The 141,270-nt window shown below is 53.2% G+C and overlaps 2 protein-coding genes and 1 long non-coding RNA gene across 3 annotated transcripts; 2 read left to right on the forward strand and 1 right to left on the reverse strand.

Annotated features, from left to right (window-relative positions):
• Positions 1 to 27,903: 27,903 nt before the first annotated feature.
• LOC125636710 (C-C motif chemokine 19-like) lies at positions 27,904 to 31,005 on the forward strand. The gene is made up of 4 exons (XM_048850275.2): positions 27,904 to 28,137; positions 29,203 to 29,323; positions 29,495 to 29,669; positions 30,197 to 31,005. The coding sequence occupies exons 1-3, from the start codon at positions 28,080 to 28,082 to the stop codon at positions 29,664 to 29,666; spliced, it is 351 nt and encodes a 116-aa protein (XP_048706232.1). The 5' UTR covers positions 27,904 to 28,079; the 3' UTR covers positions 29,667 to 29,669; positions 30,197 to 31,005.
• A 36,823-nt stretch (positions 31,006 to 67,828) lies between these two features.
• LOC125636711 (C-C motif chemokine 19-like) lies at positions 67,829 to 76,189 on the forward strand. The gene is made up of 4 exons (XM_048850276.2): positions 67,829 to 67,970; positions 70,733 to 70,856; positions 71,780 to 71,876; positions 74,006 to 76,189. Exons 1-4 carry the CDS (start codon positions 67,904 to 67,906, stop codon positions 74,015 to 74,017), a joined length of 300 nt encoding a protein of 99 aa, XP_048706233.1. The 5' UTR covers positions 67,829 to 67,903; the 3' UTR covers positions 74,018 to 76,189.
• Positions 76,190 to 78,405: 2,216 nt separating this feature from the next.
• On the reverse strand, positions 78,406 to 95,441 carry LOC142071980 (uncharacterized). The gene is made up of 3 exons (XR_012668263.1): positions 95,339 to 95,441; positions 88,301 to 88,416; positions 78,406 to 78,804 (listed from the first exon to the last, which is right to left on the reverse strand). It is a non-coding gene; the product is annotated as an uncharacterized LOC142071980 (long non-coding RNA).
• Between the last annotated feature and the right edge of the window lie 45,829 nt (positions 95,442 to 141,270).

Consider the following 141,270-nt stretch of genomic DNA (forward strand, 5'->3'; position numbering starts at 1 on the left):
ATTAGGGGTCTGGAACATATGAGTTATGAGGAGAGGCTGAGGGAGCTGGGATTGTTTAGCCTGCAGAAGAGAAGAATGAGGGGGGATTTGATAGCTGTTTTCAACTACCTGAAAGGGGGTTCCAAAGAGGATGGCTCTAGACTGTTCTCAATGGTATCAGATGACAGAACGAGGAGTAATGGTCTCAAGTTACAGTGGGGGAGGTTTAGATTGGATATTAGGAAAAACTTTTTCACTATGAGGGTGGTGAAACACTGGAATGCGTTACCTAGGGAGGTGGTAGAATCTCCTTCCTTAGAGGTTTTTAAGGTCAGGCTTGACAAAGCCCTGGCTGGGATGATTTAACTGGGAATTGGTCCTGCTTTGAGCAGGGGGTTGGACTAGATGACCTTCTGGGGTCCCTTCCAACCCTTATATTCTATGATTCTATGATTCTATGATTCTATGAGTGTCAGGAATTACCGCATATCTATCCACCCTGCAAGCAAACCAGTACAACAAATTGTACCCAATAGCAGAAATATTATACCTGAGGAGCTAACATCAGCTCAAGCAAGAGATCCTGCAGTTGGAAGAATTATAGAGTGGAAGAAAAGCAACCACAAACTGAGCCTCAAGGAAAGACACATTTGACTGTGTCTATTTGAGTAGACCTGGCTTCCTGTTGACTTCCCTGGTGTTTTGAGATGCCAGACAGCCTGTAGGACCCAACTTGTACAGCAAGGCAATACAGAGAATTAGTTTGTAAACAGTTGCATGAAGAAATGGCTCACTTGGCAATAGAACAAGTAGTCACCTTGCGAGAGGCAGGTTCTTCTGGCCTAAGATGTGACAGGACATAGAACGTTGTGTCACAAGAGTTTTGTCAATGTGTGAAGCAAAAAAGGCCTAATGCACCTAGTAAAGCACCTATGCAGAGCGTCCACGGCACTTTTTGAAATGATTTGCATTGATTACCTTCATTTGGAGAGGAGTAACGGAGGGTCTGAATATATCCCGGTGATTGCAGATAATTTAACAAAATCTGCCCAAGCACCTGACAACAAAGAAGTCTGGTAGAGTTGCTGCTGAGAAAATATTCAGTGGTTCCGCAATGAAATTTGGGTTCCCTTCAAAGCACACCATGACCAAGGAAAGGAATTTGAGAGCTGCAGGAATACAAAGGTATCCAAACTTCTAAGAAAACTCCTTACCCTCCTCAAGCAAATCTCGCTGAGCGTTTTAACTGAACTTTACCCTGCAAGCTCAGAACTCTAGAAGAAGACAAGAAATCAAACTAGAAGGAATATCTGAAGCAAGGGATGCATGCCTGTAATTGCACAGTTAATGAAGTGACAGGTTTCTCACCCTGCTTCCTTTTGTATGGGACATACCCAAAGTTACCTATTGACTGTTTTCAGGACTGAGGCCAGATCGGGAAAGTGACACCTACCAGGGATATGCCGAGTACTGGAAGAGGCCGATGAAAGAAATTTACCAGATTTCATAAAAATAAATTCTGCAATTGGTCATTAGAAGGAAGGAATACTGTGACAGGAAGGTGCAAGGACTCGAGCTTCAGTCTGGTGACCATCTATTGATGAGGAATGTGTTGGAGAGGGGAGGGCCAAGAATGTGACAAGCACTTTGGGAGGATCAGGTTCATATAGTCACTAAGAGAAAAAGAAACGATAGAGTTAAACCAGAAAATGGAGCCAGAAGGAGCAGGATCTTCATTGCAACCTACTAATGCCCTATGACTGCCTTATATCAGAACAGCAAAGGCAGGAGCTATCCAATGGAAAAGATATTGCCAAAGTAAAGGGGATGTCTTTGCAGAAACAGCTGGAGGAGACTGTTCTGGAGGACCTGGACAGCTCAGAAGGGGAGGGTTTTGGAACTGGACCGTTTCCTCCATTGACCCAGCTGACCACCCTGTTGGTACAAGACAAAATATTCTGCACAGAGAAACAAGGACACAATTGAATCCTTACCGGCTCCAAGCACACACAGCCATCTCCAGAGGGACTGAGGCCTGCCGACCTGGACCTGCATGCTGAGAACTCTGTTTCAGAACATTTGGAAGATGATGTCACCCAACCAGAGTCACCAGGAGATGAGAATATGTTAGTACAAGAGGAAGTACCACTATTTGTAGGGATTGGGGAAACCTCAAAGATAACCAGCTCAAATATGACAGCCAAAGGAAATACGGCCATACACTCATTTGGGGAAGCGTCTCTTACAAGTCTACAGTTTGGTGGGCATGGCCAGCCACCAGGCTAAGCTGTGTTTGAGGGACCTTTGGCACCAGCGATCCCTGCCTCTCACCATGGCTCCCTGCTGCAAATCCAGCCAAGCCAGACTCCTGCGGGACTTGTCCGATGCCCCTTCAGGGTGCAGTGCTCCCAGGGAGTATGGACAGGGACACAGGCAGCCTTTCAGAACAAGGCAACAACTATTGGTCACTTGGCTACAGAGTCTGAAAGTCCTTAGGTTAGCACAGAGAGGCAGAAGTTATGCCTTAGCCCAGCCTGGCCAAATCAGTGCCATCAATTGAGCTGTGACGGACTCCATCCCTGGCTCTGTCCCCCTGTCCCCCTTTGTCTGCCCAGAGCTCCTGAGTCCCTCCAGCGAGGCAGTCCTTATTTCAGTCCCCGACACCTTGCTCTCCGGCTCAGTTCACAGGTCCCGCCTGCCTGGGTTTCCTGCTGTTAGATGTGGATTGTTCAGTCATTGGGCACCTCTTGGTCTCGTTGGACCCTCTGTTGATTTGGGTTGGTTTTGACCAGTTCTTTAATGACTCAATCCACACAGGGAGGTGACACTCACACTCCAATGCCTCTTAGGCCATGTCAACACTACAAAATTTTGCTGGCGCAAGTTACATCGGCATACACAGTTAGTACACCGCTTCTGTGTGCATACTTGGCTCCCTGCATCGACAGTACGTGGTCTCGCCAGGAGTCTGTGTGTGCCGATGCACAGTGCAGTGCACCGTGGGTAGGTATCCCAGTGTGCAGCCCACACGCTGTCTTTTGGGTAGTTTTGGCAAAGCATAGTGGGGCAGAAACAGCTTGTGCAGGGATGACGGGGAGCTCGGGATCAACTTCTGTGACGAAGCGGGACTGTTCTTAATGTTTCCTCTGAATAGTGTGGGGGTGCCTCAGTTTCCCCTAGGCAGTTCTTAAGTCTCTAGGGGGTGGGATAAGGGTGTATGATCCTTGCAGAGCCCTAGAGGGCAGGTGTGTGCAGGGGTCTGGACACAGAGAACGGCCGACACCCTGTTTCCTGGCAACTGATGGCCTGGCCCTTCCCCTCTGCAAGGTGAGAGCTAAAGGGTTGGAGAACAAAGGAATCCGGTGACCTCCTGGCCCGGGGAAAGGGACAAAGCCCAGAGGAGGGGGGGCTGGAGGGAGTTTCAGTTTGGGGCTGGCTGGGGAAGTGGAGAGAAGTGCAGACGTGGTTGTCTGGCTCACTGCCCCCCAAAATGGACACAGCTGAGGGGTCCTGTTCTCTGCACCTACAAGCTCTGTGTTAGACCATGTTCCTGTCATCTAATAAACCTTCTGTTTTCTTGGCTGGCTGAGAGTCCTGTCTGACTGCGGAGTTGGGGGGCAGGACCCTCTGGCTTCCCCAGGACCCCACCTGGGCGGACTCGCTGTGGGAAGCACACAGAGGGGCAGAGGATGCCGAATGCTCCGAGGTCAGACCTAGGAAGGTGGAAGCTGTGTGAGCTGTGTGTCCTGCAGACAGGCTGCTCACAGAAAGGAGGCTTCCCCAGAGTCCTGCCTGGCTTCGTAGGGAGCAGTTCCAGAGCATCGCCTGGGGACTCCGTGACAACTTCCCATAATGCAATGTTATCCACCTCATAGTATGCCTATTTCCCATGAACTCACGCAGGGCTTGTTGTTTTCCGCCCTCTCTGACACAAGCATGGGGCCTGCACAGCTCCGCACTGTTGTCAGGAGTGTTGCAAGCACAGGATGTGTGATCCTCCAGTATTTCCAGAGCCACAAGAATAACTGGAGAACACGACGATTTCCTGAGGTCAGTTTGCTGTGGGACATAGTGAGCACCAATTCAAGGTGGTTGGTGGCATTCATGGAGCAGCTGCAAACAGTGGAGTGCGGTTTCTGGGCCCAAGAAAGGAGCTCTGATTGGTGGGATCTCATTGTAATGCAGGTTTGAGATGATGAGGCGTGGCTGCAGACTTTTGGATGTGCAAGGCCACATTCCTGAATCTATGTGCCGAACTCGCTCCAGCCCTCCAGGGCAGGGACACCAAACTGAGACCTATACTGACCGTGGAGAAGTGTGTGGCACTCGTGCTGTGGAAACTTGCAACCCTAGATGGCTACCGATCAGTAGGAAAGCATTCTAGAGTGGGAAAATCCACTGTGGGGTCTGTTGTCATGCAAGTGCGCAGGGCCAGTAATTGTCTCCTGCTACATAGGACGGTGACTCTCAGCAATGTGCGGGACACAGCAGATGGCTTTGCAGCCATGGGGTTCCCGAACTGCAGTGGAGCAATAGATGGCAAACATATCCCTATTTTGGCCCCAGAGCACTTTACCACAGAGCACATCAACAGGAAGAGCTGCTTTTCCATGGTTATGCAAGTGCTGGTGGGTCACCAGCGATGCTTCACTGACATGGTCAGGAGAGATGCAGGATGCTCACATCTTTAAGAACACAGGACTGTTCGGAAGGCTGCCAGTAGAGACCTTCTTTCCAGACCAGTGGATTACCACTGGCAATGTTTAAATGCCAGCAGTGACCCTGGGAGATCCAGCTTATCCCTTAACTCCTCTGGCTCATGAAGCTGTCCGCTGGCCACCCCGACAGCACCAGGGTAAGATTCTACTACGGGCTCAGCAGGTGCAAAAGTGGAATGTGCTTTTGGTAGATTGAAGGGGCGCTGGCTTTGTTTAATCATCAGATTGAGCTCAGCGTGAAAAATATCCCAGTGGTTATAGCTGCCTGCTGTGTCCTGAACAATATCTGGGAAGCAAAGGGGGGAAAGCTGCCACTGGGGTGCAGGTTGAGCAGCTGTCGGCGGAGTCTGACCAGTCAGACACAAGGGCTATCAGGGGAGCTCAGTGAAGAGCTATCCGGCTTGGAACGAGCACTGTGACAGTGAGCCACAGTGAAGCGCTGTGGTGCTCTGTGCTCAGCCTGGCACAGCTGCGCATCTGTGCACATATCACCGCCAGTGTGCCGTTGTGGGTGTGCTGTGCGTGTGTGACACCAACGCCATTTGGCACTGATCCTCTGGGTTGTTAGAATGAGCATCGCTTCCTCTCCCTGCAGGCATGATACACGGTGTCGTAAACTAATAAAGATGGATCACTTTCGGAACAAAAGCATTTTATTCACTTATAAGAACAGCTAAAAAAAAAATTGGAAGAACTTAAAAGTAAAAACATTTTAACTTAAAAACATTTAGGAATCTTAAAAATAAACCAGAGGAAGGAAACTTGATGTCCGTTGTAGCTACACAGACATCAGCCATGGCTCTCAGATGTCAGTGTGGGTGAAGCTGCAGCTGTCCATGCTTTCCCCCGGGGTGGAGTGACGGGGTAGGCGGGCTGGCCCAGAAGGCCATGAGGAATGCCGAGCAGGGGGTGGGGCAGGGGCATGGAGGGAGGTGTTGTCCTGCAGTTCTCCATCAACTGCAATGGGAGTCAAGCCCGGGAATGTTGAACCTGGAGGTCTACAAGAGTCTGGAGCATCTGCGTTTGCTGCCAGAGAAGCCCCATTATGTCCTGATGCATCTCCCTCTCCTTTTCCTGCTCCTTTCTCCTCCCTGCTATTTCCTTCTGCATGCAGTCTGCACCATTCCCCCTCCAGGCCCTCTATCCCGGGGCGCTGTGCCTCTGAGAGTTAGGGGTCCTGGTGGAGAATGCGCTGAACTTGAGTTCCCAGTGCGACACTGTGGCCAGAAGGGCCAGTGAGCCCCTTGGACGAAGCAGGGAAATACCGAGCGAGCGCATGGAGGTGGCCTTGGCCCTGTACACAGCACTGGAGTTACCACTTCGGGAATACTGCGTCCAGTTCTGGCATCCGCATGTCAACGGGATCCTAACAGATCTGAGAGGGTGCAAAGAAGAGCCTCAGGAATGAGCTGAGGCCTGGAAGTTCTGCCTGATGGTGGGTGTTAACGGAGCTCAGTCTGTTTCGTTTATTGAAGAGAAGGTTCGGGGCAGCTTGCTTCCAGGCTACGAGTACCTACCTGGGGAGAAGATCTGGCAGTGAAGGCTCTTTCATCCAGCAGAGAAAGGCAGCAGGGGACCTAACAGTTGGAAGCTGCAGCTAGTTCAATGGAAGCTGGATATAAAGTGCAACCGTGAGGGTGATACCCGCTGGAACAACTCGCTGAGGGATGCGGTCGGGGGCTCGCTCTGGAAGCTCTGCTCCAGCTGAGCTGCAGGCTGTGGGCTCAATGTGGGAATCCCGGGGCGAGCGTCTCTGGCCTGTGCTGCGCAGCTGCTCACGCTGAATGCTCAGAATGGTCCCGTCTGCCCTGCAGAGCTATCCAAACAGGGCTGCCATTTTTGTATGCTTTGGCCTTCATGCCCAGAGGCTGGGGGAGGTGGTCGTCCTCTGGGACCATCGTTAGAATCGCCACTGAAGGACAATATCCACCAAACATTGGTGGATATTCCAATACTTAGATTTACCCAGCCAGCCCAAAACAGCTTCTATCACACCTCCCTGGGTACTCAGACGTCCACACAACACAGTTCCCTTAAAGTGATCCAGCCTCAGGCCTCCATCCAGACACACATGTCAAACAGATGATGATAAACTCTGAAAATCTTATTTCATCATATAAAAGAAAAGGTTCTCCTGACCCCAAAGGACCAAGCCCCAGACCCAGGTCAAATGATAACTCAGATCTTACCCAAAATACACGCTTACAGTAAGTTCTTGTTAACTAAACTAAAATTTATTAAAAAAGAAAAGAGAGAGAGTGTTGGTTAAAAGATCAATATACAGACAGACTTGGGTTCAATGCTTGAAGTCCAGATACAGAGCAGAGATGGTGAGTTTGTAGTTGCCAGAAGTTCTTTTAGAAATAGTCCATAGGTTATAGTCCAATGTCCATGTTCAGGGTGACTCCAGTCAGTGACTGGGGATCTCGATTCTTGTGGCTTAGGATTGCCCCTTCTTGAAACCCAGAGCAGATCTGAGATGAAGAAGGATCGTGTCCCAGTGTTTTTATTCATTTCCAGCAGCCTCTTGCCCTGAGACAACAATAGGCTTCACTTTCCTTCTCCCAAACATCCTGCCAATTAGCACAGGGTAACTTATCCATTAAACAGTTCAGATCCAGGTTACCACAACCTTCAAAGAGACATATAGACAATAATACTATTTCACTCAAATGTCTTCCTAAATATTAATACTCCTTTTTTTGATCTTTGAATCAAAGCCATAGCAATAGACAAGACTTGTTTGCTGACATGCTCAAATAAATTTGTTAGTCTCTAAGGTGCCACAAGTACTCCTGTTCTTTTTGCGGATACAGACTAACACGGCTGCTAATCTGAAACCTATCACAAGACCTGAGCACACAGCTCCCCTTCTATCTCTAACAATGCAGACTTGCATTTCAAAGCTCTATTCATTTACATCTCTTCCTAACAAGTCTTTAAAGTTCGGTCATGGGTCAGGTCAGTGTGAGTTAATTAACTCTTTCTGGCCCTGTGTCATCTTTCAATGAGATATTATATTACATTCATAATGTCACAGATGGAGATTCCACAACCTCCCTAGGCAATTTATTCCAGTACTTAACCACCCTGACAGTTAGAAAATTTTTCCTAATGTCCAACCTAAACCGTCCTTGCTGCAATTTAAGCCCATTGCTTCTTGTCCTGTCCTCAGAGGTTAAGAAGAACGATTTTCCTCCCTCCTCCTTGTAACAACCTTTTATGTACTTGAAAATTGTTATCATGTCCCCTCTCAGTCGTCTCTTCTCCAGACTAAACAAACTGAATTTTTTTCAATCTTCTCTCATAGGACATGTTTTCTAGACCTTTAATCATTTTTGTTGCTCTTCTTTGGACTCTCTCCAGTTTGTCCACATCTTTCCTGAAATGTTGCACCCAGAACTGGACACAATACTCCAGCTGAGGTCTAATCAGTGCATAGAGCAGAAGAATTACTTCTCGTGGCTTGCTTACAATACTCCTGCTAATACATCCCAGAATTATGTTCACTTTTTTTTGCAACAGTTACACTGTTGACTCATATTTAGCTTGTGGTCCACTATGACCCCCAGATCCCTTTTCGCAGTACTCCTTCCTAGGCAGTCATTTCCCATTTTGTATGTGTACAACTGATTGTTCCTTCTAAGTGGAGTGCTTTGCATTTGTCCCTTTTGAATTGCATCCTATTTACTTCAGACTATTTCTCGTTTGTCCAGATCATTTTGAATTTTAATCCTACCCTCCAAATCACTTGCAACCCCCCTCAGCTTGGTATCGTCCGCAAACTTTATAAGTGTACTCTTTATGCCATTATCTAAATCACTGATGAAGATATTGAACAGAACCAGACCCAGAACTGGTCCCTGCGGGACCCCACTTGTTATGCCCTTCCAGCATGACTGTGAACCACTGATAACTACTCTCTGGGAACGGTTTTCCAAACAGTTCTGCACCCACCTTGTAGTAGCTCCATCTAGGTTGTATTTCCCTAGTTTGTTTATGAGAAGGTCATGTGAGACAGTATCAAAAGCCTTACTCAAGTCAAGATATACCACGTCTACTGCTTCCCCCCATCCACTAGGCTTGTTAGCCTGTCAAAGAAAGCTCTCAGGTTGGTTTGATGTGATTTGTTCTTGACAAATCCATGCTGATTGTTACTTATCACCTTATTACCTTCTAGATGTTTGCAAATTGATTGCTTAATTATTTGCTCCATTATCTTTCTGGGCACAGAAATTAAGCTGACTGTTCTGTAATTCCCCAGGTTGTCCTTATTTCCCTTTTTTATAGATGGGCACTATATTTGCTCTTTTCCCATCTTCTGGAATCTCCCCCTCTTTTATGACTTGTCGAAGATAATTGCTAATGGCTCAGATATCTCCTCAGTCAGCTCCTTGAGTATCCTAGGGTGCCTTTCATCAGGCCGTGGTGACCTGAAGACATCGAACTTGTCTAAGTAATTTTTGACTTGTTCTTTCCCTATTTTAGCCTCTGATCCTACCTGATTTTCACTGGCATTCACTATGTTAGATGTCCAATCACCACCAACCTTCTTGGTGAAAACAGAAACAAAGAAGTCGTTAAGCACTTTTGCCATTTCCACATTTTCTGTTATTGTTCCCCCCCACCCCATTGAGTAACGGGCCTACCCTGTCCTTGGTCTTCCTCTTGCTTCTAAAGTATTTGTAGAATGTTTTCTTGTTACCCTTTATATCTCTAGCTAGTTTGATCTTGTTTTGTGCTTGCCAGGAGCTAAGATTCGCGGTGTGACGGAGAGACTGCCGAGACTCATCAAGCCCTCAGATCGCTACCCCTTCCTGCTTCTTCATGTGGGCACCAATGATACTGCCAAGAATGACCTTGAGCGGATCACTGCAGACTACGTGGCTCTGGGAAGAAGGATAAAGGAGTTTGAGGTGCAAGTGGTCTTCTCGTCCATCCTCCCCGTGGAAGGAAAAGGCCTGAGTAGAGACCGTTGAATCATGGACGTCAACAAATGGCTACGCAGGTGGTGTCGGAGAGAAGGCTTTGGATTCTTTGACCATGGGATGGTGTTCCAAGAAGGAGTGCTAGGCAGAAACGGGCTCCAGCTAACAAAGAGAGGGAAGAGCATCTTCGCAAGCAGGCTGGCTAACCTAGTGAGGAGGGCTTTAAACTAGGTTCACCGGGGGAAGGAGACCAAAGCCCTGAGGAAGTGGGGAAGTGGGATACCGGGAGGAGGCACGAGCAGGAGCGCATGAGAGGAGAGGGCTCCTGCCTCATATTGAGAAAGAGGGGTGATCAGCAGGTTACCTCAAGTGCCTATATACAAATGCACGAAGCCTGGGAAACAAGCAGGGAGAACTGGAAGTCCTGGCACAGTCAAGGAATTATGATGTGATTGGAATAACAGAGACTTGGTAGGATAACTCACATGACTGGAGTACTGTCATGGATGGATATAAGCTGTTCAGGAAGGACAGGCAGGGCAGAAAAGGTGGGGGAGTTGCACCGTATGTAAGGGAGCAGTATGACTGCTCAGAGCTCAAGTATGAAACTGCAGAAAAACCTGAGAGTCTCTGGATTAAGTTTAGAAGTGTGAGGAACAAGGGTGATGTCGTGGTGGGAGTCTGCTATAGACCACGAGACCAGGGGGATGAGGTAGACGAGGCTTTCTTCCGGCAACTCGCAGAAGTTACTAGATCGCAGGCCCTGGTTCTCATGGGAGACTTCAACCACCCTGATATCTGCTGGGAGAGCAATACAGTGGTGCACAGACAATCCAGGAAGTTTTTGGAAAATGTAGGGGACAATTTCCTGGTGCAAGTGCTGGAGGAACCAACTAGGGGCAGAGCTCTTCTTGATCGGCTGCTCACAAACCGGGAAGAATTAGTAGGGGAAGCAAAAGTGGATGGGAACCTGGGAGGCAGTGACCATGAGATGGTCGAGTTCAGGATCCTGACACAAGGAAGAAAGGAGAGCAGCAGAATACAGACCCTGGACTTCAGAAAAGCAGACTTTGACTCCCTCAGGGAACTGATGGGCAAGATCCCCTGGGAGAATAACATGAGGGGGAAAGGAGTCCAGGAGAGCCAGCTGTATTTTAAAGAATCCTTATTGAGGTTACAGGGACAAACCATCCCATTGTGTAGAAAGAATAGTAAATATAGCAGGCGACCAGCTTGGCTTAACAGTGAAATCCTTGCTGCTCTTAAATACAAAAAAGAAGCTTACAAGAAGTGGAAGATTGGACAAATGACCAGAGATGAGTATAAAAATATTACTCGGGCTTGCAGGAGTGAAATCAGGAAGGCCAAATCACACCTGGAGTTGCAGCTAGCAAGAGATGTTAAGAGTAACAAGAAGGGTTTCTTCAGGTATGTTAGCAACAAGAAGAAAGTCAAGGAAAGTGTGGGCCCCTTACTGAATGAGGGAGGCAACCTAGTGACAGAGGATGTGGAAAAAGCTAATGTACTCAATGCTTTTTTTGCCTCTGTCTTCACGAACAAGGTCAGCTCCCAGACTACTGCACTGGGCAGCACAGTATGGGGAGAAGGTGACCAGCTCTCTGTGGAGAAAGAAGTGGTTTGGGACTATGTAGAAAAGCTGGACGAGCACAGGTCCATGGGGCCAGATGCGTTGCTAAAGGAGTGCTAAAGGAGTTGGCGGATGTGATTGCAGAGCCATTAGCCATTATCTTTGAAAACTCATGATGATCGGGGGAGGTCCCGGAGGACTGGAAAAAGGCTAATGTAGTGCCCATCTTTAAAAAAGGGAAGAAGGAGGATCCTGGGAACTACAGGCCAGTCAGCCTCACCTCAGTCCCTGGAAAAATCATAGAGCAGGTCCTCAAGGAATCAATTCTGAAGCACTTCGAGGAGAGGAAAGTGATCAGGAACAGTCAGCATGGATTCACCAAGGGCAAGTCATGCCTGACTAATCTAATTGCCTTCTATGACAAGATAACTGGCTCTGTGGATGAAGGGAAAGCAGTGGATGTATTGTTCCTTGACTTTAGCAAAGCTTTTGACATGGTCTCCCACAGTATTCTTACCAGCAAGTTAAAGAAGTATGGGCTGGATGAATGGACTATAAGGTGGATAGAAAGCTGGCTAGATTGTCAGGCTCAACGGGTAGTGATCAGTGGCTCCATGTCTAGTTGGCAGCCGGTATCAAGTGGAGTGCCCCAGGGGTCGGTCCTGGGGCCAGTTTTATTCAATATCTTCATAAATGATCTGGAGGATGGTGTGGGTTGCACCCTCAGCAAGTTAGCAGGTGACACTAAACTGGGAGGAGAGGTAGATACGTTGGAGGGTAGGGATAGGATACAGAGGGACCTAGACAAATAGGAGGATTGGGCCAAAAGAAATCTGATGAGGTTCAACAAGGACAAGTGTAGAGTCCTGCACTTAGGATGGAAGAATCCCATGCACGCTACAGACTAGGGACTGAATGGCTTGGCAGCAGTTCTGCAGAAAAGGACCTAGGGGTTACAGTGGACGAGAAGTTTGATATGAGTCAACAGTGTGCCCTTGTTGCCAAGAAGGCCAATGGCATTTTGGGATGTATAATTAGGGGCATTGCCAGCAGATCGAGGGACGTGATCATTCCCCTCTATTCAACATTGGTGAGGCCTCATCTGGGGTACTGTGTCCAGTTTTGGGCCCCACACTACAAGAAGGATGTGGAAAAATTGGAAAGAGTCCAGCGGAGGGCAACAAAAATGATTAGGGGACTGGAGCACATGACTTATGAGGAGAGGCTGAGTGAACTGGGGATGTTTAGTCTTCAGAAGAGAAGAATGAGGGGGGATTTGATAGCTGCTTTCAACTACCTGAAAGGGGGTTCCAAAGAGGATGGCTCTAGACTGTTCTCAGTGGTAGCAGATGACAGAACGAGGAGTAATGGTCTCAAGTTGCAGCGGGGGAGATTTAGGTTGGATATTAGGAAAAACGTTTTCACTAGGAGGGTGGTGAAACACTGGAATGCGTTACCTAGGGAGGTGGTGGAATCTCCTTCCCTAGAATTTTTAAGGTCAGGCTTGACAAAGCCCTGGCTGGGATGATTTAGTCGGGGATCGGTCCTGCTTTGAGCAGGGGGTTGGACTAGATGACCTCCTGAGGTCCCTTCGAACCCTGATATTCTATGATTCTATGATTCTTGGCCTTTCTAATTATGGCCCTACATACTTGTGTTATTTGTTTATATTCATCCTTTGTAATTTGACATAGTTTCCACTTTTTGTAGGACTCTTTTTTGAGTTTTAGATCATTGAAGATCTCCTGGGTAAGCCAGGGTGGTCTGTGGCCAGACTTCCTGTCTTTCCTACGCAGTGGGATAGTTTGCTCTTGTGCCCTTAATAATAGTTTTCTCTTTGAAAAACTGCCAGTTGTCTTCAATTGTTTTTCCCCTTAGATTTGCTTCCCATGGGATCTTACTTACCAGCTCCCTGAGGTTGCTGAAGTCTGCCTTCTTGAAATCCATTGTCTTTATTGCGCTGTTCTCCCTCCTACCATTCCTTAGAATCATGAACTCTACCATTTCATGATCACGTTCACCCAAGCTGCCTTCCACTTTCAAATTCTCAACCAGTTCCTCCCTATTTGTCAAAATCAAATCTCGACCAGGAAACAAAGCTTGTTAGAATGTGATTGGCACAGGCAGTGTGGCACAGTTGTGCCTAGGTACTACGGTGACAGGTGCATAGGTTCTAGCAGGGTTTCCCAAAGCATGAGGTGTGTTCCTCCCTGGGGTGGGGGACAGGGGTGGACTAGATGTGGGGCTGTGATGGGTTCTCTGGGGTGCAACCTGGAACTGGGGTACCGCTGAGCCCTCTGGCTCACCAGCATGGGCACCCTCTCACCCTGTGATGTTGTGACAAGCTGCAAACCTCTTCAGGTACTGCACTTTCAGAGACATCCACAGGCAGGGACACACCTAACTGCGTTACATGAATGCTTCTCCCAGCCATTCATGGACCAACACTAGAAAGGCACCAGCCAATTCCCCCAGCTCCCCAGCCTAGGACCCCAGGGCTGTGCCGTCCTGCCCTGTAAGTTATTACCCAGTCTGCCACTTCTACAAAGGAAAGTGGATGTGCAAGTGATGATGTCTCTTCCATTCTTTAGTTTTTTCCAGCTTGTTGGAAAGACCCTTTGCCTTGACGTGAGTCAAACAGTCTCCATTGTCTCCGTGCTCTCTCTGAGAAGTCTCCATTGTATGCAGATCCTGGGTTCGTCCTTGGGAGTGTGGATTGCCTTCCGCAGGCCCTCAGCATGTCTGGCTGCTCCATTGTTATACCTGAAAGGCTGGCTGTGGATGTTCCCAACCTCACAATGTATTTCAGTAACACACACAGAGCAAAACTTCATAACTTCCCACCCAATGATAGCACATAGAATCCAACAGCAGATTAATGTTCAACAGATCAAGACTTTTACAGTGATATCTCACAAGGCAGACTTTGTACAAAACACAGGATAATTGTAGAATATGGGGGTTCCGGGGCGCTGCTTTGAAGCACAGCGTGCCACAGGGGACAAAGACACTCCAGTTCTCCACTTTCAGTTTTCTATTTTTTTTTTTAAAAAGTCTCTGTTATGATCGTGCAGAAAACCGTCCGCATATGAAGTGTCACCAACGCTGAGATGTCTGCCTGAGCCCGGTGCAAGCCTGGGACGATAGTTCTCGGAAATGCAAACTGCCCTGTTCATTCCAGTGCCTGCTAATTCACATGCCACTGGGGATGCTCTAAATGCCCCAGCAATTACCTGGTTCAGTGCTCTGAGCCTGGAAGGAAGGAGAAGGGGCAGGGGGCAGATTCTGAACAATTGCACTAGTGTTTCCTAAAAGTGTGTGCTGGGGAAAAGGGAGCGTGAAGGGGAGTTGGAGCAGAGCTGATCTCACGGCTTTTTGAGGCCTGATAATATCTGTCACTCTGGGGCTAGGCAATCACACTATCTCAGCCCTGGTCTACACTAGGAGTTCAGGTTGAATTTAGCAGCGTTAAATGGATTTAATCCTGCACCCATCCACACGATGAAGCCCTTTTTTCGACTTAAAGGGCTCTTAAAATCGTTTTCCTTACTCCACCCCCGACAAGGGGATTAGCGCTGAAATTGCCTTGCCGGGTCGAATTTGGGGTACTGTGGACACAATTAGCTGGTATTGGCCTCTGGGAGCTATCCCAGAGTGCTCCATTGTGACCGCTCTGGAGAGCACTCTCAACTCAGATGCACTGGCCAGGTAGACAGGAAAAGGCCAGCGAACTTTTGAATTTCAATTTCCTGTTTGGCCAGCATGGCAAGCTGCAGGTGAGTGCAGAGTTCATCAGCAGAGGTGACCATGATGGAGTCCCAGAATCGCAAAAGAGCTCCAGCATGGACCGAACGGGAGGTACGGGATTTGATCGCTGTAGGGGGAGAGGAATCCGTGCTATCAGAACTATGTTCCAGTTTTCGAAATGCCAAAACCTTTGTCAAAATCTCCGAGGGCATGAAGGACGGAGGCTGTAACAGGGAACCGAAGCAGTGCCATGTGAAACTTAAGGAGCTGAGGCAAGCCTACCAGAAAACCAGAGAGGCGAACGGCTGCTCCGGGTCAGAGCCCCAAACATGCCGCTTCTATGATGAGCTGCATGCCATTTTAGGGGGTTCAGCCACCACTACCCCAGCCGTGTTGTTTGACTCCTTCAATGGAGATGAAGGCAACACGGAAGCAGGTTTTGGGGACGAAGAAGATGATGATGATGATGAGGTTGTAGATAGCTCACAGCAAGCAAGCAGAGAAACCGGTTTTCCCGAAAGCCAGGAACTGTTTCTCACCCTGGACCTGGAGCCAGTACCCCCCAAAACCCAACCAAGGCTGCCTCCCGGACCCGCAAGGCGGAGAAGGGACCTCTGGTGAGTGTACCTTTTAAAATACTATATACATGGTTTAAAAGCAAGCATGTTTAATGATTAATTTGCCCTGGCATTCGTGGCTCTCCTGGATATACTCCCAAAGCCTTTGCAAAAGGTTTCTGGGGAGGGCAGCCTTATTTCATCCACCATGATAGGTGGGTCAAAGAAACGCACCTTGCACTTGCAGCAGAAGGTGGTGGGTTTGGGATGGTACTTAGTTCTTGGAGAGATCATTCCCCAGTCTGGGACCAGCCCCGAGAAAGTTCTGTCTCCTGCACAGACAACCGTTACCCTTGTGGTAATTCCACTGGACCCAAGCTGTGGAGTTGTTGACTACAGTTTTCATCCCAGAGCTTTGGGCTCTTTTAGACTCCCCAGGAGCACCTTGAAGATAAGGACAGAGACTTTGAACTCGTTGGGAAGCCAGTGTAGGGAGTGGAGGAGAGGTGTGCTGTGCTCACGGTGCCTGAGGAGACGCACCGCAGCCTTCTATGTTAGCTGGGGTTTCCTAAGTGCTGAAGGCTTCCTGCCCGGCGATCTCACCTTGCTGGAGTCCGGTCCAGCGGTGACAGATGACTGACCAAGGCCAGGTCATCGTCTCTCAGGATGGGACGGAGCCGCCTAGCCAAGTGGACATGACAGAAAGCGAGCTTCGCACTCAGCGAGGGAGGAATCCCAGAGTTCGCCTAGACTGACTGAACTGACCAGCTGTGTGTATCTTCAACCAATGGAGACCACGCCGTGACTGCTCAGAATGCCTCGCTCTGCCCCCCAAGATCGCCTCTGGCATGCTCGGTTTCTCATCCAGTTTCTCGTCCAAGCACTGGCCTGTCTTGGTGCGAGCGGTGTGGCCGTATGTGGTAGATCTGCATAGTTCATGCTGTCTGATCAGGTCAGTGGCTGCATGTAGATGTTGACCAGGACTGGAGAGAGAATCGATCCTTGTGGGATCTAGTGGTGGAGGTGCAGTTTCCGATTGCTGCTCTTTGCCTGCGTACCCCCAGGACGGACTCAAACCTTGTCAGCGCACTCGCTGGGACCCTTGCCACCTCGCTCAGGCGAGACAGCAGAATCTCATGGCCAGCAGCATGTCACACGCTGCGGAGGTTCAGGAGGATGCGAGTGGATGTCTGTTCTCCGTCCATTGCCAGGAGTAGATCGCCCATCAGTGCCACAAACCCGCTGTCAGTGCCATGTGAACCCAGACTGTGCTGAGGATACTCACTTCAGTTGGATGAGCTTGAAGCTGGGCTTTGACGAGCTTCTCCATGAGCTTGTCAGGCGCGGGAGGTTTGACACTGGGCAGTAGCTGGCTAGAACCGATGTAGCCAGCATTCAGTGCCTCAGTTTCCCCTTGTGTCACATGGGGATAATGACACTGCCCTGGCTCACAGGGGGCTGGGGGATGTCAGCCATGTTTCCAATGTGTCTTGAGGGTGCTGGATGACAGACGTGAGAGAAAGACAGTTTGCTTTGTGCAGTCAACCCTCCTGCCCCTAATGGATTCATTTGGCAGGCAGGGGAGCTGTCCCCAGCAATGAAGGTGTTAACTCCTCTCTTTCCCCGCACCCTGGCCCCTCAAACCTCGGCTGAGGATGGGGAATCCCGGGTGTTTCTCTAATGGGAAAGTCGGCTGCAAAGCCCCAGCCTGCAATGAGTGTGACAAGGAGCAGACAACGCTCTGCCCTTCCAGCCCACTTCCCTGCTCTTCCCAGCAACCTGTGTGTCAGCAAATTCCTTGGGGTTCAGGGAACGTGGCCGGGAGGCAGCTGGGCACATGTAGCTCTGCTTTTCCAGCAAGGCTCCTCCGGCTGTTCTGGACGGCCTGGTCCCATGGGCCTGACAGGCAGCTAGCAGCCAGCCAGCCTGCATTTCCAGAGTGGTGGGGCTTTCCAGGGCTGCGCTCGCAGAGCCTTGGTTAGCATCTGCACGTGGGAATTGAGGACTTTGCAGGAAGGAATTTGCTGGTCAAGGAGAGAAAAGAGCGAAGGGGCTGATGATTCCTGTTAATAGTTGTTTAGGATACAATGCCTGGTTCCCCATCTGCAGGATGAAGGGTTCTGGATTTGGAAATTCCCAATCCCTTGTCTGGCTGCACACCTCTCCCCCAGCCCCCCCTGAACCTGATCCCTGGGACAGTTTCTCTTGCAGGCTGGTTATTTCAACAGCTCTGCAGGGAATAGAGATCACCAGAGGAGAGGCAGAGGAAATGGCCCCAGTATGCCAACGGCAGCTTCTGCAAGCAGCGGGGGGCCTGAGGGGCATCAGCAGAGCTGTGTGTGTGCAGGGATCCCAGGACTGGCATAACGAGGGGCTGAAGATCGGGACTGAGGGGGATCGGCAGAGTTGGGGGTCAGAGTCCAGGGCTGGAATAGGGGGGAGCGAGAGCACGGTTGTGGTGTAGACTCCAGCTGGTTTCCCAGACCCCGGTGGCCTTTCTCTGCCCTGCAGTCTCAGAGGCAGGGCCAGATGCGTGGCAATCGCAGCTGCCCTGCTGGGTTTGGCACAGGTTCCGTGCCCTACGGGTAGCCCTGGGCACCGGCACAATCCCCCCCTGCGACGGGACACCTGCTGCACACAAGAGCTGAGACGAAGCGGGGACCTGCCCTGAGGGGATGAGACGGGAGCTGGTTCCGCACTGCCCCTGCAGCGGGGTTGGCAGGTTCCCCCCTCAGTAATTAGAGGTGGGGACAGACTGGGGGTCACAGGCTGCCAGAGGCAGGTGGGCTGAGGAGAGCCAAGCCATGGCGCCTGGCTGATAGTTGGTCCTGGGAGAGGGGGGATCTCGAGCCGAGACGCTGCTGCAGATCGGATAGCAGCTCCTGCTGGACATGGGGGAACCCGCACCTGCCACCCTCCCCGGCCCCCCACTGCCCAGCTCCGCTGCCACCCCGGCTGTGCTGCTGGGAAGGGGCCTCTGGCTCTGGGGCGACGGGCGCTGCTCCAGGCTGAGCTGTGTGTGCCCAGGCTCCTGGGCTGCTGATAAGGGGGATGAGGAGCGAGCTCGGCAGTGCACAGAGCAGGAGGCGGGCGTGGCGGGCGGGGGGCAGAGCCGCTGGGGTCACCAGGAGCGGTTAGTATCGCAGCCGCCTGGGGCAATGGCAAAGGAGCCGCTAACTCCCCACACGCCTCTGGCTCGGAGGGCCCAGCTCTGAGCCCCCCAGGTCTCACCTCTGCCCCCTCCTCCCGATTCACCTGGGCTGGGTCCATTTTCTGTGGTCCCCACACAGGCCCCCTCTTCTCTCACCTGGGCTGTGGAACGAGAGGGGGCAGGCAGCACGCGGAGGGGGGGGAGTCAGCGGGCACCCGATGCTCCTGAGGGGACAGGGGGGGCACAGAAGCTTGGGCCCAGGGTGATCAGCTCAGCCAGAGCCCAGCATGGGCATCTGCCCAGCAGTGTCCTTTCCCCAGCTGGCTGGATGGGCGGAGACAGCACAGCCATCACGCGCAGGATGCTCAGTCTGGGGGGACGGCCCCTGGAACCAGTAGTACGGCTTTTATCCTCTGAGGGTCTCCAGCCACCAGGGGGCTCTGGTGCACACATGCTGCTGACCACTGGTGAGCTGCTGGCGAACCCCATGGACAGCGCCCTGGTTTCTGCACATTCCTGGGTCTGTGTGAGCCCCCTCCGGCTTGTCCCACGCTGGACACTCCCTCGGCACCCCACATGCTCCCCTGTGCCCCAGGCCCCATGTCCAGTCTGCATTGGGAGTTTGCTGGCTGCAGGATGCTCCCCGCAGGGGCCCCTGTGCCAAGGGGCAGCTTGGGAGGGGAACGGCCTTGGGGACACGTGAGACTCCAGGCCTTTCAGGCAGCGACGGAGCCAGGGAATGGAAGATGTGCACACACACACATGCCCTGGTGCTCACAGACGTGTGCACGGCTCCATGTTCCTGCATGTGCACACAACGACCCTGCTCCCCGGTCAGGCTTGTGGGCACAGTCCGTGTCCGCCACTGTGCAGCACGCCCTTCATGCCCTGGCTCCTTGGCCCCTGCCCATCCCCTAAGTGGGGTTGCTTGATCCCGGAGCTGCAGGCCAAGTCCTTCAGGGAGGCCCTGGATCCTTTCCAGCAGGGGCTGATTATCCCTTCCCGACAGCGCAGGGAGACGTTCCAGGGTGGCCTGTTGCCAGAGAAGACTGTTTAGCATCCTGAAACATGAGAAACACATGGGCACGGGCAGGGGCTTTCCAGGCCCTCTCCGGCCAGCAGGGAGCCCTCAGGGAGACGGTGCTCAGACAGACCTCCCATCAGCTGCTTCTAAGCCTTCACGGGATCCCAGGCCTGGGGAGCCCAGGCCTGGAACGGGTCCTGCCCCTCCGCCATCCGGGGCTCTGCACTGATGGTGCTCCTCATCCTCTTACTTCAGTCCATAAATCATCTCCACCGACAAACCGGTCTGACAAGGCCACAGAATCCCCCCGAGACTGCCCAGCTGGGGGCTTTGCCGCGGAACGCAGTGACCATGGGGCGCTGGGGCTGCGCCCCCGGACGGAGGGCGAGATGACAGGAATTAGCGACGATTCGGGGGGTCCATGTGGAGAAACCTCAGCGGTGTGTCTGTCTGTCTGTCCCCTGGCTGGCTGCCGGACAGATCTCTTGACTGATGAAGGGTTTACACTGGGCTCCCAAGCCTGGTCTACACTATGGACGTAGTGTGGAAAATTCCTGTCCCCTGTTGCTGGCCCCATCTAGCGCCCCAGAGCTGGCCGCGTTGGGAGCCCTAGAGCAGACAGGCCTCCCACCCCCTGCCCTGCTGAGAGCGGGTCCGAACAGCACAGCATTTCAGACGCCGTCGGCCCGCATGCACCGGGGGCCCTGGCGGGCTGAGGCTGGTGGAGCTGGGCGGGCTGCAGACGGGTGTGAAGGGGGTGGCAGTTCCCCTGTGGTTCCCGCAGGCTGCTCTGAACGCCCTGGCTCTGCAGCTCCGGCTGAGGCCACGCTGACGGGAGCAGGAACGGTCTTTATTAGCTGCCCTGTTGAGGTGCCCGGCCCCTGGGCCTTGGCTGCATGGGCCGGGTGTGTGCCCGGAGTGGGTTCCTAAAGGCCCCGGCATGCAGCCACTGGGCCACGAAATGGGAGGACTCGGGCCTGCCGGGCCCCGCCTGGGCCTTCCATCGTTCTGGGGGTCCCCAGGGGGTGACAGGTACCTGCGAAAGAGGTACGCTCACGGGTCATCGCAAACGCAGGGATTGGCTCTGAACATGCACGTGCCTACTAGGTGCATCACAGCAGTGCCTGGAGGCCCCCCGGGGTTCGGCCCTGTAGTGCCAGGCGCTGCACATCCTACAGGGAGAGACCGTCCCAGCCCTGCAGAGTTCCCACTAACGAGACAGGGAGCCAGACTGGGCCCCAGCCCTGGACATGGCAGGGAGGGGCTCGGCACATAGGGGGCGGCTCGGGAAAGGCTGGGGGAGGCCTCCATGGGGGCAGAGTATCCCACCGGAGCTTGCTGCAGGGGGCTTGCACCTTCTCTGAACCCCCGGGTGCTGGCTGCTGCTGGAGTCCTGCTCTGAGCTGGTGCGCTAACCCCTATGCGTCCGTGTTCCCGCGCCTCCCTTTCATACGTCTGGGTGCTCCCCGCAGGTTCCCTCCAGCTCTTCGCCAATCTCAGCTAAGCGATCCGAGTCTTGCAGTCTCTGAGTGCACCGCTGGCGTGGCGGGTGGCCCAGTCTCTCTTAGCCACCGCCGGTCTTTCTTGAAATGACCCACAGGTAGATGGATCCATAGACACTCGGGCCAGAGGGGACTGGTCTGACCCCTGGCATAGGGCAGGCCAGAGACCCTGCCCTGCGATTCCAGGAGTTGTTCTTCACTGCTAGGTAAGGGACACAGCGGGTCCCAGTGAATTGTGGTTGAACTAGGGCCCATCCTTTCGGAAGAGCCTCCCGAACTCAGCACACTCCCCTTGAGGGCAGCGGGTGCGGGCTAGACCCAGCCGCGTCTGGCCAGTGATGTTTTCTCCCCCTTTGTTGTTGCATTGTCACACGGCCGCTGCGGGCGGGGCAGGCATTCCTGCTGGGTGCCGATCCCGGACTGCTTCTCCTCGGGGACGCTCCACCCAGGCCAAGCCGCCAGCTTCTGCAGCACGAAGCCTTTGGAGGAGCCTGGCCCTGTCTTCCCAGCACCCTGCTGGGGCTGCCCAGACGCTGCTGCCCACCGCCCCTGCTTCGTGTGACTCCATCCGCCACCAGTGTGACTGACCAAGCCGGCGCGGGGTCCTCAGCACACATCTCCAGCTCCTTCTCCACTGCCTGACTGACATACTGATCGCGCTGGGCCAAGCCCTGCCCCTCCTGCTGTTCACGTCTCCCTGGGTCCGGCCACATCAGGACTTGCTAACCCACAAGACTCTCTCCTTTGCCCTCATGACTCAGTGTCCTGGATAATCGGTGATGAGAGTCCTTATCAGGAGCCTTTGGGGACTCTAGGTGCCTTGGACCATTGGGTCACCGGGCGCTGTATCTCGCTGGCTTTTCCCGAGATCCTGGGCACCGTCTTCTCTCCCAGGGCTCCCAGTTGGCTTTTCTGGGCTGACCCAAGGCCTCCTTTGGCCTCATGTGCAAAGACAGGTTGTTCCACATGGCCTGGCTCTTTGTTGGGGCTGTGCTGGGGGGCAGCTCCCGCTGGATGGCCGACCCCTCCTGTAGCCTTGTGCTCTTATGAGGTGGGAGGCCCCCGGCCGGCTGGGCCCTTCGCCTCATCTCGTCTCCTGGCTCTTCTCAAAAGTCAGACACAAACATGAACAGCAACATGAGAGCTCCCGGCACGTGCCCAGCTCCCCATGCCACCGGCTGACTGCATCATTCCTGAATGGGGCCCTGTGGGGCCTTCCATGCCCAGCCATCCATATGTGTCCCCTCCCTGCACCCCTCATTCGCAGCCATCGTTCCAAGCCCACGTGGCCATGCAGGACTCACCCAGAGCCTGCGCCCCGTGCTGTGGTCCCACAGGAGTCGTGTAACGAGGCTGGTTCTGGCGGGACCCCACGGAGAGTGCCAATTCTGGACCAATTGCTTCAAGCAGGGCAGTTACAGCCCCAGGCTGGGGTTTCTATGCACACCAAGGCAAACCCAACCAGCCAGACAGAGAGGACTTTGGTTTTACCCCACTGGCTAACCACAAGTCACACAAGCAATTCCCTTATACACTCCAGTTTCCCAGTATCCCCACCAGTGCCACTCGTTATGGGGACAAATGGTTAAGAAAACCAATACCCCCGTAAAAGAAAAATGGTTCCCTCGATCCCAAAGGACCAAGCCCCAGACCCAGGTCAATATACAAATCAGATCTTACCTACAAATCACGCCATTGCCAACCCTTTAGAATCTAAAATCTAAAGGTTTATTCATGTAAGCAGAGTCAGGATGAGCTCCACCCTGACATGTGGTGGTGAGGTGTGGCAAGTTGTGGAAAAGGACTTTAGGGGCCGATCTCATTTGCATAGGCACACCCACCACGCCTAGAATGAGGCCATAGCTGCCCAAATGGTCACTTTGGCTGCTGTGGGATCCCCAGTTTCTCTGTTATTGGGGCAGGAAGAATAAATTGTTATTACCCTGATTATGGGAACTGTGCTTGGAACTGTACTTGGCCTTTTGTTATGATGGAGGGATTCACCATCAACTAAGTAGCACTCGCTAGGCAAGGGTCATGGGTTTTAAAACTCTGAATTGAGAGAGATTGGGGACAAGTATTAATGCTTGGAGGTATGGGCCTCTTGGTGAGGGCCTTACATGCTAATTGCATTTTTTCCTCTCTCCATTGTGGAATGTCAGAGCTAATTTTGATTCTATTAGGAGTCTAGTCACAGGCTGCTGAGCTCACTTTGGGCTAATGGTGCACCAGCACTGAGGCTCCCCTACTACAAGCTGAAATCACCAAAGAGCTGAAATCACTGAGTGTTGTGTTAAGTGGTGGGGGAGCCTGAAGATATATTGTGGAGCAGTTTGCGGGACGGCTGGAGTGCATAGTGGACAGGCTGGTGGAGCAGTTCATAGGATGGCGGGAGCTGTTTGTAGGGCGCAGAGCAGTTCGTGGACCGGCGGGAGCTGCTTGTGGGATGCGGAGCTGGTGGAGCGGAGCCGAGCCCTATGGAGTTGTGGGGCAGTCAGCTTCAGATCACGTAAGGTGCCCCTTACCTCTCTTCCCCCCTCCCCCCCCGATCTCCACCCAGGTTGGGAGGTAAAGCTCCGCAGATAAACTTTCGAACTCTGGGGCTGCCCTGACCAGAGACAGAGACTTTTGGGTCATTGGACTTTTGGGACTTTGGGTGATTTGGGGTTGCTGGACTCAAGAACCAAAGGGAAAGGACACGACCCAATTTGCTTGGGGTGGGTTTTTGCTCATGGGTTGTGTTATGAATCCTGTTGGTGGTGTTTCCCAAACATAATGCCACATTGTTTCTCTCTGTTATTAAAAGGCTTTTGCTACCCTCAGACTCTGTGCTTGCGAGAGGGGAAGTATTGCCTCTTGGGGGCGCCCAGCTGGGGTGGTATATATTTGTCCCAGGTCACTGGGTGGGGGCTCGAGCCGGTTTTGCATTGTGTTATTGGAGTGGATCCCCTAGATATTGAACCCGGCCCTTGTTGCTGCCAACTCTGACGGGCAGAAGGGTTACATTCATAAAAGGAAAAAGATAGAGATGAGAGCTACAATGGGTTACATGGAATCACTGACATACAGTAATGGCCAAGTTCTTGGTTCAGGCTTGTAGCAGTGATGGAATAAACGGCAGGTTCAAATCAAGTCTCTGGAGAACACCCACAGCTGGGATGGGTCATTCAGTCCTTTGTTCGGAGCTTCAGTTTGGAGTAAGGTTCCTCCAGAGGCCAGAAGCAGGACTGAAGACAAGATGGAGATGAGGTATCAGCCTTTTATAGTCTTTTCCAGGTGTAAGAACCCCTCTTTGTTCTTACTGTGGAAAATTACAGCAAAATGGAGTTTGGAGTCACATGGGCAAGTCCCTGCCTACTTTACTGAGTCACAAGGCATGTCTACCTTCTCTCAATGGGTCAGGTGTGTAGCTGATGGTCCTTAATGGGCCATCCAGCAGGCTAGGCAGAGCTGACACCAACTTGTCTGAGGTGTCCCCCAGAAGCACGGCACAAGTTTGAAATACAGACAGTATAGAGCCAGTATTCATAACTTTAACTACAAAAATGATAAACACATACAGACAGCATCATCATAACCAGCAAACCATAACCTTGTCTTAGACACCTTATTTGACCCCCTTTATACATATATACATATATAGATTTGGTGCCACTACAGGACCTTGGTTGCAACAATGTTCTATATGGTCCCAGATTATGTCAATAACGTCACAAGTCATGTCCTCAGTCTGGTGCTTCGAGGGAGTGGGCGGCTTGCTCTGTGAGATCTCAGCTGGGCTCTGCTGACAGCTCGCTGGTGGTGAAGGGCCCCTCACTCCCCAGCAAAGTGGGAGCCCAGGGACCCTGGAACCGCTCTGTGGTGGTGCTGAGCTTCCTGACTGGCAGCTCACCTTACCTCAGGCCACCTTTCCACCCGCCAGCACTGCAGGCCACTTCCCCAAGCAGAGCGAGGGGGCAGGTCCCGTCCCTGGCAAGGCTGAGCCAGCGCCCTTTGGAGAGGGCCCCAGAGCGGGGAGCGCGGCCCCACTGGGGTGGTTTATCCAACGCACCCTCACGCTCCCCTGCATGGACGCTGGCCCTGCAGGCTGCAGCCCAGGGGGCAGGAAACAGGGCGAGGGAGGGGAGGAAAGAGAGAGTGAATGGGGGGAACGGAGTGAAAGGGAAAGATACACAGAGCAGGGGGCTGAAACAGATGGACAGGGACAGACATACTGGTGCTGAGGCAGACGGGCAGGGATTGAGGGGGATCAACAGAGCAGTGTTTGTGGAGCCCAGGCTGGGACTGCAGGGGGGCTGTGGGTCAGGATCGAGGAGTAGCAGCAGAAGTGAGTGCCCAGTCACCCCGGATGGGTGGGGGACATCCAGGCTTTGTTTGCAGGGTTCATAACCAAGGAGCTTGCTGGCTCCCAGCTCTCTGGTCTGCCCCGTGGGGGTGCGGGGAGGGTGAGCCCAGCTCTGTGCCTCGCTCGGACTGCAGCAGCTGGGGCTCGAGCGTGGCAGGGACGGGAGGGTGCCGGGCCATCTCCTGGCTCATCCCCCTGAGCAAACTGCGATCCTGGCCTGGGATCCCAGGCGGTCCCTATGGGTGGGCAGTGGGGAGAGAGCCCAGGACTGGAATAGTGGGGGTGGGGTGGGGAGAAATTGGGACTGAAGGGCACCAGCCGAGCTGGGGGGCGGGAGGCGGGGAGCGCGATATAGGGCTCGGTGGGTGGATGTATGGATGGACAGATGGCTGGGCACATAGGTGGGTGGCTGGGCGGGCAGACGGATGGATGGGTGGACAGGTGGGTGGCTGGGCGGATGGACGGACGGCTGGGCAGACGGATGGATGGGCGGACAGGTGGGTGGCTGGGCGGATGGACGGACGGCTGGGCAGACGGATGGATGGGCGGACAGGTGGGTGGCTGGGCGGATGGACGGACGGCTGGACGGACGGATGGATGGGCGGACAGGTGGGTGGCTGGGTGGATGGACGGATGGCTGGACGGATGGATGGATGGGCAGACAGGTGGATGGAAGGGCAGACAGGTGGGTGGCTGGGCGGATGGACAGACGGCTGGGCGGATGGAAGGACAGCTGGGCGGACAGACGGACAGCTGGGCGGACAGGTGAACAGCAGGATGCCCCTCTCAGGTCCCCCAGCGAGGCTCTGCTCCAGCCCCGATTCCCCCCGGGAAGGGTCGCAGCCCCTAGGCAGGGGGAAATCCCGCATGGAGGTTTGCTCCCTCCAGTGCCGGGGGATGGTGCGTCGCTGGCTCCCCTACCCTGAGCGACTCTGGGCACAGCTGGCAATGGACGCCCGAGTCCTCAGACCCCCCTGCAGGAGGACGGTTCTCCTGGCACCTCGGCGGCTCTGGGCGAGCTGCGCGGCCTTGGACTTGTTCCAAGTGCACTAACCGGGGCGGCAGGCAGCTGGGCCCTGGAGCCCGGCCTGCTCAGACAAGAGGGCGGGGGGCTCTGGGTGTCTGCGTGGTCAATGATTTGCCAGGCCTGGGCAGCTCGAGGGGCTGCATGCCAAGAGAGCCTGGGCACGAGCCTTGGGCCCAGAAGGTTCTGCAAGAGTGATGAGAGCCGGTCTGGGGGATCCCGCTGGGCCGGGCTGGGGGGCAGGAACCGCCCCAGGGGGAGAACGTGAATGCGGGGGCTAAGCTCTGGGAACTGAGGCGGCCCAGAGGAGAGTCCAGCTGGCAGCTCAGGGGGCAGCGACGAAGCCGGGCATGGGGGGACCCCGGGGGAGGGGGTCCAGTGACAAACCCAGAATATATCCCAGTCCCAACAGCAGAGGCTGGGGTCACCAATCCAAGTGGCAGAGCAGCTGGCGAAGGTGGCGGGAGCTGGATGCCCTTTGGGGCTCTGCCCACAGCCGGAGCAGGGTAGAATGGGCACCGCACGGGGGGAGCTGTGCACAGGACAGGCTGTGGGGGGCACGACGGGATCCCAGTGCTAGTGAGGGGGGGCTGCTGGAGAGACCCGAGTTCACGACCGGCCTGGATATGGCCCCAGGTGTACGGATGCTTCTCTGAACCCCGAGCCTCTTGGGCCTGCCGAGGGGGGCTGGGAAACTCTGGGAACAGACTTTCTCCCAGCGACTCTGGCTCTTGGTCAGACAGACCCCGGCTAGCAGCCTGTCTCACTGAAACTTGGCTCCGGACCTGGCCATGGAGCGTTGTATCTGAACCGCTGGAGAGCGCTCGGGCCAGGGTCGAGGCACAAACTGTAACCAGCATGTTTCCCTACCAGCCGTTGTCACTGCCATGCCCAGGCCTGACTGTCTGGGGGCTCCTGGCACAAGGCAGGGGATTGGGGGGGCCTTGACTCTAATGTCTCCACACCAATTTTCCCTGTCCTGGATTTTATCTCGGGAATCACAGACAAGCCCAGAGCCTGCCCTGGTAACACTGGGATGCTGTGCGTTCGGACGGGGGCGGCTGGGCTGGAGCCAGAACCGGCAGGCGCTGGGCTCAGCGGCTCCCATCGGGAACACGAGAGCTACGCTGGATTTGGAAGAGCCGGGGACTCTTTGCTGTGGGGCTGATACGCCCTCCCCTGCCCCCTCGCCACTGCCCCCGGCTGTATGCCTGGCCTGGTGCCAGCCATGAACTTGCCAGAACACATCTGCAAAGGGGAACTGCTCCTGCCAGGAACCTTCCCCACCTCCCTATCAGCTGTGCATACTGGAGCTGAACGCGTCCCGGGCCGGAGGAGGGACGGGATCGGAGTGGGCCGCCAGCCAGGCTCTTGAAGGGAATGAAAGTGAAAGCTGGCTGCTGCAGAGGATAAATACAGGCAGCCGGGGAAGGGGACGAAGCATCTCAGCTCTGCCTGCTCCTGAGCCACAGAACGCCTCTGCCTGCCTGGTCGCCCTGCCCCATCGCCGGCCAGAATGACCCTCCGCTTCCTGCTGCTGCTGGCAGCTTCCCTGTGCATCTGCAAGGCCCAAGGTAGTGCATGGTCCCAGCGGGTCCCTGACCGCCGGGGCGGCTGGGAGGGCGCCCTGGGGACGGGAATGGGTCAGCAGCAATGGGGTGCGCCTCGGAGCAGCTGGACACGGGGGGTAGCCCAATCCGCTAGCCCTTTTGCAGCTGGGGCTTTGTTCCAGCCGCTGAGCTGCTCGGGCGGGGCGGGAAGGGCGAGGAGAGAGCTGGCATGCCTGGCAGTCAGCTGGTGGCCTCAGCCTGGCCGGTCCAGCAGCCACGCCTGGTGATAGAGCAGGGAGCTCATCCTCTGGGGACCTGGGCTCTAGCCCGGCTGCTCCCGCCCCTGGAAAGGGGGCTATATGTGTAACCCAGGCCTGCTTGTCCCCCCTTATCCTCGCTAGTGGCAGCGAGTGCTTGATGAGCCAGCTGCAGCCTTGGCTAAAGGACATGTCTCTTTTAGCTCATGCATTAAGCTCCTGAGGTCCCAGGTTTGATCCCGGCTGACGCCGACCCAGGTCTGTCGGTGTGAGGCGAGCGCTTGCCTATCTCGGGTCCATGCTTTGTGCTCCCCCAATGCTCAGCGGTGGGGAGGAGGCTGCTGGGTTAAATCCTGGAGCGGGGGCCCTGCCTGCTCCGACGTCTGCCCGCTAGCCCTGCCAGCTGATCGCCCCAGCTTGGGGAGAGCTTTATCAGCTGCTCACAGGCTGTGGAGTGGAGATCACCTTTCTGCAGAGAGAAAGCAACTGCCTGGCTTTATTCTGATTGGCTAGAAACTGGATTGATTCAGGTGACCTAGTCAGCAGCTTAACGTGGCTGGGGGGGGGGGGCCCAGTAGCGTGGCCGCTAGGAGCTGCAGGTCGGGAGCGAGGGGCACCGGCAGAGCGGTGTATGAGAAACTCCCTCTCTGCAGCACCTGGGGCCGGCAAGCCCCATGCATGTGGCAATGCCCCGCGTGCCCACTGGCGCTCAGTAAGGGGCTCGGGGCTGGGGAAGCTGCCTCGGGTTTGCATGCAGCTCTCCAAAGGCATCACACCAGAAATGCACCCTCTGCCCGTGTCTCACCTGTGCCCTTGTCCGCTTGCCCACCAGGGAGCGAGAACCAGGCGTCCGACTGCTGTCTGAGCCACAAGAATCGTCCCATCCCGCACCATCTCGTCTCTGCCTACAGAATCCAGAGTCCCGAGACAGGCTGCCGGCTCTCAGCTATTGTGTAAGTACCCGAGCCAGTGTCCGGCGGGCGCCCGGGGGAGCTCTGCGGGGCACCTCCAGGGATGGAGACTCGGTCATCCTGCCCTTCCCCATGGCTCAGGGTTATGTCAGGATGGGGGGAAGTGGGGTTCTGGCTGTTCCGTCCCCCATAGCAACTTCTGTCCTAACTCAGGTTCATCACCAAGAAGAACAGGAATCTCTGTGCCCCGCCCAATGCTCGCTGGACTCTTGACCTGATGGAGAAACTGAATGGGAAAAAAGGACAAACCACAGCAGGCCGCGCTGGGAAACAGTCCCGCTCGAAGGCAGCCAAGCCCCGGAAGCAGAGGAAGCCCCAGCACTAAGAGGTGGGGACGGCAGAGCCCCGGGGGGTGCCGGGCGCGGGGAGGGACGGGCCACCGCTGCTCGCTGGGCCAGATCCTCAGCTGGTGGAAATCAATCCAGCCCCGTGGGCAGCCGGGCGGCTCTGCCGAGGCTCTGCCCTGCCACGCAGGGGCGCTGCGGGCCGTGGCAGATAGCGAGTGGGAGTGGCGGGGGAGCAGCAGTTGAGCACAGTGAGAAGTGAAATGTCCTGGGCTGGGGATGGAAGGCGCCTGCTGGACCGAGCCTGTCTCTGCCTGTCAGGGCCTTGCCGGCCGTGGTGGTGGAGCAGTGACTGGCCAGCCTGGCGATGGCACAGGGCGACCCGTCACTAACGGCGCGTGGTGACGCCCCGACGACGCTGCCTGGGGCTGGGGGTGTCTCCTCACTCGTGGCTGCTTCTTGGGAGCCACTAGAAAGGGGGGTGCTTTAGGAAATAGGGGAGAGGCACGGAGCTCCCCACCCTCGTGCGAGACCCTCCCCTGCTTTCTCTAATGGCTCTCTCCCCTCCCAGGGCACCTGCCTGGCTGCTCAGTTGACCTCGGCAGAGCCCCCTGGGCTGCAAGCAAAGGAGACTGGGCTGATTCCTGACCTGGGAGCAGAGGGCTTGGCTTGGGGCGGTGTGTGATTCTCTTCTAAAATTTCCTCTGGACCTGCTGCACCTCCCGCTAAGCATCCGTGACCTGCGTCAGCCACAACTCCCTCCCGCGGCTCCCGGCCAGGCTCACATCTACTGCTTAACACCCCCCGACCTTTGCATTAAAAGCCAGGAATTAGCAAGTCTGCTGTCACTGAACAAGCCTTTCCTCAGGGCCAGCTCCAGTGAGGTCAAAGGGAGCATGTGCCCTGACCTCCCTAGGCTGTTCGTCAGCACCTAGGTAAACCTGTAACCCCCAAAGCCGCTATCCCTGCTGCCCCTACCCTGCCTCCCATGCTGTGGGCAGGGCCAGTACCTCTCCCAGGGGGAGAGATGTTTGCCCACAGAGCCTCCGGACAAGGACTTTGGTTAATTAAGTTCTATGTAGCTATACGGTTGTAATAAAAAGACACACAGGGCTTAGTAATACCAGCAAAGACTGCAGGCAGCTGGACTAGCAAGTCCTTATTGCTTCTATCGAGTGCGCTTATCTCGTTTGATTGCTTTATTAAGTGGCTCTTTCAGACTGTATTAAGAAACTGTGACGTCCTAGCTACTGCAGGGCATGCCATGCAGGAGCTCTGCATTGCCTGACGCGCTGTGCCCTCGCCTCGCCGGGAACGCACAGCCCGTCGGGAGACAGAATTCAAGGCAATAAAAATGATTTTAAAATCCCCAGAAGCAAAGGAGTGCTGGTGTGGTTGGTGTGGTGAGCGTCACGCGGGGGGGCTACCTGTGCCCGGGACAGACTGCGCTGAGAAATACGCCCGTTGCTGGGCTAGAGGCAGGGGTCCCTGGGCGAGGCTGGTGGGTCTCGCCCCATGCGCGGGGGTCTAACGGGTTTGGGGTTAGGGAGGAATGTTCCCCCAGGTCAGATTGGCAGGACCCCTGGGGGGGTTTCACCGCCCTCAGCAGCATGGGGCACGGGTGACTTGCAGGTCTGAACTAGAGTAAGTCGGGGAGTCTCTGTCAGAGTTTGTGGGGCTGTCACGGGAGGGGGTGGGCGAGGTTCTGAAGCCTGCCATGTGCAGGTCAGATGGGGTGAGCCTGATGGGCCCGTCTCGCCGGAAAGTCTGAGTCTCTGGCCTGGGTTCTAGCGGGGGCCCCAGTGGTCCCGTCTGGCTGTGGCTGTAGGAGCCGGGCAGGCCCCGGCATCGGCCTCCAGTGCTGCCCGCAGGCGTCTCTCCCCCAGCTGCCCCTCGAGGTGGCTTGTGCGAGGGGCACAGAAATGGACTCGCTCGTTAACACGCCTGTCTGGGCCACCTTCCACGAGGAAGGGAAAACCCACCGCCCAGCTACGCAGCAGGGACTGGACAGGGGCCCAGGGGGGCCCAGAGTGAATCGGGGTCAGCGGTGCGCTGCAGTGGCCAAAGAGGCTTAGAGCTCCCTGGGCTGTGTCAAGAGCAGTGTCGTCGGTCCCTCTCAGGAGGGAACTGGCCCCCATACGCGGCCCGGGGGAGCCCGCAGTGGGAGGACAGGGCTGTGCCCCTGCAGGCCCGTGTCACACCCTGCGGCGTGGGGGAGCATCCCCAGACAGGGAGTATGCGGGGTGCAGAGCTGGGGGCTCCCGGTGGATCCTGAGGTGACTGCAATCCTGACTGGGAGGGGTTGGAGACAGCGTCCGCCTCTGCCTGTCGGTGCAGCCCCGCAGCATGCCAGCGCCCTGCATGACGATGGGATCTGGCCAGGCTCTCCCTGCTGGGCCCCACCAGCCTCCTGCGGGGAGGCTCCTGCATCTGCAGCCCGGGTGTTTAAAGCTCCCCTGGATCTCAGCAGGCTGCCGCCCGGGCCCTGACCCTCAGTCTGCTGCCCCTGTGTGGAAACGGACCCCCCTACCCATCTGCCCTAGGCCACCAGGGCAGTGCTGACCCCCAAGACACCCCGGTAGCGCAAACAGGGGAGCGGCCGATGGGGGTAGCCCTGCTCCAGGGGCTCTCAGAGTCCTGAGATGTAATGGTTGTAGGAAAACAGCAAAATGTGCAAGCGTTAATGAAATAGTGGCCAAATGGGACCCACCAAGGGCTAACTTGGTGAGAGCCCGGAGGTGGGAGGGAGTCGCTCATAGTCCCCTGACCAGGAAGGCAGCCTGCAGTTCAGGCCTATGTGCTGGACCTTTCGCCGGCACCCAGCCAGCTCCTCAGGGGCACAGGGGTGGGGACGGACGGGTTCCCACTCCAGGCATCAGTGTACAATCGCGCTGTACTCTGACCCCCAGTGCGAGTGCAAGGAGGTGGTTAATGGGGAGACATTCATGGGGTGGAGAGTCTGGGGCAGCGAGACCCTTTGTCACACCCTGTGTGGTGCACCCCATTGAAAGCTGATAGGTCGGTGACCTGGGTTAAGGTCCCCTATGGGGAGCCCCTCGCCCTGCCTATGGCTCAGATCCCTGGGCAGACACAGGAGGGGCCGGGGGGCTGGCCGTTGGGGTTCTCCAGAATACCAGCTTTGACGTCCGTTTGGAGAATGACTATCACTTTAAGACAGGATCCAGGCCCTGCGTGTAATGGCCAAGGATTGAAATACAAGGAGCCAGAAGGCTGCGAATGCAGGTGTCAGTGAAGATGCAAAGAGCCTGGCTGCCAGGGTGGAGGGGATTTCCCCCCGGGCTGGTAACACACAGGAAAGGCTGCTAAGCCCAGGACACCTGCCTGTCTGTAACCGAAGCCCTGGGTCTGGTGGGGCAGAGGAATGTGTGTCCGTGTGCAGGGCCCCCCAGCCTCACCCCCCCACCCCTCCCCGGGACACCAGAGCCCCAGAGATCTGGCTGGGGTAAGAACCAACGCTCAAGGGGTCACTCCCTGTTCTGCCCTAGGGGTCAGGGTACCCCAGGCTGCGGCCCAGATGGCTGACACATGGAGCAGGTGGGTTCACTGCCCTCCTCGCTCCCTGGCAGATGAGGGGAGGAGGCAGTGGCAGGACCCCAGCCCACTTTCAAACCCAAAGGTTTTGGGGTGGGGAAAGGGTGGGGGGCCCCACAAAAGCTCCTCCTGTGCCCCCTACTAGTGCCACTGAAGTGACCAGACTTCAGGGAGGACGTGACACTGCTCTGAGCTGTGCACTGGAAAGTCTCAGTGTGCTGGATTAGCAAGAGGGGTGTGCGAATCCTCAAAGTGCCTGCGAGAACAACTACCGAGGGGAGGGGAAAGATACCATGGCATCTGTGGGTTCAAACTTCCCCAGGTCACTGGTTAAAGCGACCCTGCTTAGTTTGGTCTGGAAGGGGGAAGAGAGGTGACAAAATGGGAATATTTTGTAATTTACTTATGAGGCCTGTTTGTGCCTCAGTTTCCCCTATGTGCTGCCTTGTGACCCAGTGGGTGGCTCTGAGGGCAGGCTGAGAGACATAGGCCTGGGTGTCACCTCGCTGTCTGGACCTTGGCCTCCATATCAGTGGAGCTGTCATAAATATAAAGGGAAGGGTAAACCCCTTTAAAATCCCTCCTGGCCAGAGGAAAAATCCTCTCACCTGTAAAGGGTTAAGAAGCTAGGATAACCTCGCTGGCACCTGACAAAAATGACCAATGAGGAGACAAGATACTTTCAAAAGCTGGGGGGAGGGAAAAACAAAGGGTCTGTCTGGGTGATGCTTTTGCCGGGGACAGAACAGGAATGGAGTCTTAGAACTTAGTAAGTAATCTAGCTAGAGATGCGTTAGATTCTGATTTCTTTAAATGGCTGAGAAATTAAGTTGTGCTGAATAGAATGGATATTCCTGTCTGTGTGCGTTTTTGTAACTTAAGGTTTTGCCTAGAGGGATTCTCTGTGTTTTGAATCTAATTATACTGTAAGGTATTTACCATCCTGATTTTACAGAGGTGATTCTTTTTACTTCTATTAAAATCCTTCTTTTCAGAAATTGAATGCTTTTTCATTGTTCTTAAGATCCAAGGGTTTGGGTCTGTGGTCACCTATGCAAATTGGTGAGGATTTTTACCAAACCTTCCCCAGGAAGTGGGGTGCAAGGTTTGGGAGGAATCTGGGGGAAAAGATGTTTCCAAACAATGCTTTCCTAATAAATAAACCCAGATAAACGTTTGGTGGTGGCAGTGGAAGTCCAAGGGCAAAGGGTAAAATAGTTTGTACCTTGGGGAAGTTTTAACTTAAGCTGGTAAAAATAAGCTTAGGAGGTTTTCATGCAGGTCCCCCCATTTGTACCCTAGAGTTCAGAGTGGGGAAGGAACCTTGACAGGAGCATTGAAGAAGACAATGGGAAATCCAGTCGCCAGGACATGGACCCCTTGCACCCTATGCCCCTGAGGGAGGAGGAGCTCCCCACCCCTCAGCAGGGAGGCTGAGAACACAGGACTGGGAGAGGTGTGTGTGTGTGACGAAGTGGAACTGTTCTTACAGTTTCCTCTGAATACTGTAGGGGTGCCTCAGTTTCCCCTATGCATTTCTTAAGTCTCTAGGGCGTGGGATAAGGGGGTGTAATTGTTGCAGAGCAAAGGGCCAGGGTACATAAATGGCCGATACTCTGTCTCCTGGCAACTGATGGCTGGGGCCCTTCCCCCCTGCAAGGTGAGAGCTAAAGGGTTGGAGAACAAAGGAATCCGGAGACCTCCTGGCTCGGGAAAGGGACAAAGCCCAGAGGAGGAGGGGCTGGAGGGTGAGTCAGTTTGGGGCGGGATGAGGAGTGAAGTGCAGACGTGGTTGTCTGGCTCACTGCCCCCCAAAATGGACCCGGCTGAGGGGTCCTGTTCTCTGTACCTACAAGCTCTGTTTTAGACCATGTTCCTGTCGTCTAATAAACCTCTGTTTTCCTGGCTGGCTGAGAGTCATGCCTGACTGCGGAGTTGGGGTGCAGGACCCTCTGGCTTCCCCAGGACCCCGCCTGGGTGGACTTGCTGTGGGAAGCGCATGGAGGGGCAGAGGATGCCGAATGCTCTGAAGTCAGACCCAGGATGGTGGAAGCTGTGTGAGCTTTTTGCCCTGCAGACAGGCTGCTCCCAGAGAGGAGACTTCCCCAGAGTCCTGCCTGGCTTCGTAGGGAGCAGTTCCAGAGCATCGCCCGGGGACTCCGTGACAGTGTGAGGTGGGGGATAAGGGTTGGCTGCCAGAGGGAGTCAGGGCTCTCACTTTGGAAGTGACCAAGGAGGTCAGATGGAGGGACACACAGAGCTGGAACCAAGAGTTGGAACTCCAGCTTGGCTGGGCTCTGGGCTGACCTCCTGGACATTCCTTGATTTTCTTTTCTCTGGGTTACCCTAAGGGCTTCCTAAACTGTGACAGCGTGATAATTGGGTAAGATCTGAGTTATATATTGAGCTGGCTAGGTGGCTGGTCTCTTGGGATTAGAGGACCCTACATGTGATGAAACTGGTTTTCAGTAACCACTCACCTCTGAGCCCAGTGTCTGGGTTATGAAACAAGGGCTGAAGTGCCTAAGGAGGCTGCATCTCTGACTTCTTGTTAACCCATCTGGTGAGACAGAAGTTTACTTTTGTTACTGGCTTGATATATCTAATGGAAGAACCTCCACCGGGCTGGGGTGAGCCTGCCCTAGTTCTCAGCAGTTTGTCCTGAATCAGGTGTTCTCAGCTGTGACCCACTGAGGTACGGTGACAGGAGGAAATGATTCAAGAGTCATCTTTTATCAAAATGCCAGCTTTCCACAGACCCAGAGCTGCTGACGCAATACTCTAGGAAAACATCTGCATTTTAAACAGAATGACAAATTAGTTTCTTTTTTATTATCAGCAAGACTTCGTATTCCACATAATTAGAAAAATGTGCCCCTCTCCCCCTGGGGAACTGTGGTGTAGTAAAATACGGGCTATCTTTGTAATGGAAAAGTTTTCATACTATGTACAAAGAAGAGAAAGTCCAGAAAGAGGACAGAAGAGAGAGAAGGTCATATCTTTTACTGGAACAACTTTTGTTGGTGAGACAAGCTTTCTCCCCCACCTTGTCTCTCTAATATCCTGGGATCAAAACGGCTACAACCCTGCATACAGAGGACAAGAATGTAGAAATTTGGTCACCTCTTTTAGTGTCCTTGGGGGAGAAGGGGTCCCCAGCCAGAAGCCAGAATCTTTAGCCAGGTTCTTTGAATATTAACTCGATCCGGAATAAGTAATAAGCACTGTCTGGTGTCGTATGTTACTGATTTATTGTAACTTAGCTTTAACAAGTGTTTTTTAAAGACAGGCTCATACCCGCTCCAGCATCAAACCACCTGCGAGGGGTATGCTAGACTTGGCACAATGCAAAGACCATTCTCCCAAAGCCGGAGGAAAACACCTCAGCTGCCGAGCAAGTGAAGAGTTAGTTAACGAAAAGAGCGGGTGTTCAGTTGTACCTGCGCTGATGTGGAGGGGTCTGTGTGTCTGTGTTGTAGGATGTGGGCAGGTCGTGGGATTCATGTTTAATTTTGAAATGGCAAACAAATGTGGCAAAGGGATGTGATGAAAACGGGTTCCCAGTAGGGGACATAATAGTGTGATTCTGCCTAGGAGCGTAGAGAGCTCACCTTTCAGGCAGAGCTTGGTGAGCCAGGACAGCCCTGGGGAGAGGCAGGAATACAGCTCGACTCTTGTACTGCCTTGGCTCTTGCTCTTTTTTGTGCTTGGACGCTGACTGGGAGCAGAGAAAGAGGCCTGGTCACAGAAATAAATGTTATTGGTCGCTTAAGTCCGAGTGTGACGAAGTGGGACTGTTCTTAATGTTTTCTCTGAATACTGTAGGGGTGCCTCAGTTTCCCCTATGCATTTCTTAAGTATCTAGGTGGTGGGATAAGGGTGTAATTGTTGCAGAGCAAAGGGCCAGTGTACATAAATGGCCGACACTCTGTCTCCTGGCCACTGATGGCCTGGGCCCTTCAACGCAAGGTGAGAGCTAAAGGGTTGGAGAACAAAGGAATCAGGTGACCTCCTGGCCCGGGAAAGGGACAAAGCCCAGAGGAGGGGGGGCTGGAGGGAGTTTCAGTTTGGGGGCTGGCTGGAGACATGGAGGGAAGGGCAGACGTGGTTGTCTGGCTCACTCCTCCCCAAAATGGACCCGGCTGAGGGGTCCGGTTCTCTGCACCTACAAGCTCTGTGTTAGACCATGTTCCTGTTGTCTAATAAACCTCTGTTATACTGGCTGGCTGAGAGTCACGTCTGACTGCGGAGTTGGGGGGCAGGACCCTCTGGCTTCCCCAGGACCCCACCTGGGCGGACTCGCTGTGGGAAGCGCACGGAGGGGCAGAGGATGCTGAATGCTCCGAGGTCAGACCCAGGAAGGTGGAAGCCGGGTGAGCTGTGTGTCCTGCAGACAGGCTGCTCCCAGAGCGGAGACTTCCCCAGAGTCCTGCCTGGCTTCGTAGGGAGCAGTTCCAGAACATCGCCCGGGGCCTCCGTGACACTGAGCGATCGTGACCTGATCACTTTTGCAATGTACAAGCAGAATAAAGTCCAGAGCAGTAATATATATACTTGGTGCTTTCCTAGGCCCAATTGCACAAAGCTGAAAACAAGTATGAGCCAAATCAGCTGGGAGGAAGAATTTAATCAGAGAAATATGAATGATCATTGGAATCGTTAAGGACACTTTTCTGGGTGACCCAAAAGTCACAGTCCCACCACAGCTGAGGAGGGAGGCTGTGCTGGTTAGAAAACCAATGTGGTTTAGAAGGGAAGTGAAGGTAGCTGTAAAATATATACGCATATAACAAAAATGGAAGAAAGGGGAAGTTGATAGTAATGACTATAAATCAGAAGTTAGGGATTGTAGAAAATTGATAAGAGAAACAAAGGGACACAAGGAGGAATCTATGGCCTGCAGAGTTAAGGACAATAAGGAGTTTTTTAAATATTGGGGGGGGGGGGACCCTGACAATAGTATTTGTCCATTACTAGATGGAAATGGTAGCATTATAAATAATAATGCAGAAAAAGCAGAAGTGGTCAATAAATATTTCTATTCTATATTTGGGAAAAGAGCAGAGTATGCAGTCTCATCATATGGTGATGATATCACTTTCTATTCCACTAGTATAACTAAGCAGCTGCTACTTAAGTCAGACATTTTAAAATCAGCAGGTCCAGATAGCTTGCGTCCAAGAGTTTTAAAAGAACTGGCTGAGGAGTTTGCTGTACTGTTAAGGTACATTGGGGAGGCTGTAGATGACAGGAAGACAGCTAATGCTGTGCCAATTTTTAAAATAGTAATTGGGCTGACCCGGGTAACTATAGGCCTATCAGCCAGACATCAATCCAGAGCAAGAAAATGGAATGGCTGATACATGACTTGATTAATAAAGAACTAAAGACAGGGAATGTAATTAATGCAAATCAACATGGGTTTATGGAAAATAGATCCTGTCAAACTAACCTGATAACTTTTTGTATGAGATTACAAGTGTGGTTGATAAAGGTAATAATGTCAATGTAATAAACTTCTGTAAGTCATTTGACGTGATCCCGTAACTGGCTTGGTTTGATTAAAAAGTAGAATGATATAAAATAAACATAGCACACATTAAATGGATTAAAAACTGAATAACTGATAGGTCTCAAAATGTAATTGTACATGGTGAATTGTTATCAAGCTGGTCTGTTTCCAATGGTCCCTCGCGGATAGAGTCTAGACTCTGTTTTAACTTCTTTTATCATGACCTAGAAGAAAATGTAAATCAACACTGATAAAGTTTGCAGATAACACAAAAATTGTGGGGAGGTGAATCATGAAGAGGACAGGTCACTGATACAGAGAGATCCAGATAATAGCTGTAGCTCACGAAAGCTCATGCTCAAATAAATTGGTTAGTCTCTAAGATGCCACAAGTCCTCCTTTTCTTTTTGCGAATACAGACTAACACGGCTGTTACTCTGAAACCAGATAATAGAATCATAGAACTGGAAGGGACCTCGAGAGGGCTCTAGTCCAGTCCCCTGCACTCAAGACAGGACTAAGTGTTATCTAGACCATCCCTGACAGGTGTTTGTCCAACCTGCTCTTTAAAAATCCCCAGTGATGAAGATTCCACCACCTCCCTGGGCAATTTATTCCAGTGCTGAACCACCCTGACAGGTGGGAAGTTTTTCCCCAATGTCCAACCTAAACCTCCCTTACTGTAATTTAAGCCCATTGCTTCTTGTCCTAGCCTCAGAGGTTAAGAACAACAATTTTTCTCCCTCCTCCTTGTAACCATAGAATCATAGAATATAAGGGTTGGAAGGGACCCCAGAAGGTCATCTAGTCCAACCCCCTGCTCAAAGCAGGACCAATTCCCAGTTAAATCATCCCAGCCAGGGCTTTGTCAAGCCTGACCTTAAAAACCTCTAAGGAAGGAGATTCTACCACCTCCCTAGGTAACGCATTCCAGTGTTTCACCACCCTCATAGTGAAAAAGTTTTTCCTAATATCCAATCTAAACCTCCCCCACTGTAACTTGAGACCATTACTCCTCGTTCTGTCATCTGATACCATTGAGAACAGTCTAGAGCCATCCTCTTTGGAACCCCCTTTCAGGTAGTTGAAAACAGCTATCAAATCCCCCCTCATTCTTCTCTTCTGCAGGCTAAACAATCCCAGCTCCCTCAGCCTCTCCTCATAACTCATATGTTCCAGACCCCTAATCATTTTTGTTGCCCTTCGCTGGACTCTCTCCAAATTATCCACATCCTTCTTGAAGTGTGGGGCCCAAAACTGGACACAGTACTCCAGATGAGGCCTCACCAATGTCGAATAGAGGGGAACGATCACGTCCCTCGATCTGCTCGCTATGCCCCTACTTATACATCCCAAAATGCCATTGGCCTTCTTGGCAACAAGGGCACACTGCTGACTCATATCCAGCTTCTCGTCCACTGTCACCCCTAGGTCCTTTTCCGCAGAACTGCTGCCTAGCCATTCGGTCCCTAGTCTGTAGCTGTGCATTGGGTTCTTCCGTCCTAAGTGCAGGACCCTGCACTTATCCTTATTGAACCTCATCAGATTTCTTTTGGCCCAATCCTCCAATTTGTCTAGGTCCTTCTGTATCCTATCCCTCCCCTCCAGTGTATCTACCACTCCTCCCAGTTTAGTAACAACCCTTTACGAACTTGAAAACTGGTATCCTGTCCCCTCTCAGTCTTCTCTTCTGCAGACTAAACAAACCCAATTGTTTCAGTCTTCCCTGTAGCAGGATAGACACCTATTCCTGCCCCGAGGGGCTTAGAACAGCCCTGGAGAGGGCTGTGGCCAGGGATAAGAAGCCTGGCTGATTGGGGAAGGCAGCAACAGCTGGGGCCACACCCCAATCAGGCCCAGCTGGCCCCTATAAGAGGCTGTGAGCCAGGAGCCTAAACAGGCTCTCTGCTTGTAGAGAGAGAAGGGCCTGGCTGCTGGGGAGCCTAACCAAGTGTCCAGAGAGGAGCAGGGCTGGGCGAAGGCCAAGGGAGTTGGGGAGCTCTGGCCTGGAAATCCCCCAGGCTGCAGCCTAGTTGAAGGCCAGTTAGGTACGGGGGTTGCAGCGGGGGCAGCCTGCGGGGAGGCAGAGACAGCAGGTCCAAACCCCCCTTGCTTGTGATGAGTGGCTTATACACTGCAGTCAGCCCCAGTGACGGGGGGCTAGATAGTGACTGGGCAGTAGCCAAAGACTGAGAAGAGGTAGGGATAAGGGGTGGGGAGACCCTGCGAGTGAGGAGTTGCTGCCAGGGGGCAGCACCCCGGTATACAAGGGGCACTCAGTCCAGGAGGGACATGGGGGGCCTGGCGTAAGCGGGACACCGGCTTGCAGAGGGCACTCCAAGGCTGGAAGTAGAGCTAATTCTCAGGACACCAGCAGGAGGCGCTGCAGAGGTGGGTCCCACCTGCTTACATTCCCTCATAGGTCATGTTTACTAGATCTTTAATCATTTTTGTTACTCTTCTCTGGACTTCCTCCAATTTGTCCACATCTTTCTTGAAATTTGACACCCAGAACTGGACACAATACTTCAGCTGAGGCCTAATCAACAGCTCTCAATCTTTCTAGACTACTGTGCCCCTTTCAGGAGTCTGATTTGTCTTGCATGCCCCCAAGTTTCACCTCACTTAAAAACTACTTGCTTACAAAATCAGACCTAGAAATATGAGTGTCACAGCACACTGTTCCTGAGAAATTGCTGACATTCTCATTTTTACCATATAATTATTGTACTTACATTTCAGTGAATAGTCTATAGAGCTGTATAAACAAGTCCTTGTTTGTATGAAATTTTAGTTTGTACTGTACTGTCTTTGCTTGTGTTTTTATGTAGTCTGTAGTAAAACTAGGCAACTATCTAGAGGAGTTGATGGACGACCCCCTAGATGACCCCATGGACGACTTCTGTGTACCCCCAGGAGTACGCATACTCCTGGTTGAGAACCACTGATCTAGATTGCTTGATATTGTTGGCTTGCGCCCAGTATATACATTTTAATATAGCTAACGGGTACACATCTGTGAACAAAGAATGTCTGCCACACTTACAGGGTGGGGACTCTTTCCTGGGAAGCAGGGACTCTGAAGAAGATTTGAGGGTCATGGTGGATAATCAGCAGAGCATGAGCTCCCAGGGCAACACTCTGGCTAAAAGAGTTAATGCCATCCTGGGATGCATCACCAGGGGGATAATGGGTAGGAGCAGAGAGGTGATTTTCCCTCTTTGCTGGGCACGGTGAGACCATTGCTGGGATCCTGGGTCCAGTTCTGGTAGACACAGCTCAAGAAGGATCTTGGTAAATTGGAGAGATTCAGGGAAGAGCCATGAGAATGATCAAAAGACTAGAAAACTTGCCTTAGAGTGAGAGATTCATGGAACTTGGGCTATGTCTACACTACGAAATTAGGTCGAATTTATAGAAGTCGGTTTTGTAGAAAGCGTTTTTATACAGTCGATCAGGTGTGTCCCCACACAAATGCTCTAAGTGCATTTAGTCGGCGGAGTGCGTCCACAGTACCTAGGCTAGCATCGACTTCCAGAGGGTTGCACTGTGGGTAGCTATCCCACAGTTCCCGCAGTCTCCGCCGCCCATTTGAATTCTGGGTAGAAATCCCAGTGCCTGATAGAGCAAAAACTTTGTCATGGGTGGTTCTGGGTACATGTCGTAAGGCCTCCCTCCCTCTCTCCATGAAAGCAACGACAGACAATCAGGTTTCATGCCTTTTTTTCCTGGGTTACCCATGCAGACGCCATACCATGGCAAGCATGGAGCCCGCTCAGCTCGCCGTCACCGTATGTCTCCTGGGTGCTGGCAGACACGGTACTGCATTGCTACACAGCAGCAGTTTATTGCCTTTTGGCAGCAGACAGTGCAGTATGACTGGTAGCCATCGTCGCCGTACTCCAGGGTGCTCTTTTAACCGACCTCGATGAGGTCCGTCAGGGGCACCTGGGCAAACATAGGAGTAACTCAGCCAGGTCATTTCCCTTTTAAGTTTCGTCTATGGCGATTCAGTCCTGCTGGCAGTCCTACTGCACCGTCTTCTAATGAGCACCCAGGAGACGGCGATGGCCAGCAGTCGTACTGCACCGTCTGCTGCCAGCAAGATCTATAAAGATAGATGAAGTGGATCAAAACAAGAAATAGACCAGATTTATTCTGTATTCATTTTTTCCTCTCTTCCTCCCTCCCTCTGCGAAATCAACGGCCTGCTAAACCCAGGGTTTTGAGTTCTACCCTTGAGGGGGCCATTCTGTTTCTCCTTGATACAAAGCCACCCCCTTTGTTGATTTTAATACCCTGTAAGCCATGTCGTCAGTTGCCCCTCCCTCTGTCAGAGCAACGGCAGACAATTTGCACCCTTTTTCAGCGCAGACGCCATAGCGCTGGGAACATGGAGCCCGCTTAGATCACCGTGGTAACTATGAGCACTATAAACTCCGCGTGCGTTATCCAGCAGGATATGCAGAACCATAACCTGCAAGAAAAGCGAAACCAGGCAAGGAGGCGACTGCAGCGCAGTGACGAGAGTGATGAGAACATCGACACAGACTTCTCTCAAAGCACGGGCCCTGGCAATGTGCACATTATGGTGCTAATGGGGCAGGTTCATGGCGTGGAACACAGATTCTGGACCTGGGAAACAAGCACAGAGTGGTGGGACCGCATAGTATTGCAGGTCTGGGATGATTCCCAGTGGCTGCGAAACTTCCGCATGCGTAAGGGCACTTTCATGGAATTTTGTGACTTGCTTTCCCCTGCCTTGAAGTGCAAGAATACCAAGATGAGAGCAGCCCTCACAGTTGAGAAGCAAGTGGCGATAGCCCTGTGGAAGCTTGCAATGCCAGACAGCTACCGGTTAGTTGGGAATCAATTTGGACTGGGCAATCTACTGTGGGGGCTGCTGTGATGCAAGTAGCCAACTCTAACACTCAGCTGCTGATATCAAGGGTAGTGACTCTGGGAAATGTGCAGGTCATAGTGGATGGCTTTGCTGCAATGGGATTCCCTAACTGTGGTGGGGCGATAGACGGAATGCATATCCCTATTTTGGCACCGGAGCACCAAGGCAGTGAGTAGATAAACCTAAAGGGGTACTTTTCAATGGTGCTGCAAGCTCTGGTGGATCACAAGGGACATCAACATGAGATGGCTGGGAAAGGTACATGACACTTGCATCTTCAGGAACTCTGGTCTTTTTCAACAGCTGTAGCAAGGGACTTACTTTCCAGACCAGAAAATAACGTTGGGGATGTTGAAATGCCTATAGTTATCCTTGGGGACCCAGCCTACTCCTTAATGCCATGGCTCATGAAGCCATACACAGGCACCCTGGACAGTAGTCAGGAGCTGTTCAACTATAGGCTGAGCAAGTGCAGAATGGTGGTAGAATGTGCATTTGGGTGTTTAAAAGTGCGCTGGCGCAGTTTACTGACTCGGTTAGACCTCAGCAAAACCAATATTCCCATTGTTATTACTGCTTGCTGTGCGCTCCACAATATCTGTGAGAGCAAGGGGGAGAGGTTTATGGCAGGGTGGGAGGTTGAGGCAAATCGCCTGGCCACTGATTACATGCAGTCAGACGCCAGGGTGGTTAGAGTACAGGAGAGTGCAGTGCGCATCAGAGAAGCTTTGACAACCAGTTTCAGGAATGGCCAGGCTACAGTGTGAAAGTTCTGTTTGCTTCTCCTTGATGGAACCCTCCCCCCGGGTTTACTCTACTTTCCTGTAAGCTAACCACCCTCCCCTCCTCCCTTCGATCACCGCTTGCAGAGCCATAAAGTCATTGTTGCTTCACATTCATGCATTCTTTATTAATTCATCACACAAATAGGGGGATAACTGCCAAGGTAGCCCGGGAGTGGTGGGGGAGGAGGCGAGGACAAGGCCACACAGCACTTTAAAACTTATTGAATGCCAGCCTTCTGTTGTGTGGGCAATCCTCTGGGGTGGAGTGGCTGGGTGGCTGGAGGCTCCCCCACCACGTTCTTGGGTGTCTGGGTGAGGAGGCTATGGAACTTGGGGAGGAGGGCGGTTGGTTACACAGGGGCTGTAGTGGCAGTCTGTGCTCCTGCCTTTCCTGCAGCTCAACCATACACTGGAGCATATCAGTTTTGATCCTCCAGCAGCCTCAGCATTGACTCCTGCCTTCTTTCAGCAAGTTGACGCCACCTACCATCTTCAGCCCGCCACTTCTCCTTGCGGTCCTATTGTGTTTTCCTGCACTCTGAGATTTTCTGCCTCCATGCATTGTGCTGTGCGCTGTCAGCGTGGGAGGACAGCATGAGGTCAGAGAACATTTCAACACAAGTGCGTTTTTTTTTTTTTTGCCTTCTAATCTTTGCTAGCCTCTGGGAAGGCGAAACATGCAGCTGGTGGAGGGGGAAAAAAGGGAGAGTGGTAGTTAAAAAGACCAATTTTAGAGAACAATGGGTATGCTCTTTCATAGTAAACCTTGCTGTTAACATTACACAGCACATGTGCTGTCATTACAAGGTCGCATTTTGCCTCTTATTGAGGGTCTGCCGGATTGGCGTGAGAGATCACTCACGCAGGGCCAGGCAGCAGAATGCGGCTTGCAGGCAGCCGCGGTAAGCCACAGTCTTTTGGCTTCTTTAACCTTCAGAACACGTGGGAATAGCTTCAAACAGCAGTGCCCTCATTTCCCATACGAAGTAGCCGTTGGGTTGGCCATTAACAATGGGTTGGCAATTTAAAAGGAGGGGCTGCGGTTTCCGGGTTCACGGTGCAGCAGAAACCCAACTAACCCCCCTTCCCCTCCCCACACACCCAATTCTCTGGGATGATGGCTTCACCCCTCCCCACACTGCGTGGCTAACAGTGGGAAAGATTTCTATTCAGCCACAGGCAAACAGCCCAGCAGGAATGGGCACCTCTGAATGTCCGCTTACTAAAACCACCCTATTTCAACCAGGTGACCATGAATGATATCACTGTCCTGAGGGTAACACAGAGAGTTAAAGAACCAATGTTGTTTGAATGCCAGCAAACACTGGGACCATATGCTGCAATGCATTGTTCTGCAGTGATTCCTGACTACATGCTACTGGCCTGATGTGGTAAAGTGTGCTACCATGGTGGACGGAATAAGGCTGCCCTCCCCAGAAACCTTTTGCAAACACTTTGGGAGTACATCCAGGAGAGCTTTATGGAGATGTCCCTGGAGGATTTCCACTCCATCCCCAGACATGTTAACAGACTTCTCTGTAGCTGTACTGGCCGCGAATGCCAGGGCAAATTAATCATTAAACATGCTTGCTTTTAAACCATGTATAATATTTACAAAGGTACACTCACCAGAGGTCCCTTCTCCGCCTTCAGGGTCCGGGAGCCTGCCTTGGGTGGGTACTGGGTCGAGGTCCAGGGTGATAAACAGATCCTGGCTGTTGGGGAAACCGGTTTCTCCGCTTCCTTGCTGTGAGCTATCTACAACCTCCTCCTCATCTTCCTCGCCCCCAAAACCCACTTCCGTGTTGCCTCCCACTCCTTGGACGGAGTCAAAGCACAGGGGTGGGGTGGTGGTGGCTGCACCCCCTAGGATGGCAGGCAGCTCCTCATAGAAGCGGCATGTCTGGGGCTCTGAACCGGAGCGGCCATTTGCCTCTCTGTTATTTTTGGTAGGTTTGCCTGAGCACCTTAATTTTCACGCCGCACTGCTTCGGGTCCCTGTTATGGCCTTTGTCCTTCATGCCACTGGAGATTTTTTTCAAATATTTTGGCATTTCGTCTTTTCAAATGACAGGTTTCAGAGGAACAGCCGTGTTAGTCTGTATTCGCAAAAAGAAAAGGAGGACTTGTGGCACCTTAGAGACTAACCAATTTATTTGAGCATGAGCTTTCGTGAGCTACAGCTCACTTCATCAGATGTAGTGAGCTGTAGCTCACGAAAGCTCATGCTCAAATAAATTGGTTAGTCTCTAAGGTGCCACAAGTACTCCTTTTCTTTTTGCGTCTTTTCAAATGGCATTCTACCAGCACGGATTTGTCTCCCCACACAGCGATCAGATCCCGTACCTCCCATTCGGTCCATGCTGGAGCTCTTTGGTGATTCTGGGACTGCATGGTCTCCTGTGCTGATGAGCTCTGCATGGTGACCTGTGCAGGTGAGCTCACCATGCTGGCCAAACAAGAAATGAGATTCAAAAGTTCGCGGGCCTTTCCCTGTCTACCTGGCCAGTGCATCTGAGTTGAGAGTGCTGTCCACAGCAGTCACAATGGAGCACTCTGGGATAGCTCCCAGAGGCCAATACTGTCTAATTGCATCCACAGTACCCCAAATTCGACCTGGCAAGGCGATTTCAGCGCTAATCCCCTTGTCGGGGGTGGAGTAAGGAAATTGATTTTAAGAGCCCTTTAAGTCAGAAAAAAGGGCTTCGTCATGTGGACGGGTGCAGGATTAAATCGAGGTAACGCTGCTAAATTCGACCTAAACTCATAGTGCAGACCAGGCCTCAGTCTATTTAGCTTAACAAAGCAAAGGTTAAGGGATGAATTGTTCACAGTCTGTAAGTACCTACATGGGGAACAGAAATTTGATAACAGAAGATTCTTGAGTCCCGTAGACAAAGATGTAACAGGATCCAATGGCTGGAAGTTGAAGCTAGGCAAATTCAGGCTGGAGATACGGTGTACATTTTTGACAGGGAGAGTAATTAACCACTGGAACAACTTACCAAGGGTCGTGGTGGATTCTCCATCACTGGCAATTTATAAATCAAGGCTGGATGTTTTTCTAACAGATCTGCCCTAGGAATTATTGTGGGGCAGGTCTCTGGCCTGGGCTATGCAGGAGACCAGACTACACGATCACAGTGGTCCCTTCTGGCCTTGGAATCTATGAATCTCTAGGCACCTGGGCTATATGCCATGCTCCTGGTTCTGCCCAGGCTGGCAAAGAGGTCAGGCCAGCTCTGTGTGTTGGAGCCATTCCTGGGGAAATTCTTCCATCCCCAAAGGAAGGTTGGGGCAAGCTTGCTCAGAGAGGAGTGCCCCATAGGGGGTTTGCTGGCTCTCAGAGGGGTGGGCTCATCCACTCTCCTCATGCTGGCAGAGCTCAAGGCAACAGCAGGTGCTGGTCGTGCTGCATGAGTGAAGTTTGGGGTGGTTAATGTTAAAGATAGGTGAGATTTGATGGAACAGGTGGCTCTGGGAACCTATCAGATGGTTCTTAGCCTCACCCTGTTAGCTGGGATCCCTAGATTGTTTCTTACTCTTGCTAGCTGAGGGCATGTTTTTACCAAAGGTGACTTCATTGAAAAATGGACTGGCCAGATTCTCAGATGTGCTCAGCTCTGAAGGGGGCCACTGCAAGGGAGCCAGTTCCAGGGTGGTCTGGTCCTGTGCAAACCTCTGAGTAGATTAAAGCAGCCTAGGGGCTGCTCTGTTCTACACTGTCTGACTATAGCACCCAGGAATCCTCAGCCAGCCTGGAGCAAACACCCCATTCACGCCTCTCCACCCCCCCATGCTGGGGGCTGCAGGGGATTCACCCATGAAGGCAGCCTTCTACCCCTTGGTGTGCAAGAGTGACACAAAGGCTGCAGAGCCAGCTCCAGGCTCAGCCCCACATCTCCTACAGAGCAAAAAGGGCTAGTGGCTTGGTCAAGTGGGGGCTCCATATGGAGGGGAAGAATTTCCTCACTGGAATTCCCCCTCCCCATTTCACCTCCTTTTCTCCATGGTGGAAGGAGACCCTTAGAGTGGGTCCAGGTTGGAGATGAAATGCTCGGGCCCCAGTGCACAGCTCTGTGTGAGTGGGGGGGGGGGGGCTGAGGCGTGGGGAACAGCTGCTCGAGTCACACACGAGAATTGTCTGCTGGTAATTCGCTGGAGGCCTTGACTGGCTTCCAGCATGTCCTGGCCCAGCTAGTGTTCCTGGGCTCAGGAAAAGACCAACTTGCTGAACAGCCCGAGGAGTGGAACGGCAAGAGCCAGACTGCCTGGGTTCTCCACCCTATGGCCCGCCAGGGACACGGCCGCCCCGGCATGCGGGTGGGGCATGGGGCCACGGGGGATTTTGCTACATGCAGAGGGATGCTCATTGACCTTTCGAGGGGTTGACCACTGGTGTCAATCAGCCCTAGCTCCATTACAGTCAATGGGGCCAGATCCCAGCAGGTGTAAATCAGGAGCCGGCCAGACAGGAGCAAGCAGAGGGATGGCAGTGCAGGAGGAAGGAACAGTTCCAGGCTCTCCGGGGGAGGTGAGCTCCTGGCGGGAGAGCTCTGGGGCTCTGAGAAGGACTGGAGCATGGGGATTGTGGGCCTGGTGGGTGAGGACAGGCAGGGAGATGTGGGCTGGAGGTTGGCTGGCTCAGATGAGGAGCCTGGGTGGGGGGACGGTGGGACAGGGAGTGGGGCAGAGTGGTGGGACCAGGAGCCTGAGTCTCTGGTGGGAGGCAGCAGGCAAGTGCCAGGAGGGGCTGGTGGCTTTGGACGCATTGAGTTGAGGATGTCGCCGTTTGCCCTGTGACTCCATGGGCCACCATACACATGCGCAGAGACCCCTGCACCCTCCTGGCCGCATCCAGGGCAGAGCCTGCTAAGGGGGCCCCATCAGCACCACCCTGCCGCATGAAGGGACATGACACTTCCCTGGCCCCGTCCCCGCAGCAGCCCGGCCTGCGTGACGTGAGCGTATCCGCTCACCCCCGGAGGCAGGCAAGCCCTGGGTTACAGACGGGAAGGGCAGGCGCCGAGGAAGGGGATGTGACTCGCCCAAGGACCCTGGGGCAGATGCAGGAATGGTGCCTTGGGGTGGTCCGCTGCTGGGAGCGCTAGCCCGTGCTTGGACCAGCCCACACTAGCCAGCTCTTGGCAGCCGCCCATCAGAAGTGTGGAAAGTCCTGTGGCAAGAGCAGCTTCTCTCGCCCGGGGCCTCCTCTGCCTCCCTGCGGCAGAGCTGCCCACTATGCTCCGGGGCTGGCAACCCACAGGCGCGCCTGGCTGCCCTCCCGCCGCTGACAGGGCAGAACTCGCCCCGCACAGGGAGCCAGCCCGGGGCCTGGGAGCCGCGGACGGCTGCTTTCGGCAGCGAGATGGAATGGGAGCGGGCGGTCAGGGGTACCCATCGCAGTGGGTGGTCGGGGGCACCTCCGCCTTGTGTTGAGCCCTGCATAGGGGTGAATGTCCCCCCGGGGCACTGGACCAACCCCCTGGATTACTCTGCAGGAGGCTGGGCTGTGGGGCCCCGTGTCTTTTCTGTTCGCAAACCTCGTGCAAGCCCTTCCTGAGTTCCCTCGATCGGAGCCACTCTCCTCACATGTACCCAGAGACGCTGGAGGGGCTGAGAGAGCCCAACCAGGCCAGAGTCTCATTGCACAATCCCAGCCCTGGAAAGCCCCTAACACGAGGCTGCACCGCTATTCCTGCAAGCAGCGGCTGGGGGCAGGAGCAGCCTGAGCAAGCCAGACCCTGACCCACTTGGAAGGCAGCTGAAATGTTCTAATCCCCTATTTATTCTGGCTAAGGTACAGGAGGATGGGATTAATCAAGAGTTAGCAAATATTGGCTCCTGACTCCGTTCTCACGGCTCTGGGGCTTGCTATTACTTGGCTACGATACGGGCCGGGGGTGGGGGGGCTGGGTGGCAAAGGCAGGCTGGGGGTGGGAGATGGAGCCATTCGGCAGGGCATGGCTCAGGCCAGGGGGCTGGCATTGGCATGAGAGATGAAGCCTTCCACCCCCAGGAGGCTGACCCCCAGTTAGCTCAGGGCAGGGGAGGGTGGGCTGCAGACCCATGCGCTTCCAGGTCACTGATTTGACTCTCCATCCAGCCCAGCAGTTGCCATCCATTGGCTGCTGCGCAGCCCAAGGGGAAATAGCTGCTAGGTCTCAGTCCACTTGTCCGCCCAGCAGAAACCTCCGGCCCCGAGGACTGGCCTTCGTTGGTTGTCTCTGCCTGGAGCCAGGGGCAGATACAGCTCAGACTTCTTAGTGACCGTTCCGTGGTCAGCGAATGTGCTGCCCGCTGCTTCACGGAGCTCACGCTGTCCGACAGACCCAGCTCTTCCATTCAGCCACCTGGGGACCCCTCTGCCAGCTGGCATGGCAGAGAGCTCGGCACTGTCTGCCCAGCCTTCGGGGCCATGGTGCACCAGGCTGGGTTTGATCCCTGCAGACACGAGGCACCCTGCCCCAGCTGTGCCCCCAGTGGGAGGCTGGTTGAGCTAGACTGTGGTGGGCTTCCTGGCTTTCTTCTGGGTCCCTCCTGGATGGGTCAAACCTGCCCCTGAGCTAGCCACACGAAGCTGAGCCTACCTGGGCTTGTGAAAGGGGCCGGGCTCCTTTCGGATGGGGCTGCCTGCACCGGAGAGGGAGTGTTGGAGACACAGGGCCAGTCATTGTTAGGGGAGCAATTCAGCCTGGCCACACCTCAGAGCCAGGGTTCGGAGTCCAGGGCTGGGCACGCTATGGAGACTGAGGGTCCAGGTCGCTCTACTGACTCCTCTGGCCAGTGTGGGCCTGGTGCCGATGGGCTGCAAAGGGACTCGGCACCAGGGGACGGTGGGTCGGGGATTCGCGGGGCTCCATTCCCCTTGCAGGCCCAAGCGGAGCCCAGGGAGTGTTCTTGGGGCCTTTTCTTGAGCAGCGAGAGGAACCCAGACGTTACACCCCTTTGTGCCCAGCAGCAGGCACTGAGGGGAGATGGCTCAGAGCAGAGCCAGCCAGCCTGCTGGTCCAGCATCTCCCAGGCTAGCAGCTCCAGCCTTTGCTGTCCCTGACAGAAGCTCTGCAATGGTCCCCTGGGAATGACGGAGAGTTCCTCACCTTGCAACGGGAGGGAGAAGAATGTAAGTGGGATCCGCGGCCTGGTTGATTAGGGCCCCTTGTGCCAGCTGGGGGGTGCCCTGGGAGGGCGCTGACAGCAGAAGTTAATGTTAATGCATTTTATCTTTGCTCCCTGGACTTAGCCATGGTTAGTGGCTGAGGCCAAGTTTCCTTCTGATAAAGAGGATTTGCTAGGTGATAACAAGGGGTCGGGCACCAATTAGAGTTAAGCCTTTAAAGCCAACACATCCTGCTTTTATGGCTTCTCCACCAGCTGGTCCCACTAGACTTTGCTGCTTGTTTGTCAGCTCCCAGGGACTGGAATGCCCCCAGGTTCCATGAATAAAGCAGGGTTCAAAAGATTTGCAGAGCAAGCGTTGTTAAAGCAGCAGGCATGGACTTTATGAATTAGGAGAAACGAAACCCTTTAGGAAAGGATCCCGAGGAGAGGCTGAAGCCTGCTGGCAGAGCAAGACACCAGACACCAGCTGAGGGCTGGCTGAGTCACAGAAGAACCAGTTTATCAGCAATTTGCTCAATGCAAGGCTGGGTTTTAACTCACTGTGTGGTTTGTTTGCAAGCCAAGAGCCATGTAGTCAAGAGATGGGATCTGTTTGGGGACCAGGCAAAATTGTGGGGGAGGCAGAAATAATTGAATAAAGTGGGGTCATCCCAATGATGGAAACAGGACCATGTGACTGAGGTGACCGGCTGCAAGGCGTGAACAGCGAGTACGTCTCTGATCAGTTTAGGAACAACCCTCAGGCTCCAGTAGGATTATTTATGGCTTGTGTAACCAAAGCACCAGAAGCCCTGGGCAGGGTCAAGACTCCATCATGCCAGTAGCTGTGCAGACCCAGAGCAAAGAGACAGGCCCTGCCCCAAAGAACGTGCATGCTAGGCAGGCAATGAACTGTCCAGCAAGTCCCTTTGAACAGCAGGCATGTCTGTGTTTGCAAGAGACTTCATAACAGGCAAAAGGCTTAACACGTGGAATTAATGGTTTGCAACGAACAGGTCGAGCCACTCAAACTGGTCGAGAAAAGGAGGGTCTGAATTCGAGTGAGCATATCTACTGTTATCATTGTTTCTGTGTATTATGGTAGCACTAAGAGGCCCCAGCTGAGATCAGGGCCTGTTGCCCTTTGGGCTACACACACACACACATAGGAAGAGACAATCCCAGCCCAGAAGACCTCACAATCTAGGGATTTTACAGGTGGAGAACAAAGAGGCTAAGTGACTGTGACGAAGTGGGACTGTTCTTAATGTTTCCTCTGAATAGTGGGGGGGTGCCTCAGTTTCCCCTAGGCAGTTCTTAAGTATCTAGGGGGTGGAGTAAGGGTGTATGATCATTGCAGAGCCCTAGAGGGCAGGTGTGTGCAGGGGTCTGGACACAGAGAATGGCCGACACCCTGTTTCCTGGCAACTGATGGCCTGGGCCCTTCCCCTCTGCAAGGTGAGAGCTGAAGGGTTGGAGAACAAAGGAATCAGGTGACCACCTGGCCCGGGAAAGGAACAAAGCCCAGAGGAGGAGGGGCTGGAGGGGGTTTTCAGTTTGGGGCTGGCTGGGACATGGAGTGAAGTGCAGACGTGGTTGTCTGGCTCACTGCCCCCCAAAATGGACCCAGCTGAGGGGTCCCGTTCTCTGCACCTGCAAGCTCTGTTTTAGACCATGTTCCTGTCGTCTAATAAACCTTCTGTTTTACTGGCTGGCTGAGAGTCACGTCTGACTGCGAAGTTGGGGTGCAGGACCCTCTGGCTTCCCCAGGACCCCGCCTGGGCGGACTCGCTGGGGGAAGCGCACGGAGGGGCAGAGGATGCTGAATGCTCCGAGGTCAGACCCAGGAAGGTGGAAGCTGTGTGAGCTGTGTGTCCTGAAGACAGGCTGCTCACAGAAAGGCGACTGCCCCAGAGTCCTGACTGGCTTCATGGGGAGCAGTTCCAGAGCATCGCCCAGGGACTCCGTGACAACTGGTGGCAGCGGTGGGATGTACTGCACCCCGTGGATGGCGCTTCCTGCAGTAAGTGACTGGGGAGCAGTAACAGGAAGGGGGATTGCCGAGGACCAGGCCTGCTGAAGGCTCAGAGAGGAGCGGTTTCGGGGGGCGGTTAACCCCTGGGAGTGTGTGACCAGCGATAAGGACTGTGCAGTAATGGGGTCCCCCTGGGGACTGCAGTGAGCAGTCTCAGGGGCGGAGGAGTCTGCAGCTCGACCCTGGCAAAGAGGTGGTGACCTCGAGAAGGGCTGGCACACTAGGGGTTCTCCCTGGAAACCGTGGGGAGCTGAGAACACACAGGCCTGTGAGTCCACGACAACTTGGGAGGAGCGGAGTGATGGCCTGTCACTGTCTCCTTAAGAAGGACATTGTCACCCTGTGCAAAAAGAGAGGGTTGAGCGTTGGAAAGTTCACCAAAGCAGAGTTAATCGTGCAGCTGGAGGAGAATGACCGCTCTAAGGGACAGATTCCTGACCCCAACTGGGGCTGTAGCAGGATCTGGGAGCAGCTGGAGTAGTAGCCAGGCATCGCCAAGACTCCTGTCCCCGACCAGACGGGGGTCTTCACAATCGGGTTCCCCATCGGGGGATCGAGACGGACGGGATTGGAGCTGAGTCCGAGAGCAAGAGGACCGTGGGAGACAGCGAGAGCCCGAGAAAGAGCTGCAGAAGCAGCAGCAGCATGAACTGGCGGTGGTGGGGCGGAGAGGCCTAGGGGACCTCCCAGGGGTGAGTGGGGATAGATCCCGGGGGGCCAGTTCCGCAGGGAACCTCGAGACTAAGTTGCTGCCCCTCGTTAAGGAGGGGGGGTGTGGATGCCCACCTCACTGCCTTTGAGCAGGCTGGCGATTTGAACCAAGGGGACCCTGCGGAAAAGCCCCGGTGTCTAGCTCCCTTGCTGGGTCCCAAGGCCATAGACACCGTCAGCCAGATAGTTGGGGATGTGGATAGGCTCCCACTCCTGACCCCAACCTATATGTCTGTGTGGAGTGTCCTGGGGCCAGGCCCCTCGGACCTCCAGTGGGAGCAGAAGGTGATGGTCAATGGGGAGACATTCTTGGGGTGGCCAAAGGGCATGGGCTGCATAAACCTTCCCACATGCGGCCTGCGAGTGCTATCGACCACACCCGACTTAAGGGACGGCGTGAAACTGGAAGGGCCTGGTGTAACTCCTACCAAGGAATGGGAGAGATGCTGGAGCATCCATGGGAACGTTGGTGGCTTCGAACTTCCCCAGGTCAGCGGCTAAAGTGACCCCGCTCAGTTTGATCTCGAAGGGGGGAGAGATGTGACAAAGTGGGACTGTTCTTAATGTTTCCTCTGAATAGTGTGGGGGTGCCTCAGTTTCCCCTAGGCAGTTCTTAAGTATCTAGGTGGTGGGGTAAGGGTGTATGATCATTGCAGAGCCCTAGAGGGCAGGTGTGTGCAGGGGTCTGGACACAGAGAATGGCCGACACCCTGTTTTCTGGCAACTGATGGCCTGGGCCCTTCCCCTCTGCAAGGTGAGAGCTGAAGGGTTGGAGAACAAAGGAATCAGGTGACCACCTGGCCCGGGAAAGGAACAAAGCCCAGAGGAGGAGGGGCTGGAGGGGGTTTTCAGTTTGGGGCTGGCTGGGACATGGAGTGAAGTGCAGACGTGGTTGTCTGGCTCACTGCCCCCCAAAATGGACCCAGCTGAGGGGTCCCGTTCTCTGCACCTCCAAGCTCTGTTTTAGACCATGTTCCTGTCATCTAATAAACCTTCTGTTTTACTGGCTGGCTGAGAGTCACGTCTGACTGCGAAGTTGGGGTGCAGGACCCTCTGGCTTCCCCAGGACCCTGCCTGGGCGGACTCGCTGGGGGAAGCGCACGGAGGGGCAGAGGATGCTGAATGCTCCGAGGTCAGACCCAGGAAGGTGGAAGCTGTGTGAGCTGTGTGTCCTGAAGACAGGCTGCTCACAGAAAGGCGACTGCTCCAGAGTCCTGCCTGGCTTCATGGGGAGCAGTTCCAGAGCATGGCCCAGGGACTCCATGACAGTGACTTCCCTGAGGTCGCCCATGGAGTCAGTAGCAGAGCCAGGAATTGAAACCAGCCTGTCCAAAGTCATCCTTCCTCTCTGGCCCTAGCTTGGCTAAATGACAGCAAAGGTGGTTGTGAAGGGGACATGAAAACCATTGAAGGCTGGGGGAGGGGAACTATTCAGGGTTCTGCATGGGGTGAAAATGAGACTAGCAAGATCCGTTTCCTAGAACTCAGCTGCCTCATTCAGAAGAACAGCTTTCCAAGGGTTAGTGAACAATTCACCCCCAAGCTAGGCCTAAGCCCAAGGGAGGTGCTATGGACTGTGTCAGGAGTGATTTAGTCTTACATGGAGCACAGGAGCTGGTCCAAGAGGTGACAAGAGCTGAACTGCTCGGTAATAGTGACTGTAATGAAATAAAATTTACTATCCTTATAGGGGGGAAATACCACAGAAACCCACCATAGTAACACATCACTTCCAAGAGGGGAACTCCAAAAAATAAGGATGCTAGTGAAATAGAAACTAAGAAGAACAGTCACAAGAGTGCAGTGCCTGCAAGATTCCTGGAAGCTTTTTAAAACATCGTAATAAGAACATAAGAAGGGCCACACTGGGTCAGACCAAAGTCTCGCCCAGTCTCCTGTCTCCCGTCTCCCGACAGTGGCCAAGGCCGGGTGCCCCGGAGGGAATGAACAGACCAGGGAATCATCGAGTGAGCCATCCCCTGTCGCCCATTCCCAGCATCTGGCACCCAGAAGCTAGGGATGGACCTATCCTCCATGAACTTACCTAGTTCTTTTCTGAAGACTCAAATTAAATATCCCTAATTTAAAAAAAAAAAAAGTCAGAGGACCAAAAAATGCCACCCTGGCTAAACCACAGACTGAAAGAGGTGATTAGGGACAGAAAGGCACCCTTTAAAAAGGGGAAGTCAAATCCTGCTGAGGAAAAGAGAAAGGAACATAAACTCTGGCGAGTCAAGTGTGAAGAGATCTAGAATTAGGCCAGCCAGAAAAGAATTCGACGAGCAACTAGCCAAAGACACAAAAACTAACAGCAAATTTTTTTTAAGTACATCAGAAGCAGGGGCTGGCCAAGCGATCAATCGAGGCCACTGGTCAATCAAGGTGCTAAAGGAGAGCTGAGGGAAGGCAAGGCCATTGCAGAGAAGCTAAACGAATTCTCTGCACTGGTCCTCACGGCAGGGGATGTGAGGGAGAGCCCAGCACCTGGGCCATTCTTTTTGGGTGACAGATCTGTGGAAGTGTCCCAGATTTGTCAGTACAGGAGATTTTTGAACAAATTGATCAATTAAACAGTAACAAGTGACCAGGACCAGACGGTATCACCCAAAGGTTCTGAACGAACTCAGCTATGAAATTGCAGAACTGTTAACTGGGATGTGTAACCTATCGCTTAAATCTGCCTCTGGACCAGATGACTGGAGGGTAGCTAATGTAGCACCTAGTTTTTAGAAAGGCTCCAGAGGTGATCCTGAGTTGATCCACTTGATCCCGGCAATTACAGGCTGGTAAGCCTGACTTCAGTACTGGGCAAATTGGTTGAAACTATAGTAAAGAACAGAATTATCAGACACAGAGATGAATATGATTTGATGGGGAAGAGTCAATACAGCTTTTGTAAAAGGAAATCATGCCTCACCAACCTACAAGAATTCTTTGAGGGGTCAACAAACACGTGGACAAGGGTGATCCAGTGGGTATACTGTACTTGGACGTTCAGAAAACCTTTGATAAGGTCCCTCACCAAAGGCTCTTAAGCAAGGTAAGAGTCATGGGATAAGAGGGAAGGTTCTCTCATGGATTGGTAACTGGTTAAAAGACAGGAAACAAAGGGTAGGAAAAAGAAAAGGAAGACTTGTGGCACCTTAGAGACTAACCAATTTATTTGAGCATAAGCTTTTGTGAGCTACAGCTCACTTCATCGGAGGCATGCATCCGATGAAGTGAGCTGTAGCTCACGAAAGCTGATGCTCAAATAAATTGGTTAGTCTCTAAGGTGCCACAAGTCCTCCTTTTCTTTTTGTGTTATCTGGTGATTGCTAAATCCCCAGCTCCTGGAGTCACATGAGCACATGAGAATCTCATCTTGTCTTGTTGCCAATGTGAGTTCTTCTCCAAGTGCTAATCATGCCTGGACTCGGGTGCACAGAGCGCATCCGTACCCACCCGGGGAATACCGATGGGGACCATGCAGTGTGAAGAGCCTCCAGGTGCGGCTGAGTCACCTCCATTTCCTTACCATTGTGGTTGTGGCAGAGGGAGAGAACCATGATCCCTGAAGGCTCAGACCCCAGGAGGTGAGGGAAAAACACTCACCGTTCATTGCTTATAAAAATCGCGTGCTTGGTATCGAGATCTCGTGGCTGTTGGGCCCTGACTCCCGATTACTGAATGGGTGGGGTCGTGACACTGATTCTCCTAGGGTTCCCTGCTCCCCACTACTGTTCTTGCCGGTCTCCTTGCTCGCTGGGGTGGCCGCAGAAGGGGCATGGAGCAGGGGCAGCTGATTCCCTGACAAATGGGGGGTGAATGTCCGTGGTGGGGATTGTCCCGTGATGTTCCTCAGCTTCGGCAAGAGAGTCCAGGTGCCGTCACCGATCCTGGAGCATCTCAGCTGCCCCTGCCATTCCCGTCCACACCCAGCAGCACCTTGTGACGGGGTGTGACGATGTGACTCAGCAGGGAGGGGGGAGTGTTGACCTGGGAATGTGCCCTGGGGATGGGAGACCTGAGAGCCTGTCACCTGAGCCAGGAGGGGGAGGGGGAGGTAACACCTCTGCCCAGGAATGTGAACAGAGGCTGCAGCAGGGAACCTGCTGGGTGAGTTGTTGGCAGTTTGGGGCTGGGTGGAGGAACACAGGGAACCCCAGGGCTGGGGTCTAAGCTCCCTGCTCCCCCAGAAGGACGTGATTGAGGGGTCCTGGTTGTACCCACAAGCTCTGTTGTGGTCTGTGTTCCTGTTGTCCAATAAACCTTCTGTTTTACTGGCTGGCTGAGAGTCTCAGTGGATCCCAGGAAGAGGGGTGCAGGGCCTGGACTCCCCCACACTCCGTGACACTTCTCTCCCCCCTTCGAGACTGAACGGAGCGGGGTCACTGTGACCAGTCACCTGGGGAAGTTTGGGGCCCCCTCTCCGGGACAGCGCATCCGCTATCAGGTTGGCACTTCCCTTCACGTGGACCACGTCCATGTCGTAATCCTGCAGGAGCAGGCTCCATCTCAGGAGCTTGGCGTTGGCTCCTTTCATCTGGTGCAGCCAGGTCAGGGGAGAGTGGTCGGTGTACACGGTGAAGTGTCGCCCGAAGAGATGGGGCTCTAGTTTCTTGAGGGCCCACACCATGGCCAGGCACTCCTTCTCGATGGCTGCGTAGTGTTGCTCCCGGGGTAGCAACTTCTTGCTCAGGTACACGATGGGGTGTCTCTCCCCCTTTTCATCCTCCTGCATTAACACCGCCCCCAGTCCCGTGTCGGAGGCGTCGGTGAACACCACAAAGGGCTTGTCAAAGTCTGGGTTTGCCAGAACTGGGCCACTGACCAGAGTCTCCTTCAGCGCCCGGAAAGCCTCCTGGCACTGCTCGGTCCAGACCACCTTGTCTGGCTTCCCCTTCTTGCATAGCTCAGTGATGGGGGTGGCTATGGCGCTAAAGTGGGGCACAAATCTTCGGTAGTATCCTGCCATCCCAATAAAGGCTTGGACCTGCTTTTTGGTGTGGGGAGCGGGCCAGTCTCTGATCACCTCCACCTTGGCTGGTTCCGGCTTTAGGCGGCCGCTCCCCACCCGATGGCCCAGGTAAGATACTTCCGCCATCCCCACCTTGCACTTCTCCGCTTTTACAGTCAGCCCAGCCCCCTGGAGTCGGTCCAGCACTTGTCTAACCTGGGACACGTGGTCCTCCCAGGTCTGGCTAAAGACACAGATGTCATCAATATATGCCACGGCAAAACTCTCCATCCCCCTCAGGAGCTGATCCACCAGGCGCTGGAAGGTGGCCGGCGCTCCCTTGAGGCCGAAAGGCAGGGTCAGGAACTCATAGAGCCCCAGAGGGGTGATAAAGGCCGATTTCAGCCGGGCATCTGCATCCAGCGGCACTTGCCAGTAGCCCTTTGTAAGGTCCATGGTGGTGAGGTACCGAGCTCCTCCCAGCTTGTCTAGGAGCTCGTCCGGCCTGGGCATGGGGTAGGCATCAGATACCGTGATGGCATTGAGCTTCCGATAGTCCACGCAGAACCGGACCGACCCGTCCTTCTTGGGGACCAGCACCACCGGCGAGGCCCAAGGGCTGGCAGAGGGCTGGATCACCCCCAAAGCCAGCATGTCCCGGACCTCTCTTTCCAGGTCCTGAGCAGTTTTCCCTGTGACTCGGAAGGGGGAGCATCTTATCGGCGGGTGCGACCCGGTCTGCACCCGGTGGACAGTCAGATTAGTGCATCCAGGCTGGTTGGAAAACAGCTGTCGGTACGGATGCAGCACCCCCCTGACCTCAGCTTGCTGGGCAGGGGTTAGCTGATCCGAGAGGGGAATTGTTTCCAGGGGGGAACCAGCTCTGGTCCCAGGGAATAGATCTACTAAAGGGTCATCTCCCTGCTCCTCCCAATGTCCACACACGGCCAACACCACATTCCCCCTGGCATAATATGGCTTCATCATATTGACATGGTACACCCGGCGGTGGTGCGCCCGGTTCGACAGCTCCACCACATAGTTTACCTCACTGAGCTGCTTGACGACCTTGAAAGGGCCCTCCCAGGCGGCCTGTAGTTTGTTCTTTCTCACGGGGATGAGAACCATCACCAGATCCCCGGTGGCGTAGGCACGGGCCCGCGCCGTGCGGTCATACCAGACCTTCTGCTTCTTCTGGGCTCTGGCCAGATTCTCCCTGGCCAGGCCCATGAGTTCAGCCAGTTTCTCTCGGAAGATCAGGACATACTCCACCACTGACTCTCCATCGGGAGTGGCCTTCCCCTCCCACTCGTCTCTCATCAGGTCCAGGGGGCCCCTCACCCTCCTTCCATATAATAGTTCGACAGGCGAAAATCCGGTCGACTCCTGGGTTGTCACGGAGTCCCTGGGCGATGCTCTGGAACTGCTCCCCATGAAGCCAGTCAGGACTCTGGGGCAGTCGCCTTTCTGTGAGCAGCCTGTCTTCAGGACACACAGCTCACACAGCTTCCACCTTCCTGGGTCTGACCTCGGAGCATTCAGCATCCTCTGCCCCTCCGTGCGCTTCCCCCCAGCGAGTCCGCTCAGGCGGGGCTCCTGGGGAAGCCAGAGGGTCCTGCACCCCAACTTCGCAGTCAGACGTGACTCTCAGCCAGCCAGTAAAACAGAAGGTTTATTAGACGACAGGAACATGGTCTAAAACAGAGCTTGCAGGTGCAGAGAACGGGACCCCTCAGCTGGGTCCATTTTGGGGGGGCAGTGAGCCAGACAACCACGTCTGCACTTCACTCCATGTCCCAGCCAGCCCCAAACTGAAAAACCCCCTCCAGCCCCTCCTCCTCTGGGCTTTGTTCCTTTCCCGGGCCAGGTGGTCACCTGATTCCTTTGTTCTCCAACCCTTCAGCTCTCACCTTGCAGGGGGGGAAGGGCCCAGGCCATCGGTTGCCAGGAAACAGGGTGTTGGCCATTCTCTGTGTCCAGACTCCTGCACACACATGCCCTCTAGGGCTCTGCAATGATCATACACCCTTACTCCACCCCCTAGATACTTAAGAACTGCCTAGGGGAAACTGAGGCACCCCCACACTATTCAGAGGAAACATTAAGAACAGTCCCACTTCGTCACAGCCTTCCCCTCCCACTCGTCTCTCATCAGGTCCAGGGGGCCCCTCACCCTCCTTCCATATAATAGTTCGACAGGCGAAAATCCGGTCGACTCCTGGGGCACCTCCCTGTACGCGAACAGCAGGTGAGGTAAGTACTTGTCCCAATCCTGCGGGTGCTGGTTCATAAAGGTTTTCAGCATCATCTTTAGCGTCCCGTTAAACCTCTCCACCAGCCCATTGGACTGGGGGTGATAAGCTGAGGCCCAGTCGTGCCGGACCCCACATTTCTCCCACAAGCACCGGAGCAGGGCCGACATGCAGTTGGAGCCTTGGTCTGTCAAGACTTCCTTGGGGAACCCCACTTGGCTGAAAATGGTCAGGAGCGCATCGGCCACGGTGTCGGCTTCAATGGAAGCTAAGGGCACTGCCTCGGGGTAGCGGGTGGCAAAATCTACCACGACCAGAATGTATTTCTTCCCCGACCGGGTCGTCCTGCTGAGAGGCCCCACGATGTCCATGGCCACCTTCTGGAAAGGCTCCTCTATGATGGGCAAAGGTCTCAAAGCCGCTTTCCCTTTGTCCCGGGCCTTCCCCACCCTCTGACAGGGGTCACAGGATCGGCAATACTGCCGGACCGTGGTAAAGACCCCGGGCCAGTAAAAGTTCTGTAGCAGCCTCTGCCGGGTGCGCTGGATTCCCTGGTGCCCTGCGAGGGGGATGTCATGGGCCAGGGACAGGAGCTTGCGGCGATACTTCTGGGGGACCACCAGCTGCCTCCTGATCCCACAGGACTCTACTTCCCTTGTGGGAGCCCATTCTCGGTACAGGAACCCTTTCTCCCACAGGAACCTCTCCTGGCAGTCTCTCCTCATGGTCCGTACCACACCAAGGTCGGCCAGGTCCCTGAGCTTCCGCAAGGAGGGATCTTTCCGCAACTCGGACTGGAACTCAGCGGCTGGGGAAGGGATGGGGCCCGGTTCCCCCTCAGTGGACAGGTCTGAGGCCTCAGCCTCTCTGAGCCGTGCCCCTCGGCCCTCCCTCCCCACCAGGGTAGGGTCCTGCACCTCCGGTGTGGTACCCTCCCCGAGGTCAGGGTGCAGTGCCCCTCGCCGGCTCTGGCTACGGGTCACTACCAGGGCGGTCTGGGGCTTGCTTGGCCAGTCCTCTAGGTCTCCCCCCATCAAAACTTCAGTGGGCAAATGGTGGTGTACCCCCACATCCTTGGGGCCCTCCTTGGCCCCCCATTTCAGGTGTACCCTTGCCACGGGCACCTTAAATGGGATCCCGCCCACCCCTGTCAGGGTCAGGTAGGTGTTGGGCACCACCCGATCTGGGGCCACCACCTTGGGCCGGGCCAGCGTCACCTCCGCGCCCGTATCCCAGTATCCATTGACCTTCCTCCCATCCACCTCCAGGGGAACAAGGCACTCTCTCCGGAGGGACAGCCCCACGCCCACCCTGTAAACCGAGCACCCTGAGTCCAGAGCCTCCAGCCCTCTGGTGGAGCTGGCCTGGGGTACTCTTCCCTCCTGAGCAGGTGGTAAACTAGTAGCCCCCCTTGCCTGGGTCGTCTGCCCCTCGTCCAGCTGGGTCCCTACCCAGTTAACCCTGGGTAGGTTGGGTCTGCTCAGTTTGTCCCTGAGCCCAGGGCACTGGGACCGTACGTGGCCTCTCTGGCCACAGTGATAGCAGCTCAGGTCACGTTGGTCCCCTCGAGCGGGTCGGAGGGGCCCGACGCCAGGCGTTCCCCTTGGGAGGGGGTTCTCCCTATTTCCCCGCTGGGAGGCCCCCTGGTGACTCTCTCTCTGCATCGGGGGGGGCCTGTTCTTTTGGGACTCCTCCCGGCTACCCCCTGACCGACTGTTCACAAACTCGTCGGCCAGCTGCCCTGCGTGCTGGGGGTTCTCGAGCTTTTTGTCCACCAACCACAGCCTCAGGTCGGAAGGGCACTGTTCATACAGTTGCTCCAGTACAATTAGGTCAAGCAGGTCCTCTTTAGCTCGGGCCCCCGCTGTCCACTTGCGGGCATACCCCTGCATCCGGTTGACCAGTTGTAGGTAGGTGACCTCAGGCGTTTTACGCTGACTCCGGAACCTTCTCCGGTACATCTCGGGGGTCAGCCCAAACTCACGGAGCAGGGCCTGTTTGAACAGTTCATAGTCCCCTGCCTCCGGCCCTGTCATCCGGCTGTACACCTCCACGGCTTTGGGGTCCAGTAAGGGGGTGAGAAACTGGAGCCTGTCTGCAGGGTCAACCCTGTGCAGCTCACAGGCATTCTCAAAGGCCGTCAGGAAGCTATCTATGTCCTCCCCCTCCTTACGCTGGGCCAGGAAGCATTTATCAAAGTTCCTTGCAGTATCATAGAATCATAGAATCATAGAATATAAGGGTTGGAAGGGACCCCAGAAGGTCATCTAGTCCAACCCCCTGCTCAAAGCAGGACCAATTCCCAGTTAAATCATCCCAGCCAGGGCTTTGTCAAGCCTGACCTTAAAAACCTCTAAGGAAGGAGATTCTACCACCTCCCTAGGTAACGCATTCCAGTGTTTCACCACCCTCATAGTGAAAAAGTTTTTCCTAATATCCAATACCCCCAGTCTTGGGTCCCCCCGCACTCACCGCAGCCGGGGCCCCACTGCTCCTCAGCCTGGCCAGCTCCAGTTCATGCTGTCTTTGTTTCTCCTTCTCCTGACGTTCACTCTCCTTCTCCTCCTGCTCATGTTGACGTTGTTTCTCCTCATGTTGACGTTGTTTTTCATGATCCTCCAGCTCCCTCATTTTCATCTCCCTCTCCCATTCCAGCCGCCTCCGCTCCAGGGATGGGGAGCTCCGCCGGGAGGATCCCCTGCTGGGTGCTGGGGTCAGGGTGCCCTCGGTATTCGCTGGGCTTCCCCCAACCCCTCCCCCAGACATAGGTAGGAAGGGCCTCGGGATGTCCTCGGCAGCAGTCTGACCCCTCCCAGCCCGGTCAGGCCCCAGGGCCCACGCTGCATCTGCCGGGCGGCTTCCCTCAGGGACAGGGATCGGGTCATCCAAGCGATCCCTCTCCTCCAGCTGGGCAATCAGCTGTTCCTTGGTGGACCTCCTGATGCGCAGCCCCCTCTGCCTGCACAGCTCCACCAGGTCGCTATTAAGGCGTTTAGCGTACATCTCCCTGCTGGCCACTCGCAGGCCGGGCAGCTTCCCACGGTTTCCAGGAAAAGCCCTTAGTGTGTCAGTCCTTCTTGAGGTCACCACCTCTTTGCCAGGGTCGAGCTGCAGACTCCTCCGCCCCTGGGACCGCTCGCTGCAACCCCCCAGGGGACCCTGTTACTGCAAAAGTCTTTCTCTCTGGTCACACATTCCCAGGGGTTAACCGCCCCCCGAAACCGTCTCTCTCTGAATCTTCAGCACGCCTGGTCCCCGTCAATCCCCCTTCGTTTTACTGTTCCCCAGTCACTTACTGCAGGAAGCGCCGTTCACGGGGTGCAGTAGATCCCACCGCTGCCACCAGTGTCACGGAGTGTGGGGGAGTCCAGGCCCTGCACCCCTCTTCCTGGGATCCACTGAGACTCTCAGCCAGCCAGTAAAACAGAAGGTTTATTGGACAACAGGAACACAGTCCACAACAGAGCTTGTGGGTACAACCAGGACCCCTCAATCACGTCCTTCTGGGGGAGCAGGGAGCTTAGATCCCAGCCCTGGGGTTCCCTGTGTTCCTCTCCCCAGCCCCAAACTGCCAACTAACCCCACCCAGCAGGTTCCCTGCTGCAGCCTCTGTCCACATTCCTGGGCAGAGGTGTCACCTCCCCCTCCCCCTCCCAGCTCAGGTGACAGGCTCTCAGGTCTCCCATCCCCAGGGCACATTCCCAGGTCAACACTCCCCCCTCCCTGCTGAGTCACATCGTCACACGGGGCGTGGGCCTCGGGCCGGCCCTCTGCCTCGCGGGAATGGCCCCAAGTGCACAGGGGCTGGTTGATGGCCACTCGCCTAGGCACAGCGGCCTGGGACGCTAGTACCTCCTCATGGCGCAGAGGGGCCGTGCAGCCCAAGTGGCTGAGCAGAACCGCTGGGCTGGCCAGGAAAGCCAGGGCTGGGTGTGTGGGAGATACGCTAGCAAGGCCGGAAGTGGGGATTTCTGACACGCCGTGGGACAGTGATCATGGGCATCGCCGGGGAGCTTGGGAGGAGGCAGAGCCTGCTTGTTGGCAGGTCCTGGGCCTGCAATGACACTGTTCTGCCCCGGCGTCAGCCGCATTTCCCTTTGGTGACTGTGTTGAACGGCCCCAGAGGAGCCTGGGTAAAAAGACCACGCCTGGATCCCCCTGGACTCCCTTGTTTACTTTGCTCTCTGGGTGTTTGCCTTTGTTTCACATAGATTCAGAGATTCCAAGGCCAGACCACTGGGGTCATCTAATCTGGCCTCCAGTAGAACACAGGCCATAGGATTTCCCCGAAATAATTCCCAGTGGAGCGAGAGCCTCTCGCTTAGAAGAACATCCACTCTGTTTGCCTGGCCTGAAACGCCAAGCTCCTCAGGGTGGGAGCCATTCCTGTACGCTCAGGGTACTACTCAAAGGACACCTCCTCCTGTTACTGACCAGAAAGCTCTCTTCCATGTAGGCATGAGCGTCTTTCACCCGGGATTCACGTCACCGGCTGCCTACTTGAGCTCCCCACCCGCCACCCAAATGCAGGCAACTCTGGGCTGAAACATGGCAGCTAACTGCCACCCCGCAGCAACCTCACCCAGCAGTTTGGGACAGGAAGTGAAGGGTTCCGTATCCAGCTGGAATGACAGGAGGGGCTGACAGAGGGAGACTGGAATTGGCCAGGACTCTGGGGTTGTGTGCCTCTGCTCTTGAGAAAGAGACCATGGGATCTTCACCACCCGTGAGCCCGTGCTTCCATCTCGTCCCAGCCGCCTGCACAGCACCCTGGAGCATTGGCTCAGTACCCCCTGGGATGGGCGGGCAGTGAAATCGGCGTTCTCTACAGCACAGCACAGGGGGGCCCAGACTCAGAGGGACGGGCACCCCCTCCTGGGCCCCCAGCACCACGTCTATCACTCTGGGCTTTCCCGTCCAGGGGCTGACGCAGCCCAGCCCTATGTACCTGGGGTGCTGCCAGGAGAGGGGTGGGGAGCAGCATCGCACCCGTCCCCTCTTTCCGGTTCCAGGCCCTGGAGGAGAATCATGCCCCGCCAGCCCGCTCTGTGCAAAAGGCCCCTCGCTCTGTGACAGGCGTCCCCCGTTCTGCTCCGTCCCATGGACGCGGCGCCCTCTCTCTGTTGAGCCGTCCCTGTCCAGCAGGCCCAGCTTGCGTGCGGCTGGGCTCTCTGCTCGGCCGCGCTCCCCGACCGGCTGGGTCCCGCGCCCTCGACCCAGGCAGCGGCCTGGCGCCCCAGGGCAGGGCGCAGGGAGGCCGGGTGGCTCTGGCAGGCCTGTCCCTGGACTCCTGCCTCCGGCTGCAGGCCCCACTGTCACTGGCGATAAGCGGCCTCACGCAGAGCGGCGAGGGGCCAGCCCCCCAGCGGAAGGGCTGGGAGACCGGCGTTCGAGGGGAGACCCTGGTCCTGCAATCGGGCCCTCTGGCGCACGGCCCTGTGCACGAGCACAGACCCCACAGGGCGCTGGATGGGGGCTGCACTGGGGAGCGTTCCCTAGGTGACAGGCCTGCCCTGGCCGAGGGAGAGGGTCTCAACCACCGGTGCTCCCCCCCCGGGATTTCTACGCTGCCGAGCTCCCCCTGCTTTATTGGGCTTCTTCCTCGGTTTTCCTCCCTTCTCTCGAGGGCCCAGCAGGGAGCAGATAGGCCAAGGGAAGGAGGTTCGTCGGGGTGAATGCTTAGCTCTGCAGCGCACCCTGGCCCCGGGCAGCATCTGACCAGAGCAAAGGGCAGGGCCCACGGCAGGCTGAGGAGTGGGGTGGGGGGAACCGTTAGCGAAGACGTTGGAGCCCCTGCGAGCAGGGCCCTGCTGAACCAAGCTGGACCCCAGCCCAGGGGGCTTCCCCGTGCAGCTGACCCAGCCCACTCCTGCAGCACCCCTCTGGGCTGGCTTGGCCATGTGACGAGGCTGGCGTCTTGCAATGCAGTTTGGGTTGGTTGACGCTTATGGTAAGAGTCCCAGGTGCTTTGGGGGTTTCCAGGGCAGGGCAAAGACCCGCGTCCCCCTCCCCCCGGCTGAGCCTAGAAGATGTCATTGGTCCTTCAGCTTAGCCCTGGCTCCATACCCACCCCTTGTCTCCAGCCTGCCCCAGAGATTTGGCAGCTTCAGATGAAATGGGGGCCTGAACCCCAGCTAGCCCTAGCTGTTTCTGCAAAACCCCTTCACCAATCCACGAGGTTTTAGCCGGCAGCACCGTGGTTTGGCCCATCTCTTGCTATCCACGAGCCAGTCAAGTCATCCCAGGCTGCGGAGCCAGGAGCACAGGCTAAAAGCAAACAAAGGGATTGGGGAAATTGAACCTGCCCTTATGAGTCAGTGCCCCCTCCTCCCCCCCCCGCCAGAAATGAAAGTGAGAGCTAAGATGCTGCAGGATAAATAGAGAGCTGGAGCAGCAGGATTCAGAGAGCTGCAGGCGACCTGGCTGAGAGCACACTCCATACTCCATCCAGCAGGCTATTCCTTGGCTCCCAGCCTGCCCGCCCGAGCATGGAGCTGGTTAGGAGCGTGGCTTTCTTCGGTCTGATGGTCCTCTCCCTGTGGACCTTCCTGCCAGGTAAAATGGACAACTCCCCCACCTGGGTTCTGCTCTCTTGCATCCTAGGGTCTTTTAGAAGAAGTCTGATGGGCTCATTCTGGATTAGTAAATTTGGGCTTTGGATGCCTGCTGACTTTCCAGCTAAGGTATCAACAGATCCGCTGCCGGGGTATCTGAGGACCACGATCTTCAGTATATTTATCCCCACCGCACCCCGGGAGTTGGAGATGCTATTAGCCCCCGCAGAGAGGGGGAACTTCAGCGCAGGGGAGTCAACCATGCCCTAAGTCTCGTGTGGAATCACACCCAATTCTCCTGAGCACCAGGCTATTCTGTCCTAACCACTGGGCCACTCTTCCTCTGGCCTCTGCTGCTGTATGTCACTGCAGCCTTCCGGCATTCACAGACTGGCCTGTTGGGGTAGGAGACGGCCCCTCTAAGTGCCGGCAGGTCCCTCTCCCCGTGTGCGATTGCGCCCTGCACTCCAGTTTGTAGCGCTGCGTCCAGTTTATTCTGAAATCTCTTGGGGTTGGGGACTTGAGGTAAATGCCCCCCTTGCTGCACGGGATGGCAATAGTCCTGTGTGCAAATGACGTATGTGCTAGTTGCAAAGGAAGGGATGGTGCTGCCCCCCCAGGTGCCTGGCGCAGTGAAATGCTGAGCTGCAGGGCTGAACAGATGAGGCTTTGCACCTCCAGAGCCTCTTCCCTGGGTCATTAATGAGCAGATCCTCATCACACCTAAGAGGTTGCTGTCATTACTCCTCTTGTGCAGGGGGAAACTGAGGCACAGAGCAATGACGTGACTTGCCCAGAGCCAGACCGTAAGTCTGTGATAAGCTGGCAGTGTTTGATGTCACTGATGGCACAAGGCAGGGGGAGGATCGGGCCCTGGATGCCTGTGCTCATGCTGTACGTTGTGAGCATGAGTCTGCGTGTGCAAGGATATGTGTGGAAGTGGTGTGAGAGAGGAGGAGAGGTTTCCTCTGTGACAGGCAGAAAGCATCGGGGTGTGGGAAGTTCTGATTCCCGGGACCTGTGTGCAGTCTAGCTGTAGCCGGGTCTCTTGGCTCTCTCACCACTAGAAGTTGTTTGAATAAAATATATCACCACCCCCTTCCTGGGACCTTCCGTCCTCAGAGATGTTAAGGTCAGAAGGGACCATCCCTTCCAATCTGACCTGGGGGAAAATTCCTCCCTGACCCCAAATCTGGTGACCAGTTAGACCCTGGGCATGGGGGTGAGACCCACCAGCCAGACCCCTTGGAAAGAATTCTCTGCAGTAACTCAGAGCCCTCTACGTCTAGTGCCCCGTCTCCGGCTGTTGGAGACAGTTGCTAATAACATTAGGCTGTCTGCTGTTTATGTTCATTCTGGCACAAGGAGGCGAAGGGCACAGAAAGCCCAGGACAGGCCCCCATACAACTCATGCCTGTGTTTCCAGTCAGCAGGGAACCAACCCGAGCTGAATAAGGAAGGCTTCTAGAGGAACTAAGGGAAGAGCCGAGAGGAGCTTTGCGAGGAGCCAGGCAGCCGGAGGGTGGGAGTGAGATCCATGTGTCTGCACAGCAGAGTGGGGAGCTCCTGAGCACGCCCCATCTCTCAGCTGTGTCCACTGGGTGGAATAAGGGTGTGAGTTCACAGCGGGAAATGCCAGCTGCCCTTTACATCTCTGGGACACTTCTCTCCAGGTTAGCCTGGTACGGCGTGAGCTAAGAGCGGACGTCGTCCTTGGTGTTAGAACAAAGGGCTGAGGAGCAGGACTCCTAGGTGCAGATTAAGGACCTAGGAAGGAGTTCCTGTGGAGGGAGAGTCTGGCCCCAGGCTCCAATCCTGGCTCTGGCACAGGCTTGCTGTGTAAATCGGGGCGAGTCACATTGCTGCACGGTGCCTCAGTTTCCCCTCTATTAAATGGCTGCGGTGGGTAGTACCAAGCCAACTGCCGGCACGCCGGGAGATTCAGTTAGTTAATGTTTGACAAATGCTTTGGGATCCCTCAGTGGAGGGGGAAGCATGACACACTAGAGGAGTGAGCAGGCCTCGTCCCTGTGCCTGTCCTGTGCCCCCCCCCAACTCCCGGTCATGATGACTAGCCTCATGCGGGGCAGCCTGCCCATGGCAGACGGGTGCCCCGAGCTGCACCCAGCAGAGCAGTGCAGGGGTGGTCATTGCTCCATGGCACTAGCTCCCAGGAGCATGCTGTGGGAGTCCCCGGAGACGTCTCCGTGCTGACCGGCAACCCCGGCTCGCTCTCCCCGGGGCACGAGCAAGGTGCTGCATCCAGTGCACTCGGCTGGGAGCCAGGAGCACTCGGGATGATTCCCGGCTCTCCCACAGACTGTGCAAATGCCCTTGGCAGGTCACTCCCCGTCTCTCTGGAGGGGCCAGCCCTTGTGCCCTGCAGCTGCCAGGGGCTCAGGTCATCCATGTTTCTCAAGGGCTCGAGATGCCCAGGAGGGGGGGCCGGGTGAGGGCAGAGAGTGCCCATTAGCAGCCAGATCCTTGGGCTAGGGGGTTCCCAGAGAGGCCCAGTGCAGAGGCGTTCGGCCCCAGACTGGAGGGAAGCCCTGACTGACCAGGGGGACAGATGAGCCGCCACCTTGGGGCTTTTCCATCTCTCGTGTCGATGTTCTGCAAGAACGGCACCAGTTTGCCGCAGTGACGAGACAGCTTCCGGTCGTTGGACTCTTGCTGGGACCCGGCTGCCTCTGCTTTCTGCCCCAGCGGCCGCGCCCTCCCGCCTCCCCTTTGCCCATCGCTCCCATCGCTTTTCTCTTCCAGTGTCTGGCAGCAACAATGCCCTGGACTGCTGCCTGAGGACGAGCCAAGTCCCCATCCCCCGCAAAATCGTGCTGCACTACGAGGTGCAGCGGATCTACGACGGCTGCCCCATCCATGCCGTGGTGTGAGTACCGTGGCTGGGCCTCGCTGCTCCGTGGGGCGCCGAGCTCTGGGGAACGCCGGGGGGCAGAGTGAAGGGGATACACGGATGAAGCTGGGGGGCATGAGGGAAGTCTGGCTGGTTTGGGACGCCTGGCCCCAGGCCATTGCTCTCAGTGCTGGGAGTGTGGGGGGGTGGGGGGTCGGATCGCTGCTGGGATCAAAGGGATTTGGAGGGCAGCCGGCCAAACCAGAGGCTTTGCAGACTCCTTTCACACTCGCTGCTGTGCAGGCAGGTGGGAGCACAGTCCACTGCTGCAGCATGGCCTAGGCAGCTCACCCCAGTGCCCGTCCTTAGGGAATGCCCGCCGCACCCACACGGCGCCCAGCCCCGGGCCTGAGCCTGAGTCGCTCCGCAGCTGGGGAGAGTTCGGCTTCCTACTGCACACGACCGGCGCCGCGTGGTGCGTGTCCGTCGCGACGAGCATCACAAGAGCTGGACGCGACGGGTCAGAGCCAGCCTGGGGCCGCCCCAGTGACTCCCCAGCCAGTGGGCCCAAGCCGGACTTCCATTCCTCTCATGCTACTGCTGTCAGTTCCCAGCGCGGGCGGCTCTGGACTGCCAGCTGGAGTCAGCCGGGGGAGCCTCGGGCAGCTGGGAGCCTTGGTTCCGACAGCCTCTCCCAGCGTGAGGCTGAAATGGGGCCGGGGTCCCAGGAGAACAGGCTGTCTCCTGCGGGATCCTGAGCCGGCGCTCGGGTTAGCCAGGGCAGGAATAGCCCTGCTGGGGGCTGTCGCCATTTCTGCTTCTGACCTCGCCGCAGCCTCTGCCCAGCGGCACGAGTGGGGAGCGTGGCAGGGAGGAGGGTTGCGACGGAGGCAGCTTGCTTTGATTGGCGCAGAGCCTTCTGTTCAGCTGTCCCCGTCTGTTTCCTTGCTGTGTGTTAGGTTTATCACCATGAGGGGCAAGCAGCTCTGCGCCCCTCCCCATGCCCACTGGGTGCGGCGGCTCACCGAGAGACTGGACAGTGTGTACCAGGCCAAGGTAAGGGCACTGGGCCAGCACAGAGGCACCAGCTAGTCAGGGCTGGGCAGACACTGGTGAGGCTTTGCCCCCTCCATGCTGAGCACAAGATGCCCACCGTGGATCCCAGCTGCTCAGCTCCCCATGCTGGGTCAGACCGCTGGCCCATCCACCGCAGGACCCTGCTCCTGCCTCGTCAGAGTACACACAGGTCACCCAGGTCAGCCCGTAGGTCACCGGCGTCCCGTACCCCGCCCTCCGCGCCAGGTCAGCCCGTAGGTCACCGGAGTCCCGTACCCCGCCCTCTGCCCCAGGTCAGCCCGTAGGTCACCGGCATCCCGTACCCCACCCTCCGCGCCAGGTCAGCCCGTAGGTCTCCGGCGTCCCGTACCCCGCCCTCCGCGCCAGGTCAGCCCGTAGGTCACCGGCGTCCCGTACCCCGCCCTCCGCCCCAGGTCAGCCCGTAGGTCACCGGCGTCCCGTACCCCGCCCTCTGCCCCAGGTCAGCCCGTAGGTCACCGGCATCCCGTACCCCGCCCTCCGCCCCAGGTCAGCCCGTAGGTCACTGGCGTCCCGTACCCCGCCCTCCGCCCCAGGTCAGCCCATTGGTCTCTCTAATGGAGGAGCCCACCTCCGGCCATGCTGGACCAGACTATCTAGTCTCCATCCCCTCCCTGGGTGTGGGAACGGGGAAGACAGACCAGCGGGAAGGAGCTCTGAGCTGCGGGTGTGAGGGGGAAGGGCTGTTCCGGGACTCACCGCCGCACTGCATGCCTCTCCCCCTGGGACTAGCTGCATGGTCAGACTCTGGAGGATCATTCCTGCATAAGCTGGGGAAACCCTAAAGCCACCTGTGCCCCAAGAGGAGGACGTACAGTTCCTCTTCCTCTCCTGGCCATGCCGAGCGAGGGTAAGAGCAGGATCTCTGCGGCCCCGGAGCAAATCCACGGGCAAAGCAGCTGTGCAGCCACTTCTGGGCCGGTGCACTAGAGGAAACCAGTTGATGACGCCTAGCAGCTGCTGGAGTTGCCTTGTCAGCTCAGTGCTGGGGGTCTCTGCTACGCCCCTGGAGGGGCCGGGTTCTAACCCGGCCCCTGACACACGTGGGGAGGTAGCTGTGCTCTGGGAAGCAGAGCCCAGCCTGGTAGCAGCTGCTTGCTGGGAAGGTGAAGGGGGGGGGTCCCTTTATGCTGTTCCATGATTAGATTTCACCTACCCGGTAACAAATGTGAACTCCTGGATCACTGTAAGGGTCTCACCATGGAGTCACAGACAATCCAGTCTATCCTGCCACCCAGCAAGCCGGCCTTAGTGAGACATGGTCACTTACCCCAAAGATCGCCAAATATTCAGGTTATTCCCAGTCCTAAGGGGCCAGTCACATATCTCAGATCAGTTTGTATCTCAGATCTCACACCAAAGGCCGTGCCGGTAGCCAGTCCTGTAATCAGCTAACTAAAGGGTTATCAACTAGGAAAAAGAAACAAGAGAGTTACCTACAAGGGAAAGCAAGCAAACATATACATACAAATGAGTTACCAGCTACGGTTTCTCAAGATGACAGAGATGTAGTAATCTGCCAATATAAAATGTCTTTCCGGGCAGACTCAGGAGTAACCCTGGGGGATCTCTGCCTTAGTTCAGTGTCTCTGGCCCTGGGAGAGTTCAGACACCAAAGAGACGACAAATTTTCTTGTGACCCTGTTTTATCTTTTATCTTTAGCCTTCCAGACCCTGAGCCAAGCTCCCTTGTACTGCAGCATAGGCCAGTCATCAGCCCTCTGTACTGTGATGTTCCTTAATGTCCTGTTTAATCTTCATAGGCCTCCTGGGTCGGCAGGAGGAACCATTCCTGGGTCTGGGTTCCCAAGTTCAGCACAAACATTTCCACAGTTACAAAGCAAAGCTGACCTCTGTCCGTGCAGCCTGGAACGCAGGCGCGCTGCGGCAGCAATTTACAAGCATTCCACGGAGTCTAAACGCGAAGAACAGTCGTATCCGACTAATACCTAGTTTGAGCCAAACTAACATGCAGCTGAGCTGGTTTGGTTTCCCGCTGCGAGCTTGTCAGTGCTCAGCTGACGCCTAGAGCTTGGCAAGAGCAGGCACCTGGTTGACCAGCATCAACCTTTCCTTCTCTAATTCCCTAGAACAACCTCTGAAGCAAGTAGACCCGGAGAAGCCTGCGGCTGGCCCACTGCCCGGCGATGGGAAAGGGGCTGAGAGATGATCGTGATGCCTGCGAACTCTGCATTCCCCTTTCAGCGTTTCCGGCTGCAGGGCAAGCAGCTTACAGCTCCTTTGGGACTGAATCCGGTGTGACCGTACTGTACCCCCTTGGAGATCCCCGCTTCCTGCTCTCTGCTCTCTGCCCTGCCCTGGGGAGTCTCCCTTGGCTTCTGTGATTTGTCAAGCTGAGTGCTGCTTAGCTGGGGACTGTGCTGGGGTTGCGCCCCAGGCCTGCCAGCTGCGAATGACACAGGGCGTGCCGGCTGGCACTGCTCTGAGCGTAATCCGTTCCAGACCGAGGCGTTCTCACAGTGAGCTGGGCACCTCCACAGCTCCTAGGGGGTCCCTTGTGGCACCCCTGGGAATTAGGGAGGTCTCTGTGCTCAGTGGCTTCAACTCAGCCGTGGCAGGTGGTGACTGATGGCTGGTGCAGCCTGGCTGGCTGTGCCGTGGCCATGATGTGAGATGAGTTTGGTGGATCTCAGCTCAGCCCCTAGTGGGCAGGTGCCCCTATTACAGAAACCACAGCTGGCACTGAATGGCCCCCGTGTGGGCAGCAGACCATGGACTGAATGGGCCACAGAGACTGAACCCGTTTGTCAGCCTAGGGGGGTCCCAGCAGGGCAGGTGCAGTCACACAGGGAGGGGGCCGTGTGGGGGAGCCAAGTCCAGCTGCTGCCTACGCGGTCCTGTCCTGGGTCTCCTGGCCTGCCAATCCGGCCCCGTTCTCCAGCCCCGCATGCCCTGCAATCCCTCTGAATTTTGGCAAATTTGGGCACAAAGCTTGTTTTTCTTTTTGCCAACCCCCACGCCGGCCAGCCTGCCCTGTGCCGCCTGCCCCCGGCAACGGCCCTGCCAGGCGCATGGGGGAGGGCCAGGGAAGCGGGCAGAGAAGGGAGTGGGAGAGACTAGTAGCTTTTGCTGTGGGCACACACACGGGCCATCCGATCCCACCGGTAGCATCCTCCACTGGCCGGGATTAGGGAAGAGCCACCTGGGCTCTCTGGGCAACCTGGGTAATTCCTGGCCCCGTGAAGGCCCATGTCCATGGGCCCTGGCATAAAGGAGAAGCGGGTCCATGAGCTTTAGTCTGTGCTCCCACGAATGATTCTGTACCAAGCCGCCAGGGCAGCACCGAGTGAGCCAGTGAGGGGAACCCCGGGTGGGTATTTTTGCAGAACCACTTCCGGGCGGTGAGAGCATGGTGGCTAATGCATGGCAGCGCTGGCCCTCGGCACTGCATCGGGTCGGCTTGGGGGGGTCCATTCCGTTCCTTTGAAACCACCAGGGATTTTCCTTCCCTGAGCTCCGCAGAGCTGAGCTGGCCAGACCCAAAGGGTGAGGAGAGGAGATGGAGAGCAGCGAAAGGCCAGGCGAGAAGCGTGTTGTTACTTGGGCTGCAGCCTTGCTCCAGTTTTTAATTAACAATAAATACATCAATAAACTGGGGAGTGGGACCAGTCCCTGAAGCTTAGGTCAGCTTGGGGGCCGAGATTAGCAGGAGCCGCATGTTTGGCAGAAGGGATGGAAAGAGGAAAGCAGTGATCCGGATCAGGCAGCCCAGGTCCTGGAAGCAGCGTGAGATAAGGCCTGGGTCAGCCAGAAGAGGAGGAGACTGAGACAGCGTGAGGGGCGAAGGACGGGCTTCACCTTACCTAGCCTGCATGGCTGTTACGGGCCATCCCTTTGGGCACCTCCATGGCAAAGGTTCAGACCCATCTCCAGTGTAAACGGGGGTCAGGCCCTTTCCCTCGACCAACGCTCATGGGTAAAAGAGCAGTGACACCTTGAGTGAATGACAGCTTGGCAGCCCGCCGCGGCTGGGCATTCCTTGGCAGGAACGGGTTTCTCCTTCCCATCAGAGACTCCGGGACCCCCAGGGCTCCTCTGCTTTTCTGAATCAGACTGATCTTGGCCTGTGTCTAGACGCCCCCGGCTGGGTGGGAGTAACGCTGACGTCAGCAAGCTCCATGTCATTGCCTCGGGATCTGTTTGCTGTGATAAATTACAAGGGAATTTGCTCTTTCTCTCGCTCTCGTTCGCTCGCTCTCCCTTTTTTGGCTGGGATCAAAATGATTTTTTAAAATAAAAAAACCTGAAATGTACAGACATTCCCGCTTGTGTTTGAGGGGGAGGGGGTCTTGGGGAGGGAAATACATCGAGCATTGGGGTCTGGTTCTGTCGTGAAGACACAACTCCCATTTGACCTGGGCACCAAATTGGGCACCCAGTCACTGCCCTGGAAAAGCTCCCCCATCCCCCAGGAGCTCTCTTAGCACCCAGCAGTGCTGCTTGCCTGAGCACAAGGGGCCTGTAGCACCGGCCCACCTGCTTGCTGACGCTTGCCACGCAACACTGTTCAGCAGCGGAGAGGTGGGCAAAGCCCCGGAGACGTTGCGTCGTTGAGACCTATCCAGCCCATTCCCCAGCCCCAGCAGCCTTTAAGAGCCAGCTTTTGCTAGCAGCTGCCCCACAGTGGTATCCGCCTGGGAATCAGACTGGTCTGGGCGCTGAGGCCCCTGTGCAACAAGACACCTAAGCATTTGCGTAACTTTAAATGCAGAGCCAGATTTGATCCGCCAGGCGTCCCCTTCCTAGACTAAACAGGCCTCTTGATGCTTGGCAGGGCCCCCATCGATGTTATCAAAATAATGATATAATAATACTTAGGAACTGTCCGAGACCTTGAGGGATGGGATCATTATCCTCACCTGACCATGGGTAAACTGAGGCACAAAGGTTCATGTCAGCAACAGAGCCCAAGTCTTCTGATTCCCCTTGACGTTTACTGCAGGGCCCAGTGTAGAACTGCGCAGCTGCCAGGTAGCCGGTGCAGCCTGAGCTCTCGGTACAGCCAGTGCCCAGAATCACACCTAGCAGACAACGGGTTGTTTAGCCTGGACCTGGTGCCCAATGCAGGGTTGTTCTAATCTCCAGAGCTGGACAGAGGAAGGAGCCTTACACACATCGGTGAGCACACACCGTTCCCCATGGCCCCAACCATGTTCCAGAGTAGAGCAGCTCTCTGAATGCAAGAGCATTGTTAAGTACTGACGATGAGTTTTAATGCACACGAGCACCCCTCAGCCCCTGCCCAACGATGTTATAAACTGACATAAATCCAGTAAGAGGCGGACGAAGATTGGCCATAAACACGCCCGGAGAGATGCAGAGTGGCTTAGAGCTGATGTGGGTTAGCGGCACTCGTAGCCCTCGTTGAAAACCCTGTTTCCAGGAGGGATGTGAATGGAGGGAAGGATAAACGTCTCCCCAAGGAGAAATGATGGGGGGGGGGCTTAAAAAACTCCAGTGCAGCTTGACTGGGGAGGGACAATTGGGTTTTCAACACAACGCACTCTTCCACAGAGTGTGACTGCATTCCACAAAACAATGGGCTTTTCATCAGAAAACTGAAAACCCCCAAACCTGAACAGTTTGGGCCAAAACCTGAAACCGTTTTGGTTTCCAGCAGATATTGGAAGAAAATTTTCAGTTGCTGAAAACCAAAATTGGGGCTTTTCCTTTTGCAGTTAAAAACACTCAATTTTTCTGCAGACCTCTAACGTTCCCTCCCCCATCCTCCCCTGCATTCTCCAACCGTAGAAATAAACCTGCCAGATGCTCCCCCTACGCAGGGCACCAAGATGGTTAAGGCCAAGCTATTTTCTCTGTACCCAAACCCCAGACATACTTTTAGGCGCAGCGGAGCAAGCCCTGGCAAAGGGGAGGGGGCTGGCATGTGGATCCAGCCCTGTCTTTGGAACATAAGAACATAAGAGTAGCCGTACTGGGTCAGACCAAAGGTCCATCCAGCCCAGGATCCTGTCTGCCGACAGTGGCCAATGCCAGGTGTCCCAGAGGGAATGAACAGAGCAGGGCAATTATTGAGTGATCCATCTCCTGTTGTCCATTCCCATGTGACCGGAGCCCCAGGGGAGCCAAATGAGGTCACTCAATCAGAGTGAACTGCAAAGAATGGGGCAGACAATCCCCAAAGCTGGTGGATATTCCAATACTTAGATTCACCCAGCCAGCACAAAACGGCTTCTATAGCACCTCCCTGGGTCCTCAGAAGCCAACAATACAGTTCCCTTAAAGCAACCCAGCCTTAAGCCTCTGCCCAGACACCCAAGTCAAATAGTATGAGGATTACTGAAAATCTTATTCATCGTTTAAAAAAGTTCTACTAATCCCAAAGGATCAGACACATCACCTCCCAGGTTAACGAATATTCCAGATCTTACCTAAATACACACTTACAGCCAATTCGCATTAACTAAATTAAAATTTATTAAAAAAGAAAAGAGAGTGAGCATTGGTTAAGAGATCAGTACACATACAGACAGGAGTACAGTTCTGAGATCAGATTCATAGTAGAGATGGTGAGCTTCTTAGCTGCAAAGTGTTCTTTCAGAAATAGTCCATAGGTTATAGTCCAATGTTCATATTCAGGGTGGTTCCAGGTTAGGACTGGAGATCTCAGTCTTGGGCTTAAGCTTCCCCTGCATGAAGCATCAAGCAGATCTGAGATAAAAAGGATTGGGATCCAAGGCATCTTTATACAGTTTCAGGTCTTCTCGTGACAGCTCGGAGTCTTTCGGCGAACAATAGAGACTCATGCGGACTTTGAAGTGGACCCTTTTCCTAAGCATCATGGGTAGTTAGCTACATGAATTAACATAAGGCAATTGCCGGTTTTCCATCATTCTCAGGTGAGTTTCTGTACATTTCAAAAGAGACGAACACAGTGATGTTATTGTGTTTGCAGTTCATCTAAATGTTATGTCCTTTTGATCTCTGAATCAATAGGTATAGTGACAGACAGGAACTGTCTGTTTACATGGTGAGCATCAAACAAGATATGAGTACACACATACAACTAGTATTACCTCTAATTTCTAACAATACAGGTTTGCATTTGAAAGTTCTAGCCTATCTACCATGGAATGGCCCTAATAACCATTTACATACTGTTCTACCATCTCTCTAATGTTTGACTCTGCGTCAATTATCCTGCAAGCTGCTTAACCCTTTCTGGCCATGCATCACACTTTGTATAAGACTTGTAGCAATTATATAATAGTGGTAGCAGCATGGTCATATTTTAATTAGATAACGTCACACCCATCTTCTGGCAGTCAGAGGTTTAGGGACACTCATAGCATAGGGTTGTATCCCTGACCATCTTGGCTAATAGCCATTGATGGACCTGTGTGACGTTATTGACTTGAACTGGAACCGTATAGAACATGGTTGCAACCAAGGTCCTGTAGTGGCACCAAACCTTGTATAAAGGGGGTTAAATGAGGTGTCTAAGATGAGGTTATGGTTTGCTGGTTATGCTCATGCTGCCTGTTTACATGTGTCATTTTTGTATTTAAAGATATAAGTATTGGCTCTAGACTGTCTGTATTTCAAACTTATGCTGTGCTTCTGGGTGACACCCCAGACAAGTTGGTGTCAGCTCTGCCTAGCCTGCTGGATGGCCCATTAAGGACCATCAGCTACACAACTGACCCATTGAGAGAAGGCAGACATGCCTTGGGACTCAGCGAGGGGTGCAGGGACCTGCCTATGGAACTGCCTATGGACAGAACTCTGAGGTGTTTCCAGGCCACGGGATGGGCAGCTTGTCTTTGGGACAAAGAAAGAAAGACCACATGGCAAGAGACTGTAAAAGCTGCTGCAGCTCCTCCATCTTGTCTTCAGTCCTGCTTCTTACCTCTGGAGGGACTTGGCTACACTGAAGCTTTGAACCAAGGACTGAAGGACCCATCCCAGCTGTGGATGTTCTCCAGAGACTGGATTTGAACCTGCCGTTTATTCCATCACTGCTACAAGCCTGAACAAAGAACTTGGCCACGACTGTATGTCATTGATTCCAGTTCTCCAGTTCTAGCTCTCGTCTCTATCTTTTTCCTTTTATGAATAAACCTTTAGATTTTAGATTCTAATGGATTGGCAACAGCGTGATTTGTGGGTAAGATCTGATTTGTATATTGACCTGGGTCTGGGGCTTGTCCTTTGGGATCGAAAGAACCTTTTTTCTTTTACGGGGATATTGGGTTTTCATAACCATTTGTCCCCATAACGAGTGGCACTGGTGGGGAAACTGGGGTGTCTGAGGGAATTGCTTGGGTGACTTGTGGTTAGCCAGTGGGGTGCAACCAAAGTCCTCTCTGTCTGGCTGGTTGGGTTTGCCTTGGTGTGCACAGAAACCCCAGCCTTGGGCTGTAATTGCCCTGCTTGAAGCAATTGGTCCTGAATTGTCACTCTCAGTTGGGTCCCGCCAGAGCTAGCCTCGTTACAATGGCATAGTCGGCAGGATCCACAGAACCAGGTCAATTAAACTTTGGGTCAGAACCCCACGCTATCCAAATTTGAATTTTGGTAGTGAGAGTTTGGTTGGTTAAAAAGCAGTTGCAATGGGTGAGCAAAGAGCATATGAAGGCCTGGAACATTTGTGTTCAGAAAAGGGGATAAGCTTTAGAAAGAAAGCTACAAATCAAGAACGGAGAAATCTGTTAATGGCCAGTGATCAGGAGGCAGGAGCACAGCCCTTACCTGAGGATACAGAAGCTGCAGAAAAAATTAGAATGCAAAAGGCAACAAATAAACTGCAACTTGAGCATGAACAGAATCTAGCAGATCTTTGATTGCTGGAAAAGCAAAAGCATGCTGAGTTCGAAAGAGAAGTGGCTGAGAGAGAAGAAAAAGCTCCTAAGGGGCATCTGGAGCTGCTGGCAGCTGAGGAGAAAGCTCGACAGAGGCAACAGGAGACTCACAAGATGGAACAGGAGACAGCCAAACTTCAGCTCCAAGTCATGGAAGAGCGGAGAAAGTCATCGCCACCTGATACTCCACTTCCCCACCGAAACTGGGAGAGGATGTGTCCCATTTACAACGATGCTGAGGACATAGAGGAGTTTTTGTCTACCTCTGAACGCCTCTGCAGTCTGTACCAGATCCCTGATGGTCAGCGAATGCCTGTCCTGCTGACCAGGCAGACTGGGAAAGCCAGGGAGGTATTGAATGAACTGGGGGAACAAGAAGCCTTGGATTATGAGCAGTTTAAAGATTCTGTGTTGAGGCGTGTGACAATGTGACTCAGCAGGGAGGGGGGAGTGTTGACCTGGGAATGTGCCCTGGGGATGGGAGACCTGAGAGCCTGTCACCTGAGCCAGGAGAGGGAGGGGGAGGTAACACCTCTGCCAGGGAATGTGAAGACAGGCTGCAGGAGAGAGCCGGCTGGGGGGGTTTAGTTTCAGTTTGGGGCTGGGTGGAGGAACACAGGGAACCCCAGGGCTGGGGTCTAAGCTCCCTGCTCCCCCAGAAGGACTTGACTGAGGGGTCCTGGGTGTGCCCACAAGCTCTGTTGTGGACTGTGTTCCTGTTGTCCAATAAACCTTCTGTTTTACTGGCTGGCTGAGAGTCTCAGTGAATCCCAGGAAAAGGGGTGCAGGGCCTGGACTCCCCCACACTCCGTGACAAGGCGGTTCAAGGTTACTCCCGATTCTTACAGAGTTAAGTTTAGAAAGTTTAAAATGTCCTATGTTTGTACTTTTGTAGAATGTGCTCATAAGCTGATGGGTTTTGTTAAAAAGTGGGTTGTGGGAGCAAAGGCGCACGGGAGTTTTGAAAAACTGCTGGAGTTAATAACTTTGGAACAGCTCTTAGACATCATGCCTGACCATGTGAGAGCAGCTATGTGTGATAGGGACCCTGAGTCAGTCCTACGGGCTGCAGAGATTGCGAATGCCCATACCCAAAACAGGGCTTGGGAAGGGTATAAACCCCAGGGGGAAATTCATCACCATTCTCCCCAGTTCAAGAAGAGGGAAGGATTTAAAAGTAAACCTGGCCCTGACTATTATAAAGGAGCTCATGGGGGCCCAGAGGGTAGGAACTCTCACCACAAGAATAAACAGGTTGAATGCTATCACTGTGGTGTGCTGGGCCACATGAGACCAGATTGCCCAACCCTGAAGGGAGGCTCAAAACCAGCAACCCCAAATGCCATGGCAAATGCTAATCCTGTTATTATAAACTCACAGGCAAGCCACACAGAGCCCAGCGCCTGTGCCCTGTGTGCAAATGCTGTTTCTGTGGTCTCTGAAGCATTTGACCTTAAAACTCATATTGAAGCTAAATATGGGGAAAATACTGCAGAGTTTATTAGCAGGGCAGAAGTGAATGGAGTGAGGTGTACGGCATGGAGGGACCCCACAGCAGATGTTACGTTGGTTAAAGCAAGTCTTGTCAGGGAGGAAGATTATTGGCCAGATGAAAGTGTAACCGTGGTAGCCCTATCTGAGTATTTTGTCAGGGTGCCTTTGGCTAAAATCCACCTTAAAGGGAAGAGATTGAGGGCACCATGGTTGTGGGAGTGAAGAACACAGTCCCTAAGGATCTTATGATTGGAAAGGACATTAAAGCTATGTTCAGTCAAGTTAACACAAACCAAGCCTAAAGTTGTGTCTATGGAGGGTTTTTCCAAAAATTTGTCTTTGGAAAGTAGCTATTTGTCTGTGAATGAAGTTTCTGACTGTCTGTCTAATGTCTCAGAAGTGAAGCTGGAATTAGATCAAGCACAGAAAGAACTCATTGGTCAGGACAATGTTTCTCAGGAGCAGATTAAAGTGGATGGTCAGGTGGAAGCCCTAACTGAGAAAGGAAAGGGTAGATTTTTGATGGGTGATGGATTATTGGCTAGTACAGCTTGTAAAAGTGAACCTGGAAAAGGGTAACGGTGATTTGCTGAAAGTAGCTCAGTGTAGTGAAAAGAACAGCAGTTTATCTGTGGGGAGTGGCAATGTGCCTGGGAAGGAGATTTTGGATGAGCCTAGGCAGCCTTGTGAGCTGTGGCTTTGTCTAGTCAGCAGGGTGGGAAGGCGAGGAGAGGGGAAGATGAGTATCCCTGGACCTTACCTGTTAGCTGGGTGGAGAATTGGGACAGTGAAAGAAACGTGCCTGTGTCTGTCAGGGGTATTGACTTGCCTGTGGAGGGAGCTACCCCAGTCTCCAAACCGTTGTCTGTGACCAGCCTTGTGTGCTGGGACAAGGGGAATGAGATCCCAAGTTGTGTGTCTGGGAAAGGAGAAAGTGTGTCCAGCTCTTCTTTGTCTGCGGAGCAGACAGAAGGGGCCTTTCAGCCTGTGATGGTTGAGGGGAGTGCAGTTGTCTCGGAGTTGGTTCTGGATTCAGCTAAAGCCCAGGAAGGGAAGGGTCCTAAGTTTGTGTCTGCTCGGGAGAATGGGCCTGTAACTAGGTTGCATCCAGTTAGTGTCCTAGCAAAATCCCAGAGCCCAGACAATTCTGGTGCTTGTGTTTTACCTGTTGCTAGTGTGTGGCTGGGAAGGGGTGTAGCAACTCTGTCTGATCAGGGTGATACCCTAGCCAGGGCACAAGGAGAGCAGAAAGGTGATTTCCACTGAGGGTGTGGAAACCTGTAGCAAGAAGGAAAAGATTCCTGAACTTGTGTGTGGCAAAGGGAAGGAGAATGCTTCTAGCCTTTTATCTAGGAAGTCTAGAAGTTTACCTGAAGGGGGATTGTGTAGGAATCTGCCTGACTGGCCAGAGGTGATTCTGGATGTAAGTGAGACCCAGAAAGAGTCTGTTGTTGCTCAGGAAAGTGTTCCTCTAGAGCAAGCCCTAAGTGAAGAGGGTAAGGGCAGAATTTCTGTGAGGGGTGAATTGTTGCATAGAAAAGCCCTAGGGAAAGGTATCCTCATGGAGTCTGTGCAAGCAGTTTAATGCAACTGAAGGGTGTGAAAGTGATTTAATCAAGAAAGTTTCACTTCCTAACAGCCAGAAATTTTCTGTGGGGAATAAGAAAAGGAGTACTTGTGGCACCTTAGAGACTAACCAATTTATTTGAGCATGAGCTTTTGTGAGCTACAGCTCACTTCATCGGATGCTTATGCTTAAATAAATTGGTTAGTCTCTAAGGTGCCACAAGTCCTCCTTTTCTTTTTGCGAATACAGACTAACACGGCTGTTACTCTGAAATCTGTGGGGAATGGATCCACTGACTTTCCTGTTGAAAGATCCAGTGTGGAAAGCTTTGAGAAGGTCTCAGATGGAGTGACAGCTGGTAAGAAAGTTGAACAGTCCTATAACCAAGTGGCTGGGTTTGGCCAGCTGTTGGGGAGACAAGGTTGTTGAGAGAGGAATGTCTCCATGCTGATTCTGTGAGTGAACCGTCTGTGTCTCAGGTTCAGAGGGAAGACTGGGGAGCTGAGTCTGCAAAGCAGAACAGCTGTGTAGTTAGTCTCTGGAGAATGCAGGGGGTGGCAGGTAAACTCTCATCTCTAGACACTTTGCATATGACTTGTAGTCTCTCAGCGAACTTAATATCTGATTCCATGTGGAAGCAGAGGTTGGTAAGGGAAGGACAACAGAACTTGGAGTCTAGCTTGTTAGTGAAAATGGACAGTTTCTCTTTAAGACAGAGTCCAGCCTTGGGATTGGTAGCAGTGAAGGATCTGAACAGGGGTGAACCGGCTCCTGTCTGTGGTAATGCAAATTATTTTGCTGGCAGGAAGAAGGACTTGCTAATAGCTGTTAGCACAGAGAGCACACACAATCAGCCAGTGAATTCTGTTAAGCAAGAGAAATCAGGGTTTGATCCTTCAGGACAAGGAGGAAAATGAGACCTTAATTTTGCAAAGGGAAGCCACAGGCTGACCCTAAAAGGCCCAAACCCCAATGGTATGGAGCCAAAGCTGTGGCATGACAGAAATGATTGTAAATGGACACTTCCAATGAATTTGTTGTTATTGCTCATGGTAATTTTTGTGACTAATATGTTGCTATTACCAAAAACTGTAAAAATGTACAATGTGCCTAATCTTTTGGAAAATCCCTTGAATATGTTAAAAGTGATACATAAGATCACCCTTTATGTTAAAAGGCCTTGTTATGCTGATGTTGCACAGTTAATGCCTGTAAACAGTACTGGAACTTTTCACAGGGGAAAAGACATTCCAGACCGGATGTGCTGTATGAAAAGGGAAACTGAGGCACACTACTATATTGCTTTCATGGCTAAATGCCAAGATTTCTGTCCTATAAACAACAGTAATATCTACATTAAGTTGATGTTAATTGGGTTCCAAACATTTGCCAGAGCTTGTATGGATAAGGTAGCTATGTTCTTTAGCTCTTGGCAAGATCACATGAGACATACAGGAACCATGCTGCAAGAGCAGATCCAATCCACTATTGTTCTAACCAAGTTTTGCGTTGAGTTTGTAAAGAAATTCAATCAGGTTATTGAACATGACTTTGATGAACCATTTCTGTTCTACACTGGTACGGCTTCTAACCCAATACTAGCTGTAGTAAGGCAGAACCCAGGATGGGGAGCTCTTGGGATGCAGTCAGTGATGTTTGTGTCATCCCTTCCTGCATCAATTTTGTGTTGGGGGTGTGACGTTATTGACATGAACTGGGACTGTATAGACCATTGTTGCAACCAAGGTCCTGTAGTGGCACCAAATCTTGTATAAAAGGGGTCAAATAAGGTGTGTAAGACGAGGTGATGGTTTGCTAGTTATGATTATGCTGTCTATATGTGTGAATCATTTTTGTATTTAAAGATATAAGTATTGGCTCTAGACTGTCTGTATTTCAAACTTGTGCTGTGCTTCTGGGGGACACCCCAGACAAGTTGGTGTCAGCTCTGCCTAGCCTGCTGGATGGCCCATTAAGGACCATCAGCTACACACCTGGCTCATTGAGAGAAGGCAGACACGCCTTTCAGAGTAGCAGTCCTGTTAGTCTGTATTCACAAAAAGAAAAGGAGGGCTTGTGGCACCTTGTGACTCAGCAAGGTCTGCAGGTCCTGCCTATGGACCAAACTCTGAGGTGTTTCCAGACCACGGGATGGGCAGCTTGTCTTTGGGACAAAGAAAGAAAGACCACATGGCAAGAGACTAAAAGATGCTGCAGCTCCTCCATCTTGTCTTCAGTCCTGCTTCTTGCCTCTGGAGGGACTTGGCTACACTGAAGCTTTGAACCAAGGACTGAAGGACCCATCCCAGCTGTGGATGTTCTCCAGAGACTGGATTTGAACCTGCCGTTTATTCCATCACTGCTACAAGCCTGAACCAAGAACTTGGCCATCACTGCCTGTCATTGATTCCACTGAACCAATTCTAGCTTTCATCTCTCTCTTTTTCCTTTTATGAATAAACCTTTAGATTTTAGATTCTAAAGGTTTGGCAACAGCCTGATTTGTGGGTAAGATCTGATTTGTGTATTGACCTGGGTCTGGGGCTTGGGCCTTTGGGATCGAGGGAACCTTTGTTCTTTTATGGGGGTATTGGTTTTCATACCCATTTGTCCCCATTATGAGTGGCACTGGTGGAGATACTGGGAAACTGGGGTGTCTGAGGGAATTGCTTGTGTGACTTGTGGTTAGCCAGTGGGGTAAAACCAAAGTCTTCTCTGTTTGGCTGGCTTGGTTTGTCTTGGTGTGCAAAGAAACCCCAGCCTTGGGCTGTAACTGCCCGGCTTTAAACAATTTGTCCTGAATTGTCACTCTCCGTTGGGTCCCGCCAGAACCAGCCTTGTTACAACCTGTCCTCCAGAACTGATCTAATTCTTTTTTGAACCCAGTTATACTTTTGGCCTTCACAACATCCCCTAGAAGCGAGTCGCACAGACTGACTGTGCATTGTGTGAAAGTACTTGCTTGTTTCAGAGTAGCAGCCGTGTTAGTCTGTTTCCTAAAAAGAAAAGGAGGACTTGTAGCACCTTAGAGACTAACAGATTTATTTGAGCATAAGCTTTTGTAAGCTACAGCTCACTTCATCGGATGAATACAGTGGAAAATATAGTGGGGAGATTTTATAGACACAGAGAACATGAAACAATGGGTGTTACCATACACACTGTAACAAGAGTGATCAGGAAAGGTGAGCTATTACCAGCAGGAGAGCAGGGGGGATGGGGACCGGGGACCTTTTGTAGTGATAATCAAGGTGGGCCATTTCCAGCAGTTGACAAGAACATCTGAGAACAGTGGGGGGTGGGAGGGGGAATAAACATGGAGAAATAGTTTTACTTTGTGTAATGACCCATCCACTCCCAATCTCTATTCAAGCCTAAGTTAATTGTATCCAGTTTGCAAATTAATTCCAATTCAGCAGTCTCTCGGTGGAGTCTGTTTTTGAAGTTTTTTTGTTGAAGAATTGCAACTTTTAGGTCTGTAATCGAGTGACCAGAGAGATTGAAGTGTTCCCCGACTGGTTTTTGAATGTTATAATTCTTGACGTCTGATTTGTGTCCATTTATTCTTTTACGTAGAGACTGTCCAGTTTGACCAATGTACATGGCAGAGGGGCATTGCTGGCACATGATGGCATAGATCACATTGGTAGATGTGCAGGTGAACGAGCCTCTGATAGTGTGTTTGTTTTAACCCTGCTGCCTGTTAATTTCATCGGGGAACCCCTGGTTCTTGTGTTATGAGAAGGGGTAAATAACACGTCTCTATCCCCTTGCTCCACACCAGTCATGATTTTACAGACCTCTGTCCTATCCCCCCTTAATCGTCTCTTTTCCAAGCTGAAAAGTCCCAGCCTGATTAATCTCTCCCCATATGGAAGTGGTTCCAACCCCCTCATCATTTTTCTTGTCCTTCTCTGCACCTTTTCCATTTCAAATCTATCTTTTTTGAGATGGGGCGACCAGATCTACACACAGTATTCATGGTATAGAGGCAAAATGATATTTTCTGCCTTATTATCTCTCCCTTTCCTTATGGTCCCTGCTGCGTCAGGACTCTCTCTGCCCCAGTGATAAGCACTTAGCCCCGGTCCAGCATCGTCCCATTGACCCACTCACCAGCTCACAGCTAAGCATGTGCTTAAGTGCTCTGTTGGAGCAGGGCCAGCGTGCCCAGCACCTTGCACCTTTCACCCCAGAGCCTCTCCTGGTTTTGGCACAGCTCTTCCAGCAAGGAAGGTTGGGCTCCCCCCAGCAGGACTTTGGGGTGGAGTGAGCCCAGGTTCCAGCCCAGATGGTGCCTCGGCTCTTGTGGGCTGGTGCAGCAAGGGGCATTGCCAACTTGGCTGCTGCTTCTAGAAATCCACCTCTCCACGAACGTGCCCCCCTTCTGGGACCGGGGGCAGGGAAGAGCCCCAGAGCTGCCAAAGCAAACCCAGGGGCCTGGAACTGTCACGCCTCAGTTATTTTCCTTTCACACTCACTGTGTTTATCTTGGCGACTTCTCCCATGCAGCATCTTCCACCACCTCCTCCTCGGGTTAGGGTTGCTGAAGCTGACCCCATAGCCAGAGAGCAGGAACCAGGGCTGTGAAATTGCACTGGGAAAAGCATTAACAATGACAGATCCCTGCCTTGGAGAGAGCCACTAGAATCAGAGGCGCTCAGATACCATGGTGATGGGCCTGAGCAGGACAGAATACAGAAGATTTCACAGGCCACGAAACACAGCCTTAGGGCAAAATTTTTAAAAGCACCTAATTGATTTAGGAGCTTGAATCCCATTTTCAAAAATGACTCAGGTACTTGGCTGCCAAGTCTCATGGGAAGCCAATGGGATTTCAATTCCAATTTTGGATTTCTATGGGGGTAGGCACCTGGGCACTTTTTCAGTTCCCACTAGGAATCCAGCGTTAGGCATCTTTAAGCACCGGCATCGCTCTGAAAATCTGGCCTTGAGACACTTTTGAAAATATGGTTTAGGGGCTTTTGAAAATATTACTTTTAATCTGCTCTGGCTGAGCTGGAGAACATTCCCCACCTGCCTTTCCCCGCCCCCTCTCATTGCATAGCACAGACATGGATGGAGAGATACTGAAACAAAGGGCAGGCACACGCTCCTTTGAATTCCAGATGGCTCTCTGTTATACATGTTCCTTTTGATTCACTGCTCTGGAACACTGGTGCAAAATGCTGGGTTTGTTTGCACAAATGTCTAGAGAATGGCTGCTCATGTTGTTGTTATTTATTAGTTTAATGAAGCTCAAATGTATCCAAGGTGCCTCTTCAAATTATGTGAACCAGGATATGCACAAGTCAACAAGACCCATTATTTAGTCACTGTTCACTATTCGCAATTTCATAGAATCTCAGGGTTGGAAGGGACCTCAGGAGGTCATCTAGTCCAACCCTCTGCTCAAAGCAGGACCAATCCCCAACTAAATCAGAATTTGCTATTGACTAGTTGTTATTCCCTGGCTCAAAACATTTCGCCCACTCAGGCAAGGACTTAGCTCATGAGTGGGGCTGGCTGAAAATCTTCCGGTGGAATGTCTTCCCCTTGGACATACTGTTTCACCGAAACTAAAATGTTCTGTGGGAACATGTTGATTTCAATGACATTTCAGTTAGAAATCCCATTGAAGGGAAGCCTATATACAAATGCACAAAGCCTGGGAAACAAGCAGGGAGAATTGGAGTCCTGGCAAAGTCAGGGAATTATGATGTGATTGGAATAATGGAGACTTGGTGGGATAACTCGCATGATTGGAGTACTGTCATGGATGGGTATAAACTGTTCAGGAAGGACAGGCAGGGCAGAAAAGGTGGGGGAGTTGCACTGTATGTAAGGGAGCAGTGTGACTGCTCAGAGCTCAAGTATGAAACTGCAGAAAAACCTGAGAGTCTCTGGATTAAGTTTAGAAGTGTGAGCAACAAGGGTGATGTCGTGGTGGGAGTCTGCTATAGACCACGAGACCAGGGGGATGAGGTGGACGAGGCTTTCTTCCGGCAAGTCGCAGAAGCTACTAGATCACACGCCCTGGTTCTCACGGGCGACTTCAATCATCCTGATATCTGCTGGGAGAGCAATACGGCGGGGCACAGACAATCCAGGAAGTTTTTGGAAAGCGTAGGGGACAATTTCCTGGTGCAAGTGCTGGAGGAACCAACTAGGGGTAGAGTTCTTCTTGACCTGCTGCTCACAAACCGGGAAGAATTGGCAGGGGAAGCAAAAGTGGATGGGAACCTGGGAGGCAGTGACCATGAGATGGTCGAGTTCAGGATCCTGACACAAGGAAGAAAGGAAAGCAGCAGAATACAGACCCTGGACTTCAGGAAAGCAGACTTCGACTCCCTCAGGGAACTGATGGGCAAGATCCCCTGGGAGAATAACATGAGGGGGAAAGGAGTCCAGGAGAGCTGGCTGTATTTTAAAGAATCCTTATTGAGTTTACAGGGACAAACCATCCCGATGTGTAGAAAGAATAGTAAATATGGCAGGCGACCAGCTTGGCTCAACAGTGAAATCCTTGCTGATCTTAAACACAAAAAAGAGGCTTACAAGAAATGGAATATTGGACAAATGACCAGGGATGAGTATATAAATATTGCTCGGGCACGTAGGAATGAAATCAAGAAGGCTAAATCACACCTGGAGTTGCAGCTAGCGAGGGATGTTAAGAGTAACAAGAAGGGTTTCTTCAGGTATGTTGGCAACAAGAAGAAAGTCAAGGAAAGTGTGGGCCCCTTACTGAATGAGGGAGGCAACCTAGTGACAGAGGATGTGGAAAAAGCTAATGTACTCAATGCTTTTTTTGCTTCTGTCTTCACGAACAGGGTCAGCTCCCAGGCTACTGCACTGGGCAGCACAGCATGGGGAGGAGGTGACCAGCCCTCTGTGAAGGAAGAAGTGGTTCGGGACTATTTAGAAAAACTGGACGAGCACAAGTCCATGGGGCCGGATGTGTTGCATCCGAAAGTGCTAAAGGAATTGGCAGCTGTGATTGCAGAGCCATTGGCCATTATCTTTGAAAACTCATGGCGATCGGGGGAAGTCCCGGAAGACTGGAAAAAGGCTAATGTAGTGCCCATCTTTAAAAAAGGGAAGAAGGAGGATCCTGGGAACTACAAGCCAGTCAGCCTCCCCTCAGTCCCCGGAAAAATCATGGAGCATGTCCTCAAGCAATCAATTCTGAAGCACTTAGAGGAGAGGGAAGTGATCAGGAACAGTCAGCATGGATTCACCAAGGGAAAGTCATGCCTGACTAATCTAATTGCCTTCTATGATGAGACAACTGGATCTGTGGATGAGGGGAAAGCAGTGAACGTGTTATTCCTCGACTTTAGCAAAGCTTTTGACATGGTCTCCCACAGTATTCTTGTCAGCAAGTTAATGAAGTATGGGCTGGATGGATGCACTACAAAGTGGGTAGAAAGTTGGCTAGATTGTCGGGCTCAACGGGTAGTGATAAATGACTCCATGTCTAGTTGGCAGCCGGTATCTAGCGGAGTGCCCCAAGGGTCGATCCTGGGGCCGGTTTTATTCAATAGCTTCATTAATTATCTGGAGGATGGTGTGGGTTGCACCCTCAGCAAGTTTGCAGATGACACTAAACTGGGAGGAGAGGTAGATACGCTGGAGGGTAGGGATAGGATACAGAGAGCCCTAGACAAATTGGAGGATTGGGCCAAAAGAAATCTGATGAGGTTCAACAAGGACAAGTGCAGAGTCCTGCACTTAGGACGGAAGAATCCAATGAACTGCTACAGACTAGGGACCGAATGGCTAGGCAGCAGTTCTGCAGAGAAGGACCTAGGGGTGACAGTGGACGAGAAGCTGGATATGAGTCAACAGTGTGCCCTTGTTGCCAAGAAGGCCAATGGCATTTTGGGGTGTATAAGTAGGGGCATTGCCAGCAGATCGAGGGACATGATCGTTCCCCTCTATTCGACATTGGTGAGGCCTCATCTGGAGTACTGTGTCCAGTTTTGGGCCCCACACTACAAGAAGGATGTGGAGAAATTGGAGAGAGTCCAGCGGAGGGCAACAAAAATGATTAGGGGACTGGAACACATGACTTATGAGGAGAGGCTGAGGGAACTGGGATTGTTTAGTCTGCAGAAGAGAAGAATGAGTGGGGATTTGATAGCTGCTTTTAACTACCTGAGAGGTGGTTCCAAAGAGGATGGATCTAGACTGTTCTCAGTGGTAGCTGATGACAGAACAAGGAGTAATGGTCTCAAATAGCAGTGGGGGAGATTTAGGTTGGATATTAGGAAAAACTTTTTCACTAGGAGGGTGGTGAAACACTGGAATGCGTTACCTAGGGAGGTGGTGGAATCTCCTTCCTTAGAAGTTTTTAAGGTCAGGCTTGACAAAGCCCTGGCTGGGATGATTTAGTTGGGATTGGTCCTGCTCTGGGCAGGGGGTTGGACTAGATGGCCTCCAGAGGTCCCTTCCAACTCTGTTATTCTATGATTCTATGATTCTATGATAATGTCCAAATGTTCTGATTTGACATTTTTTAACAGAACATTTTGATTGTTTTGTTTCGAAACAACTTCTTTTTTTGCAGTCGCCGAGCATGGACTATCAAAAGGTCGAAATTGGAACACGATGTTTAGCTTCACCCCCTGTGATTTCTTTTCAAACATTTCATTGTGCAGGAAAATTCTAAAATCTCCTTTTGGGTTGCAGTGTTGGCGATTTGGGGCTCCATTTCCTAGCGGTCACAAGCCTACAGAGGGCATGATTTGAAGGCAATGGGGCTGCCCAGGGGTCACTGCTGGCTTGGTTTAGCCTGCAGAACCTCTGTTGCTGGGGTTAGTACCTGAGAAGGGTAGAGTCCGGCTTGGCTCTGAGCGCAGGCTGAGGCTGCAGGGCCAGCGGTTAGAAAAATCCCTCTTTTTGCATGTGAAGTGGGCCCAGTGGGTGCAGAAATCACAGAGGGGGCAAGCAGGCAGCAGCCCCACAATGCCCAAGTCACTTTTCAGAGCAGGACTCCCCATTCAGTCTTGCAGGCAGCTCCCCCTCTGGTAGATTTGAGGAGAGGGAACCATTTCATTTGCACCAAAACTGACTTCCTAACGACATAGGAAATGCCAGACTGGCGCCAACCCCGGGTCCCATCTAGCCCAGCGTCGTGTCTCTGACCGCGGCCAGACCCATCTGTTTGTAAGGAAGGTGCAAGAATCCCTGAAATGGGTAATTATGGTACAACCATCTGTGGGTTTTATGGTTAACCAGGAGCTGTAAGCATGGCACATGGGAGTCATTCGTAAAGCTGGGTGTGTACAAAAGTTAACAGCATCTGAGGACTTAAAAACTGGCCGTTAGCAGGCGGCGAGTCTCAGTGTGACTCTCCCTGCTGCTACGCTGAACAACAAGAGCCCTCTGCCCACGCCTGCAGCTTTTCCCACCGCTTCACACTGATCCTACAGACGTCCAAGGCTCCACAGCGACACAGAGGGACCAGCCTGGACTCTCATTATGGAGTTCGTTTGCCCTGCTGCAGACTGAGCTTCTAACCTGCACTAAATCCCCAGGAACTCCACCCCAGGAATCCCTGCCTCCGGCCTCCCCGTCCCCGTCGGTGAACTGGAGATGGGAACACTGCCCCCCTTGGCTAAGGCTTGGAGATCTCGGGCTGGAAGGTGGCGGGTGCAGTCCGTGCTGAGGACCTGTGTTGCCCTGGGGAAGGCTGTCTGCTCTCAAGCTGGATGATCTAGCTCAGTGGTTTGAGCATTGGCCTGCTAAACCCAGGGTTGTGAGTTCAATCCTTGAGGGGGCCATTTAGGGATCTGGGGCAAAAATTGGGGATTGGTCCTGCTTTGAGCAGGGGGTTGGACTAGATGATCTCTGAGGTCCCTTCCAACCCTGATATTCTATGATTCTATGATCTGCAGCGACAGCCTCCCGTGGCAGCTCACCCCACCATTGCACTGCCTGTGTGGTTATAACGCCTTTGCTCACATGGAGGCTGAATTTTTCCTGCTGCAGTGTAAGCTCGGGGCTGCTTCTCCGGCATATGCTAAGCCATGAGTGCAGCTGGGCCTGCCTGGGCCCCTCACCCGGCTGGATGGCAAGTGGGTACAGAGTGTTCTGGCTCTCTGAGCGCGGGGCTGAACCAAGGCCTGGTGGAACCCGCTGGCTTGACAGCTCTGGAGTCTGAAGACCTTCCTCCCAGGATAGGTGCAGCTCCAGCAGCCTCTGCCCTGCCCCATCCCATCCAGCCCCCCATCCCTGTCCATGGAGGATCGCCTCTAGGCCTGAGAGGGGAGTTGTGACAGTAGGGGTTGCTTGATCCTTGAGGGGCACATTAATGGCAAGGCAGCTGGAGAGATGTGGCCGCCTGCCCCGCTGGGACCTGGGTGGTCACCCTTGGCTCATTTCACAATCACGGCCGTTTGCTAGGAGACCTGTTTGGTTTTTACGGCACTAGTCTGTGATGGATTTGAACGGGTGAGCTAGAGTCTAAAGGTTCAGTCCCCAGCCCTGCTCCACTAGGAGCTGGATGGGTGTGTCCGGGCTCCCTGCAGGTGGGCCCGGGGGCTCATTGCAGAGCGATGGAAGGTTTTATTATTTAGAGGAACAGTGATGCACCCTGGGAGGTTCCTGTAACAGGCCTCCACTCCCCAGCCAGACCCTCGCCCTGCCAGAGCTGTTTACTGTCAGGTTACTGTGTAAACCAGGCTTCCCTCTGCACAGCCCCACAGGCTCCACCTGAGCTGAGAGTGGGGCCGGGAGGAGAAACGCGTTCTGGGGCTTTCCACATGGAGCGACGCCAGCCCTTCTGCAGCCCTTTCACCCGCATCAGCACTTGGGAGAGGCCAACACAGATATGTCACCTGGTAATCTCATCGCCAGCTGATATCTAATCCTGGAGCCCTGCACGTCTCCGGCACCTGCCCTCCGAGGAGCCCATCAGCCCACGGACAAGAGAGCGTCAGCCTCCCAGCCCCAGTGCACCCCACTTCACACCGCGGGAGACTGAGCTCCAGCCGGGGGGGGCGACTTGGCCCAGGCTACCCAGGGAGCTGTGGTAGAGACAAGAGACAGCCTAGATCTGACAGCTCTCCCCACAAGAGCCTTGCTCCCCATGGCGTAGCCCATGCACTGCACTGTCCTCGGGGCAGAGGCAAACCGCGGCACTGCGTGCAGGTTGCAATGTACCCAGGGGGGAGGGTCTAATGGGCTACAGATCCTTCCGCCTCTAGGATGCCAGTTCCACTCTGGGCGAGGCCAGACCTGTTTCAGGTGTCCCGTGGGAAGTGGGGAGTGGGCCTTGGTCCGTTTTTAGTGGACAGGTGTCCACGTCTCAGCTGGAAGTGGCTGGCTCCTGGCTGGCGTTCCCAGCAGGGTGGTGGGGAGCGAATGGGCCAGGGAGGCTGAAGTGCCTGGCTGGCAACGTGGCAGCATGCAGCTCTCTGTTTAGGATGGGCTGCGTGGTGACAGGGCACCCGGGGGCCCTGCATGGTACCTCCACCCTGACCTGGAGCGATCTGTCTCCGGGAACCACTCACCATGAGGTCCTGCCGCGGAACCACCAGTAACAAGTGCCCATTGCCAGGGGAGATGGGCACAAGTGTCCACTAGGAATTGGAGTGAGGCTGGCACCTCCTTCACACACCACGGCACGGTCATTAGGTGACAGTGAGGGCCAGATTAGAGCCACCGCTGACACACAAGTTAATGTTTGACCAAAGCAATAACAGCAAAAAAAAAAAAAAAAAAATCCCCTTTTCCCCTTCGTGAAAGAGAAAGTAAATAGCCGGTGTTAGCACAGGGCCGGGGCCTGGCGAGGGAGAGAGTGGGGCAGGGCTTCATTGGAAAAGGGTGGACATGGCAGACAGATGGCCTAGCCATAGCGATAAAGCCGGGCAAGCAAACCCTCCGAGTTTAAATACAGGTTACACGAGTGGAATTCACCAATCCTGGCAAAAGCACTGTTATGCCAGGGTAACCATCTCTCCACCTGGGCTTTTGCCAAGGAAAATCACCCCCTCTAGCCCACATTGCTACAGCGGCAAAGATCTTGAGGGTCGCCTAGCCTGGATGCCCCCCATCTCCTCTGCGAGGAGCCGTGCTGCTCTTGCTGTGGCCGGGGCATGAGCTGGTTCCCCAGGCACTGCCCACACCGCTTTGTGCTTGAGGCAGCTGCTCACAGTCAGGGAGATGACCGTGCTGTGCTGGGCTTTTATAATCCCGGGCTTTTATGAAAAATGTTTGTCGTTCCCACAAAACCAGCGTGGGAAAGAGCGAGCGAAGCACGGCGACAGACAAGCCCAGTGCGAGACAGGGTCCCCACCGCTGAGCTCTCTGTCCCTGCACCTCTCTGCCATGGAGCCATCCACAGGGTGCAGGCAGGCGGGAGGAGGGCTGTGGAAGGGGCACCCCTGGGACACGGACTTCCTGAGCTTTGCAGGTGGAAGGAGGGTGACTGGGACCATATGTCACTGGCTGTAGAAGAGAAAATTGGGAAGATTGCAGAGGGCCCGAATACACAGCACTGCCGTTCTACCCCGCCCCTATCCCATTACCTCACCGTGGGGCAAAGGTCCCCCCTGAGTCCCGGAACACCCTCACAGCTCTGCCGTGGCCCCCAGGTTGAATCCAGCCGAGGGCAAGGGAAAGGGAAGATGCTACAATCTGCCATGCAGCCAGGCTGGTCCTAGGACACGGCCCTAGCATAACACCTGCCATCTAGAGCGAAATGTTTTCCGTGAAAAACGGCTTTTCAAAAGCAGGGAAGGTTTTCCCGAAGCCTGTTCAATTCCCTGCCGCCACTCTGGTTTGGCCAGGCAATGCAGCGAAGGCACAATTTGCGTTTCCATTGGAAACAGAAGATAATGGAGCAAATAATCAAACCCCAATGTGTAAGCACCTAATAAGTAACAGCATGAATTTATCGAGAGCAAACCACATCCAAGCAAATCTCCTTCTTTGAGCAGGTAACAAGCATTACGGAGAGCACATATGGCCCCACAGCTCTAGGACCCCGGCCTCCAGGCTACCACCCAGCAGCCACTGTAACTAGCTGTAGCCATGACCTGCTCTGCACACAGCCCATGGGAAGTTCCGCCTCAAGGGTTTGACAGACAGCAGCCTCATGGCTCCTGATTGGCTCCCTGCCCTATATAAACCCAAGGGGCATTCTGGGAAGAAAACCATTCAATCTTGATTTAAAACGTGCCAGTGATGGTGAATCCACCACAACCCTTGGTAAATTGTTCCAGTGGTTAATCACTGTCACTGTTTAAAATGTACCCCTTATTTCTAGTCTGAATTTGTCTAGCTTCTATTTCCAGTCATGGGGTCACGTTAGGCCTTTGTCTGCTAGACTGAATAGCCTATGAAATATTTGTTCCCCGTGTAGGTACTTCTAGACTGTGATCAAGTCACCCCTTAACCTTCTCTTTAAGCTAAAGAGATTCAAGATGCGCAATCTAAAGGTTTTCCAGTCCTTCAATCATTTTTGTCACTCTTCTCTGAACCCCTCCGATTTATCAACATCCTCCTTGGATTGTGGGCACCCAAACTGGACCCATGATTCCAGCAGCAGTTGCATCAGTGCCAAACACAGAGGTAAAATGACCTCTCTGTGCCTACCTGAGAGTTCCTGGTTTATGCATCCCGGGATCACGTTAACTCTTTTGGCCATAGAGTTACACTGGGAGCTCATGGTCAGCTGATTATCCACCCCACCCCCCCAATCTTTTTCAGTCGCCTCTCCCCAGAATAGACCCCCCCCCCCAAACTGAAAAAACAGAACCCAGCGATGTTCCAGTCAAAGCTGTTTAAGAGACCTGGCTGGCCAGGGGCTTCCCACCTCCCCATCTGGGGATCCAAACACAAGTGTATGGAGCTCTGAGCTTTTAGTTCTGTTTCTCGGCATCCAGTCACACTCATTTTTGTTTCGGCTTTTGAATATTGGCTTGAGTCCAAACATAAGACGGGAAAGGGACGGGAGCTAACAGAGATGGCTGAGCGAGAGGGTATCCCTTCCCATGGCCAGGTCTGAGGAGGGTCCCTGCCCTGGCTCTGAGCAGGGCTGGACCCGGCTGCGTCACGCCCTGGGGTTAGGGAATGGTGTTCCTTAAGGAGGTCAGAAGCACACAGGGCTAGACTATGACGCTGGCTGTTCCTGGGACCAAGGGAATACGCAGGGAGACCCTGCAGCCAGCAAGAGGCAGCCGTAATGTTGCAGGGGGCGTCTGTGCAGCATTTTGTATGTGGGGCCTAAGCTAGAGCTCTGCTGTCAGTGGGTTTGGGTCTGGCTAGCGACGGGCAGTGTCCGGGGTGGGAGGAAGGGGTCTCACTACTGCTCAGTGCCCCAGAGCGGGCATGTCCTGTTGGGGTGAGCATTGGCCATGGCCCAGTCTGCCTGCCCACTGCAAGAGACTGTGCCAGGGTAAGTAGGGGGCTGATTTTCTACGGTCCATCCGTGGGGCGTGCCCGCCCACCCCGTGTCCCCACTGGCATCCCTGGCCTCCGCAGGCCTCACACCACCCAGCTGCCTCTTCTCCCACCCCTCGGGGGGTAGCCCAGGCCCCGGAGCCAGGCCCGAGCCTACAGAGCATGGAATCGAATCCTTGACTGAGACAGACCCAAGTCCACGCCCCGGAGCTTGGACCCTCTCAGAGCTGGGGCTGCGGATGCGGTCTGGAATCGGGACCCGGATGCAGATGCTGTGCCCTGGGCCTGGCTCTGCCCCGTCACCCCGCCCGTGCAGGACAGCAATTCAACTGGAGATGAGTGAAAACCTCTCAGAGCAGCAAACACAGGGGTGGGGGCGGTGGGGGAATAGCAAACAAATGGAGGGAGCATTTCTGTCCTGCTGCCAAAACCCAGCCTGGAAAGTACCTTCCCTGGCACCTCCCCTAGGAGCCCGAGCCTCCAGTAAGTGAGCTGGCAGCGATTGGAGGGCAAAGGTGGGTCAGGAGAGCGCGCCCAGCAGAGTTCCCCTCCCCGTTCCCACCGAATGCCGCATTGCATGGGCCCGATGGTGATGCGAGCTTGTATCACAGTCCTGTCAGTGCCCCCACCCCTCCCACAACCTTGTGTCTCAGTCCATTGGGGTCCCCACCAACCAGGACACCCCTCCCATCTGCCCCCGCAGCCCCCGGGGTGGGCAGGAAGCACAGAGCCCAGGGCCCACTCGCTCCTTGATCTCTCTGCCAAGACCACCAACAAGGAGGCCAGTTGGAGGCACTTATCACTGTGGGATTTGTGATGTAGGGACACCTCCCCACTGGGAACTAGAGGGAGACCCACAGACTCATTTCCCAGGGGTCTCCAAAGAGGCGTCAGTCTCAATGATTATTCCCAGTCTGGCCAGCTTGGAGCTAGCTCCCCAGTGGTGAAAGGCTCCCCAGTGGTGAAAAGCTCCCCAGTGGTGAAAAGCTCCCTGTGCCATGACTGCTCCCCTGGAATCAGCAAACATGGATCATTTAATATCCCATTCAAAGAAACTGTGTGTGTAGGTGCAGAGGGACAGGAGCAGACCCCTGAAACTGACAGCCCCGGCTAGAGAGCGGTTGATTGCCTAAGCTTCAGACAGTTATTCAAAGCACAAGATGCATTCACAAGGAGCCAGTAGGGGCAAGAGGAATAGAGAGGGGAATACGGAGTATCGGGGGAGAGAGGGGAGCAGGTGGCTGGGACGGGGCAGGGTTGAGGGCAGCTGCAGATGTGCTGGTTGTCTAACTGGTTTTTCTACTGGCAAAGTGGTTAGTGCTCCCTGGTCTCTGGGGCTGCTTGGCTCTGGTTTCCATCTGTTTTCGAAAAGGGTAAACTGGATTTCGCTAGAAGGAAACTTTGCTTTCAAGGGAAATTATCAGAGGAACGCCAAGTTGCCCGGCTGCACACACTGGGGGTCCCAGGTGGCAGCTGTGTTACCCTTCCCTGGGTAAGGGAAATAGAACCAATACAATCCAAAAACCAGGGGTCACCCAATGAAATTGAGGCAACAGGTTTAGGAGAAACCTGAGGAAGTACTTTTTCACACAACGCACCATTAACCTGTGAAATTAATTGCTGTGGGATGTCATGATTGCCAAAAAGTATAACTGGTTCAAAAACAGAATTGGATGAGTTCCTGGAGGATAGGTCCAGCAATAAATTACTATCAATGACCATTAGCCAAGAAGGTCAGGGATGCTAAACCTCTGACTACCAGAAGTTGGGAGTGAAAGACATGGGTGGATCTCTCCAAATTGCCCCGTTTTGTACACTCCCCCTGAAGCTTTGGTACAGACTACTGTCGGAGACAGGATCCTAGGAAGATGGACCATTGGTCTGACCCATTGTGGCAGCTCTTAGGTTAACCATGGTCCCAACAAGGACCTTCCAAGGTGGGACTGAATGGCTTGTTCTGACATACGTTTTCGGTACCAGGAGCACGGTCAAGGTACACAAAAGCTGGGGATTGTGGTGTAAAAGCCCTGATGGAACCTGGATCTCTGAAATCACTCCCTAAGAGATCACCCGAAATCGTACATCCAGGGCACACATCTGAGCGCCGAATCCCAGTGTTAGTATGTAGGCCTGTATATTTGTCTGAGATAGAATTTGGGGGTTTTTTTTTCACCTTTTAACTTTTGATACTTTTATATTCTTAATCAATTCTTGATTTAGTCCTAAGTGGAGCACAGGATCAGGTCCAAGAGGTGAATATAGCTGGACCACCTGGTAATAGTGACCATAATATAATTGAATTTAACATCCCTGTGGTGGGGGAAACACCACAGCAGCCCAACACGGTAGCATTTAATTTCAGAAAGGGGGACTACACAAAAATGAGTTAGTTAGTTAAACAGAAATTAAAAGGTACAGCACAAAAAGTGAAATCCCTGCAAGCTGCGTGGAAACTTTTTAAAGACACCGTAATAGAGGCTCAATTTCAATGTACATCCCAAATTAAAAAACATAGTAAGAGAACTAAAAAAGTGCCACCGTGGCTAAACAACAAAGAAAAAGAAGCAGTGAGAGACAAAAAGGCATCCTTTAAAAAGTGGAAGTCAAATCCTAGTGAGGAAAATAGAAAGGAGCATAAACTCTGGCAAATGAAATGTAAAAATATCATTAGGAAGGTCAAAAAAGAATTTGAAGAACAGCTAACCAAAGACTCAAGAAGTAATAGCAAAAAATTTTGTAAATACATCCGAAGCAGGAAGCCAGTTAAACAAGCAGTGGGGCCATTGGACGATCAAGGTGCTAAAGGAGCACTCAAGGATGATACGGTCATTGTGGAGAAACTAAATGAATTCTCTGCATTGGTCTTCACAGCTGATGATGTGAGGGAGATTCCCAAACCTGAGCCATTCTTTTTAGGTGACAAATCTGAGGAACTGTCCCAGATTGAGGTATCAATAGAGGAGGTTTTGGAACAAACTGATAAACTAAACAGTAATAAGTCACCAGGACCAGATGGTATCACCCAACAGTCCTGAGGGAACTCAAATGTGAAATTGCAGAACTACTAACTGTAGTCTGTAACCTCTCATTTAAATCAGCTTCTGTATCAGATGACTGAAGGATCGCTAATGTGACGCCAATTTTTAAAAAGGGCTCCAGAGGTGATCCCAGCAATTACAGGCCAGAAGCCTCACTTCAGTATCCGACAAACTGGTTGAAACTATAATAAAGAACAATATTGTCAGACACAGAGATGAACATAATTTGTTAGGGAAGGGTCAACATGGTTTTTGTAAAGGGAAATCATGCCTCACCAATCTACTAGAATTCTTTGAGGGGGTCAACAAGCATGTGGACAAGGAGGATCCAGTGGATATAGTGTACTTAGATTTTCAGAAAGCCTTTGACAAGGTCGCTCACCAAAGACTCTTAAGCAAAGTAAGCTGTCATGGGATACAAGGGAAGGTCCTCTTATGGGTTGGTAACTGGTTAAAAGATAGGAAACAAAGGGTAGGAATAAATGGTCAGTTTTCAGAATGGAGAGAGGTAAATAGTGGTGTCCCCCAGGGGTCCGTACTGGGACCAGTCCTGTTCAACATATTCATAAATGGTCTGGAAAAAGGGGTAAAAGTGAGGTGGCAAAATTTGCAGATGATACAAAACTACTCAAGATAGTTAAGTTCTAGGCAGACTGCCAAGAACTACAAAAGGATCTCTCAAAACTAGGTCACTGGGCAAAGAAATGGCAGATGAAATTCAATGTTGATAAATGCAAAGTAATGCACATTGGAAAACATAATCCCAACTCTACATATAAAATGATGGGGTCTAAATTAGCTGTTACCACTCAAGAAAGAGATCTTGGAGTCGTGGATGAAAACATCCACTCAATGTGCAGCGACAGTCAAAAAAGCAAACAGAATGCTGGACATCATTAAGAAAGGGAGAGATAATAAGATGGAAAATATCCTAATGCCTCTATAGAAATCCATGGTACGCCCATATCTTGAATACTGCGTGTGGATCTGGTCGCCCCATCTCAAAAAAGATCTATTTGAATTGGAAAAGGTTCAGAAAAGGGCAACAAAAACGATTAGGGTTATGGAACGGCTCCTGTATGAGGAGCAATGAATAAGACTGGGACTTTTCGGCTTGGAAAAGGGGGGATATGATTGAGGTCTATAAAATCATGAGTGGTGTGGAGAAGGTAGACCAGGAAGTGTTATTTACTCCTTCTTGTAACACAAGAACTAGGGGTCACCCAATGAAATGAACAGGCCGCAGGCACGGGCGCCAACTTTTGTCGGTGCCGGTGGGTGCTCCCGCCCCCCCCGCCCCCGCCCCAACTCTGCCCCTCCCTGCCCCTATTGGATCCCTCCCCAAATCCCTGCCCCGGCCCCGCCTCCTCCCCCAAGCGCACCGTGTTCCCCCTCCTCCCTCCCTGGCTTGCCACGTGAAACAGCTGTTTCATGGCACAAGCGCTAGGAGGGAGGGGGGAGAAGCAGGACCCAGCGGTGTGCTCAGGGGAGGAGGCGGAGCGGAGTAGAGGTGGAGGTGAGCTGGGACGGGGAGCTGCCAGTGGGTGCAGGGCACCCACCAATTTTTCCCCCTGGGTGCTCCAGCCCCGGAGCACCCACGGAGTCGGTGCCTATGGCAGCAGGTTTAAAACAAACAAAAGGAAGTATTTCTTCACACAACACACAGTCAACCTGTGGAACTCCTTGCCAGAGGATGTTATGAAGGCCAAGGCTATAATACGGTTCAAAAAAGAACTAGATAAGTTCATGGACGATAGGTCCTTCAATGGCTATTAGCCAGGATGGGCAGGGCTGGCGTCCCTAGCCTCTGTTTGCCAGAAGCTGGGAATGGGCGACAGGGGATGGATCACTTGACGATTCCCTGTTCTGTTCATTCCCTCCAGGGCACCTGGCACTGGCCACTGTCAGCAGACAGGATACTGGGATAGATGGCCAGTATGGCTGTTCTTATGTTCTTAAGTTCTTACGAAAATGTGTGGACAAAGAACAAAGACACTGTGTGTTGCATTTTCCACAACCAGATGGGGAAAGATAAGCACAACGAGGAAAGATAAGAAATAGAGCTCAAGCATTACTGGGTATAGTGGGAATGTAACCTACGAGCGCACACTTGAAGGACAGGTCCTGCCTCAAGCTCCTCTCCTAAGATAAGGTCAAGCAATCAGTTGGGAGGGGCGAAGGGATGGGAGGGGAACATGTAAGAAACATGAAAAGGCTAAAGAAAGGCCTGTCCCTGACCGAAGCACAACTTCACTCCCTCACCCTGCCAAGGGGTTCAAAAGAGGTGGTGTTGAAGCCCCCAGACTCAAGACCCTCCAAACCGGAACACGACCGTACATTGTCAGGGGTGGGACCAGGGGTGTGCATGCAGGTGTAATTATGCCTGCTAAGGAAGGGGAAACTGGGACACGGGGACAAGGCTCTGCGGTGTCAGAGCTACGGATATGCTTGCTTGAAACTAGCCCCAATAAACATCACCGTGCCTGCAATTCGGACTCCGGTCTTCTGCTTTCAGCCTGCATGACAAGAACTAGAGGAGGGATGAAGGGCAAGCCCCTACCACCCAGTGACTGCCCCAATGATGATTATTTGAATTTCTAGACCAGTGGAGCCCAGTGTCCACATATTGATGAGGATACGTGTTACCCTGGCACTGAGGGGCTGGAGCAACAGTCTGCTTTTGCTCTTGCATGCCCGAGAAATCCTCATTGTGTTGCAGCCACTGTGGGGTATTTGAATGGTGATGATTCATGGAGATCTGATCCAAAATACATTCAACTCACCAGACAAGGCAGCAGATTGCCTCGCTGGATGATTGTTGCTTGTCTGAAGCAAACGATCTCAGGCAATTTAGTGTCTTTCATAACGACGTAGCTAACTGGCAGACTAATTTACATTACCCACCATTAGCAGATCCAGGAGTTTGCCTGCTGTATCCCACAGAAAGCCTAAGGCGGGCCCAGGGAGGCAGGGCGGAGGGCGTGGAGGGAGTCTGGCTGACACACTTTTATTGTTACAAAAAGCAATGCTGGGTCTTTCGTGTACAGACTTTCCGTTTTCATTCTCCTGCACTAGCTGACACATCCACTGACACCATGTCCTGTGTCGTCACAGAGCAGCGAGGTCCAGATGGAATCAGAGAAAAGAGAACTACTTCCCAAACTGCCAGCACCACGCTCTGAAGCCTAGCGCCCCCCCCTTCCCCCAGGGCTATGCAAGGGCATTGGGGTCAGCACGGACCGCAAGGGGAGTGCTTCCCCTACTGAGCCGCCCCCGCCTCACTCCCTGCAGCACAGTGCCCCATAGTGCCACACTGGGAAGAGCACCTCCTCTGGAATCGCTCCCCCCATGCCTTGCAACATCGAGCTCCCTACCGCTGCTCTGGGGCAGCAGAGTCAGAACTGACTCCTAGGGGACAACCCTCAGTAGGGAGCCTACACCCCGTTCCTTGTGGTGCTGCACTGGGGCTTTGGAGTCAGCACTGACTCGACAGAAAGGGGACCATCTGCAGGGTTAGCAACGTCGCGTCTCTCCAGGCCGCTGGCCTTTGGCTGGCCGCCTCGTCCTGCTGTGAACCTAGCCAGAGCTCCATCTGTCCGGGGGGACCAGGCAATGGCACAAGGTGCGAGAAGCCGGCTGATCGCGGGGCAAGTGTCTGGAGCTGGGGGTGCTTTCCCAAGCCCCCCTCGGCAGGCCTGGGCGTTTGCTCGTCGTGCCTGAGGATAATGTGATGGAGGCAGTGGCTCATGTCCACACCGGGGTATTGGGCCGAGATTTATGTCTTAAAGGGGACCCTGCTTTCTTTGAATGAGGCACGGGGAATGCATGCTGCAGCCCCGGCTGCACGATGACCCAGCAAGGACATGCGAGGCTGCTGGCGAGCTGAGCCAGCTGCCCGCCTGTCACTCCCCGGAAAGAGAAAGCGGAGAGACTCGGCTTAAGTGCTTGCCTCTATCTCGGTCACCCCCCCGGGGGCCACTAACGCCCCATGTCCAATGCAAAGGGAGGTTGTGACCCCCATGTCCATTAAAGAGAAAGCAGGGAGGGTTTGAGAAGCCAAATGGACTGTGCAACTGGCCCGTGCTTTAATTCTATGAGTAGCTAGCGAGGTGGATGGGTGCTAGTCATCTTTCTCCCTGCCCTGTCCCATGCTAATGCCCAGGGCAGCCTCGCTGACTCTTACAATATTATATTGGTTTTTGTAAAGCCCCAGCTCCTGGAGTCAAGTGAAAGCTGAGCTGGGTTCAGACCGCTGCTTATATCCCTGGCCTCGCTGATAAAATCTGGATTGTTCTATAGCACGTGAGCTTCGTGAATCCATGTGTCTCAGTCCAACACTGGATGGAAATGGCTCCCCGGCATTGAACTGACAGGCACCGTCGTCACTAATGGGGTCCCCCCCAGGCAGGCTCAGCAGAGAGCGGCCAAGGGCTGAATGTGTCCTGGAGTCCTCTTTGCTAGAGGGCAGGGAGGGTGCGGTGGGGAGGCTAGTTTGCCTGCCCCTGCTCATTCTGGACCTCTTCTTTAGAGGCTTCCTTGGCTGCCTTTCAGGTCGTGGATGGCTAAGGAAGAGGCTGTAGCTGACAGCCACACAGCCTGGGTGGTGTTCAGGCTGGTTCATTACAGGAACAATCAATTATTCTATGGTTTAGTCAAAAAATCCAGCTCTTCTGGGAAAGCGGGAGTGAACAAACCAGTGGGTTCAGTAAAGGAGGAATGATCCCCGGAGGCTGTGTCTGTACTCTGCCCCTCCTGGCAGCTTCCCAGGGCAGCTCTCCGGATGGGGCTACCGTAGGTAGGGCATTGGCCCGTTCATCACCCTGGGGTGCCAGCTGCTCCCCGCCGCTCAAGGCGTTGGAGAGGAGGAATCCCAGCTCCTGTACATGAAGCTGGAAGGGGGCAGCTGTAAATCAGGGCTGGCTTCTTAACTGCTCCCCAAGCAGCCATGGGCTGTCTAGTCTGAGCTCGCCCTGGCCTGGGAATCGGAGTAAAGCCGTGCCGTGTGTTTGTGTGGGAGCTGAAGGGACAGTGGGCGGCATTCACTGCTGCGAGGTGAGTGTAGGAGGAGTGAGTTGCAGTGGGCAGGGCCATACGCTGCAGAGCCCAGCCCAGCGGGCGCCTGGCATTAATGTGCTAGCTCTCCGGACTAAAGTCGAGAGCTCGCAGCTGTCTCCCATGCCTGTTGGCTAGGACAGGGGTTCTCAGCCCGGGGGTCCCAGCTCCCCAACAGGTATCAGGGGTTGGGACCACCCTGGCCTCCCCATAGTGCTGCGTGGGAGGAAGCCTCCCTGGGCTAGATCCGTGCTAGACAGAGGGAGTTTGGCTGCTGCTACGGAGCCAAATGCCTGCCTTGATTAGCAGCCGCAGCATGATGAGCAGTAACTCCTAGAGGCCTTGGCCGAGATCAGGCCCCCCCGTGCTGGGCACTGCATAGGCACGCAGTGAGAGACAGCTGCGGCCCTACGCTGGTGTCTCCTAGCTGGCCCTTTGCCACATCGTCCCCCCACACCACCCCGACAGGCAGCGAAGTCTTTCAAACAGCTCTCAGTCCGTGCCGTCCAGGACAAAGCCCTGTGCCCTGCCCGGTCCGGCCCATCACTGAACCAGCGCCCCACTGCGGCAGCTGGGGTCACCGCGCTGCCAAAGGCACGGGCCTTTAGGGAGGACCTTCAGTCAAAATAAGGCCTCCTGAATGAGCAGTCAAGGATCTGAGGCACTCTGAGGAAGCGTTAAGCTTTGTCTTGGCTAAAATCCCGCCTGGAATCCCGGCCTGCCCATGTTCCTGTTGGAATTTAAATGACGTGAGAAACAATGTCCCTTCCTCATGCCCGCCTTTATATCTGTGTCCTTTGGGAAATGTGCGGTGGCCATTTTGTGCCTCTATCACAAAACGTTTCTTCAGATCGCCTTAGGCCCAAGGCAGGCATATTTTTATCCAGCCAAATACATAGTGTGCCAAAAGCACAAAATGGCTGGTGAGGTGCATTCTGGGAGCCACCCACACTCCAGCATCTGTGAAGTGATTCTAGCCCCGTTGTCATTCTACGTTGCTCCATTCTCCCACGAGAAATGGACTTTAGAATCATAGAATCATAGAATATCAGGGTTGGAAGGGACCCCAGAAGGTCATCTAGTCCAACCCCCTGCTTGAAGCAGGACCAATTCCCAGTTAAATTATCCCAGCCAGGGCTTTGTCAAGCCTGACCTTAAAAACCTCTAAGGAAGGAGATTCTACCACCTCCCTAGGTAACGCATTCCAGTGTTTCACCACCCTCTTAGTGAAAAAGTTTTTCCTAATATCCAATCTAAACCTCCCCCACTGCAACTTGACTTTGCTCCACGGAATCACAGATATTGCAGCTGGAGAAGACCCTATGGCTTTAGGTCCTATTTTGTCCATCCCCCACCTCTGCCGATGCAGGATTGTTCCTTTGTGGATTTTGTTTCAATTGCTCAAGCAATGAGGCCCCCAGGGCTCTCTTGCGAGAAGCGTCCACAGCCTGGTGGAACTCTCAGTAAGGAATTTTCTCACAATAATCAGCGGAAGAGTTGGCTTTGAGTGAGAACCAGCCATTGTCATTCCTGTGCCCATCCTCCTGTTCCTTCCTTGTTTATCTGAAGAAGCTTTTGGAATGCACCTTTCACCTCTGCTGTGATGACTGGCCCAGTGCCACGTCAAAGGAAAGGAGAAGTGCCATCTGGAGATGCCCGAAGCTAGCGTTGCTTGCTTTGCACACCGCTGACTAGTTCCACTTTCTTTTCAGACAACTCAGCAGTTCCCCAACCAACCCCCTCCCCCCCATCCCCACCAGCCAACTCTGAACAATTCCCAGTTGGAGGAGGAGAAGAGGGGTTCTATACCTAACTGGAATCAAAAGCGATGGTTTAAGTGCCCAGACTCTCTGAGTGTCTCAAAGGCCCTGTCCACACGGGACGCTGGGACTGAGCAGTTGGGACAAGATCGTTGTAAGGGCAAACAGCTTAGTGCCACCTCGCTAGCGGTGCTGAATTGTTCTCTGAACCAACGCCCTTTCAGTTCCCACCCACGCTCGTGTTTTGCCCTCTGGCTACTGGCCTGCAGGGCCCACCACGTGCTCTCAGAAGCAGCGGCTTCGGGGCATTTTTGAAAGGCGCTGTTGGAGGACTATTTCAGCCATTTCAGTCTGAGCCATCTTCACGCTGTTGGGATTGAGCCGGTTCAGAGTAACCTGGTGGCTAGTCCTGCTGAAAGCAAGTCTAATCCAGAGGGTATGTGGCAGGTGCGTACACCTTCTGGGTGCATGACTACCAGCTTCCTCTTAGAAAATAGAAGCTCCTCCCAGCAGACATGGACAGGAACTCAGCCCCTGCTGGAGACGGCCACCCACCTCAGCTCATCCCTTGGCCCCTGCAGGAGCGTTCCCTCCAGCACGTGCTTCGTGGCCTTCTCTTGGAATGACTCACGGGTGGGAGCTCCCACCTCTTCCTCTGGGGAGCCTAGTAGATTTAACTACTAGCAATTTACTTTCTGATCATTCAAGCTAAACTCCTGGTTCAAGTCCCAGCTGTGCTCAAAAGCAGGCTGCATCTACACACAGAGTGTGGCCAGCAACAGACTACTCCCCGGCCCGGCTTGTATCTGCTCAGGGCATCCTGATGGCAGAGGCCCCACAAGGCCAATATTTTCCAAAGTCCCGGCTGTGACGAAGTGGGACTGGTTCTTAATGTTTCCTCTGAATAGTGTGGGGGTGCCTCAGTTTCCCCTAGGCAGTTCTTAAGTATCTAGGGGGTGGGGTAAGGGTGTATGATCATTGCAGAGCCCTAGAGGGCATGTGTGTGCAGGAGTCTGGACACAGAGAATGGCCGACACCCTGTTTCCTGGCAACTGATGGCCTGGGCCCTTCCCCCCTGGAAGGTGAGAGCTGAAGGGTTGGAGAACAAAGGAATCAGGTGACCTCCTGGCCCGGGAAAGGACCAAAGCCCAGAGGAGGAGGGGCTGGAGGGGGTTTTCAGTTTGGGGCTGGCTGGGACATGGAGTGAAGTGCAGACGTGGTTGTCTGGCTCACTGCCCCCCAGAATGGACCCAGCTGAGGGGTCCCGTTCTCTGCACCTGCAAGCTCTGTTTTAGACCATGTTCCTGTCATCTAATAAACCTCTGTTTTACTGGCTGGCTGAGAGTCACGTCTGACTGCGAAGTTGGGGTGCAGGACCCTCTGGCTTCCCCAGGAGCCCCGCCTGAGCGGACTCGCTGGGGGAAAGCGCACGGAGGGGCAGAGGATGCTGAATGCTCCGAGGTCAGACCCAGGAAGGTGGAAGCTGTGTGAGCTGTGTGTCCTGAAGACAGGCTGCTCACAGAAAGGCGACTACCCCAGAGTCCTGACTGACTTCATGGGGAGCAGTTCCAGAGCATCGCCCAGGGACTCCGTGACACCGGCTCATTCTGGCACCTCCATTTTTGGGTGCTCGGCCTCAGACCCCTTGGAGGCCCCCCCTTACACAAGCAGGGAGCCCTTTGGAAGATGTAGCATGAGAAGCAGACTCCTCTGTTCAGTAGCTCCATGGATTGAACCAGGGTTCCCCCCAGGACGAGCGTAGGCCTTGGCCAGCGCAGGGAGAGGCTAACAGGCCTGGCCGGAGAAAGCAGCTGCTCCATCTCCAAGAACAACCAGTCGTGCACGCCCACGTATGAACCACCAACCTGCCTGAGTCGGCCAGGTGCTCACTACCGGGGCACGGAGCATGAAGACGCTGTCCTTTCCTCACTGGCAACTGCCTGGCCCACTCACTCGGCTGCTGCCAGCAGGGGTTTTGGCACCTCCAGCTCTGTCTCTTTAGCAGAATGTGGGAGTTGCAGGATATAAATAATAACCGAAATATGCAGGGGACAGATGCCAAGTAGTTTAGCATCAAATGCCTCTTGATTGCAGCTGCAGCACGTAATGCTGGGATAAATAAAGGCTGCATTGAGGAGGGGGAGCTGCCTGGCAGGACGTGCTGTTCTCTAGCTCCAGACACTTTCCCCGCAACCTGTCCACATAGGCGGTAGTTTGTCTTAAGCCTGCAGCTTTTAAGGGTGTCACGGAGTCCCCGGGCGATGCTCTGGAACTGCTCCCCATGAAGCCAGTCAGGACTCTAGGGCAGTTGCCTTCCTGTGAGCAGCCTGTCTTCAGGACACGCAGCTCACACGGCTTCCACCTTCCTGGGTCTGACCTCGGCGCATTCAGCATCCTCTGCCCGTCCATGCGTTTCCCACAGCGAGTCCGCTCATGCGGAGCTCCTGGGGAAGCCAGAGGGTCCTGCACCCCAACTTCGCAGTCAGACGTGACTCTCAGCCAGCCAGTAAAACAGAGGTTTATTAGACGACAGGAACATGGTCTAACACAGAGCTTGCAGGTGCAGACAACAGGACCCCTCAGCTGGGTCCATTTTGGGGGGCAGTGAGCCAGACAACCCCGTCTGCCCTTCACTCCATGTCCTAGCCAGCCCCCAAACTGAAAACTCTCTCCAGCCCCTCCTCCTCTGGGCTTTCCCCTTTCCTGGGCCAGGAGGTCACCTGATTCCTTTGTTCTCCAACCCCTTAGCTTTCACCTTGCAGTGGGGAAGGGACCCGGCCATCAGTTGCCAGGAAACAGGGCGTTGGCCATTCTCTGTGTCCAGACCCCTGCACACACCTGCTCTCTAGGGCTCTGCAGTGATCATACACCCTTACCCCACCCCCTAGATACTTAAGAACTGCCTAGAGGAAACTGAGGCACCCCCACACTATTCACAGGAAACATTAAGAACAGTCCCACTTCGTCATATCGGGCTCATTCCAAATGCCAGGCTCCCCCCGAGTGTGTGGGGAACACAGCTCCCATTGCTGGACCACATGGAACCCCCTGCTGGCCCTCTGTCCGGGACAGGGCAGGTGCTGCAGAAAGCAAACAGGTGGGTGCTCGCCCCACTCTCAGCTCCTGCCCGGCATGTCTCTTACATGAAGCTTACAAGAAGTGGAAGATTGGACAAATGAGCAGGGAAGAGTCTAAAAATATTGCTCGGGCATGCAGGAGTGAAATCAGGAAGGCCAAATCACACCTGGAATTGCAGCTAGCAAGAGATGTTAAGAGTAACAAGAAGGGTTTCTTCAGGTGTGTTAGCAACAAGAAGAAAGTCAAGGAAAGTGTGGGCCCCTTGCTGAACAAGGGAAGCAACCTAGTGACAGAGGATGTGGAAAAAGCTAATGTACTCAATGCTTTTTTTGCCTCTGTCTTCACGAACAAGATCAGCTCCCAGACTGCTGCACTGGGCCAGCACAGCATGGGGAGGAGGTGACCAGCCCTCTGTGGAGAAAGAAGTGGTTCGGGAATATTTAGAAAAGCTGGACGAGCACAAGTCCATGGGGCCGGATGCACTGCATCCGAGAGTGCTAAAGGAGTTGGCGGATGTGATTGCAGAGCCATTGGCCATTCTCTTTGAAAACTCATGGCGATCGGGGGAGGTCCCGGACGACTGGAAAAAGGCTAATGTAGTGCCCATCTTTAAAAAAGGGAAGAAGGAGGATCCTGGGAACTACAGGCCAGTCAGCATCACCTCAGTCCCTGGAAAAATCATGGAGCAGGTCCTCAAGGAATCAATTCTGAAGCACTTAGAGGAGAGGGAAGTGATCAGGAACAGTCAACATGGATTCACCAAGGGCAAGTCATGCCTGACTAATCTAATTGCCTTCTATAATGAGATAACTGGCTCTGTGGATGAGGGGAAAGCGGTGGACGTGTTGTTCCTTGACTTTAGCAAAGCTTTTGACACTGTCTCCCACAGTATTCTTGCCAGCAAGTTAAAGAAGTATGGGCTGGATGAATGGACTATAAGGTGGATAGAAAGTTGGCTAGATTGTCAGGCTCAACGGGTAGTGATCAATGACACCATGTCTAGTTGGCAGCCGGTATCAAGTGGAGTGCCCCAAGGGTCGGTCCTGGGGCCGGTTTTGTTCAATATCTCCATAAATGATCTGGAGGATGGTGTGGATTGCACCCTCAGCAAGTTTGCAGATGACACTAAACTGGGAGGAGAGGTAGATACGCTGGAGGGTAGGGTTAGGATACAGAGGGACTTAGACAAATTAGAGGATTGGGCCAAAAGAAATCTGATGAGGTTCAACAAGGACAAGTGCAGAGTCCTGCACTTAGGACGGAAGAATCCCATGCACCGCTCCAGACTAGGGACCGAATGGCTCGGCAGCAGTTCTGCAGAAAAGGACCTAGGGGTTACAGTGGACGAGAAGGTGGACATGAGTCAACAGTGTGCCCTTGTTGCCAAGAAGGCCAATGGCATTTTGGGATGTATAAGTAGGGGCACTGCCAGCAGATCGAGGGACGTGATCGTCCCCCTCTATCCGACATTGGTGAGGCCTCATCTGGAGTACTGTGTCCAGTTTTGGGCCCCACACTACAAGAAGGATGTGGAAAAATTGGAAAGAGTCTAGTGGAGGGCAACAAAAATGATTAGGGGACTGGAACACATGACTTACGAGGAGAGGCTGAGAGAACTGGGCTTATTTAGTCTGCAGAAGAGAAGAGTGAGGAGGGATTTGATAGCTGCTTTCAACTACCTGAAAGGGGGTTCCAAAGAGGATGTTCTCAGTGTTCTCAGTGTTAGCTGATGACAGAACAAGGAGTAATGGTCTCAAGTTGCAGTGGGGGAGGTTTAGGTTGGACATTAAGAAAAACGTTTTCACGTGGAGGGTGGTGAAACACTGGAATGGGTTCCCTAGGGAGGTGGTGGAATCTCCTTCCTTAGATATTTTTAAGGCCCGGCTTGACAAAGCCCTGTCTGGGATGATTTAGTTGGGGATTGGTCCTGCTTTGAGCAGGGGGTTGGACTAGATGACCTCCTGAGGTCCCTTCCAACCCTGATATTCTATGATTCTATGTCTCACCCACACGACTTTGTGCCCGATCCTGCCCAGGGCTGGTGCACAGCAGGTACGAGGTAGAATGTGGTGAGCAGGACAGGGAGGACACCTGGTATTTAGCACCTAGAAGGCCCCGCTCAGCTGAGATCACCATGCAGACACGGAGGGAGACAGTCCCTGCCCGGAGAACTTGCTCCCCGAACTCCTCATTTCTGGCCCCACCCCAGAGCCCTTACTCCCCTGCACCCCAACCCCCTGAGTGAGTGAGGGTGGGGAGAGCGAGCGACAGAGGGAGGCGGGATGGAGTGAGCGGGGGTGGGGTCTCGGAAAATGGGCGGGGCCTCGGAGGAGGGGTGGGGCAGGGGCGGGGCAAGGGTGTTCGGTTTTGTGCGAGTAGAAAGTTGACAACCCTCTGCAGGCTCAGGCCCTGGATGGCAGGGGTCTGGCCTGCATGTGGCCTGGAAAAGGAGGAGGCCTTGTGTATTTTTCTGTTAAGTCAGCTGGCATGTCCTTCCCTCGCACACACCTTGGTGACTTGCCTTCCCCCGAGGCCCCGCAGGCTACGTGGGTGGGATATATTCATTGTGAGCTCCACAGCTGACTGCAAAGCGATAACAAAAACAGATCTAGGCATGTTCGACCCTGAGGCTAGCGGCATGGTAGTGCCAGGGTGTCATCAAATCTCTGGGGAGGAAACAAACAAAGGGGAAGGGGGGTGGGGAAGGGCCTCGAAAGAGCCAAGTTCTCTGGGTGCCTTTGCTTTTCTTGTGCAGAATCCTTAAGTAAATGCTCTTGAGTGACAACTGTGACTTGCCAGCCAGCCTGGGCGGCACTGACAGCCAGAACAAGCCATTGTGTGGTGGCTGCTCCCTGCAGCTTTTGTCTTCTTTGCTTTGTTCATTTTATTTGGCAGCCTTTTCTGTTCTGCGGTTAAACATGCACATGTAAAGGTCAGCTGCTCTCGGGCGAGCGGTTAAACCAAAGCCCAGAGGACTCCGTGAACATGAAATTATCCTTGGTACTTTTCGTAGGACACCACGGTGCCTTGGCCCAGCGGGAGTAGTGACATTCTCCCTGCTTAAAATCCCCTCCACAATTTCAGTTGGCTATGGGATTCTTTGTGGGTTTTTAATTTAAACTGTGGTCTGGCGTTCCTCTGCTCTTTTAAACAGCTGACACATTCTCCCCTATAAGTGGTTGCATATCTGTGATGAGTGATGGGTGTCTCATGCCCACAGAGTAGTTTCTGGAGTTGATTGACTTCATTGGCATTTTGGGTGCAAACTGCAATATTTCAATGTCCATCATGATCTCTTGTCATGGCGGATGCATTCCTCACACTACCGAGCCATGCTGCCCTGACATTCCCAAGTGAGATTGTTCATCAACCCCGGGCAGAGGGAGCTGCATCATCGCTATCTGAGTATCTATGCGTAGGGATGTGTCCAAGGCTGTGCAGCCGCGTGATGGCTGGAGGACACGTTATGGCCTGATGGTGGAGGAGATGCACCTGGGTCACCCATTATTGGGTTCTGGTCACCATCTTCTTCTCAGTGATTCTGGGAAGGGTGAAGGGGAAGGGCGTGCCCAGTGTGACATTTCTGAGAGCTGACAGGACTGCTGCATGCCTCAGCCTGGTTGCAACTCTGACTGTAGTCTGAGGAACCCAGGGGGCTTTCTCCATCCATTAGTCACAGGGGTCTGCTTCCCAGAGAGTGTTCAAACCTTCCTGCAAGTCCCCGTATGTGTGACGGAGCCACGCTCCATGCGGGATGGGCACTGCTTTCTACATTACTTCATTTCTTTGGGCCTTCTGAGTCTGTCATGGATGCAGCTGATGTTTTCATGTTGAGAGACGCAGCTACTAGGGGATGGGAAAGGTGGAGGAGGATGACACTCTCCAGAGCCCAGCAAAGTTCCCCTCCAAACAGCTGTGTTACTCATGCATCCATGTCGTTTGCTCCCTGGTGCCATATTGCACCTGGCATCCCCAGTGCTCGCAGCAGGGGATGCCCGCAGTGGAGATTCAGATTGTGCAGTCGGGGCTCTATAGTAGGAAAGAGCTGGCCCTGCTATGATTTTTCCGAGCAGTTGGCGGGTGGACGACGTTATCCTGGCTCCCTTCATGGCTAGAATGTCTCCCATTTCTGTCAGTGGGACTCAGAACAGAATGGATGCCCAAGTCTTCTGCCCTGCGTCAGTGGTCCATGGCGACTGGTGTAGGTGACCGAGGGTGGAGAGAGCAGTCTGGTGTCCTGTTCTGCTAGCTACTCAGTGTGTTGCTCTTGAAGCCGAGTGGATTTCTCCTCCAGGCTGGTCTGGATGATTCCAGGGTGCAAGCACCTCTTGGGAGTCAACTCAGTGTCTAGATGGGGCAGTTGAAAGCCTTGATCTCCACAGAGGAGGTGATGGCAGAGGGCGGAGAGCGAGGAGGTTGTTTGTGTCCCAGATATCCACCCCAGGGTTGAAGATCAGTTCCCTTCTCAGGTTCGATGTAATGTCCTACTCCTGATCTACCCAGCACAGATCAGACTGAGCGGAGTGACCCCAAAGGCAGCCTGGCCATTTACAACTCTGCAGAGGGACTCTCCAACCAGACCCGCATTCTGTCTCAGGACCACCCTGTAGTGGATGCCAGGGGCAAAGACATAAGACAAGAAAGAAGGAGGAAGAAGCCAACAAAATGCGCACGTGGGCTGAAGATGGCTGGGAGGATATTGCCATGCAATCAGAGCCCAGGCTAGCTTTCATTGCAGCATGGCATTTGGATACGGTGATAATAGATAGACCGTAGATAGACAGTGTGTGCATGGCTGAGTGGGAGAGACCCAAGACAACCAGAGAGCAAGGTAAGAGGGAAAGGAAAGAGTGAGACCCCCCAGGGGGCTAGAGCTGCCAGGCAGAGGGAAGACCACCTAGGGACAGGGAGAGGAAGGGATGCCGGGGGAATGTCCCAGGGAAAAACATGGTGACCCAACACAGTGTTATTGCATTTGGTCTTTGAAGTCACCGGGCGCAGTGGCAAAACTGTGGAAAGTCCCTGGCCTGCTGTTCCATGTTTACTATTAAACTATGTACTATTCTGTTATGCTGGGCTGGCCTGGCGCCGAGCAAGGAGTGACTTTTTACCAGAAATGGAGGAGAGAGGCTTGTGCTTAACCCCTTAGTAGGACCCTGTGATCAGCCACAGAACCCGTGCTGCCCCCGTGTGCCAGGGGCCAGCTTTTGGAACCATCAACTAGCTAGGGACAGACCTGCCCGCTGGGGCACCCTCGCAGCTAGGTAGCTTGGACTAGGAGCCTGGGGCTGGGTGGTCAGGGGTATAGGCTTCCACCAGAGTTGGAATCGGTTCCATGGTTATGGCGAGCAGTCAAAGAGCAATGGACCAATGAAAAGGGAGTGGGACTCATTCAGTGTGAGTGCTCAGACACGGCTCTGAAAGCCTCCAGCCAGGCTAAGGCGGCCCAGGGAAGCTGGTGTGTGGTCTGCAGGGCAAATTCACGCAGCTGCCACTTGTGATTACTGGTATTATGGCATATGTTTGCTTGCACTGTATTATTCACACGCCAGATGTCCCTGCATGCTGGATCAAGGTCCAGACAGGGCATGGACCCTGGTGAACAAGGGAGACCAAACTGGAACTGATCTGTCTCCAGCAGGCCAATCATACTAAACTTTCTGACTTTTTTCAGGTTCCCTTGCACTAAATTCATCATAACCTGTACATTCTCCTTAAAACAAGTGACATACTCCCCTATGGGCTGTCCTGTTTCCTCGGTACTGCCCTCCTAAGAGCCACCAATGAAGTCTAGGGGTCCCCTCCCCTGCCTCCCTTACAGTAGATCAAAGTGGGCAAAGCCAATAGATTCTTGGGGAACACTTCTCTAGGCAGATAGAAGATAAGGGAGAAACACGTCCAAATCGATCTCATGCCTGGACACACACGTTCTTAGCATAGCTTTTAAAGTACCATTAAATCTTTCCATAAGCCCATTAGTTGCAGGGTGATAGGGAGCAGCCTTTACATGCTTCACTCCATATTAGTGCCAGCGTTGTTCAGAGACTGCAGACATGAGATTTGCACCACCGTCTGTCAAGATTTCTCTGAGAAAACCTACACAGTTGAATAAAGCTGTAGCCACTGTTGCAGCTTCAATACCTGCTGGCTTCAGGGTATCTGGTGGGAGAAACCAGCACAACAAAAATCTCTCTTTCCATTCCTGGAAGGTTTAGTGAGAGGTCCCACATATCTACAGACACTCTGGTAACTGCCTGTTTAATAATGGGCAAAGGCTGCCATGGGGCTTTGCAGGGGCCCTTTAATCTCTTACGCTTCTGGCATAAGGCACTACTCTGACAGTCATCTTTTCCTGCCTCAAACTGGTGAGGCCAATAGAAATTCTGGTTCAGTCTCTCACAGGCTTTGTCCACTCCTACGTGTCCTGCAAATGGACGATCATGAGCTGCGTTCAGCAAGTCCCTCCTGTGTTCTCAGGTACAGGTGCCTGCTTGCACACCTCCCCAGCCATCCTCTTCTTCCTGCTAGGACCCTCCCTATACAACAAACCTACCAAAAAAATCGACCTTTTCCTTCCCCAGCTGGGGCATCATTCTGAGCTGCAACTGTCCCTTGTTCCAGAGAAGGGTCCGCTTCCGGGGAAGCCACAAACTCCTTTTGCTTTTCACCTAAGCCCAGACCAGACTCCGGCACAACAGAAGAATTTTCAAATTCCTCCTCCGGGGAAGTCTACACTACAAAATGATGCCGACCCCCAGCCAAAGCAGGTGAATCAGATCCACGCTCTCTATGGGACCTGACTACAACATTAATACGCTTAGACGTGGCTAAAATGTTATTATCTGTTAAAATAGCATCAGGTAGCAAATTTCTGGTGCCAACCACTACATCACCCGTAAAATCTTCCCACATGAGGTGGCCTGTAGCTAGAGGTACGCTCGTAGAAAATTCATCCACAACTAATAGTAAGGGTTTTGCCAGGAAGTGGCTCTAGTGACTCATGGTGGCTCTAGGCTGTTCTCAGCGGTGGCAGAGGACAGGACAAGGAGTAATGGTCTCAAGTTGCAGGGGGGGAGGTTTAGGTTGGATATTAGGAAAAACTTTTTCACTATGAGGGTGGTGAAACACTGGAATGCGTTACCTAGGGAGGTGGTGGAATCTCCTTCCTTAGAGGTTTCTTAAGGTCAGGCTTGACAAAGCCCTGGCTGGGATGATTTAACTGGGAATTGGTCCTGCTTCGAGCAGGGGGTTGGACTAGATGACCTTCTGGGGTCCCTTCCAACCCTGATATTCTATGATTCTATGATTCTATGATAAGTCTGTCCTCTTCCCCGACCAAACGTCGCTTAACCAAGGTGACGTGTGACGCAGTGTCTCTCCACCCAGTACATTCAATGCCATTCATTCTTGCACTCTTAATAAACTCTTCTCCACCTTCCCAAGACTCAGTCCAAATGGAGTTTATGGAGCAATCTCCTCCTCTGCAATCTGCTTTGGGATCAAGGGGGTAGCCTTGGCACTCACGGTGGGGGCTGTGGATGCAGATTGTGGGTGACATTAAGTGTTGGGCAATTTGGTTTGATATGGCCAGGAGGCCTCATGGTGACAGCAGAAGACCTGCCTTCCCTTAGGGAAAGAGTTTTTAGAATCTGGGCTCCCCTGAGGTTTTTTAACAAAGTTGGGAGTAGGTTTATTCCTAAACCCTCCTCCCTCTTACCCTGGGGAACAGGAGGATTTTCCTTCCCCTGAGGTTTGTGCCCCCCACGAGCCCTGGACTGACTCAGTACATTCATCAGCAATGTCTGCTGTTTCCAAAGCGGTGGAAGGTTTTTCGCCATGGATGGCTGCTTTTACCTCATCGGTGACTGTCCACTATAATTGTTCTTGTGCCATCAAGTCAAACAGCTTGTCAGAGCGACCTTCAGCCCCTTCCCCTACTATCCATTGTTCATATAATTACACATCTTGTCCACATATGCCACACGAGTGATGCTGTCAAACATTTGAAGATTTCTGTATTTCAATTGATAGGACTTGGGGTGATCTTAAGCCTCTCAATACATTTTCTGTACATTTCTTATACACCTTAGCACCACCCTCCTCCAGATCATTAAAAACTTGTCCCACTTTCCCAGTCAACCTGCTTGAGAGGATGGACATCCATGCAGGGATTTCCCTACACCCCCCCTGACCCCCCCCCCCCGCCCAGTTTTGTGAACTAGTTGCAGTGTTGCCAATTTAGTGATTGTTTGGAAATTTGAATTGAAATTGAAACATTAATACACACTTTAAAAGCATATACAGTGTATGATAAAATGCGTGTATCTGAAAGCTTTCAGAGTAGCAGCCGTGTTAGTCTGTATCTGCAAAAAGAAAAGGAGGACTTGTGGCACCTTAGAGACTAACAAATTTATTTGAGCATAAGCTTTTGTGAGCTACAGCTCACTTCATCGGATGCATTCAGTGGAAAATACAGTGGGGAGATTTATATACACAGAGAACGTGAAACAATGGGTGTTACCATGCACACTGTAAGGAGAGTGATCAGGTAAGGTGAGCTATTACCATCAGGACAGCGGGGAAGGGGTGGGAGGGCGGGGAAGAAAACCTTTTGTAGTGATAATCAAGGTGGGCCATTGCAGGAACGTCTAAGGAGCAGTGGGCGGTGGGGGGGGGGGGGGGAATAAACATGGGGAAATGGTTTTACTTTGTGTAATGACACATCCACTCCCAGTCTCTATTCAAGCCTAAGTTAATTGTATCCAGTTTGCAAATTAATTCCAATTCAGCAGTCTCTCCTTGGAGTCTGTTTTTGAAGTCTTTTTGTTGTAACATTGCAACCTTTAGGTCTGTAATCGAGTGACCAGAGAGATTGAAGTGTTCTCTGACTGGTTTTTGAATGTTATAATTCTTGACGTCTGATTTGTGTCCATTTATTCTTTTACGTAGAGACTGTCCGGTTTGGCCAATGTACATGGCAGAGGGGCATTGCTGGCACATGATGGCATAGATCACATTGGTAGATGTGCAGGTGAACGAGCCTCTGATAGTGTGGCTGATGTGATTAGGCCCTATGATGGTATCCTCTGAATAGATATGTGGACACAGTTGGCAACGGACTTTGTTGCAAGGATAGGTTCCTGGGTTAGTGGTTCTGTTGTGTGGTTGCTGGTGAGTATTTGCTTCAGGTTGGGGGGCTGTCTGTAGGCAAGGACTGGCCTGTCTCCCAAGATCTGTGAGAGTGATGGGTCGTCCTTCAGGATAGGTTGTAGATCCTTGATGATGCGTTGAAGAGATTTTAGTTGGGGGCTGAAGGTGATGGCTAGTGGCGTTCTGTTATTTTCTTTGTTGGGCCTGTCCTGTAGCAGGTAACTTCTGGATACTCTTCTGGCTCTGTCAATCTGTATCTGAAAAAGTATTATAGATCTGAAAAGTATGAACATGGACTAGCTTCCTTATACAGTTGTTATTTTTATGACCATGTCAGTGCATTCATTTCGGTGATGTTGGCCAACCGAATCATTTCAAACTATGATTTGTAAGCAAAGTCTAAATGAGCTCTCCCGGACAGCTAGTGATGAGCTGGGGGTTGGGGGGAAAGGCTTCAGGACCAGATTGTATTTACATTTACACCTCATCTACCTAGGTATCCAGCAAACAGAGCTGCCTTGCCCAAGTGATAGATTTTGGCTGGGGTTAGGTTACAAATCACTTGAATGAGGGGGAAAGGGGGGGAATGAAATGTTGTTTTTCTTATGATAGGAGTAAAGGGCAGTAGAACTGTACTTAGCCTGTGCTGACTGAGGGCATGGAGAGAGAGGGTGGGGACAGGTGTTTTGCTTGACGGTCTGTCTGAGTCACAAGTACTGTTTGACCTGCCTCTCTCCCCTGTTTAAGGACAGAGCTGATTAGGCTCCATAGAGAGTCTTTTGTTGTGTTCAGTGACCACTACAGCTGAAATCACTGATAATCAGGACTAAGCACTTAGACCTGCTGTGGGACAGTGTTTCTGTGGAAGAGACGGCCCAGTCTGCACTAGCAGCGAGGTTCCCCCGCTGAGAGCTCGGCTGAAATCACTGAGAGCCGGTGGAACCTCAAGAGACCAACTCGCAGAGGTCACAGTGGCAGGTGGCAGCCGAAGGTGACGGCGCAGGGCCATTGGCAACAGAGCGATGGAGTGAACGGTGGCACAACGAACAACAGTGGCCAGAGCGAACAGTGAGCAGCTGGAGGAACGAGCAAGGTGCCTTCTTGACCCGCACCAGGGAGGTGAACTCGTGTGAAAGCACCTCTGAACTCTGAGTCTCCACTGACCAAGGACAATACCGGTGAGTGTTCATGAGACTGTTAAGAATGCTGGAGACACAACACAGTTCACACGAACATACATGGCCGTGGCATCCTACTTTCTATTTAAGCAAGAGATGCCACACACTACGAACTGGAGGCCAATGTTAAGTGCATGGTCACTTGTTCATCCTGGAGTTGGACACTGGTTCCGAACAAGACCAGCAAATGCTCACTGTCTTTCTGCAGGAAACTCAACGGACTGGCTAGAAGCACGTGATGCAACAATGAAAGACTCAACAGTAGAAAAAGTGAAGAACTCTCTCACCACATTCAAAAAATTTGCATACATGGCTGATGAATGCACCGATGCAAATGGGCATCAAGTATTAAGTCACTGTGTACGTTATCTTGATGTCAGCGGTAGGCCAGTAGATGCATTTCTAGATGTTCAAGTTATAGAGGACAGATTGGCTGCATCTGTGACAACCCACATCTTAGAAGAGTTAAATGCTTGTCAATGGGACCCCAAACAGATGGCTGCTTGTGCATTTGATGGAGCTGCAAACTTCTCTGGAAGACACGGTGGAGCACAAGCTTTGCTCAGAGAAAAGTGTAACCCTAGCCTCTCCTATACACACTGCAGAGGCCATCTACTCCAAGCAGTGCTAGTACAGGCTGCAGACTCTTCAAAAGACATTTAAAAAGCTATACATTTAATGTCTTCATTGTATTCTTTTTTCAGCAAGAGTCCAAAAAGACTGAGTATCTTGGAAAATATAGAAGATACACTGAGACTGAAGTTCAAATTAGTTCAACCTGGGAAAACCCTCTGGCTTTCTCATGAGCGATCCTTGGCTGTTGTCTTAAAATTACTCCAGCCGTTAATACTGGCTTTGGAAAGTATCTACCAAGATGGGATGGATCTAAGTAGTGAGGCTGGTGGATTACTTTTGCTACTATGTTCAGAGAAGACTATCGCCATTCTCTCTCTCTCGTAAGTCTACTGTTGAAACCGCTTGGGCCATTAAACAGTGCCATCCAGACATCTTTTACAACAGTAGTAGATCTTTGTCCAGCAATAGAAGCTACATTTGGATCAATCTCAATCAGAGAGCTATCCATTGAAAAAGTACTGGAAGAAGCAAAGACTTCAGTCCAGAAGTTGACTAATAAAGGCATTTATATTGAATCCTTAAGAGAAGAGGACAAGAAGTGTTTGTTAAGACAACTGAAAAAGTACACAGACTTGATTCTTAAAAATCGACAACAGCGACTTCTAGATTCTACTCAACCTCTACGCAGCTTTTACAGATCCCTGTCCTATAAAACACCGACAGCTGAGTGGAGTGAGGCACTGCCAGCAACGGGGCTGCCGTGTGCTCAGGAGAGAATAGAGAATTTGAACACACAGTGGAATATCGTACAACGAATGAATGAAGATTTGACTTCAACTTCTTCTTTATCATCACTAGTGGCTCGACCTGATCTTTGTGCTCTGTTTCCTGGGCTGAGAGAAGTGGGAATTCATCTCTTGCCACTCCCAGTCACAACAGCCACAGCTGAGCGTTCTTTTGCCTCATTGAATAGAATTTTGTGTTCGGAAAGACGTCGCCTTCTGCCTGATCCTGTGACTGAACTAATGAGTATATCCATGGAAGGACTGGAAGTACCGGACACACGAGAAGCCACCAAAGATGAATGCATTGCATTCAAGAAGTTCATTAACAGAGCTGTGCAAAATTATAACAAGAAACCAAGAAGGATGCAGACGTCGTGCTTCATAGAAGGCTTGAGTAGCCAACTTTAATTTGAGTGATGATTTTAAAATCTAATAAAATGGTCATGAAACATTTTTCAGTTTTTACTGTGGTGCCATACATCCCATCTTCACCCTCACGGTCTCACCCCTCATCAGCCCTGACCCCCTCTGTAAATTCGAACACCCCCCCAGTTTCAATTCCTGGGGAAAACACTGCATCCATGTATCCTCTGGAATCAGATGGACCCCACACCATCTGTCAAAGGTGGACAGAAGCTCCTCAGTGCAGTCAGTCTCTTCAGAAATTGGGCGTTTTCTCCCACTCTCTGCTGTTGAGAGGGCCTGAACCCCCAGTCTGAGGCTGCTCCTCGTGCTGCTCCAGGACTTTGAGCAGCACTGTATGTGTTCTCTCCTCAAATACGAGCTGTTCCCTGCATCTTTGGTGGGCTTTTCCCTCCATTTCAGTGTTGGCTTAGACTGCTGCCAAATGTTCCATGCATCTTTCGTGTGCGCTCTCCCCGCCTCAGTTTCCCTGATCCACAACTCCGCCATCGTTATTTCTTCTTCCTGTTCTTTCTGGGTTTCCAGGAGTTGCAGTCGGGCCAGTTCCCTTGCAGTGTCTGGAGCTGCAGGGCATTTGGACGCCTGGTCATAGCTTATGAGCAAAGCTCTCCATTCCTTATCTGAGATTTTCCTCTTAAAGGATAATCCCCTTAGCAAGCACGAATGTTCCAGGTCTTTTGTCCCAAGACCCTCCTAGGACTGTAATTCCCTTATTGGGACCAATCTTTCACCCTTAAAAACTCTCAGTATCCGATTTAAACTTCTAACTGCCCTGGAGTTATGATCTATAAACCCAACTGACCTGGGGCACGTGAATCCTGTCACGACTGTCTGGAGTGGCTCCTGACCGGGAGTGCCTACCTCACGATGGACTGTCAGAAAACGACAGATGCCCCAAGCTGGTGATGTGTTGTATAATTAGATTTCACCAAGCCAGTAACAAATGAGAACTCCTAGGTCACTAAAACAGTCTTACCATGGAGTCACAGACAATCCCCTGAGATGCTGCAGTCTATCTTGTCTCCCAGACAAGCTGGACTTAGTGATAATGATCACTTACGCCAAAAATCACACCACATTTAAGTTGCTTCCAATTCCAACAGACCAGTCACTTACCCCAGATCCACTGGGATCCTCGATTTTACACCAAAGACAATGCTGGCAGCCAATGCTCTAGTAAACTAACAAAAGGGTTATTAGCTAAGAAAAAGGAATGAGAGTTATTGAGGGGTTAAAGCGGGTAAAATATGTACAGGTGAATCACAGTTTGTAATTTTAAATGGTGGCAGTGATGTAATAAACTGCCAGTCTCCCCGAAGTCTTTTCAGGGGACCCAGATTGTCTCTGGGGGTCTCTGCTTTTCATCTAGTGCCCTTCCCTGGAAGAGTCCAAACAGTCCAGGGAAGAAAGATTTTCCCTGAATCCTGCTCATAGCTTCTCACAGAAAACAAGCTGCCAGGATCGCAGCTCACAAGGGTTCTTCCTTTGATGATGGAAAGTGAGGAACGTGTGTAGAGTCTGTGAGTGCGGATCGTCACATACCATGATCACTTTCTTTGAAATTAGCCTTTTTCTGTTAAAGTTCTTCATCTGCCTTCCACAAGGCTTCTCTCTTGTTGGATGGGTTATTTAGTAATGGGGGTACACACTATGTACATGTTTGCTCCTACCTTACACCAGGATACAGCTACGTGAAAACAATGCATGTAACAACCCGGTAGTTTTCATAAAGTTTTAACACCAAATGCATTCTTATCCGTTCAGTAATCACTTTGATCTACACTGATACATAAGTGAATGGGGCTGGCTTCCAGCCATGCATTTGTAAGCATTCAGTGAGGCCGAGGGCTTGGGCATGAGCTGGCACCTGGTCTGCCAGCATCACAAATGCTTCCCGCTTAAGGACTGCCGTGCCAACGTAGCATGCCACAGAGCACCATCAACCTGCCTGGGGCTGGCCGAGGGCCTGGATAACCCATAGCCCCTCCATTAAAATGCTCACAGTCGAGGCAGGAAACAGAAAAGCACATGGACAGGGAGGGGAAGAAATTGTCTTGTCAACCCCACCAAACCGTCATCACAGGGAGCATTGCACAGCAGGGAGCCCAAGGCTGGAATAGTCCCCCCTCCCCCGCCAATGGAGAACTTGACTCATCCCCAGGGAGCTGATCCATTGCAGAGAGGCCCACGAGTGCTATGAGAACATTATGAGACATTGCGTTCTGGAGACAGCAGGGTAAAACCCAGCCCCAGCTCCGCTAAAATCTCCCCTGGAAACCCCAGTCAGGCAGAGAGAGCTGGTCCTCCCTGGCCGAGGAGCAGAAAGGTGTTTCTCCCTTTGTTTGGGTGGGCAGAACTCAAAGCTATCCTGTTACCCAAAGCCATTACTGGCTACGCTGTGTGCATCAGTGCATCCCAGAGCCCAGCCAGGAGCTGACAGCTGAGAAAAACAATCCTGGGAAAGCACTCACCTGCCCACTGACCCCTGGGGGCCTGTGGCTGGCTGTGAACAGGCATCTCCGGCACCCCAGGGACCGAGGAGAAGGGTTTTGCAGTGGGGCGGCCTGGTCCAGGCCTCCTCGTCCTCAGGGGGAGGCAGTCGTGTGCGTGAGTTGAACAGGGCACCTGCAAGGCCAGGCCAGGCCGGGCACTCCTGCAGCTGCCTCTGCCCAGGCCTGAGTGGGGCACAGGAAGGTTTGTTTTAGTAAGAACCCCGCCTCCAGGAGAGTTCTGACCTGACCCAAAACAGGAGACTCCCTGGGGACAACACCAATATTATAAAATTGCAAGCTGGTGCTGTGTTTGGGGGTGACACCCCCAGAGAGATTGGCATCGGCACTGCCTCGCCTGTTTGATGGCCTATTAAGGTCATGATGATGATCACTTTAGATAAGCTATTACCAGCAGGACAGTGGGGTGGGAGGGGGTATTGTTTCATGTTCTCTGTGTGTATATAATATCTTCTGCAGTTTCCACGGTATGCATCCGATGAAGTGAGCTGTAGCTCACGAAAGCTCATGCTCAAATAAATTGGTTAGTCTCTAAGGTGCCACAAGTCCTCCTTTTCTTTTTGCGAATACAGACTAACACGGCTGTTACTCTGAAACCTAGTAAGGTGTGACGATGTGACTCAGCAGGGAGGGGGGAGTGTTGACCTGGGAATGTGCCCTGGGGATGGGAGACCTGAGAGCCTGTCACCTGAGCCAGGAGAGGGAGGGGAAGGTGACACCTCTGCCCAGGAATGTGGACGGAGGCTGCAGCAGGGAACCTGCTGGGTGGGTTTAGTTTCAGTTTGGGGCTGGGTGGAGGAACGCAGGGAACCCCAGGGCTGGGGTCTAAGCTCCCTGCTCCCCCAGAAGGACTTGACTGAGGGGTCCTGGGTGTACCCACAAGCTCTGTTTTGGACTGTGTTCCTGTTGTCCAATAAACCTTCTGTTTTACTGGCTGGCTGAGAGTCTCAGTGAATCCCAGGAAGAGGGGTGCAGGGCCTGGACTCCCCCACACTCCGTGACAACTGGTGGCAGAGGTGGGATGTACTGCACCCCATGAACGGCGCTTCCTGCAGTAAGTGACTGGGGAACAGTAAAATGAAGGGGAATTGACAGGGACCAGGCGTGCTGAAGATTCAGAGAGAGACGATTTCAGGGGGCGGTTAACCCCTGGGAGTGTGTGACCAGAGAGAAGGACTTTTGCAGTAACAGGGTCCCCCGGGGGATTGCAGCGAGCGGTCCCAGGGGCGGAGGAGTCTGCAGCTCGACCCTGGCAAAGAGTCGGTGACCTCAAGAAGGACTGGCACACTAAGGGCTTTTCCTGGAAACCGTGGAAAGCTGCCCGGCCTGCGAGTGGCCAGCAGGGAGGTGTACGCTAAACGCCTTAAGAGCGACCTGGTGGAGCTGTGCAGGCAGAGGGGGCTGCGCATTGGGAGGTCCACCAAGGAACAGCTGATTGCCCAGTTGGAGGAGAGGGATCGCTTGGATGACCCGATCCCTGTCCCTGAGGGAAGCCGCCCGGCAGACGCAGCGTGGGCCCTGGAGCCTGACTGGGCTGGGAGGGGTCAGACTGCTGCCAAGGACATCCCGAGACCCTTCCTACCTATGCCTGGGGGAGGGGTTGGGGGAAGCCCAGCGAATACCGAGGGCACCCTGACCCCAGCAGCCAGCAGGGGATCCTCCCGGTGGAGCTCCCCATCCCTGGAACAGGAGAGGGAGATGAAAATGAGGGAGCTGGAGGATCATGAGAAACAACGTCAACATGAGGAGAAACAACATCAACATGAGCAGGAGGAGAAGGAGAAACAACGTCAACATGAGCAGGAGGAGAAGGAGAGGGAATGTCAGGAGAAGGAGAAACAAAGACAGCATGAACTGGAGCTGGCCAGGCTGAAGAGCAGTGGGGCCCCGGCTGTGGTGAGTGAGGGGGGACCCAAGACTGCAAGGAACTTTGATAAGTGCTTCCTGGCCCAGCGTAAGGAGGGGGAGGACATAGATGCTTCCTGACGGCCTTTGAGAATGCCTGCGAGCTGCACAGGGTTGACCCTGCAGACAGGCTCCAGTTCCTCACCCCCTTACTGGACCCCAAAGCCGTGGAGGTGTACAGCCGGATGACAGGGGTGGAGGCAGGGGACTATGAACTGTTCAAACAGGCCCTGCTCCGTGAGTTTGGGCTGACCCCCGAGATGTACCGGAGAAGGTTCCGGAGTCAGCGTAAAACGCCTGAGGTCACCTACCTACAACTGGTCAACCGGATGCAGGGGTATGCCCGCAAGTGGACAGCTGGGGCCCAAGTTAAAGAGGCCCTGCTTGACCTAATCGTACTGGAGCAACTGTATGAACAGTGCCCTTCCGACCTGAGGCTGTGGTTGGTGGACAAAAAGCTGGAGAACCCCCAGCACGCAGGGCAGCTGGCCGACGAGTTTGTGAACAGTCGGTCAGGGGGTAGCCGGGAGGAGTCCCAAAAGGACAGGCCCCCCCCGATGCAGAGAGAGAGTCACCATGGGGCCTCCCAGCGGGGAAATAGGGAGAACCCCCTCGAAAGGGGAACGCCTGGCGTCGGGCTCCTCCGACCCGCGTGACCTGAGCTGCTATCACTGTGGCCAGAGAGGCCACGTATGGTCCCAGTGCCCCAGGCTCAGGGCACACCGGGCGCACCACGGCCGGGTGTACCATGTCAATATGATGAAGCCATATTATGCCAGGGGGAATGTGGTGTTGGCCGTGTGTGGACATTGGGAGGAGCAGGGAGATGACCCTTTAGTAGATCTATTCCCTGGGACCAGTGCTGGTTCCCCCTGGAAACAAATCCCCTCTCAGATCAGCTAACCCCTACCCAGCAAGCTGAGGTCAGGGGGGTGCTGCATCCGTACCGACAGCTGTTTTCCAACCAGCCTGGACGCACTAATCTGACTGTCCACCGGGTGCAAACAGGGTCGCACCCGCCGATAAGATGCTCCCCCTTCCGAGTCACAGGGAAAACTGCTCAGGACCTGGAAAGAGAGGTCAGGGACATGCTGGCTTTGGGGGTGATCCAGCCATCTGCCAGCCCTTGGGCCTCGCCGGTGGTGCTGGTCCCCAAAAAGGACGGGTCGGTCCGGTTCTGTGTGGACTATCGGAAGCTCAATGCCATCACTGTATCTGATGCCTACCCCATGCCCAGGCCGGACGAGCTCCTAGACAAGCTGGGAGGAGCTCGGTACCTCACCACCATGGACCTTACAAAGGGCTACTGGCAAGTGCCACTGGATGCAGATGCCCGGCTGAAATCGGCCTTTATCACCCCTCTGGGCCTCTATGAGTTCCTGACCCTGCCTTTCGGCCTCAAGGGAGCGCCGGCCACCTTCCAGCGCCTGGTGGATCAGCTCCTGAGGGGGATGGAGAGTTTTGCCGTGGCGTATATTGATGACATCTGTGTCTTTAGCCAGACCTGGGAGGACCACGTGTCCCAGGTTAGACAAGTGCTGGACCGACTCCAGGGGGTTCGGCTGACTGTAAAAGCGGAGAAGTGCAAGGTGGGGATGGCGGAAGTATCTTACCTGGGCCATCGGCTGGGGAGCGGCCGCCTAAAGCCGGAACCAGCCAAGGTGGAGGTGATCAGAGACTGGCCCGCTCCCCACACCAAAAAGCAGGTCCAAGCCTTTATTGGGATGGCAGGATACTACCGAAGATTTGTGCCCCACTTTAGCGCCATAGCCACCCCCATCACTGAGCTATGCAAGAAGGGGAAGCCAGACAAGGTGGTCTGGACCGAGCAGTGCCAGGAGGCTTTCCGGGCGCTGAAGGAGGCTCTGATCAGTGGCCCAGTTCTGGCAAACCCAGACTTTGACAAGCCCTTTGTGGTGTTCACCGATGCCTCCGACACGGGACTGGGTGTTAATGCAGGAGGATGGAAAGGGGGAGAGACACCCCATCATGTACCTGAGCAAGAAGTTGCTACCCTGGGAGCAACACTACGCGGCCATTGAGAAGGAGTGCCTGGCCATGGTGTGGGCCCTCAAGAAACTAGAGCCCTATCTCTTCGGGCGACACTTCACCGTGTACACCGACCACTCTCCCCTGACCTGGCTGCACCAGATGAAAGGAGCCAACGCGAAACTCCTGAGATGGAGCCTGCTCCTGCAGGATTACGACATGGACGTGGTCCACGTGAAGGGAAGTGCCAACCTGATAGCGGATGCGCTGTCCCGGAGAGGGGGCCCCGAACTTCCCCAGGTCACTGGTCACAGTGACCCCGCTCCATTCAGTCTCGAAGGGGGCAGAGATGTGACGATATGACGCAGCAGGGAGGGGGGAGTGTTGACCTGGGAATGTGCCTGGGGGTGGGAGACCTGAGAGCCTGTAACCTGAGCCAGGAGGGGGAGGGGGAGGTGACACCTCTGCCCAGGAATGTGGACAGAGGCTGCAGCAGGGAACCTGCTGGGGGGGTTTAGTTTTCAGTTTGGGGCTGGGTGGAGGAACACAGGGAACCCCAGGGCTGGGGTCTAAGCTCCCTGCTCCCCCAGAAGGACTTGACTGAGGGGTCCTGGGTGTACCCACAAGCTCTGTTTTGGACTGTGTTCCTGTTGTCCAATAAACCTTCTGTTTTACTGGCTGGCTGAGAGTCTCAGTGAATCCCAGGAAGAGGGGTGCAGGGCCTGGACTCCCTCACACTCCGTGACATAAGGGTCATCGGCTGTACAATGAATTCATTGAAAGGAACCAGGGCTACACCTTATCACTCAGCAAGGCATGCAGTGGCATGCCTACAGTGGACTGAGGACTCTGCGGCTTTTCCATGCCATGTGCTGGACAGTTTGTGTTTGGGACAAAGGAAGGACCAACCACATGGCAAAAGGAATATAAAAGGCAGCTGCCCCGTCTCCATTTGGTCTTCAATCCGGCTTCTTATCTCTGAAACAACTTCTCTACAAACTGAAGCTCTGAACAAAGGACTGAATGACCCACCCAAGCGGCGGATGTGCTCCAGAGGGACTTTCAAGCCAGCAAACTCACCAATACTGCTAAGAACCTGATCGATGGACTTTGAAGTCTCTGTGTGTATTTGAGTGCTTTATCATTTAACATCTCTCTTCTTTTTCTTTCTTTTTTCTTTCTAATAAACCTTTAGTTTTAGACACGAAAGGACTGGCTGGCAGCCCATGGTATTTTGGGTAAGATCCAAACCTAGAATGACCTGGCAATGTGGCAGAGCCTTTGGGGTCGGAAGAACATTTTATATAGTGAGCAGAATTTTGAAATAACTTCTCACTGTTCTGGACCTAGGTGCTGATTGGGAGCCAGGGAACTAGAATGCAATAAAGGGGGCTGTGTGACTTTTTTTTTTTTTTTTTTTGCTTCTTGATAACCAGTGGGGGCGGGATCAGGAGCACAGTTTGTGACTGGTTGGTGAGTTTAACTTCAGTGTTACTCACCAGTCTTGGGAGTATCTGCTCTCCTTTTTGCAGCCTGCCCTGACTTTGGCATTTTCAGGAAGGGGTCCCCCAGGCACCCTGGGTCACACTAGGGCAAGTCACTTTGGCATTCTGTGCTTCAGTTTCCCCAGCTGTTGAATGGGGATGATAACACCATCCTCCGGCAGGAAAGGGCAGGCTTGATTAACGTGTGTGCAGTGCTATGATTAATCATCTATTATTTCTTGTTGCATTCAAGTTAGCCAAAGAAGAGAGGAGGCAGCTGCGAAGGAGATCACACTAAAAACACTCCTGACAATTTCTATTGTAACTAGTTGCTGCTCCTTGTCTTAGATTTGCCTGCTGGATGCTGGGAGGAATGACCCCTGAGGCACGTTAAACTGTGGAGAATTTACAAGCGGGCACAGACTTGCTGAGCATGTGGGAGTGATGGGGATCAGCTAATTGAAATATTATTCAGTGGTGAATTAGATGTTCTTGGTTTGCCCTGAATGCAGGTGTCCAGGAAAGCAGCGTTGTCTATATTAATATTACATACGAAAATAACAATGCTCAAAGAACACGACTTAGGGGTCAAGTCAACAGTTAGGAAATTCCAGCATTAAGGCTGCCTGCACAACCTTAATTCAGCCCCCTTGAGCATATGCACTATGATACAGTCGTCAGTGACACACTCACATACCATTTTTAACACAGGTCCCCTGCCTCAGTCAATGCCTGGGACGGACAATCTCAGGTATTCTTAGCATAACAGAGCTGAGAAAGGGTGCCCTTTGGAAAAGGAGAGAGACTCCAGCCTAGATCCTCAAAGGTATTGTGATGCACAGCTCCCACTTCAATCAACATGCCGTTGAGGACCTGGGCCTCAGTTATCAGCAGATGGATGTGATCTAAAACGAAGAGAAAGAGAGTGGACAGATGAGAGGAGTTTTCTGTGACAATGTCTCTTTAAGTCTAAGCTTTGGATTATGTAATTATGAATATTTAAACAAGCACCAAACAGCTGTATACACCGCAGCCCTGTATAGATGGCAAAATGACTAACAAATGCAGTGTTGCAATCAATTTAATTTCTTCCTTTCTTTTTGTCTCTTTTCTTGGAAACATTTACTGCGTTTGTGTATCTTGTACCCAATAAAGATATTAAAAGCCCTTGGATCGGCCGCTAGGTAATCAGCCAGCCAGCCTTACCAGGAAGCTTATCAGCGGATGATATTTAGGTATTAACTGCGGAACTATTGAAAGACGCTTATGACCCAGCCCGAGGAAAACAGTTTTGCAGCTCCCTGGGGAATTAGCCACAATCTCATTGCACTAAGGCATAAGTCGCTGGTGATACTTGATGTCACATCTAATTACAGTGAGACACAACAAAATATAATGCAAACAGACACATCCATGGGTGCGGGAACACACCGACCGTTCTGAAAATCACTTCATTTTTTTTCATAGATTCACAGAGTTTAAAGCCAGAAGGGACCATTAGATTATTTCGTCTGACCCCCTGTAGGTCACAGACCAGAAAATGCCATCAAGGGATCCCTGAATCAAGCCCGGGACCCTGACTGAGTTCGAGCGCAGGTAATTGGGAAGCCCTCAAGCAGCAGTGGCGATGAAGCAGTTAGAATTGAGCTGACGCCACGTGGGTCAGACGAGAGTCCAGGTCACTCTCCCAGAGCTGTATGGACCCTGGACAGAAAACGTGTTTATTCCCGTCCACAGGAGAGTCAGAAGGAGCCAGTTGTCCTTGGGCCAGCAGTGCTGCTCCAGAACCGCGTGTCCAAGAGGGGTTCGACGTGACTTCAATTGGAGCACACACAACTTTTCCTGCAGCCGATCATTACCACTGACTATCCTTTCTGTGACTGTCGCACCAACAGCCCCCACCCCAGACTGCAGCCCCACAGTAAGAGACAGGCCCTGCCCTGAGGAGCTTACAATCCAAACCGAGTGGCCTGGCCAAGAGAAGGAGAATGGAAATGTTCCCCCCGTTGTGCACCTAGAGAAGAGCGATGACGTGACAGAGCCAGGAATTGAGCCCAGGTCCAATGCCTTGACCACAAGCCCAGTCTTGCTCTCGGACAGAGTCTAGAACAGGCTCCTGGGAGAGAATTTGAAAATACAGCTCCCCCCACACGCTCGCCCAGATCAGACGCCGGAGTGATGCTCATCTGAGGGGCATGCCTGTGTCTGTGCGTGCAACCATCCTCATGTCCTCTCTGGGGGTCTTCCATTGATATTGTCAGCCGATCGCCTGCCTGGCAGGGGAGTGCGTTTGCTTTGGGGTTAGCTGAGGAGGCTGTGGCGGGTTGGAGCTTGGATGTCTTTCGAAAAGATCAAACTGTCCCCTCAAGCTCCAGGGGAAGGTAGGAGCTGGAGGGTCAGGGTTAGGGTTATGTGGGAGTCCAGATGAGATGATCAGAACGGAACCTACTAAACAAAGGAAGGAAGCCGCAGAATGAGGAATTACAGGAGAGCAGAATGGGCCTCACTGTAACATATGCGTGTGAATTTCACTTCCTTTTTTTGTTTGCCAGAAAATCTGGGTAGTGGCTGCAATGGGCAGCTCAAGGTGTGACATTACAGCTGGGGATTAGAATCATAGAGCCCTAGGGTTAGAAGGGACCGCCAGGGTCATCTCGTCTAACCCCCCTGCCAGGATGCAGGATTCTTCCTTTGTATTGTCTGCCCCAGAGCATCCTGCCCTGGCCTTTAAAGGAGATGAGAGCAAAGGCATTAACGGACCATGTAGAATAAGCCTGGAGCAAATGTTGTGTTACGTTGGGAACTCTGACCCGGCAGAAAAGCCGGAAGGCAAACGGGAGTGAAATGCCCTTGGATAGGGAGTTCCTGGGCCTGCTATTTGAAGGAGAGACCAGCAGAGCGTCTGGGAGTTGCTTCTGTGTTGTTTTCCCAGTCACTTACGATCCCCTCTTTGTCTTTCCCCAAACTCAGAGGTGTTTGGAGCTGGGATCCTTTGGTTGGGGTATATTCTGATATCTGCAAGCAGGCTGCAGCCACATGAGAGTGTCGGCCCTCTCCGAGAGGTGGGACGAGAGCAGGGAAGAGGAGCGTTGCCTTCTTTTCCTCTTTGTCAGAGGGATTTAAGGGTCGCAGGCTGCCCACCCTGCAGCTCCAAGCCTCCCTGTTTGGTCACCAAATTGGCACAACACAGGCAGCAGGAGTGTGAACTGGCCTCTCTCTCTCTCTCTCGCTCACACACACACACACTTCATAGATCATAGAAGTATCATAGAGTATCAGGGTTGGAAGGGACCTCAGGAGGTCATCTAGTCCAACCCCCTGCTCAAAGCAGGACCAATCCTCAATTTTTGCCCCAGATCCCTAAATGGCCCCCTCAAGGATTGAACTCACAATCCTGGGTTTAGCAGGCCAATGCTCAAACCACTGAGCTATCCCTCCCCCGCCCCTGCCCTGGAGGACCCCGTAGGACAGAGAGGAGAGTTTATTCTCCCTCTGTCCAGTCCTTGACCTCTCAGTGTAGGTTTGTGTTTGATGCTCCCCCAGGGGCATCAGGAGCATTATTACAGGTTACTGAATTAAAGAACAATGGGGAGACAAACTAGTGCCCGCCAAGAATGGAGACCCCAGCAAACCCATTTCACAAAGAGCCATCGCCCCTGATAATGCCGTCCAGCCCCCAGCCCCAGGGGAGCATTGGAACCAGGGACCTGGAAGGGAGCCGCTCCACAGCCCGCCGGGTTCCTTACTCTGGCCCCACCACCTGGCCCCAAAGGCAGGACAGAGCAACAGGAGAGACACGGGGCGGGTGGCGGGGGGCAGAACCTCAGCAGATGTGAACCGGTGCAGCTGCCTTGAAGTCCATGATGCAATGGATCTGGCCCAGTAGCTGCGAGGGTTGTGTATAGAAGCCCCAGCCACCGACTCAAGTCAAGGAGAGGGCCAGGGCAGGGAAGAGCATGCTGAGCTCCCTCCTGCTTTAGTCAAACACCACTCTTGGGGCTTAATCCAGGGGCGAGGGGGTGAAACCCTCTGGGCTGGGCTGCACACGAGGTCAGACTCGATGACAGAATGGCGCCGTCTGGCCTTAAAATCTGTGACTTTCTGAATCCCCCCCCCCGCCCCCCCATTGCAGTGCAGCCACTGCTAGGCTGGAATGCGGCAGCTGTTTAAGGAGAACGTGGGACCCCTGTTCCACGGGTCCTGCAGGAGGGGATGTTGAGAATCACGACTCCAACAGGCCAAAGGTTGCCAGGGAATTTTAGTTAGACTTCCTCTTGGTTCAACCAGTGCACTGGCCCTAGATCTTGACTCTTCTTTCAGAGGGGCCCTGGTTCTGTGTTCCCCAGAAAGGGCTCTGTGGCTCCCGGCAGTGGTTGATGGGACCACTCACCAATGCAAAAACCAGCAGCTGGTGGCACCATCTCCTGCTCCTTCTCCATCTCTGGGGATTTTGCCTTCCAGTGGGGAGGTGTGCATGTCTGCCCACTGGGCATGGCCCGGGCTGTGCATTACAGCCTTTGTGGGCCAGACCACCCTTTGCACTGGGGTGGGCTGCCCCCATCCTAGCATGAGTCTGAGTGGGACTCGCACATATTAGAGGGGAGCCCTGCCAGCCTTGGCAGGAGTCTGTGGGGAGCCCTAAGGTGCCTGTGGGGAGCCCAGCCTTCTTTGTTCATGGCTGTACCCTGGTCAGTGGCCAGACACCCTGTTGCACAGAATCGGAGCACGCCTGTCCTTTGCCAAGGACTCTTGCCTGAGCAGGGTTCTGTGTGCTAAGTTTCGCTGTGAATTCAGCCTGTGGCATGTCAGTTTCTATTCTCTGACAGTCCTCCCCCTTCCTTCTTTTTACCATAAAGAAGCCGCTCGCAGGGACTTCCCACTGAGAAAGAGGCCATCCAGTGTCCATGCATTCGCTCTTCCTAGCGGAAGCATGACCTCCATTCAGGAAACCCGAGGGAGTTTTCCCAATCTGAACTAAATGATGCCAAGTAACATCCTGCGGCAGGAAATGTTTGAGGCAAAGATTTGAGCCTCAGAAGCTTCACATAAACATTGCTGAAAGGAGTGGGATCACTTACCGCACTTTGAAAGGAAACGTGGCTGCTGGGTTTCGTTTATTAACATGTCAGTGGTTTTATTACCTCATGCTCCGAGTCCCAGTTGTTTCAGCCGCAACATGAACACAGCCTAAGGCATCTCTTAAACGGCAGAGCATGCCTCTTCTTTGCTGAATGATTTGTGCTTTGGCATGAGTTCACACAAATATTTACACAGCGTTAGCCCACTATATTATCCTGGAAGGCAAGTGTTGCATCACCCCAGTGCCTGAAATTCTCTTTGCTGTTTCAATTGGCGATAATATCCTTCCCTTCCCAGCCTGCCATCCATGAGCGTTGCCGGGTGTTGCTAAGCAGCAGTTATATTCCGTCGCCCAGCTGGCTGCTAACACTGCTCGGTGAAGTGATTCCTGGCTCTTCAGAAACCCAGCAAGCTGTGTTTCAGAAACCAGGTAAAGCTATGTGACTACCAGTGCCTCCTAGAAATCCAGCCCCGGTTCCGACACCCAGCTTGCCCAACTGATTCTGCGGTGTCTCTTTGCAGGATAAAACATCTGTACTGAAGTTCTTCCCTGGAGAGCATTGGAGGTTGTAGCTGCAGGTGGCCATGGCAAACGACCACTGAGTCTGAGCATCGGTTGATGGGTTATTGCTTATGTGCACTGCAGCCCATACAGAGTCCTGGGTTATACCAGCTACCTACAGGCCTTTATCCCCAGTTTATGAGCTGGAGAATTCTCTAAATGGGACGAACCCCAGCTGAGAAACGCCACTGGCCTCAGGCCAGCCGGGTGCTCATGCTCCAATGCAGAACTTAGTCCCCAAGATCTCCTCCCATGGGCCACACAGCTCACCTCATCCCTCTCTAATTGGCTTGATTTGTCTTGATTAAACATTTACCAGCCCCAGTTAAACTCTTTAATAACTTATGGCCCAGTGTGTTTAAATATGCATCGATAATGAGCAATCAGCAGCTCCAGAGCCAGATGAGAGTTGGTGGAAAGCCATCAGCGCATGTGCATCACCAGGGATGGCTGAGCTGCCCCAGAGGGTTGGGTGGATAAACGAAGGCAAGCCTGGACGTTCATATTAAACGATCAGGCCTTCAGAGGGACGTGCGCCTCCGAGTGTGTGCGCGCGCTTGTGAGGTGCGTGCAACCCCCAGTTGTGTGTGTGCACGCTTGTGAGGTGCGTGCACCTCCCCAATTGTGTGTGCACACTGCTGAGGCGTCTAAACCCCACGATTTGCACACGCACGTACCTACGTGTGCAGGGCTGCACGCACACATTGGAGTCTCCATGAGGACGGGGAGAAGTGTGGGCATTTATGAAAATCCGTCCCCTTGAGCCTGCAGAACAGGTCTAGAAAACTTGCTCTCCAGGCTTTCCCATGAGAATCCTAAGAGTCCCCAGTTCTGGCCCAGCTGTCAATGCCATGGGAACGGGCTCCCCCGAGGTACCTCGGTGCTCCGGGCTGTACCCCGCAGTGTCACGGACACCTAGAAAATGAAGAAGAAAGTGATTGGAACTTGTTTGATTTTTGTAAAAGCTTCAAGGTTTGGCTCGAGCTTCGAGCCAAGGTTCAAGGTGTTACGGCTCTCCCAGTTGATCTAATCTAAGTATTTATGGCACATCTCAAACGCCTGTCACAGCTTTATTTGAACTCCTTGAGACTTTGTTACGCCCCCGGCCCCGCTATGTAGGTTTTAACTCTTAGTACAATTGCTCCAAGTGCACAGGGACATTGCTAGACCCGGCTAGAGCATCTGGCTGCCTGTGGCCACCTCATTTGTTTCAGCTGCAGGAGGGTTTTAGCTGAGCCACAAGATGCTGCTTGACCCATGTTAATTGATTTACCTTCAGGAGAGTTTTCTCCTTAGTCTCTGCTCTTAGCTAAGGGAGCCAGCGTCTGCAATCGATCGGAAGGGACCGCCTGCCATCTAGTGGGCAAACGGAATGCAGAGGAGCAGGAGGTGTGATTCCAGGGCGGGGAGACACTCTCGCACTAGTCCTGAGAGAGCGAGTGCACTGAAAAGGCTGCCCCCTCCAGTACACACCTAGGCTTTCAGAGGGGGTCGTACTGGGTCGCCCTAACCTGTCCCACTGCGGATACAGCGGCAGCTATGCTGCTGTTTTTAGCGCACTAGCTGGATCAGAGCTGGCCGGGGTATGGCTACCCAAGCTGGGAATCAGAGCACCAGCTTCGATGTAGACATACCCTGAGAGAGGCTCCCACACCATCCCTCTTGTCCTGCTGGGAAATTTCTAGGGGCAGCTTTAGGATTTTATTCCTTCCCTACCCCACCATTCACTGGCCCATAGGGATTGTCGGATGTAACGCGGCCTGCAGTGACACGAGAATGCGGATACCAACCTCAGACCAGGCTGGCAGGACGCTGGGTACAAACCCCACAGTGGCCGGGAGTTCTATAGTAGGAGCCACTCAAGCTCTATAACAGCCTCAGCGTGGAGTCCCAGACTGTCCCCGTGGGTGCTCCGATCTGCGGCACCACCAGGCGGGCCTGCCTTTGCGATAGACAGTCCCTCTAACCAAGTTCACAGCAAGAGTCAGGTTGTTCCCAGCCTCAAAGGACCAGTCACTTACTCCTGGTCAGTTGCACCTTAGATTTCACACCAAAGACAACACTTGCAGACAATCCTATAATAAACTATATACCGATCTCTTTCATAGGAAAAGGAAATAAAGTTGTTTGCAAGGTTAAAGGAGGTAAACATGTATTCACAAATGAGTTACAATCTTAAGTTTCAGAAAGTAGTAGAAGCTTCTATAATAAGCAAGCTCTGTATGTCCTTTAGCGATAACCCAGGCTATGCACTGGGGAGCTCTTGCTTATGCTTAGTAAATCTTGTCCCCTCGCCCACCAGAGTGCAAGCAGTAAAGAGATCCAGTTCCTTCTTGTGAGGGGTTTTCAGTCCCCTTTCACTCTTGTGCTCTGAGCTGCAAACTCAGCTGATGGGAGGAATCTGCTTGCATAACTCCACGAGGGAAGGACAAATCAATGCCTTTTGTCCTCTTTATCATCCCACAATAGTCTGTCTGGTGTTGATGGACCTTTCCTGTTGAGCAGGACGTAATGCCTTCTGTTGGAGCTCAGCACTTCCCACTAGTTCTTTCCTGCCTAGTGATTTACATGGCCACAGAGGCTCACTATACAACTGCTCAAATATAACCTTGCAATAAGGGATACAGATGTTATCAGTGAGATTAATCCCAGCAGCAGCTCACCAGCATTCAATAAAGTCTAAGCACCAAACACAGTTTTGTAACCCTAATACCTGTCTGAACAATTCTAACACTCAGGTGAGCCAGACTGATCCCAGCGAAGTATTTGTCAGGGTTCAGTGGCGGCATGGGGACCTTGGCATGAGCTGGCACCTCAGAGAGTTTCTTCTTAATAAGCTTTAGTCGTGAAAGCCCCCAAGCCTTGCCCGCACCTCTCTGCGCTGTTGGCGTCTTCACATCCCAACACAATGGCGTCAGCGCCCTTGTGAACTGACGGTGCTTCAGTACATGCGGACGAAAGACTCCGAGCACGGTGAAGCCCCAAAGACCCTTAGGCCTTTATAACTTCCATTCCAGCTGCTGGCAGGAGATGTGGCAGATCCGGGACAACTGGAAGCGACCCTGGAATTTCAGGATGCAGGGTGAGCGCCCTGGCAGATTCTCATGGCCTCCGCATGGCCTCAGGAATGGTGGGTGCCTCTTGCGGGCTCTTGAGGGTTTCATTTCCAGGGTGGATAATGGTTAACCCTTCGAATGCTGACATTTTCCAGGCTCCTGGCTCAGGAGGCTGTGTGAACATGCACATCCTCCCTTCCAATGACTGTAATTTGTTTCCAAATTACCCAAAATCCCCAACTGATACATATTCTTGAGTGAGTCTCCTTGTGTCTCACGCGGGACTCAGATGCGCTCGCATTAATAAATATATACCCTCGATCAAACAGTCATACAGCACACTCGCTAGAAATCAAATCACAAAGCAGCAGCATCCCTGAGCCAAAGCCATGGGTACTGGCCAGGGGATTTACTAGGGGAAGCGGCTGCCCACATATTGATGTAAAGTGGGGAAGGTGAGCAGAGGGGAATGATCCTGGGGAATGATGTTAAAATCCCTCAAAAGGTGGGTGGGCCCAGAGCTCAGAGATTTGCCGGGGTCAGGCATGGGCGGGGGCTGGAGTCCAGTCACCAGGACTAGCTAAATTACAAGGACTGGAAGGAAGAATTGCTTTCATCAGCAAACAAGGCCAGGAGAATAAACGTGGTACAATATTTTTTAAAAAGTACAAACTCTTGTTTTAAAACATTGTGAGGCGCTCAGAGCCGGGGTTGCCAATCTCTTCCATGCCCGGGCCCCCCTCCCCGGGCCCTGCACCCATCCAGCTGGGTCCCCCACCCATTTCACCGCTCTTGACTCCTGCTTGTGACCCCCAGGGAGGTCACAGCCCCCGGGCTGACATGGGCTAGAGCCTGAGACAGGAATCACTGAAGAATCCAGCCCGTGACTTCCGGGGACAGACACGCAGACAGTCCTGGGCTGCTCCCTGCCAGGGTATCCTGGAGCAGAATTTGTTAACGTTAAAGAGATCGTCCCCATCATTGACACAGGCCCTGCCCAGCACCCGCTTGCTGTGTTTGCCCTGCCCCAGCGGGTGCTGTCATGGGCACACAAGCCGGCCATTTCCCCGCGGGGCTCTCGGGGCGGACGTTGCCATCAGGGACCATCCAGAGCCCTGAACTCAGGCCCCGGCAGGCCGCAGCGGCCCCCCAATGCTCCATCACGGCCCCCGTCTCTCTTGGGAACCTCAGTGCTGTGACCTCAGCGCCTTGGCGACAGAACCCGGGCGCAGGGAGGCCATCTTGGGGTCTCCCCTCAGCTGCCCCATCTCCTCCCTGCTCCCGGAGAGGCCCCAGGGAGCCGTGTGGGCCGGACGGGACCTCCCAGCCGCCGGGGGGGCTCATCGGGTGAGTCAGACACGAGCCTGGCCCTGGCACCTGGAGCTGGGCTATTTGGTGGCCAGTGCCGCCCCAG

The sequence above is a fragment of the Caretta caretta genome, chromosome 5 (assembly GCF_965140235.1).
Source record: "Caretta caretta isolate rCarCar2 chromosome 5, rCarCar1.hap1, whole genome shotgun sequence".
NCBI classification, from domain to species: Eukaryota; Metazoa; Chordata; order Testudines; family Cheloniidae; genus Caretta; species Caretta caretta.

Excerpts from the sequence above, each read along its gene's own strand:
- LOC125636710 (XM_048850275.2), top strand. The coding sequence starts at position 28,080 with ATGACCCTCCGCTTCCTGCTGCTGCTGGCAGCTTCCCTGTGCATCTGC. Across the intron at positions 28,138-29,202 it reads GTGCATCTGCAAGGCCCAAG|GGAGCGAGAACCAGGCGTCC; the intron begins GTAGTGCATGGT and ends CTTGCCCACCAG. Across the intron at positions 29,324-29,494 it reads TGCCGGCTCTCAGCTATTGT|GTTCATCACCAAGAAGAACA; the intron begins GTAAGTACCCGA and ends GTCCTAACTCAG.
- LOC125636711 (XM_048850276.2), top strand. The coding sequence starts at position 67,904 with ATGGAGCTGGTTAGGAGCGTGGCTTTCTTCGGTCTGATGGTCCTCTCC. Across the intron at positions 67,971-70,732 it reads CCTGTGGACCTTCCTGCCAG|TGTCTGGCAGCAACAATGCC; the intron begins GTAAAATGGACA and ends TTTCTCTTCCAG. Across the intron at positions 70,857-71,779 it reads TGCCCCATCCATGCCGTGGT|GTTTATCACCATGAGGGGCA; the intron begins GTGAGTACCGTG and ends GCTGTGTGTTAG.